We start from the raw sequence: 144,179 nt of genomic DNA on the forward strand, positions 1-144,179 counted from the left end.
TATTACAATCAAACAGCTTTAGACTCATCAGTTTGATCAGTATTCCATGTAGAGTCATGGAAAGATCCGTAATAAAGTTTATCCAAAATGGAATGGTGATCTGTTAAACTGAGGATCTTGTGGCATTATTTGAAGAGGTAATCCCAAAATATTAATAAGAAATGATAGTGCTTGCTGCTTATTCATATATTTTATTTATCATTTGTTTACCCGGAAAGTTCGACGGGGACAGAGCCCATTTTCAGTTGAGGCCTGGGGAGAAACACTCCAGACATGTCTTTGGAATATGGGAGGAAACTGGAGCACCCAGAGGAAACCCACGCAAATGCAGGGAACACATGCAGATTCCTGCACAGAAGGCACCAAAGATGAGAATCGAAATTGAAAACCTCTTGCAGTGAAGCAACAATGCTAACCACTGCACTACTGCACCACCCACTTACAAATTAAAAGCATTAGCTGTCAGTCCATATATAGCTAAATAGTTATAACATGATAAAAAAAAACAGACTTGAACAAGTCAGGGTTGGAGGAGGACATTACCTGTCTCTCCCACTAGGAGTTATTATTGCTATTAAACACCATACTTTTGGAATAATCTTTTCAGATATAAAAATGAACATGGGGACTGAATAACTATATATGCAGATGACTGCAAACTGGGTAACATAATCATTTCAATAAATTATGCTGTAAATTTCCAAGATGATATATAAAAATACAGATTGTTTACCTAGTACAATAGTAATTATGTTATTTTTTGATGTTATTAGGTTCATAGGTATATACTAGGTGATGAACACCAGGGTCTTTATAAGCTTAGCCTTGCAACCCAACCCAATTGTGTCCTCTTGTAAGCTGTGTGTTTTAATTGGGGGGATATATTTGTTGGGAGGGGTATGTGTTTTTGGAGGTTGCTAAAAAGTTATGTAGGGGGTAGTTTAGTTAGGGAATGTTTACTGTCAGCCTATGTCTATAAGAGACATGGGGACCAGTCTGGGAATGAATTTGTGATTTCCCGTCCAGTGTTAGGGGATGTTTACTGTTGGCCTCTGTCTATAAGAGACATGGGGACCAGCCCAGGGATGAATTTGTGATTTCCCATCCAATGGTCAGGATTATGTTTGAATGGGGTTAGGGATGGACCCTGCTTCACATGGATGATAAGCCTATTCCAGAGCATGGAGATAACTTTGAGTCACATATCTGTCTTGCCAGTATGTTCTATTAATGTTGTAAGCAAAGTTCATATCCCTGGATCTAGTGTTTCTGGTTCTGCTCATTTTGCAGAAGTACAAAAGCTCCATCAGGGCTGGATCCAAGGATTCTTTAGATGCCAAACACAAATCACCTCTCAGTAACCTGTAGGAGACTGAGTATAGATGTTTGGCTTTAAGGGGACCTGTAAAGGAGAGCATGTTAATACCCTGGATTATCTTGGTGAGGAACCTGTGTAGGTGTTCCAGCTATTGCATATGCCTAGTCTGGCACGTGACAAAGGGGGAATTGTACTCAATGATGGATCTGATAAAGGATGAGAAGTGTTTTACTATAACTTCCTTAGATCTGGATACCATGCCCTTACTTATAAGTTGGGTGACCTACAATGATTTTCTTACTACCTTGACTAGATATTGGTCAATGGGCAGATTGCTGTCTACATATGTTCCCAGATCTCTAACTACTGGGTCAACTCTTAGGGATGTCGTATCAATGGAGTAATTTGCCTGGGTAGGTGTTTTCCCAAAAGGCAGTATAATGCCCTCCTTTGCATTGACTTTTAATCTGTGAGTTTGGCACCAGCCATTTGTCTGTGTTATACTCTCTTACAGGATGTTAATGTCAAGGGGAGAATTTATGAGAACTCTTGATTTACAGTTGTCTGCAAACAAACTTGATAAGCCAGAGGCCTTTGATATCAGTCTTGACCTCCAAGAAGAAGATGCCAAACAGGAGTGGGCCCTGCACAGAGTCTTGTGGTACTCCACTGGTGATTTGCCTCTTGGTGAAGGTGGTCTCACCTATCCTGACTTCTTGGGTCCTATCTGTGAGCCAGGTGGCAATACAGTGAGTTGTGTAGGGATTTATGCCTAGTTCGGTAAGTTTGCCCACAATATCTGAGTGGGGTATTGTGTTGAATGCCATAATCAGGTCTAGCTAGGGGGTACGCACTATTTTCCCTTCATCTATTGCCTTAGTTACCTTCTCAAAGTAGTCTACCAGGTTAAGTAGGAATGACCTTCCTTTGACAAAACCAAACTGGGATGGATCCAGTATCTTAGGTTGCCAAAGTCTTCGTTGATCATTTCTATGATAATTCATTCCATGACCATATATATTAGACCAGTTAGACTAATGGGTCTGTAGTTTCCAGGGTTAGTTGATGGTCTACCCTTGTTAAATGGGATAATCGTTGCCATCCTCCATTTGCTTGGTACACAACCTGTTTTGAAGCTGTGGTTGAAAAGTGACTCAAGTTGTCCTGATAGGTCATGTTTCAGGCTAATTAGGAGGCAACCTCAGATACTGCTGGGTCCCACTGAGGCTGTATTTTTAGCCTTAGTGAATTCCTCTATTTTCTACTCCCTGTTGATAGTTGGGGGTATATGCTAGAATGGATTTCAAAAGGGGTGGCAGGGGGAGTGAGGGGTAAAGTTTGAGCTGAACTTGCCAACCAACAGATTTGCTACCATTTACTATCAGTTCTACATGCTGTTGTGTGTTACATTTGAGGGTTCAGCCATAGTTGTAGAAGACCTTGTGGCTGTCTTTAGCCTGACAAGCTATCTTGACCTTATAATTGGCCTTGTTGGATTTAATTAGTCCTCTTAGTTTCTTATTTAGTTTTATTAGTGAGCTCAAGTAATTATGAGAGTTGTTCTTTCTGACTTTGGCCATGACTTTTTTCATTTTATTATATATCCTGTTAAGATTAGGATTCCACCAGTATATTTTTTTAATGGTTTGATCTGGGAAGAGACCAATTGCCATAATGGTTAAGGTCTTTACCTCCCATGCACAAAGTACATGGATCGATTCTGACAGGTTTCTTGTATGGAGTACCAAGTGTTTTTGACTAAAACTCACTCAATAATGGAGTTTTCATCAGCTGCACAGACTATAGGCAATGCCTATAAAAGGGAAGAGGTGTATATACCAACTGCTTTGGGCATTAACTGTGGTGTGCAGTATCCTCAAGGTAGGAGAACACAGATCACAGACTGTGTGCAGTGTCAGGGCTAGCCATTCAGTTGTGTAAATATTGGTTCCTACTCTGACCTACACCAGAGACCCATGCTAACAGTGGGAGGGGAGGACAGGAGTATGTGCCCCTATTGGCCAGTGTGTTCCTGCCACAAAGCCCAGCAGCCCTGAGTCAATAAACTACTGGCTGGCCAGTTTCCATTTGCTCAGTTCTGTTGTGTGAAAGCTGGATGCAAAACCAATGAACCTGCGAAACATGAACTAAGAACTACTACACTCAGTGTAGGTTCATTGGTAGCACTGAGCTTGGAAGTGGATGACATAATGGTAAGGGGGACATTCTATGTATCCAGTAGACAAGATGGAAGGTAAGTGCAGCAGAGTCAACTAGTCAGGAGAACAGTCTAGAAATGAGTTGGAAGTGTGGTGAGGGCGAGGCTTCAGAAGACAGTGAGAGATGGCTTCAGAATTAGACATAGGCTCATGACAGTCAGACTCAAATGTAAAGTTAGGGCACTATTCATAAAATCAGCATATGCTCCACAGCAGGGTTGTGATAGTGAAAAACAGTACATTCAAAATCAGGACAATATGAATTGGTGTTGATAATGGGTAACCTAAATGCACATATAGGGACAGACAGAACAGGATATGAGGACTGCATGGGTCCACATTGGTGGAGCAACAGGAATAAAGAAGGAGAGATCATTCTAGACCTCTGACTGGCAAGTGATTTGATGGTCAGCACATGGTTCAGCAAGAGACAGAGTCACAAGATCACATCAAGAGTGGCCAACATGCACGTCAGGTAGAGGAAAGGCACTGAGCTAGAATAAGTGGATGCAAAGTAATTCCCCATTAAACAGTTGGCCCACAGTATAAACCACTGGTTGCCACAATCAGTTGCAATCAGAGGTCAGAGAAGGCTCTATGGTCAACAGAGACTAAGCTAAAGACCTGAAACTCCACTGGAGAGAAAGCACAGGACTTCAAGGAATTACTCAGGGCTTTAACACCTCAGGAAGAAGAAGAAATAGGAGGAGTTGAAGAAGAATGGCAGCGCTTCAAAAAAGCATGTGTGAGAACAAATATGTGGCCAAGCCAGGTATGGAAGCAAGCTATATAAGGAAAGCTAGTGATGAAATACAGAACTCCAGGAAGTCATTAAAAGAGGAGTGCAGGAAAAAGTGGGAGATAGAAAATATGGACCAGACTTGGAAGGAATACAGGTTGGCTAACAAACAGGCTAAGAGATGAACAATAGCAAAGAACAAGGCACTCAACCAGCTTCTGGAAAATGACTCAGTAATGGCACAAAGGAACTCTATCAGGTTGCAAAGCAAAGACAGAAAGTTAAGTAAGATAGTCAGATGCCCTTTGTAAGGAATGCTAGCAACATCCTGCTCACCATCCCACAGGGTATCAAAGGCAGATGAAGTACTTCAAGAAGCTTCTGAATGAAGAAAGACCCTCAGAAGCTGTTCTTCCCCAGATACAACCTACAATGAGAGAAGAGAAGGAGCCCACCATAGAAGAAGTAAGAACAGCACTGAGGAAAATGAAATCACGGAGAGCAAAAGGCTCAGATGAGGTCATATCAGATATGATAAAGATGCTGGGTAAGATAGGGGAGAAATGGCCGCTGAGGGTACACATAGCAGTGTGGAGAGAAAAATGTATTCCAGATGACTGGAGAATAAGTATACTAGTGCCAGTGTACAAAAACAAAGGGGACATCCGCTACTGTGGACAGTACAGTGGTATTAAACTGTTGTCACACTGCATGAAAGTTCTGGAAAGGGTGATTGATAAATGAATATGCAGAGTAGTAGAAAGTAAGATGGGAGCTGAGTAGTTCAGATTCAGCAAAACTGACTCAGTGTTTGCAGTGAGATGGATAGTTGAGAAGACATTAGAGATGATGAAAGAGTTCAACATGGCATTCCTACACTTGGAGACATCACATGACAAGGTGCCAAGAAAGCTGATTTGGGCGGTCTTGTGATGGTTTTAAGTCCCAGAAACATTGTTAGAATTGGTGTACAAAGACCCAATGACAATTGTAAACTGTGTTTGGACTCACAGAGGGGTTTCTGGTGGGAGTGGGTGTTCACCAGGGTTCAACTCTGAGTCCACTGCTCTTCATACTGGTGGTGGACTACATTAGTAAACAGGCTGGAGGGGAGAGGTCAACAAAGCTGCTGTATGTAGATGATATGTCATTACAGGCAGACTCGGAGCAAGAACTTCAGCAAAGGATAGATGAATGGAATGCAAAACTGAAGTCACCTAGGTTGAAACTGAGCACAGAGAAGACAGTTGTAATGGTAGCAAATGGGGCAAATCAAAAGAAGATGAGAATTGAGATACTCGGGAAAAGTGGTGGAACAGGTTAACAGATTCAGGTATCTGGGAGGGGTGGTTGAGGAGAAGGGAAGTCTGAATAAGGAGGTCAAAGCTAGAATCAGAGGTGATGCTGGCAACTGGCACAGAATGTCAGGAGTAGTGTATGACATAAGATTGACAAAGAAGCTGAAAAGTAAGGAGTACAAAACAGTGGTGTGACCAGTACTACTGTATGGTACAGAAACTCACGCAGAAAAAGCAGAACAGTTGAGGAAGCTAAAGGTCATGGAAATTAAGTGTCTGAGAAGGGTGGTACGATGTGCACTCTAGGACAGACAAGCAAATGAGAACATCAGAACAGAAGCCAAATTAGCTCCAATTTCAGAAAAGGTGAAAGACAACAGATTATGGTGGTTTGGGCACATGTGCAGAAGACAATCTGGTAAGGAAGATTTGGGACAGACAGGAAGAAGGCAAGAGGAAATAAAGCTGTCCAGTAAAAACGTGGATGGATTATATGAGAGAAGATCTGCAACAGTCAGGCATGAGTGCTGAAGAAGTTAGGAGAGTGCCATTGAGTTGAGAGAGATGGCGACAGCTGTCACTGCACCTCAACCCCATGCAGAAAATGGGGAAAAGGGGGTTGATTATGATGATGATGTTTGTTTAGGGCTTACTTCTTGTAGATACAGCAATCTATATGCAGCCTTTTACATGTTTGTATAGTGTTTCTTTGACTAATTCTGCGCAGGCTGTTGTGAACTCTGGGTTGGGTGGGCATTGAATTTTGGCAAACTGTCACTTAATAGGATATAGTTTGCTTTAGAATAGTTTCTAACTTTTTGTTGGGTTTTCCAAGTTGACTTTTATTTCAAATGAGACAGCTTTTTGATTTGATTGGGGTGTGCTGCGCTTTCCTATATTTGTGAGAACAATGTCCAGTATGTTTGAACCTCTGGTTGAAGTGTGCATTACCTGATCAAAGGCATTTGTGTTTATATAGTTCAGCAAATGTTGTGTCTGCAAGTTGGAGGCAGTGATTGTTTCCCAGTCTAGAGAGGGATAGGTAAAGTGTCCCATAAATTGAGTGTTTGGTTGGATAGAGAGGGCTTCCAGTAGGTCTAAATTAGAGCTGTGGGATTCTTGAGACATAGATGGTGACCTATAGCTTGCTAAGTTATGCTAAGGGAATCTATCTAAGGTGATTTGCACATGGATGAATGCCAGGATATCATCTTGTTTAACCAACCTTGAGGTATGCTTGTTGCTAATGTAGATTTTGACACCTCCACCTTTACTCCCTATCTGTGCAGCTGATGATCTAAATATTTGCAAGGCACTGTATCCTTGCACTGCTGGAGTACTTTTTGTGGCATTAAACCATGCCTTGGTAACAACTCAGATATCTATATTCTCTACCGTGAGGAGATATTGTATGGTGTGGAGTTTCCTGTTAAGGCTTATAACACAGAGCAGTAACACCTTTAGGTTTTATTTGCTATGTCTGTAGATTTGTCACTTTGGCACTGCCTACGAAAAGCTCTAAGGGGATGGATAACATTTTAGCCAAAATCTAGAAGCCCAGGGGGTGCAGGTGCAGGCCATCTTTGGCAAAACAACACCATCTACTGACCATGTCCAACCAGGATGACAGATATTGAATCCCTTTGAAGTGACACCAGAAATGAAGCCAGTTGTTAAAGTCAATCATGTTTTGTTCATACTGTAGCATCATCCTTGGTGAAGGTGGAATGCTTCTCAATGCAAGGCACATATCAGTCTGAGTCATATATTCAGAGAGGTCTGTCATGTCTCTCTTAATATAATCCAGAGAGGTATGTCTCAGTCATTTACACCCACATGGACTATGATAGAATCACACTGGTACCTGTGGTACAATGACTTGAATATTTGTGTAACTTGATTGATCCTGGCTCCAGATAAGCAACTAAATGTAATCTTCTCCTTGTCCAGTCAGGTAAATGGGGCACCTGCATGTCATACAATGGAGTCCCTTATGACAAGGGTCCTGGGTAAATTGTTTGCTTGGCATATGGCCTTTGTTTTCTGGGGTCCATTGAGTGTAGGCTTGTGTGTGGTGTTTGTTGTTGTTTCTGGTATATGTTTTAGAGATTGCTGAAGATAAGCAGTGCTGTTTGCAGGGTTAGGAAGATTTTGAGCTTTGGGGAGATTGCTTTTTAGTGCCTCAGTGTAAGATGGTCTATGTGTTTGGAAACTATATGTGGTGGATGTAGTGTGTGTGTGTTCTCAACAACTTTGTTTATATGTAAGATTTTTGCCTCCAAGGAACTATGTATGTACATCTCTTACATGCTGTGCTAGTTTCTTTGAGGATTAAAAGGTTGTCAGTGAACATGAGGCAATTATTGCATGGTCTCAGGGTCCCCATATCTACCAGGCTGGCTACGGAGACATTTGAAAGTTGCATATCCATGTTGTCTGTACCTGTATTAGGATGGGCTATTATAGTTTGAGGACTGTGTTTTACAGAGGTCTCCTTGGATAGTCTCTAGGGTTAAGGACTAGAGCTGAATAGTGCTATGATATGGTATTAGATAGTACTAGGATATGGTATTAGTGCTATTTGATGTGCAAGCTAGCTGCTCTGTGCTTAACTTTATGTAAAAAGGCATCACTAAATTGCAGGTTATAATTCTAGTACTAGTTTTATAGGTAAGTGTATGTGTCTTCTAACTCAAATAGACCAGGCCACCACTTACTGCCACTAGATGAAATATCCTAGTCCTCAATGTAAAAGCATAAAAAGATTTCTTGAGAATGTATGCTAAAAAAAACAATTTTAACAAACTATCTAGACAAGGTGATTTCAAGTCAATCAGACTGACAGCAAGACAGTTTGAGCAAATATAGTAATTTCAGCCTTAAACACAGATAAACACACAATAAGAAAGCAGTAGTTGATCACTAAAATAGCTTCTGGAAGTGTGATTTTAAAATACAAGTACTTAACTTGTGCCTGAATAGCACGTGATACAGTAAATCACTTAAGAGGGAGAGGCAAGGATACTAAGCATTGCTAAGCTCTGTGGGAATCACACTATTTATACAGACACTTAAAACAAAGGAAACTGTCTCTTTAACAGGGCTAAAATTACAGGAATGTAACAGTAAGGTACCAACAAAAATATAAAGTAGCAAATTACATAGTAACACTGCCAGTAAAGCTTCTAAAAAGTGCAATTCTCAGCAATCAGCAAGAAGTACAATATCAGGGTACTTGGAAATTATTTAAAGTGCAAAAATCAGCAGATAAAGCACTTAAATAAAGTGCAAAATAGTAAGATAAACATCTTATCTGCCAATGATGGCAGAGAGTTTATTCAGGACACTCTTAGAGTGTAACAAGGATGCTAAGCAGATGGGAACTGTGTGAAAATGACGATTTTAGTAAGGGAGGACAGCTCAAGAGCAATAATTGTTTGTGAGTGGGGTCTCAGTATTATGGATCTATGTAAAATGATGGGTGGGAAAAGTACATAATTAGCTTACACATTTGACAATAGCAATCAAAGGGGGGTGGGACTTTGGTAGTCATTTTACCATAAAGGCCAAAAACTAGATAAACTGACTTATAAAAGGGCAACAGCAAAAGGGTGGGAGAGTTGGGGAAAATTCAAGCTGATGTAAGAAGAAAGACACATCAGATACTACAGCTTGTTGTTCACAATGTAGCAGGTCAGTATGTCAGCCAAAATGGAAGGGAAAATGTTTTGGCCCAGTGATATATATTATTAATTAAACAAAGACCAGGACAGCATCCAGTCAATAAAACAGATGTGTACAAACCAGAAAAAAAAAAAGATCCAAGAGGTTTTACAAAACAGCCAAGCTCCCAACAAGGCTGATTATAAATGTTATGGCCTCCATTTGTAACAATACTGTCTCAAGTAAAGAACCAAAAAAACAGTTTATTTACAGAATATTTAAGCTAATGTAAGAATCCAGACAGATCAAATACTACAGGTTGCTGTCGAAAGAATAGGATAGCATTAAGTATAGTATCGTAAGTTCTGGCAAAATGCCTGCATTCTGTATAAAAAGGTGGTAAAATCATAAAAACAATTATCAATAGATGGTAAAATCATAAAAAAATACCTTATTATTAAGGATCTAAATACATTTGTTATCAACAATTTAAACGTTGACCAGTGTGCTGCAGCCTAAATCAGCCCATCTAATTGTAAGGTGTAAGTTGTTTCTCCTATAATACCACTTCATTCATCACTGACCAGCCATTTATGTATATATTGCTCAATTCTACAACTTTCAAAAAGTCATCAGAAATTACTTTGGAAGTTACACTTATTTTCTAATAGAAAATCAGAGGCTTAGAAAACCCTATTTAGAAAGGCTTCTGGAATTATATTCTCCTTCTTATTGATTTCTTAGAAGTGACCTCTGCCTGTTCTGTAAAACAATGTATGTTTCTGCTCTACTTGAGAGTCTGTGCCTGGAATGTACTTCTGGGGGGTGGGGGGAGGGGGCTGCTAACACCAGTTCAGATAACCTAATGCTAAGATTATATAACAATAACAAAAAAATCACAGCTGTATTGCACAGCAACTTCTAATATTATAGAATGAGCCTCCACTTGCAATCACAATCGTTAACTTCCTTTAAAAATAGCTATGCTACACATATAAAAATATTTGTATGTGGTTATGGCATTCAAGCTTCTTGAAGCTCAGTAGGTCATAAGGTTAACAATTAAACCTATACACACAATAACCTAAATGCTGGTGAAACCAAAAAAAAGAGGGCTTATCCTAAGATTTACTGCAATTAGGCAGTAAAAAATACTGCAAATTCTTTATGTGAACAATTAAACTATGAGGCAGTATTCCAAGAGATAGAGTTTTAAAACTGACCTTCATAGGAGATGCAGGCATGCTCTGAAAGAAGTAAATCACATCCAGACCTGCTCATAAATAATTCTTCTATTTGTATCAAGCAAACTATAGGTAATCATCTGAGACATGAGCCAAATGTTTAATTTATCTGTTACTTCTTGTAGCTCAACAGAGGATCACACCTCTCAACTGTTCTGATTTCTGCAGACTGTCCAAATTTTTGCCTCATATTTTTGGTCTATGTTTCATAAAATTGTTGTTTTCTGGCAAATCACAGAGGACTGAAGTCAGAAAATTGTGGCAGGCAGTTGAGTTTCAGACTTCATATCCTTCAGAAAAATTCAGCTAATGCAAAACTGTTATTCTATCAACTTTCTAAGTTTGGAGAAGCAATATTTAAAAAGTGTCCCTATTTTTGGCCCTCTGTCCCCCCATTTTTGTGGCTTTGTCCAGATTTCTTGCTCTGAGTTTGAGAGGTATGAGGGTCATGCAACCTTTTTAACTGCAGGCAGCTATGATGGCTAAAGACTAAATTTTAAAGCACTACAGTATGGCCAGGAGACAATACATTTCAGATAAATGAAAGTTTTCAGATGGGAGCTAATGACCCGTGGCATATAAACAAAATTAATTATTCAACATAATGCAGATGATCTTCAAATGTCTCACTGTGTTCTTACTGGGACTTATGAAATGCAATTAACTCAAAAAAGGGAGTTCTAAAGAGTATTATTTATTATTTATTTTATTTATTTTACATTTATTTACCGGGAAAGTCCAACTGGGCACAGGTCCTTTTTCAGTGGAGGCCCGGAGAGAAAAGCTCCAATTACAGGTATATTGCTAACATATGATAGTATACAGAGAGCACCAGTTACAGACATCTCAGCAGCTTACAAATATTAGAAAATGCCACACTGATAGCAACTACAGTTACATAATGTTGAAGAATACAGTTTTTTTTTACATGGAAGAAGTTGCACTATACATCATCATGCTTCGAATGCAAAAGTAAAGAGGATTATTTACCTACAGCTGTAGTTCTAATCGCTGTTAGATTACACTAAAATAATGGGCAGTTGTATATCTAGGTACTAGGGAAGACCTATGCAGGGGGGAGTGAGAAGTGCATAGCCTGGTGTCCACAAGGTGTGACTTAAGCAGCTTTTTAAATTGTGAGATAGAGCTGTTGTAAGTTTTTGGGGCTCGCAGTTTATTCCATATTTTGGGAGTAGAATTAGAGAAAAGAGATTTCCCAGCTAAGATTTTGGCTTTGGTTGTATCAAGAAGGTGTTGGTTGCTGAAGCGAAGAGGTTGTGCAGTGGTGTATGGTTGAATGAGATTATGGAGAGAAGGGATTTTATCAGGTTGGTGGAGAATTTTGTGGGCAAAGGTTAGTTGATTAAAGTGTAAGACACTTTAGCTGTTTAAGTGATGTACAGTGATGTGATCTATGTAAAGCACCAGTGGCAAATCTTGCTATTTTATTGTAGCAAGATTCCAGTTGGATTAAGTCAGTTTTCTGGAGATTGGTAAATACTGGGAGGCATAGAAGGAGGGTAGATAGGCGGTGTGTGTGAGCTATGGTAGCTTTTGTGTTGCTTGTAAGAAATTATTTATGTACAGGAGTGCTATTTTCTTGTGAACCTTTCTGATTGTTTGGGCTATGTGAATGTCATATTTCAAGTTATTGTCAGTTTCAACTCCAAGCAGTTTAGTGTGAGTAATTGTGGTAATTTAGGTTTTGTTTCTGGACAAGATATTAAAACATTGGAAAGATGAAGGGGATCTAGTTGGGCTAAAAAAAAGGAGCTTAGTTTTTGTTGGGATTTAGAATGAGCTGGGGTTTAGTGAGCCATGATAAATTGGTGTTATATTTTAACCTTCAAAAATAACAAAAGTAAATAGTTTAGCTTGCCAAGTAGATGTCATACTAACATGTAACAACAAACATGACAAATCAAGTGTTAACTATTTCATAGTATACAATGACTGGCCACTAACATTCAAAAACAACAACGTTGATTGGTCATGCAGCGTGCCCATTGTAAATTGAGCATATACAAATAGAAAAAATTCTGGTCGCCCGTACTTAATTCTATTAATAAATGCTACAGCTTTTTTAGTTTTTTTGACCATAAAAAATAATAATAATAATAATAATAATAATAATAATAAAGTTAGAAATTCAGACAGTTTGGAGATATGAGAGAGACAGGACAGAGAAAATAAAAGGAAAATCAGGTATGTTATGTAAAACTAAAGAAAGGTACCAAATTTTCCTTTATTTCCTCTATCCTCTTTCTCTCATACCTCTCAAGTGTCCCGATTTCATATTTTATTAAAAAAAAAAAAACAGCAACAGAGATCTTTCTTTCTCAGTTGCTTCCCTTTCTAAGCACTGATGTACTGTATACGCATGGGAATGTAAACCACATACACATGCGCAGTACATCAAAATAGTTCCAGGATATGAAAATAAAGCAGAAGAACCCCACGGCACTGTTACACGAGGACATTATTTAAGAAATGTAAGTAATTTTTTTTTCGTCCTTGTGTCCAAACCATGCCAACCATGGGTAAACCTAGCATTACCCACACCCAGCCATGGGTTATTGCTATATTACTGTACACTTGGCTTATACTAAGTACCTCGTTGAGTGAGGAAAAAGTCAAATTGGGCACATTATTAAAACTGGCTAAGAAGGTTGAGTATTCTTACATGCTGACTGTAAGTTTAGGGGCATTGCTTAAGAACCTAGATGAAAAGTAGGCAGGCTTTGTAAGAGATTTATCCATGCAGGTCTGAGTAAAGCTTTTATATCTGAAATGTACATTATGATAACTAAATTATTATAAAATATGCTGCTAGTACAGAAGTGGTTCTTTGGGGAAATGTAATTATGCCCAAAGCAAATGTTCCTTAATCTATTGTGCTTGACTATCCGTGGCCATAACTCATCACTGCATATTTGTGTACCATAACTTAATTCACTTGCCTTGAAGTGACCATTGCATCATTGGTAATACAAAGGAAGATGGCTAAATGCAAGGCATTTTGCTGATATGATAATCACAGAGCTGTGTACTGATTTAAAATTTCACCATGAGTTATTTGGACTTTTCAGGTAAAGACAACTTGGGGCAGATATAAAGCTTATGTTAAATGTCCAGTGCCCAGTGAACTGTAATTTAACCCAAGGAAACCTATATTATGGTGAAAAGCTATGTCATACCTTGTTACTGTGATAATATCTATGCACCTGCTTACTCCTATAAAATGTTTAACAAATGTTGATTAAAAAAATGATAAAGAGATGACTTGAGCCAAAATGGTGCTTCTACTGTCCAGTGAATGGCTTTGTTTATAAATATATATATATGGATCACCTTCAGATGCCCAAAACGCCAAACCGCCGACACACAAATCACCGACACCAAAAGACCGACAACAAAAAATACCGACAACGCAAAACACCGAATACCATTACACCAACACACTACACGTAAACAACACAGTACACTACATAACATATCCACTATCCCTAACCCAAACCCTAACCCTAAGGTCCGACACTACCGCACACTTACCCTACCTGCACCCTAACCCTAACTCACTTACCCACCCCTAACCCCAAGATCCGACACTACCGCACACTCACCCTACCTGCACCCTAACCCTAACTCACTTACCCACCCCTAACCCCAAGGTCCGACACTACCGCACACTCACCCTACCTGCACCCTAACCCTAACTCACTTAACCCACCCCTAAACCCACAGTCCCTCACTATCGCACACACACCCTACCTGCACCCTAACCCTAACTCACTTAACCCACCCCTAAACCCACAGTCCTTCACTATTGCACACTTACCTGTCCGCTCCCTAACACTAAATCCCTCACTCTGTCGTACACTTACCGAGTCCGTCGGGTTCTCACCTTGTCGGTCATCTGCGTTGTCGGTGTTTTCGACCCGTCGGATTCCGTGTCGGCGAAACGCGATTTCGGGCATCTGAAGGTGACCCATATATATATATATATATATATATATATATATATATATTGTGTGTGTGTGTGTGTGTGTGTGTGTGTATGCATGTGAATAAGTGTTGTGTATTTGGTCAACAGCCAGAAATGCAGGGTTGTTGATGTGAATGTCTGGATTATTGAATGTACGTTTTGTTGAATGTTTGTTTTGCCAAAAAGGATAACTGTGATGTATACTAGGTGTGTGTGTTGTGCAAATGTGTGTAGGTTACAGTAAGGGTAGGTAACAGGAAAGATTGTGTGTGGTTGTGTGTGTGTGTGTGTGTGTGTGTGTGTGTGTGTGTGTGTGTGTGTGTGTGTGTGTGTGTGTGTGTGTGTGTGTCTATGTGGTGAGTATCCAAGCTGTCTTCTGTAGTGATAGTGTTATGGGAAGGGCTTTTTTTTAAATTAAGGTGCACGTTAAAGTTAGGAACAGGCTTAGTGGTAGGGTTAGCATGTATTACGAAGGTGGGACAGGCAGACTGAGGGAGAAAAAATAAAATATTTATCATTATTTATTGACTGACTGTAATCCTCTCAGCATAGCTTTTAACATTTTAAGCCAAGACACAGGCAGAAAAACAAAAATAATGATGGACGAAATGCCAAAATCAGGGATAATACTGCTCTTGTATAACTAGAAAGTTACTAGCATACAGGTTCTGCATTATCATGCATTTCTGAGGGATATGAAGTTGGAAACTTAAATGTTTTTCATTATTTTAGTGACTGCAGTCTTTTGCAATTTATTACAAAACCACAAATTTTACAAAGAACAGACCACAACTGACCAATGGAAAAATCCAGGACAGTCTGCAAAATGAAGGACACTTGGGAGCTATCTATGCCTCAGTGTTTACCAGAAAAAAATAATAATTTCATGATTGACAGTACAAGGCAAAAAAAATTAAAAAAAGAGTCGAAAAGCAAATTGTGTATGGTAAGATGCTAGAAACATTGTCAGCAATAGGAATGAAAAAACTGTAACTGATCAGTCTTCAGTGATTTGTCAAAAATCATACATTTTACATAAAAATATGAGGCAAAATCATGGTTGTTGATGCTATGACAGATTGCAAACTAATAATAAGTATGAAACACTCCAAAGACATTATTGTCAGAACTATTAATTCTCACTAATTTATCTGTCAGAGTCAGAGGTGACAACCAAATGGACTGACGATATTACAGATACAGAATAAAAATATGACAAAACTTCTGCTGTTGCCCATTTCAGATGTATGGGGGCTACCTGGGTTCAACCCTCCTGGCCAGCACTGGGAATGGAACTTCCTGAATGAAAGCTCTGGCCAGGTGTGAAGTTGCTACAAGAAACTTAAGTCCTGAGACTACCACACTGTATTTGCTTACTACTGCTGCCTACTACAAACGGGAAGAAAAACATGTAATACTATCCTAGTAGCTAAACTGTTGTAAGCTGTCCCATTCCCTGTCTATCTACACTTCACTTTGCTAAGTTAACTAATCACTTCAAAATAGAGTCTGTACTGTGGGACAGTACAGATGTAACTGCACCTCCAAACTGCACCCAAGCCACAACCAACTTACAACACTTACTTCTGAAACATTGTAGGGAAATGAGGTCCAGCCATTGGTCAGACTGAGTCCTCTGGGGCAGAACAGCTAGCTCTATAGTACGTAGGTGCACTGGCTGTATTGAACATTTACTTCCTTGACTTTACCCCTTGAGGTTAAATGGCATCAGGTACATACGTTTACTTGTATCACTCTATCCAAGTGTGACTAAGTCTGCCATGTGTTCCTCTAACAAGTGAGTTGAGGGAGGGTGAAGAAGTCAATTGGATCAGTGGTGGTAGAGATATGGGGAGAGGGAAAGATAAGTTACAAATCTGGAAGCATGGCAAACATGGACATGGAAGAAAAGAAGATGAAATAAAGTTTTAAAAAATGGAAGAAAAAACCCAGCCCACTTTGAAAGTGGAAGAGGCCAAACAGTCATCATTGCCAGATAAATTCAGTTGTTTGGGAAGTGATCGATCATGAATCAAAACTCAAGAATACCCACTTTAGGGGAATGGTGTGTCAGATGGGAAAAATTGGACTGGGGCAATTTTTTAAACTGTACTAATTTTTATGGGTCTCTTCAGCTAGGAAAGGGCCCTAGGCAGCTGTCTAGGGAACCTTGTACTGGATATGGCTCTGATTCTGACCCAAGAAAAATTGCCAATTTCCTTGCAAACAAATTTGGTGCCATCTTCACCCTGAGACTTCTTTTCAAAGCTGTGAAACATCTGAATCCTTCACTTTCCCAATTGTCCCTAAGGATCATTTACTGAAAGTGCCTTCCAAGACCAAAAATACTTCTTCCATGAGATGAGACAATATACCTGGCTGCTTATTTAACATACCCTTGCAGATGCATTCCTTAAGCTGTTTAACCTAAGTTTAACTACTGATTTTGTCCCTCATGAGTGGAACACTGCACTGGTGATGTCCTTCGATAAGAGTGGCCTTACAACCAAACCAGGTAATTACAGACCTACAAGCCTCATCTGCAAAGCAATGGAAACATTGAATAACTGGCCTCATCAACTATGTTATCAGGAATGTTAGTAAACTCAACCTCCAACTGTTTGTCTTTGTAAAGGGTAGATCATGTCTACTAAATGTGGTAAACTTCTTCAAAAGGGTAACTGTGGCAGTAGACAGTGGTCATGCGGTACACACGGTACATCTTGACTTGGCAATAGCCTTCAACACATTCCCTATTCTGGCATCATAAATAAGTTGCATAGTTCAAAGCACACTGACCCATATTTGGTATGATAGATAGCAAACTGTCAGAATGACAGAACTTGCATATTGCGTGGTGCAGTTGCGTCATCAAAAACTATGAAAGCGACCAGTGGTGCCCCAAAGGGTTCAGTGATGGGGCCTCTACTTTGGGGAATTTACTTCCCAGATCTCCAAGCAGAGATCCAAGACTTCTGGCTAACAAAGTGTGCATATGACTGCAAACTGAAAGTTGTTGCTAGGTCACTCTCATACACCCAAATCCCCCAAATCCTCCAGAATTAACTCTCCCAACTAAACTCTTGGTGTACTAAAATAAGCTCAAACGAAATGCTGACCATCTGTTTGGGTAAACAACCTGTCATGTCATCATTCTACACAGACAGCATACCACTACAAAATCAAAATGTAGTGAAGGACCAAAGGACATATGTTGATAACCCCCTCTGTTTTGACCATTATCTGACAATGATCGCTATGAAATAATTTTATTTAGCACAACTAATTGCAAAGGAATATTATTAAGTTATAAAGGGGTAGTCACTCCCTTATACTCAGCACTGACCAGACCAATTCCTGAGTAAAACACTCTCTTCAGGCAGTATCTCACCAAACAATTCAAGCAATTAGAAAAACCCCAAAGGATCTTAGCCAAAAAGATAACAGGTCTAATGTCCCTGAGCTATGATGAGAGTAAAGGAGCTTTTATTCAGTGTCTAACAGAAGTTTGAGGGGAAATCTCTGCTTCACTCACCATGTCATTAGAGACCCAGTTATCCTGTATCTCTTGTATCTCCACAAGTCTAACGGCTCCATCAATACTATGACTAGGGACCTACATTTTCACCAATAGATAAATAAATCATGGAGGAGGGTTAGCTTTTTAACCTAGTCTTTGTAATAAACTGCTCCTGCGTGTTAAGCAGTGTGACTCACTGTCTTTGTTTCAATATATCTAGATAACTACAAGGTTAACTATATATTTACTCTGGGATTGACTGGTATGGCTGGCTCTGCTGGAGAATGGAGGCAGGGCATGGGGGAGGGTACTGGCAATGCATAAATAGTCATTAGACTCAGAGGCCTTGAAACATTGATTAATTTAATGCAGTGCCTTGAAATGAGTCCTGATTCAGAATTCCCAAGCTTTTACATTCCTCAGTCAGGAAACAAGTAAAACAAACAGTATATCCATCATGGTGTGCCTCAAAAGAAGGTGGTAACTGACCGTCATTGAACAACTAACTAATATTGTGGAATTGTAGAAATCAGAACCGTATCTTGGCCAGTTTCAATATTTCAGACTAAGCAAAGTAAAAAGCAATCGACTGAGGAAAAGGTAATTCTTATAAGAAATAGGAAGACAATGTGGTACTAACACAGCTATTAGTTATTATTTTTACTCTGCTGTGTCAAAGGCTATCAAGAGGAGGTTTAGATGGACTGGAGATAATCAAGGAATTGAAAAGACAGCTGCAAGGCTAACAACTGTGGTATGGGTTCCTAACTCAGAATTAAATGTTGAAAATGTTATAAATAATTGTCTCCAAAGGACTAGAAAAAAATCTCATACTATGTAGTAAAAAAAGCAACTGAACTTGACAGAGTTTTGGACACATTTTCAAACTGTTTTATTAAACCTTCATCTCACATTGGTCATAGCAACAAATACACACTGACAGTAAAAGACAAACTCTGAAAATGGAATGAAGCATTGCATTTTAAATCAGGCACTACAAAGGCTATAGCTAATATTTTATTTAAAAAGATAATTTTTAGAGGGATGTGCTTATAGAAATTAACTGTTTTGGCGGTGTCAGTCATGTCCTGGTCAAGCAGAAAGAGTAAACAGATTTGTCACAATTATCCTTTTAGATGTAAAATTTATAAACTGGAAACTTTTGATTCCACTGATTCATGATTCTGAGGGTGATTTTCTCTGCTTCAGCTGCTGTGGCTTTTTAGAATCATGCATTAGTAATAGATGAGGTTGACTGGACGGGTCTATTTCACTAGGTGAATGATTGGCATTGCTGAAACCCACATGGTTGAGACCAGATGTTTGATGATGCAGTTCATCAACCATTATGACGGAGATTGTGGTACATTGGGGATTGGGGAATTTACCCTTTTCCCCACTGTAGTGTGATGATCTTAGAGTTGGTATATATAATTAGCAGGGGTTGTGGGAGGGGGTGCTTGCTCCTCTACAAAATACATTATTTTTGTGTTGTTTCTGTCAACGAATGGCATTACTGATCATATGATCTTGACCATGTGGGTTTGGACAATACCATTCATCGATCAATTGAAATAGATCCGACAGAACACATGCAGATGAATCAAGATACTTGTAGAATTGATTCATTTTAGCTGATGCATATTTATATAAAGAGGGTATGCCAAAGTTGCCTGCATCTGCACAGTGCTCAGAATTTAGTTAAAGTTAAAAGGACACTGTAAGCTTGCATTTGAGATGACTACCAAGAAAGAGGACTGGCAAATTACAGATCAGGTTATAGTCCTAACTCACTATGGCCTAGTTTAAATCCACTGAATGCCTATAATATCAAGGTCTCTTCTGCTTTACTAGCAAACCTTATGCAACCTTATGTTAAGCTAAGTACACAACAGTATGCAAAATCAAGTTGAAAGAGTGCCATTCAAAACAGTGAAGGGATTTAAAGGATTAACATCTAACACCACAACTTTAAGACTTCTGTGTATGCATTGCTGCAATTACCTTGGTCGCCTAAGCTGAAAATCTCCAGCTGACGTCTGTTTTTCATTTCATAAGAGTTTCTCTATTTTTACCTCACATCACGCACATCACTCATGTCCATATTTAAAATCAAACCACATGATTACTTTAACTTAGCCACATTCAAGCTTCACACTGAGCTTCAGATTTGTATAATTTGTAAGTAGAATATCTCGGAAACTCTGTAAGTTATTCAGAGGTTCACAGATATGCATGCCCTTGAGGGATTTCACTTGGTTGTTTTCATTCTTATTAATGTAAAACAATATATATCAAACTGCCAGAGCATAACTCTCAAACAGAGAAATGTCTTTTCCAAGGCATTGGTGTGTCCACAGATAAGACCAACATTATTACTTAGGGAAATGAATCTAGAAATACATCTGTCAGGATAACCTCCAGTATTTCTGCTGACTATAAAGCATGGGGACTATCCCTCTCTGTGCATGCGAATGACAAAAGTTGTGAAAAGAGACAGTTTTCCTGTTCATTCTGAAATGAAATGATACATAAATGATTTATAAGCAAATCTTCTGACTAGCACCAAAAAGAATCATCACAAAGGGTAGAAAACAGCAGAATATGAGGTCCAGAAAAATTATCCAGGAAAGATCTGAGCACATGGTGGGTAGAGGATAGAGACCTACCTTGGAAGAACTGGAAATGAAGATCAATAAAATACATGTTGAAATTTTTGCAAAATATTATTCAATGGAATAATACATAAAATCTAACAACAAATGGCTCAATTTGGTGGAAAAACCCTTAAAGCAGAATCAGATGATATTTCACAGGTGCAGAATTCAAAAAGGAGCTGAAAGCAAAAATGACAATGTAAGTGACCACCAAGAAGAACCAAATCAAAAAAATGATAAGACATGAAAGACAGAGGAAGAAGTTCAGAAAAATCTTTTTGTTTTCAGCATGCTTCTGAAAACTTAGAAGGAAAATGTTGTGCTTTATTCATGGAGCAACAGTTGTGTATGGGGACTAGGGAGCCACAGAATGAGATTCTAATAGTTCCTGCCCAAAGAATATATGCAGGCAATGAAGGCAATAGGAAAGTACTCAGCCCTATAATAATCAAGTTTCAGTGCTACCAATTAAAAGAAATGGTCATAGCACAACTGTGGCAAAATGATAAGAAACTGATGCTGGGGAACAGAATAGTATTTGTGAAGAATAACTATTTAGTACAGACCAGACAGAACAGAACAGAAATGTGCATGACATTTTTTTTTTAATCCAGAGAAGCAGAACTACATTTTGGTGGATGAGTTTAACTACTTATCACCAGTTCAGAGTAATAGTGAATGTGGAAGAGGGGTGAAGAAGAGAGTACAGGCAGGATGGAGTGGGTGGAGAAGAGTTGCAGGAGTGATTTGTGACAGAAGAGTACCAGTAAGAGTAAAAGGGAAGGTCTACAAGAGGGTAGTGAGACCAGCTATGTTATATGAGTTGGAGACAGTGGCATTGACAAAAAGGCAGGAGTCAGAGCTGGACGTGGCAGAGTTAAAGATATTAAGATTTGCACTGGGTGTGACAAGGGTTTACAGGATTAGGAATAAGTATATTAGAGGGTCAGCCCAGGTTGGAAGGTTTGGAGACAAAGTCAGAGAGGCAAGATTACATTGGTTTGGACATGTGCTGAGGAGGGATGCAGAGTATATTGGGAAAAAGATGCTAAGGATGAAGCTGCCAGGTAACAGGAAAAGAGGAAGGCCTAAGATAAGGTTTATGGATGTGGTGAGAGAGGACATGCAAGTGGTTGGTGTGACAGAGCAAGATGCAGAGGACAGGCAGAAATGGAAACAGATGATCCGCTGTGGCGACCCCTAATGGGAGCAGCCGGAAGAAGAAGAAGATACCATGCACACTAAAGATCCACTATACAGGGGGATTCAAAACCTGCAACAACACAGAAATGTCTGTCTGAGAACGAACTTCCAAAAGAAGCAGGAGAAGAAGACATCAGAGAATGGACTTCCCTGTCCAGGTGTGAGAATGAGGCACAGGTACAGCATCCTGAGGATAAACCTGTAAAGCCCTTTCTTCTTTTCAAGAAAAAATTGGAAGAAAGCATGATGTAAGGCAAATCCAGAACAAAGGCAGAGTTCCAAGAACTGGAAACAGGCAGTTGCATGAGAAAATGAGGGTGAAATGCCCAAAGGAGAATAGATGTGAGGGATATATTGCTTGACCCCTTTAATGCAAGATTATAGAGCAGAAGGCTGGAAGAATGCATTTTAATTTGCTAGTCATCTTTTCCATTAGAGAACTGCAAAACAGACCTTTGTTTTTTTTTCTTTTCTTTTCCCTACTGTGGGTTAGCAAACATAAGTAGTATGACACAGATAAGCATATCCCTTCTTTCATGTGATACAAACAAACCACAAATTATACTTTGTGACAATTATTCTTGGTTTACTTGTATCACATGAAAGGTGGGATAAACTTATCAGCGCTGCAGTACTTGTATTTATGTCTGCTCACTCTTGACACAATTCAGAGCTATAATTATAAGCAAACAACAAACTGTTATAAAATCACTGTAGTGGAATATAATTTTGATAGCATATGAATGGGCCTGCACACAGACCATAAATTAAAGCCTATACGCCTACATCTTTTTTTCATTCACTCAAGCATTACAATATAACGTCTGGCTATTCTCTGGAGTAAATTGAGTAGTTAGCTGTTTCCTCAAATGATCCATTAACGCTAGTACAGAGGTTCACATAAGCACAAATGAAAATGTAAGCATGTGAATAAGGGGTGCCTTATATCCAAGAAGTAAGTGAATAAAGGGTGCTTCATGCCAAAGTTAAATCAGTTAAGATAATTCTAACTTGTAATGCTGTAAAGCAACTCTGAGATTCCATGACCAAGCTGTTCATTCAAAAGGCAGAAAACTGCTGAATCTATGCAACCCTGGATCTGAGATCAGAGAGAGACTGAGCATTTTGTATCTTGTCTTGGACCTAGAAACATCCACATAACACTTCTGCTTGCATTTGCTTGTAAGTAAGACTTAGGGCATAGTGTCTCTCTTTGATATAGATAGGAATATAGTAAAGAATAGTTAATATATTTTATGTATTTGTTTGAGAGTGTCCTGCAATGTTGTTTTAAAATATTTTCTGTGATTTTGAACTCTTAAGTAACTGTGTTTGTTTTCTGAGTATTGCCTTGTTATTTTATTATTTATTATTAAATATATTTAAGCCTATCTTTGTGGCTGATATTTGTGAGACATATTTAAGCTCTTCATATACTTTCATATGTATTTGGTGATATTGTACAGTCCACTTCTAAACAGTCTTGCAAGTCTTGGTCAAAACTACCATTTGGATTTATAGTAACATTGCACAGTAGGATTGGTCACCCTTTGCAAGGATCTTATAGTAGCTGATAAGTAAGGGTGGCTGGTGGCAGCTGGTACTACCTTATAGTTTGGGCAAAAGGGGGCATAGCTAGTAAACCTGTGCCAGCCTTTCCCAGGTGTGTGTGTATGTGTTTGTATATCAATCAAATCTCAAAGTGTGTGTGTGTGTGTGTGTGTGTGTGTGTGTGTGTGTGTGTGTGTGTGTGTGCGCGTGTGTGTGTGTGCGTCTGTGTGAACTAACTTAGGCAGGGACACGAAGCACGGGTTGGACAAAGAGGGGGCTGGAAGTCTTAGCCTGGCCACTTGGCTGAGATCTTAACCCTATAGCTGTGTCAGTGGGGAGTCTATTGGGGATCTGGAGAGAGAGGGAGAAACCAGCCCCAGACTGACTGTGATCTTTGTGTGCTCTTAAGGAAATTGCACTTTACTGTGTGTACTTGTAATCTTCCCATTGTGTACATCCCTCACTGTTGCCAGTAGTGAGGATTGAGGCTCCTTGATTACTGGACCAGTGCAGGGGCATCACACAATACAATACAGAGAAACAAACAAATGATTAACACACAGCATAACGTGTGTATGCAGTTTAACACATGATTACAAACATACAAGGGAAACTAACTGAAAAAACACAAATGACTCATGAAATGTTAGTTAGGAATACAAAGCTGAAAGGGTCAAGAGGAAGGTGAAAAAATAAATGAAAAAGCATGAGTGATCATTAGGAAAGAGAATGGTTTATATATATATATATATATATATATATATATATATATATATATATATATATATGATATAGTTGAGCAATTACTAAGTAACATAACGAAAACCAGCTAGCAACGGTTTAGTAACCAGCATACATAGCAAAATAGTAAAACATAACTCTGTATGCATGTGGTATAAAATTACTAGTAGCTAATATGATAAATTAACAATCAAAACTGCATGCAAATTATAATTGTAGAACAGAATGTAATATCTATACTGTATTTAACAAATATAGTAAATGAACATAATCCGTGGTGGTGCAGCGGTAGCGTTGTTGCATCACAGCAAGAGGTTCTCCCGTTCGATTCTCGGCTGGAGTGCGGGGAGTGCCTTGTGTGTGGAGTCTGCATGTACTCCCTGCGGTTGGGTGGGCATTCGAAAGACATGCGTAAATGGGCGTGCCTTCGTTGAAGGTTGAACGTCGAGCTGGCACCTCGGCGTTCGTGAAAATCTGCTGCCAATCATTAGCGGACCTGAGTTCCACTGTGGCGACCCCTAACTGGGAAAAGCCGAAAAGAAAAACAAAAAAAGTAAATGAACATAATAAAAAAGCAGATACAGTAACAGTCCAAGAATCAACATGCAAAGATGCCATCTCTGGAAGCGTCAAGAGATAATTTCCTGACCATGACCCAGGTGAGCTGAGGTCAGTTAGCAGTCCAGTACTTGACAGAACAGGAAGGAAGGAAGAGTATTTCCAGCCTTGTTGACAGAATCCTAGCCTGCCATATGCAAATGCAAGCTACTGGAGGAAGAGGCAGCTGAAGCACTCTTGGGAGGCAGTCATGTGGTGTTCCAAGCCACTTTGGGGTAGTAGCCTTCACTGATCAAGTCACAGGGAAGATGCGCTTGTATAAAGGAAGGTGTAGTAGCCTCCATGGTGACAGGAAGGGGGTAGGACATATAAAAAAAGAGTGCCCTCATAGCTGGGAAACTAGTGACAGCACAAGTAATTGTCACATTTACGTAAATGACAGCCCCCTCTGGATATTCTTAATGCATGGATCTGGAGATTCCTCCCACCATAAGAGAAAGAATGAGTTGGCATCCTTTTGGGGGAGTCTTGCAGGACAGCAGGTAAGCAGGTAGGGTAGCAAAAACACTTAGAAAATAAAACAGAATGCAAAACAGTGTAATGTAGCCAACTTCAGTAAAGAACTCGAGACATCATGAAGATTGCATATGTGTTATGTATAGAATCATAACAAAATGGCACATAGCTTGGTCAGTCTTGGTAACAGAAAATGCAGTCTTAAATATACACATTTATATGAATGTAAGGTTTATATATGGTACTCACATAACAATACAATATAGCAAGCCTATATCAACAGGCACATCGCAGGTAAGCATATGGCAAGAAATAAGATCACTTGTCACAAGATGGAAAGTTGGTCATGTTCAGTAAAACAGCTGAGATCCAGCAAAACCACACAAGATCAAAGATACCAATGGCTCATAGGCAGGGTTAACAATGACATAACTGGACAGGTTGTAAAACAGAGATACACAGATGGCATATAAAGAAGGGCACGCACTAGTTATTCTACTTAGATGGGTTTTGAGTAGCTAGGAATAGAGGAAAAGCTTGAGAAACAGTGTCTCTAGTCTATACCTTACAACAAGTATCTGTCTTAACCATGAAAACTAAAGTTGTGCTTCCTGCCAACTTAGTCAGCAAAGCAAATAAGGTATTATAGACAACAGATGGTACTGTATTTCTTCCTGACTCAATAAGCCAGACAATTTTTCATCCAGGTATGTGTACAGCCAACAGATATATCTCAGGAATCTAAAGGGTCTTGTGACATTCCTATCCTGCTATTCCATCTGGTAGCCAGAGTTCCACAGGACCTGTTCGATTTGACTCCTGCTGTAGCACAGACCAGTCCAGCATCAAACATGATGAGCACAGCTTGCACAGCACCTGATGGCTCATTACTGCTCTTGCAGCAATGGCCTCAACTGAGCAGTAGGAGACAGTCTGACATGATAATCCCATGAGACACCAGTACAGCTAGAGAATGGCCTACAAGCAAGCATGACGTCCTGTGAAAATGCAAAGCAAGGTAAATATAGTCACCATCCAGAGAATGAAGAACACCTGATATGTAATTACAAAATACTAAAGAATACATTATGAGCATTACAGTTGAATAATTACACTGTGGCATTGCCTTGACAGGTGTTTTCTCAAGAAAATATAACAAATCATGGCAGCTCAATAGCAACAGTGTCCTAACTGTCAGTTGCAGTGCAGTACCTGTATCCTTAGTGAGTAAGCTGAACGGAACACCAGCAATATACAGACACTCAACACCACAAAAAATGATAGAGTCAGAGTAGAATGCACACCAAAACACAGAACACCACAGGACTTAATCAAAGTACACATTTTTATAAAACGATACTGAAATAACAGGCAAGACACAGCATGTAAAGCTAGGCAAAGTTCCACCATTACTGTAGTGATGACATTTTTACTGTTATCATTAGAGTGCTGTAGGCTCCTAGGTAAGTACTCGTCAGTCAGTCTATAGACTATTGCAAACCTAGTCAAAAATGTCTATTCAAAAGTCAGTGCTCTCTCTCTCTCTCTACAGCCTCAAGGAGGGCAAATCAAGATACAGAAGGGGAGAATTTGAGGATGTCCATCTAGTTATCTAAGTTTGCCTTGAAGGTGGCAGGGGTGCTATTCTGTTTGACAAGCAGTGGAAGTTTATTCAGGAACATGTCATTTGCTGTTCTCCAAAACTACTTTCATCAACAGTAATGTTTGCTTTTTTTTCTCCACGGTTGTGCAAACTTGATGTCCCCCATATGAGGGATGCAGAGGTGCTTGTCTCCCCTGAAAAAAATTGCTGCAATGTTTGCCGAAGGTGAATGTTTTTTGATTTGTTTCTGTTCAATAAAATTCCTTCAGCGAATCAACGTGAATTTATTTATTCAGGAGGTGAGGAATACACTGGAATTTGAATCTACAAATCCAATGTGCCTTATTTATTTGCTGGTGAAGGTTTTGTTCCTTTAACTAGGTATTTGAGGTACCATTTTTTCTGTAAATAAATAGGAGGTTAAAATTTGTTGCACTTTCATGGTTTCCAAAGACTAGACACAGATATCAATGTTGGAGTCTGTAAAAGAATGAGTGCAGAGAAAGCACTGTCAGTCTGTCCTGATAACTAAGATTTATAAGCTATGAACCTTTGAGGTCTCTCAAATTGAGTGATATGTTTAGGTAAATACATACCAAAAGGTGCATTATTTTTCATAATATGTCTGATGTGATATGAGTAAAGTGGGATTAAGATTTCTTTGTATCTAGCAGAGATGCCTTTGAAAATTAGATGAGCTAGGCAGAAGCATTTCTGAACTGCTGTGAGACATGATGATCAAACAGTAAGGAATTATCAACAAGAGTGCCTAAATCCCTTATAACTGTGACTGATTGGAAGGGTGTGTCAGGTATAAGGTATGCAAAAATGTCTTCTTTACTAGGATGAACTACACTACATTTTTATACATTTAATTTAAGGCTATTATCCTTACACTAGTTGTTAACATGGTCTAACCTGTACTGCAGCAATTTGGAGTTAGTAGAAGATCAAATAACAACACCCAATTTACAGTTGTCTGCAAACTTAGATAACCACAGGCAGGAGTGTTGGACTGAATGCCTGGGAAAGTAATGCTAAATAGGAAAAGGACCACAAGGGTTTTGTCAGACCGTCAGTTAGTTAGCCACCATGTGACAATAAGATGTATATCCATATTTACAAGTCTGTCAATAATTCCTGCATGAGGAATAGTGCCAAAGGATTTAGTCAGTTCCAAATGTGCTGTATGTACTGTATAACCACTCTCAACTGCTTCAGTTACCTTTTTTGAAGAAAGTTATGAGGTTAAAGAGACAAGACCTACCTTTGACAAAGTTGAGTTGATGCGGGTCTAGAGTTAAGATATTTTCAGTGTCCAGATTAATGGACTGAGATAATATGCTTCACAGCTTTGCATGTAAGAATAATGAGACTAATAGGTCTATAGTTAACAGCATCTGTGGTTGGGCCGCTCTTGTGTAATGGCATTACAATGGCTATTTTCTGGGCTTCAGGAAGGTAATCAGTGGAAAGGCTTAAATAGGTTAATATATAGGCCATATTTGGCATGGATAATCAGGCAGCCTGGTATTTTATGAGGACCCATGCTGAGAAAAACTTCATCGTGATCAGAAATCATCATCATTCCCTTTTCCCTATTTTCTACATGGCATCAGAATGTTGAGACAACTGTTTCCATTTTTCCTGATTCAATGATGCTCTTCTGCCTTCTTTGATGATTATGCTTGAATATTGCCAGTCTTCTCTCACACAATCCATCCATCTCTTTGCTGGGTATTTTTATTTCCACTTGCCTTCTTCCTGTCGCTATCAAAAAATCTTTACAAGATTGTCTTCTACTGTAATCTGTTCTCTTGGACCTTCTCTGCAACTGGAGTAACTTTGGCTTCTGCTCTGATGTCCTCATTTGTTCATCTGTTCCATGGTGTGCATCCTACCATCCTTCTTAGGCCTTCATCTCCATCATCTCTAGCTTCCTTGACTGCTCTGCCTTCAGTGCCCAGGTTTCTGTACCATACAGTAGCACTGGTCACATCACTGTTTTGTGCACATTACATTTCATCTTCTTTGGCATTTTCTATCAAACCCTACCCATGACACTGTGGGCCAGTTGACTGCAACCTCTCTGAGTCTAGCTTTGACCTCTTCATTAAAACTTCCCTTCTTCTCACCCATCTACCAGCTACTTAAAGCTGTTAACCCGTTCCACTATTTTCCTGTCTAGCTCAGTTTTCAGCTTCTTCTGATTTCACCATTTGCTACCAGTTGTCTTGTCTGAACTCAGTTTCATCCCATGTGCCTTCAGATTTGCATTCCATTCCCCTATCATTTGCTAAAGTTCTTGTTCAGAGTCTGACTATAATGCCAAATTGTCTGCATATTGTAGCTTGGTTGATCTGTCCCCTGCAACCTGTTTGCTAATGTAGCCCTTCCCAATAAGGACAGTAGTGGGCTCAGAGCTGAGCCCTGATGTACAGCCATTCTCACTGGGAATACCTCTGTGAGTCCAAAGTCTGAACGCTGTTCGCACTTGTGTCATTAGGTCATTGTATATAGCCTGCTCTAGTTCTACCAGTGCTTCCAGGACTTCAGACTATCACTGGTCAAATCAGCTTTCTTGGGACCTTGTCATATTATTTCTCAAAGTCTAGGAATGCCCCCTTAGAATCATTCCAACTGAGAGAACTTGTACTGTAGTAATTAAAGTGGGCAACTGACATTTTGAAATATGTGGAATTACCTGTAACTATGGGCAATGGGATCCATCAGAGGAGTACAGTGAAATTAACTTTATTCATCAAGGAACTGAAAAAAGTTTGCTTTTGAGAAGTCTCTAATCACTAGGTATTTACAGGGAAAGTGCCACCAGTTTTAAAGGAAAAGGTCACTAATTTATGGTCTGATTTAGCAAGGCAGGATGATATATAGAGAGGGGTTCAATACATGGCCATATTTGTGAGGGCTCCTTCAAGAATACTGGGGCCCCAGTAGGATGGTTAACTATTTGTAATGGAGACTTAGAATTTGTAATGTTAAGGAAGCGTTGTTCATTTTGACCATTGGCAGTGCAGGTCAGCCATTTTATTGATAGATAGTTAAAGGCCCCAGTAGGAAGGTGCTGAGCTTAATGGGGATTTCAGCTAATGTGTTAAGATAGCTATTGTGGTTAGAGGAAGAGTAGGTGGTTCAACCAGCACCCTGTGCCAGTACCACAGACTAACACCCCCTCAACTCTTGAACTGAAGAGCAAAAAAAAAGAAGAAAATTGGCTGGCTTCCTGCAAACAGAACCCAATCCATGCACTTTTACCCAGCTCTTCAAGTGAGGAGCAAAAAAAAAAAAGTGCACTCTTCTCCTGGCACGCCAAGCAGATGGCCAGATACATAACATGCCCCTCCCCCCACCAGCTATATAGCTGATTATTAAAACATTTTGTCCTATTATAGGCTTTTATCTTATCATTGAATCTCAGTCAGAAAAAAGGGAGTGCTACACCATAGACGTAAAAACAACTAAGAACTTTAATAACAAAACAAAAAACAGGATAAGCGCTTTCGGCATGTGCCTTCTTCAGATCCTGCTGGCAAATGCTAAAATCAACCTTTTTAAAAGCATCATAGCAAACCAATTAAGCAATAATTAGAACAATTAAGCAAGCAATTCAGTCACAACCATCACATTGCCCCTTTAGATAACATAGACTCAAGCAAAAAACCCATTTCCAGCAAAGACAAAAAGATATAAAATGAAAAACTACTTATATTAAAAAAACTTGTCAACTCAAAATAAAAATGGAAATTAAAAATTTTGATGAAAACAAAATGAATAACACATTCAATACTTGAAAATAAACGAAAATAACCCATGTTAGAAGAAACTACTCTGAACTCAGTCTCACTAGTATTAACATACTAAACCCAGGATCCACCCATTAATGACGTAAATCTCACTGAAGCTTCAATCTTAGAGGCGAAGCACTGTAATAGCATAACTTACTAACAGAGCACCAGAAATACAGGCTATGCTATAGTGAATCTACATCAGAACTTATGAACTAATCTTCATTCTTTCAAGAACGGTTTGAGTGGAACCATACCATTAAGCCCCAGGGGGGCAATCCGCTCTCAGATTCATTATCCATTTAGATTCTTCCGTTTCTGTCCTGTTAGTTATATCCCCTTCCATTATTGTTAACCTAACCATTGAGAGCACCATAAACCTAAAACTATGAGTAGCACTGTCTCTAATATGAGTATACAAAGCATTGGTGATCACTTTATTGTGTATGTCAGAGTGGTGCTTAGAAATTCTTTCTTTCAACATCCTGTTAGTCTTGCCCACATAAAAACATGGGAAAAGACTACAGGTAGCAATATAAACAATGTTTTTACCGTTACAATTGGCATTCCCAAAGAACTGATATTTTCTGTCTGTTAAGGGATGAATAAAAACATTGCTGGTATTAATAACAGAACAGATTTTGCAGCAGCCACATTTCTGGGTGCCAAAACATCTAGACTCAATCATTTTCACTTTGTTAGACATAGATGAACCTTGGCTGCTGCCACATAACAACTTCTTATGATTTTTCTTATTCTTAAAAGTAAAACGAGGTGTGGCACCTACTATTTCTTTCAGCATATTGTCAGATGTCAAAATAGGCCAAAATGTCTTGATGATTTCACAAAATGTGGAATGATCAGTACTATATATAATACTGACCCTTACTATTCCTTCTTCTGTGCTAGTGGATGTTCTTTTATTAACAGTCATTCCACTTCTCCTTCCATGGACTGCATGTTGTGAGTAGCAGGGTCTACTTTTATTCCCTCACAACTGTCTCATAGTTTCTGTTGTTAAGTCTTCTCTGACCGAGCTGTAACCATGGTCCTTAAAACCTTGCAGCAATCTGTTATTTTCTTCAAGGAAAACCTCATCTCGGGTGCATAATCTGGATACATGAGTGATTTGATTATCAACCACATTACGGAAAATGTGCCTAGGGTGCATACTGGAAAAATACACCATGTGGTTCCTTCACATAGGTTTTCGATACAGCATTGTATTGATCCCTCAAATGGGATCCAGTAAGATCTTGACATCTAGGAACTCAATCTCTTTTCTAGACATTTTGACATCAAATCTCAGGAATATGGTGGTCTCTGTTAAGAAATCTACAAATTCCAGGACTTCTTCTTCTCTTCCAGCCCATAAGATCATGATGTCATCCACAAATCTGTTATAAAGAATAACATTCTTTTTCATTGGAAATTGTTATTCGCTGCCCATAGCTCCTCCCATCAAGCTAGCACAAGATTAGCATAACTATTGGCGCAGGGGGTACCCATCGCTACCCCCCATCTCTGCCAATAGTAGTTGTTACCATAAACAAACACAAAAAATGTAAAATCACTGAAAGACTTCCAAAAATAACGAATGGCAGGCAATAAAAAAGAATCCGTTTATTGTATTTAACTAAAGCGCTTTTCGTACGTAGCATGTATGAACTTCATCAGAAAAGGAACAGAGAATTAAAGTGCTATATAAATACCAGAAGCTCAAAGTCAGCTGATACATCAATTAAAATACTAAGCCCATTAAAGACGTATTACTAAATCAAAAAAGCTTACTATATAATAAAGTTTAAACACTGTATTAAGGATATTAAATGCAGCACAAATATATCGAAACATATTAGTGTAACCCATTTTTAAAAACAATCTATATTAAAAATAACTAAATAACTATATTATAAACATTAAAGCAGCAACAAAATTTTATAAGTCATGAATTACTTGTAAAAGAACATAAACTAAGATCTAAATGTATATGTGTGAATAAAAAATTAATAAATTAATGAATTAATGAATTAATAAATTAAGAAATTAATAAATTAATAAATTAATAATAATACTACCATATAACATTAATCCTATAGAATTCCTATCTACTAAGGCTTTTAAGTTTTAATAAGGCCATTATAGAACACATGTCATTTAAGCCTGGCCAATTATACGAATACAATCTAATCTGCCAAAGTAATTCTAACTTCTCTAATTCGATTTCTATGGGGCTGCCCCTAATATTGGGTATTAATTGATCTAACACCTAAAATTTAAAAGTATGTGCGGGGTATTCTGAAACGTGCTTAGCCAATGCACTATCTAATTAATTAATATTATAATATAGTTATTTAGTTATTTTTAATATAGATTGTTTTTAAAAATGGGTTACACTAATATGTTTCGATATATTTGTGCTGCATTTAATATCCTTAATACAGTGTTTAAACTTTATTATATAGTAAGCTTTTTTGATTTAGTAATACGTCTTTAATGGGCTTAGTATTTTAAGATAGAAAGAGGTTCCGTTGACCATCCATGACCTGCCACTATAGGATGCATTGGTGGTTTAGAACTGTCTTTGTGGATTTTAGACAGTCCATTGATGGTAGGTATAACAGGATGTTCAGTTGTAAAGAACTCATAGAGTTCCTTGGTTATACTCCTATTCATAAGCATCTCATACATTACATCATCTATCCTTTGTTTCATCATATCAGAATCTTTCTTCTCGATCTTTACGTACGTCTCTCTGTCACTGAGCATATTTGTCATGCTTTTATCATAATCATCTGTACTCATCACCACCACAGCTCCTCCTTTGTCGGCTGGTCTGATGGTTAGATCTTCTCTATCTTGTAGCTCTTTAAGAGCCTCATATTCTTTCTTTGTTTAATGTTTGCCTTTCCCATCAGCTCTAGCTCTAGCTATTTATTGTTCACATAAATGTATAAAAACCTCAAATGTAGGATGACTTACTGGTACAAATGTGCTGGGCTTCCTGAACTGTCTTTCAGAATTGTACCCTTGCCTTACATGGGTTATTTTCATTTATTTTCGAGTATTGAATATGTTATTCATTTTGTTTTCATCAAAATTTTTATTTTGAGTTGACAAGTTTTTTTAAATGTAAGTAGTTTTTTTTATTTTATATCTTTTTATCTTTGCTGGAAATGGGGTTTTTGCTTGAGTCTATGTTATCTAAAGGGGCCATCTGATGGTTGTGACTGAATTGCTTGCTTAATTGTTCCAATTATTGCTTAATTGGTTTGCTAGGATGCTTTTAAATAGGTTGATTTTAGCATTTGCCAGCAGGATCTGAAGAAGGCACATGCCAAAAGCGCTTATCCTGTTTTTTATTTTGTTATTAAAGTTGTTAGTTGTTTTTACGTCTGTGGTGTAGCGCTCCCTTTTTTCTGACTCTTTTTCTGACTCTCTGTGGCTTTGGAGCGTTCTTCAGTGGTGTTCTTTTGATTTTGCTATCGTTGAATCTCGACATCTTTCCGGGTGATGGCAAAATACCAGTCAAGACCAGTGTCTTTCCTGCCACAGACACATGCAGTGCAAGCGCAATCATATCATTCTACATGTCCCTCTGGGTATAGCCCTAAGGTCATCCCCCCACATAGACCACTATAATCATATTTGTCAAGATGAAAGCAACTAAGAAGCCTTGTTGCATCCTGAATCCTGGCTCCAGACAGATAGCTAACTGTCACCCTTTTCTTATCTGGACTGGTGAATTTATATCTGACAACAGAGTCACCAGTTACTAAGACATTACCATGTTTAAAAGCAGGCTCAGTGAGTGATAAAGGCGTGGAGTCATCACCCTTGTGACTCTTAACGACTGTGGGTTTGAAGAGTGAATGTGGGTGTGAACATGTGTGAACTAATGTCTGGGGCTTCTTAGTATTTATCCTTGGAGGCTTAGGCAGTAATGTCTTATACCTATATTTCTGCTACTATATAATCACCTTATATTTCTGTAGAAAAACTTCTGTTGTCAGTTTGTATTATATTTCTCTTTGTTAATAATTTAACTTTTTACCAAATCACTTCTTTTTAGACTTGTCTCAAACTACATTTCCTAACTCATTGAGATAGGCAGATGGTATCTTTTCCTGTATGTATATGTTTTTTTTTTTTTCATAGTCTTGTTTTTAAAATGTTCATAAAATGCTGTTATAGTTACTGAGGGGTAGTTGTTTCATTATCCTGTTCTAAATGTTCATATCATGTTGCTATTGGAGTTTTTCTCCATAGGGCTCTGCTTAATAAGGACTTTGCCGAGTCAGAATTTCCCAGTAAACAAATGCTGGCAATGCCTCCCACTTGCCAATAAATGTACAATTTCCTTCTTCCACTATCAGCTAAGGTCTAAGGGTAATGGAGTACCTGTTCTGGGATGACCTATCTTTGAGTTTAATGCTGATGAAAAAACCTTCTTACAATTCCTTGGTGTTTCATTTTATCTATTACTAAATTTTTTTTGTGTTTAAAGATTGATAGTGCAATGCCTCAAAAAATATCTGTCTGCAAACATCTCTGGCATTCTAGTTAGAATGTATAAATTGTCCATTAAATGAATCATATGACTATTCTGTCTCAGATGCTGTCTGCTATGCAATAAACATACTGAATATTTGAATATTAGCCTAAGTTACACCTAGAGGTAAGCACCCTGTCTAAGAAAATTGTACTATATTAGTTTACAAATGGAAAAGTTTTAGAATTTCAATTTTTAGTATTGGTCTGAGTGACATTTTGTTGCAACTATCTTATATTTCATTAAATCTCCTTTTCTGCTGTGTTGTGTTATTAGACATATTATACTACTTTATTCTGTAACATTAATTTACGTCAGTCTTGCCTTGTGCACAGGTTGTGTCAGAAAATGCTTCTTGGATCTCCTACTCAGTTATCAGAAAATAAAAAAAATGTAGAAAGGCATGCATTCTAAATGCTCATGTTTCATTGTTTACCTTTACTTACAGATACTACATGTGGCATCAGCGCAGTCAAACTAAAAAGTTTGGCATTTAATGCAGATGATTAAGACTATGAGCCATTGACAAGCTGCTTCCTGTAGCCTATGGTTTGATTCTCTCAGCCTCCATTTGCCTACTCTGTGACTGAGCAAGTCACTTAACCAGACAGTGCTCTTAGGCAATTAGGAACATTTTCTCCTCAATGGTTTCCTGGAGCACATGCCTAGTAACTACCTATGAAGCCACCATGAGCATTGTGGAAATACAAGCATTGCTACTTGTATGATGAATTCAGATAGTGCAAGAAAAACAAAACCACTAATAAGGAAAGGGTAAAGACACAATTACAAAACAAGAAATAGAAAATGTATGTAAATAAGATTTTCATTTTTTGAGTAATTTGTTTAAAGTTTGATTATCCTGTTTTGCCTTTATGTAAATTAGGACTGTCATAAGCCATATTTATGTTCCTGCACTGGCTGTCACAATCAAGTGACCTGGAAGCTTTTTGTGCAATAAACTATAAAAAGCAGCATTGGTGATGCACAGAATGTGTATGTTTATTCTTTTTACTGATTTATTACACAGGTGTGTAGGCTAACTAAAATGAGTCACTTCAATTACAATCTAGGACATACAAAGTAATAAAATAAAGTAGAGCATGGAAACACAAAGTAATATAAATAAGTTGAGTAACAATGTAACTGTGGAAAAGCCAAAGTGTGCCAGGCTTAACTGCAAGACATTCGAAACCAACACTTACTGTCACTAATGTGCGATTCTTATCTTTGCTATTTGCAAGATTTCAACTGTGATATCTTTAGGCTTTATCCTTACCCTGAGGTATAGCAACCTTGAAGTTAAAACCAAAATGACATGTACCACCTCCACAAGCCATACAACCCAACTCTTAAGAATTCCACAGTGTAATGAATTAAAGAATTTATTAAGGTTAACGAGGAACCAAACATAAATACAAAGAAGCTTACAGTGACAAGAAATCAAGAAATGAAGAAACAAAATGAAAATCCATCAGTGGCACAAGCCACATGACCCAACTCTCAAGAATTGCACAATGTAGCGTAAAGAACTTTATTAAGCCCCTTTTTGCTTGTGTTTGGTTCCAGTCCTGGAGTTAATATACAAAATGTAAGTTAGTAAAATCAAATAGAGTGCACTGCAGTTTCTTTCAGGTAATATCTTTAAAGCTGCTAGATTTGATGGCTTGATCTGCGTGCTTTGGAAATGTCTCCAGCTTAACATACTTTGGGAAAACAGTGCAGGACTCCTAGAGCATTTCACTATTGAAGTAGAAGGGACTGTTAACTTGTCATATTAAGTGACATCTTTACAAGTCTTGGATTTGTCCTCTAACCTCATAAGAGTAACTAAGGGGATTGGTATAATGGTTAAGATGTTTACCTTACAAATACAAGCTACAGGGTTTGATTCTCACCTTTGAAAATGAAGTTGATTAAGCTTATAGTGACCCACAAGGGCAATTAGCCTAGTACTAACCTACCTACCTATGAAATAAGGATGGATGTCAAGAAGTAACCTTAGAACTCAATTTACTTGTTAGAAACCTTACAAGTATATACATGACAATGTGAAATTGCCAGCGTCAATCAATCCCCAGAAGGTTCAGGAAGAAAATGATTTAAATGGTGTAAGTATTTTAACAGATTGCATCTGACTGTATACTGTAAATTTGTCTATAACTGCTGTTTTTTGATATTATAACAGTCATACTGGCATAACTGTACTTTCTATTCCGCGGTGGTGTAGCGGTAGCATTGTTGCCTCACAGCAAGAGGTTCTCCCATTCGATTCTCAGCTAGTGTGTGGGGAGTGCCTTCTGTGTGGAGTCTGCATGTCCTCACCGTGGGTCGAGTGGCATTCTGAAAGACATGTGTGAATGGGCGTGCCTTCGTTGAAGGTTGGGCATCAAGCTGGCAACTCGGCACCGTGAAAATCTACTGCCAATCATTAGCGGACCGGAGTTCTGCTGTGGCGACCCCTAACCGGGAAAAGCCAAAAGACAACAACAATAACTGGCATAACTGTACTTTAGTATACTAGCTTTCTACCTTGCAGTGGTAAAGGCTATATATAACAAGAGCAGGTGATGCCTACTTTGGAAATGTACTTTCAATTCAAATTTATAGACTTTTTGGTCACCTATATGAAGCTCATATAATGCCTGGAGGGTGGTATACTGGCACAGTGGTTACAGTTGCTGCCTCAGAGCATTTGGTTCTCAGCTGAGATGCCTTGCTTTTAGAATGAGGAGTTGGGGATTGGTGAAGTGATTATGGTGGTTACCTCAGAGACACTAGATACAAGGTTTGATTCTCACCTTTGAGGGAAATTGGCCAACGTAAAAAAGGTCCCCAGCAGCAGCTAGCCTAATACCTTGAATCTGCAGGTCTTCCCTGGGTAGGTACAAACTTTTCCCGGGTGCTCTAGTTTTTTCCTACATTCTAAAGATATGCCTAGCAATAATTTATCTTTGAAGAGAGTGTGTGTGTGTGTGTGTGTGTGTGTGTGTGTGTGTGTGTGTGCGCGCGCGCGCACGTGTGTGTGCTTGCGTGTGTGTTCTGTGATGCTGTGACACCCTTTTCTGGAATAATGTCACTGTCTTGCTCTTAATGAGTATCAGAATCAGCTTCATCTTTCTTGTGACCATAAACTGGATTAAACAGTTTATCAGAGAATGAATGAATGAATAAATGGTACATGTGGCATTAATTTTAAATTAACAAAAACAGTTCTTAAAAGGAACATCTTATTTATTTTGCTTATAGTATTTTCAGATCTAGTTTCTCTTGCAACTAAGATGGGGCTATGGGCTCCCACTATCATTACTAGGTTAGTACTAAGCTAACTGTCATTCTTAAGGCTAGCTAATTACTCCATGAGAGAATCAAACCCTGAACCTTGCATTTGTAAGATAAATACCTTAATCATTATGCCAACCTCCCACCGTAGTTTTGGTCAATCAATCAGTGGGAAAAGGGCCCAACATGCTTCCACTGCACTACTCTGCTGTTCTAATAGATTCATAAATTAGTACAAGGGTAACTGCTTTTGTGAGCCATTTTAAGCCTAGCCAATTAATCCATATGAGGATCAAACCCTGCCCCTGCGAGGTAAACACCTTAACCATTATACCAACCTCATCCTGTTATCATTAATCCTGAAATATCACACTTCAACCTAGTGTTTTGCAAGTTTTTTTTCTGTTACCATATTAAGCTGTAATACATTTTGAACTGATTTGTCTATTATTCTTTTTGATGGTTTTGCCAAATCTCTTGTTGGAAAGAAGCCTGCCCCAAATAAGTAGAGACTTACTATCATTCTCCTGTATCACCTTCTTTAAGCAGTAGATAAATAAATGCATCTCACAAGCTCTATTTAATTATCATACTGTAATGCTTTATTACTTGCTAATATTCCTCAGCTAGATGTACATTTTTTCCTTGGGATTTTTGCTGCTGCACATCTCAAAGAGTAGCTATCAGGTTTCTGCACAACATACCTTTCTGTAGAAAGTTTTGATCATAGCATATAATTACATTTATAACTTAAAACATCTGAAAAACAAACTACTCTTTATTTGTTAGTAAAATAAGTAGACTGGGTCACAGACCCTCTTCAGCTTTCACCCACTGCACAACTGCAGGAGTTAATACAATATATATGGACAGCTTAAAGTAGCCAGTCAATAAGTATATTTGGGAGTTAAATTAAGAACACAGAGAAATACCACAAAGATTCAGGGAAAACACTAATTTTGTACACAGACAGTAAGCAGAGGTCAAGAGTGATCACTGGAGCTGTGAAGCAGAGATCTTAATGACTAAGCCATCATTTCATTGCACAATATGTTAAGTAAGATTATATATTATCCATAAAAGTTGTGTTTGCTTCCCATTTCTCCTTTTCCCAATATACGAGTTTTATAAGGAAAGGCAAGTTTCCATTTTGCCATATAGCAACAAGCACAGCTGGGAGTAAGGATATCCCCATAGCCCTGCCTTTAGGCTGTTTTTAATAAAATTTCTTGAAGATGAGCATGCTACGGGTGAGGATAGATTCAGTTAATTTCTCCACAAATCATGTCTGTAAGGTGTTTTTCCCAAACACATGTGAAACCATCATTCAAGTCAATGACAGCCATACTCAGCCTCCATGTCTGTGTTATAAAGTGCCATACCCCACCCCTTGCCTGTGTTATAAAATGCCATACCCACCCCCGCCTGTGCTATAAAGTGGCTGAGTCACTAATCAATGATAGCCATCCCCACCCCCCTGCCTGTGCTATAAAATGCCATACCCAACCCTGCCTGTGCTATAAAGTTCCTGAGTCACTAATCAACAATAGCCAAACCACCCCCCTGCCTGTGCTATAAAGTTCCATATCCACCCCCTGCCTATGCTATAAAGTGCCATACCCACTCCCCACCTGTGCTATAAAGTGCCTGAGTCACTAATCAATGATAGCCATGCCCACTCCCCTGCCTGTGCTATAACGTGCCTCAGTCACTAATCAACAATAGCCAAACCACCCCCTGCCTGTGCTATAAAGTTGCATAGCCACCCCCCTGCCTGTGCTATAAAGTGCCATACCCACCCCCACCTGTGCTATAAAGTGCCTGAGTCACTAATCAATGATAGCCATACCCACTCCCCTGCCTGTGCTATAACGTGCCTCAGTCACTAATCAACAATAGCCAAACCACCCCCTGCCTGTGGTATAAAGTACCATACCCACCCCCCTGCCTGTGCTATAAAGTGCCTGAGCCACTAATCAACAATAGCCAAACCACCCCCTGCCTGTGGTATAAAGTCCCATACCCACCCCCTGCCTGTGCTATAAAGTGCCTGAGTCACTAATAATACTTGGGTCATCTGGACTCTGTCATGTTTGGGCAGTTTTGGGGTGCAACATTACTTGATTTTGATTAATCATCATCGATCCCCTACACCCCTTAGTTACAGTGTGTGCAAACACAACACATTTGGTTACTTGGATATGCTTTTGCCTTATATTCTTGCTACTTTAAATGATATTCAGTAAGTGAATAAAATAATTGAATTAAATAATACTACTCAGATATACTCAGGCTTATTAGGAGGTCATCTCAATTTTTTATTTAGTTTATGAAGATAATATAATACCAGGTATTTAAAAAGTTGATGTACAAGAATTCAGAAAAATCAAGTAGTCATTTTACATAAAGTCATCTAAAATGTGTTGTTCCTGTATAAAACTGCATATATAGTTTGACTGAACTCTTCATTCATATTTATCATAAAACATGGGTTGTTCCTGTATGTAGCTCTAATTTGACTAAACTACATGCGGACTTTTTAAATCAGAAAACAAGTGGTGTATAATTGTATCTATAGTTTGAACGCTGCATGCATATTTATGTATCTGAAAACATTTATTGTTTCTGTATAATGTCTCTAGTTTGACTGAACACTGCGTGCAGACTTTCATCATAAAACATGTTGTTCCTGTATAACTGTATCTCTAATTTGACTAAACTCTACATGCAGACTTTTTTATCAGAAAACATTTGTTTTTCCTGCATAATTGCATCTTGTTTGACTGAAATTTGCATGCATATTTATCAGAAAACGTGTTGTTCCTGTGTGACTGTGTCTTTAGTTTGACCGAATTCTGCATTCATACTTATCAGAAAACGTTCTTTTCAGAGCATCATAATACTCAGAGCCCATAATGAACACTGACCCACCTTTGTTAGCTTGTTTGATAAGTTGTTCATTCTTGTTCAAAGATATGAAGACCTGTATTTTCTCTTAAAAACGTTGTTTCAACTTTCCCTTTAACGAAGAGCCTCCTTTCAACCTCTTAGCATTAGAAATCTGGGCAAACCCTAAAATAATTAGGCAGGGGGAACAAAGGCACAAAAATAAGACATATTGCTCTTATTGTTTGTGTCTTTCAGCTTTTCCCGGTTAGGAGTCGCCACAGTGGAACTCAGGTCCACTAATGATTGGCAGTTGATTTTTACGTACCGGCTTGCCAGACCTGACGCACAACCTTCAACAAAGGTACGCCCATTCACGCATGTCTCCACACAGAAGATGCTCTAGTTGAGAATCAAACCGGACAGCGTTGTACTGTGAGGCGACAACGCTACCGCAGCACCACCACCGCAGGTCTAAACTTAAAAAAAGTTGACAGAATAACAGGATTTGTGTTAGCATGCATTTTGTGAAGAGTGTGAAGTCGGAAACTCAAATGCATGTCATTATTTACTGACTTCAATCCTCAGTGATTTGCAAGAAAACCACAAATTTTATGATGAACAGACCAAAAATATAGGCAAAAATCTGGACGGTCTGCAAAAAATTTGGACAGTTGAAAGTATTACCTCTTTTGTTTTTGACATCCTTCATGTACACCATTTTAAAGAGCCTTTGAAAAAACTTGTCGATGTGCAGTCTCAGTAAAATGTGTTTTTTAGTTTATATTCCTAATGTAATCAAATAAAGCAATTCATTTATCTAGTTGACAGACATAGTATGAAAAAAAAAAAATCAGTCCTTTGGCTATTATCTTCATTTCTCCTTTATTCAGTGTTGGACAAGAAATTCTCACAACAATAGACTTGTTTATTCCAGCTTTTGACGGAACTGGCTTCTGCACCTCATATTTTCCATTGGTTATTGTTTATGCTTCTTTCTGTATCTGTGTTCTTACCTTACCTTGCATAACCTGCGTACATCTTAAGATACTCTTCACTTATTCTTTTATTACTGCAGTGAGTAAAGGAAAGTCACAATCATGAAAACTAACGTTGTTTCATCTTGAAGTATAAAATACAACTGTGACTCCAAAATGACGTGCCATTCTAAATTATGCTGTTTCAGACCCCCCTCCAATATGCTGTTAATACTGCCAAATCTATCCATCCCTTCATCCATCCATCTTCAACCCCCTTTTTCCCATTTTTACACATGTGGTTGGAGTGCCACATCAGCAGTGACTATCATCTAGAGCCAATATCTCTGGGTTGGTAAGCTTCTTATAACTTTACTGATCTTACTGGAGTCTTTTTTGGTTCATACATTCATAAACAGTTACTAGGCATGCAGTCTAGCAGACCATTAATGAACGTTCACATTTACTCTGCTTATTTCCACACCTTCTGGAGAAACAGCAAGGCCTACTTTACCAATAGCTTCTTTCTTTTCTGTTCTATCCAGTACAAGATCTGCATTGTCTTTGCCCTCTGCGTTCTTGAATTATGCCACTGATTGTAATACCTCTACCTTTTTATGAATTTTGTTTCTCTCATCCACCACTATTTATGTAAAAAATACTTCTTTGTAACTCTCCTCAGTGTCCTACCTTACATATTCAAACTGCATCCTTTTGAACATATGTATTTCCCATTTAAAATGTGTGCACAGATAAAGTCTGAATTTCCTTGAAGTACTCAAACATTTCTGTCATATTTTCCCTGCCTCCTTTTTTCAAGGCCATACATGCTAAACGTATGGAATCATTCTTAAAATGACCTCCAGTGGTGATCTTAGACCACTTCTCTCTCTATTCTGTACTGCTTGCATTTTGTTCTGTTTATGTTTTGGTGAAACCCAGGTTTACAGAACTGCACACAAAAATCCCACTGTCTGTCTTTACAGAGAAATAATAATGGTTTGTTTTTCAGTCAATACCTCTTCTTTTACCTTCCAGTTTTTATTTTTTACTTGCCTTTTTTACCAGTTTTTCATACTGCTTGTTTACCATTCGGTCGACTCATGAGAATACATTCAGGTCAGTTTCTACTTTTATTGTTTCTACTGGTTCACCTTTAGCTGTGTACTCTTTTGAAGATCCTTCCTTCCCAAATATGTAATTTTACTTTTAGTCGCATTGAATTTAAACTGCTTTGTTTTAAACCATTCTTTTGTCTTTTCAGACCACTTTCCACCCCTTCTGGTTTCTTTTTAGTATTGGCCTTTGCATATCGTTGCATCATCTGCAGAAGGCATACTTTTCTTTTCATTCTAAACCTTTTGCAATGTTCCTTACATAAACATTGAAATGACCAGCTCAGTATGTATATTCAGTAGCAGTGTACATTTGATGTAACTACATGTCTCTGGGAGTTGGTTTAGTGGTTTAATAAGCTATTATCTGTGGTCCAGTGGTGCAAGGTTTGATTCCCTCAGCCTCCAAATGCATAACTGTGTGACTTTGAGCAAGTTACTTTACCAGTCACTGCTTCTGGGCTGAGTCTGGAAAAGCGTCCATGGTGATTAGTGCTCTGCCCTGGAAAACAAATGTAAATAAAATATTTATATCAAAACACATTACAGCTAACAGCTAATCAAGACAGATTGGGTCTCTGATCATAACCAGCCTATTATGTGTTCAAGACATGGATATCAAGAAATTCATCTCAAGATTAAAGCCTGAAAAACACAGAATATAGGGTTATAATCAGAGACCAGAGAAGAAAGGATGAAGAAAAACTTCTGTTGTCAACAAAACATTGACATTATTGGTAACTATAATGAACATGTCTGACCTTCAGCACTAAATTTAGATTTTGAATTCATGTATGATTACTAGCACGTTTATGAGCTGGTTTATGTAGTTTGTTTGGTGACTGAAAAGATACAGTTATTACATTTTATTACACAAGAACTTTACTGCTCAAATGAATATGTATAAAGGGCAGTAAAACTTTACTTTTCTTACAATGGCAGCATATTCTGAATCAGGGGAAAAAAGACATAAGAAAGGTGCTTAACAAAGCTTTTTTTCAGTGTATTTTAGAACTACAAAACTTAAGTCTTATGCTATAGCATAAACAACATTGACATGGAACATCCAAAGCATTTTCACAGCTTTAACATGTAGAATACTTTTTTCTGTCTCTGCAGTTCTCACACGCACACACACACACACACACACACACACACACACACACACACACACACACACACACACACACACACACACACACACACAGTGTGGCAGAGTGAAGGGTCTATCATCTTTTGAAGTGATTTGTTCATCGCCTATGTCTGCTGTCTGTTTAGCAATACTAAGTGTGTCACAGCTTTCAAGGTGCCCATTTTGAGTGATGGCCCAGAAAGAAAAGCTCCACTACTTCAATATTGTAGTGTTTGCACAATCCCCAATGCAGCAGTCTTGCCACATTATTATGCCTTTAAGTATACAGGCTCTCTGTCATTAGTGTATCACACCCAGCAACAAAACATGCAATTGTTTCCAGTTCTGTTTTACAAAACCTACATTTTTCTGTTCATCCCACATGTTCAATGGACTTTCTAAATCAACATGTATGTAGTCCATTTTACTGGAATTGGATTTGGTCTGGAAAACTACAACTACAGCTACATATTTTCTCTTCAGACTTGTTCAAGGCAAAGTAGTATACTATATATTATGCTGTGGGGTGATGTTCATAGGTTCATAGGTAGGTACTAGGCTATTGGCCCTAGGGCCTATATAAGCCTAGCCAAAAAATGTACCCTGGCTTTCGTCACCCAAGAAAATTATTTTCTTGTACCCGTGTCGAGCAGTGCCATCTTCAGTGTTGTCCCCCAGCTGAACATGTTGCAATTCTCACAATAAAGTGAATGTTTTCTCAGTTGCAACCAGATTGCTGGTTTTAGGAGAGTACAGTCAATTGCATTACTTAATAAAGGTTTTATAAAAGTATTTAGAAATATTTAGAAATAATACTACTTCTTGTTCAGCCAACAGAATGTGCATTAATTTTATTTTTATGTTAGATGTACAGTAATGGAGTAACCTTAACAACAAGATGAGGGGGAAACAACAGAATGTCATTGACATGGATTCCCCAACAGCTGAGTTCCTTTTCCAGTTATATGATTCAGGGAAATGGAAGAAAAAAATGAATGTGTCGCATTGGGTTTTTCCTGAAGTTTCTGCCTTCAAGACATTTTGGTAAATCTATTCCAGTTTTTAAAAACAATGAATTAAAAGAAGGGAGACACTGTCTTAAACCATATTGCATAATATAAATAAGCACATGAAAATAAGTTATAACCTACTTGCAGGCTTGTCAGGTAAAAATGTTCCCAATCAGACCTGTGGATACACTGCAGCATGGTTGGTCTTGAGAATAGATAAACTAGGTTGCAACCTAGAGTGTTGTTCAGATAGGGGCACTTAGCTGATACGCATTCATAAATGGTTCAGGTCATCGCTGCTCAAAGAAACAGCCTTGTGGCACCCAGGGAGAGGTGCTGTGCAGCTGGCCAGTTAAATTTTGGGCTTTCTGCTCCATCCCATCCACTAGTAAATACTCATGCAGCAAATTTTATTTATTTATTTATTTATTTTACATTTGTTAACCAGGGGTGTCTGACTGAGCCAAAAAGGCCCTTTTTCAGCAGAGGCCCGGGGAGGAAAGCTCCACAAAGAAAAATTACAGACACATTTAGTTATTTAGACATGATCAGTATACACACAAATTACAAGAGACATGTTTTTACAGTGGTATGTGGAACATAAACAGTTACAGTGGAGAGAAACAAACAAAAAAAATTATTAATTTTAAAAATAAAGGTAATTAACAGATTTGTGGTGTACAGCTGAAATTTGGAAAATAGGTAGAATATTATTTATTTATTTTTATTTTATTTGCAGTTGGTTTACCAGGATAGTCCATTGGGCGAAAATGAACCCATTTTCAATGGAGTCCTGGGGAGAAAAGCTCCAAAAACAAACAAACTAGGTACATACAGTAGACTACTAATGATAATTATACAAATGTAAAAGATACAAGCAATTAATTTCAAAAGTACAGGAAACATTTAAAACAATACAGACTAGTGATGAAACTTGGAGGTGTTATAGGCTAAGAAAAGTAATATTGCAGAGTGATACAGAGTAGTTATTACGTAAGAAGCATAAACTTAATAGGTGCAGTCTAGTACATTCTTTGCAGATACCATGGGAATAATAATGTGAGTTATGGGAAATAATAAGGAAAAATTGCTGGAGTAAACATGAGAGAGAAGGAAGATGAAAATTGCCATTATTAGTTATGAGGGGTGGGAGCAAGAGCATTCCCACTGGGACACTAGACGTACGTGAAGAGATTTTTTGAACATATAATGGTTAGAGGTGTGCGAATGGATGGTGGTAGTGAGTTCCAAAGACGAGCTAGGTTATAGGATAGTAGGTTTTTGCCTGGGGGACGAGTTGGTTTGTGCATTTCTAATAGATTTTGATTGATTGACCTTAAAATTCTATCAGGTAGGTGCATCTTAAAGGCAGAAGACAGGGAGGGACAGAGAGAGGGGTTGAAAATGAGCTTGTGGGCAAGAGTTAGCTGAGTATAGGTGAGATGATTGGGTAGTTCTAGCCATTTTAGTTTTTGGAGAGAGGAACAGTGGTGGGTGGAGGACTTATGGCTGTTAGCGAACTTGGCGATTTTGTTGTAGCAAGAGGAAAGTTGTTTTTTTAGCGAGGACTGAAGATTAGTTAGGAGTGGAGCTCCATAGAGAAGGGAGGGGATAAGAAAGGAAGTAGAGAGAGTGATTTTAGAGGTGGTTGTAAGGTACTGATTTTGTCGGTAGAGCATACCTAGTTTTTGATGGGATTTTTTGATATTTAATTGTAGATGGGAGTTGAAATTAAGCTGGCTGTCAATTTGGACCCCAAGTAACTTGACTTCTGACACCAGTTCCAGAAGTGAGTTATTTTGACTAGTAATTGAGAATGTGTTTATATTGAAAGGAGTAACTTTAGAGGGGGTAAATACCATTAATTTAGTTTTAGAAGCATTGAGTGCTAGGTGGTTTATTTTCATCCATTGCTCAGTGATTGAAAAAGCTTCTTGCGTAAGCTTTAGGAGTATGGGGGTAGATGTGGCAGAGCAGATAATGGTAGAATCATCTGCATATTGGATGATGTTTGAGAATGGAATAGATTTGCGGAAATCATTAATAAATATATTGAAGAGAAGGAGACCTAGTATGGAGCCTTGGGGAACTCCGGTGGGGGTATTAAGAAATGAGGAGGTTGCCTTTTTCCATTTTACTGCTTGGTATCTATTGGATAAGTAGCTGGAGAACCAGTTCAAAGAGGAGGGAGATAGGTTAAGTTTTGAGAGTTTAGTTAAGAGCAGGCTGTGTGAGATAGTGTCAAAGGCCTTAGAGAGGTCAAGTAGTAGGGTAGAAACAATTAGGCCAGAGTCATGAGCTTTATTTACAGTTTCAAGAAAGGAGAGGAGGGCTGTCATGGTGCTATGATTTGGTCTGAATCCATGTTGTGTGGGAGTTAGAAGGTTATTATCTAAGAGATGTGGTAAGAGTTGAAGTTGGACACACTTTTCTAGAAGTTTAGAAATGGGAGACAGGATAGCAATGGGTCGGAAGTTAGTGACATTGCTATTGTTGCCACCTTTATGCAGAGGTATGATAAAGGCTTGTTTCCAGATTTGGGGTACTGTACATTCTTGGATGGAGCAGTTGATTAGAATGCTTAGGGGATAGGCAATTGCTTCAGCAGCTATGCTTAGAAAGTAAGAAGGGATGTTATCAGGTGCGTTAGTGCATGGCTTCAATTTCTGAAGGAGTTTCTTTATAGTAGAAGTAGGTATAGGTTTTAATGAGAATAGAGGAGAGTGGGGAGAGGGAGTATTAGAGGGTGGTGAAGATGATGTGGAAGTTAGAGTAGGAGAAGAGGTGGAGGATAGAGAGTTAGTAGATGGGAATGAGGGAGTAGTAGCAGTGCAGGGTAGATTGTTGGTAGGGTAGGGTGGGGGGTATTAGAGAAAGAGGTGGTACTAGAGAATGAGGAGGTTAGTTTGGCAATGGATTCAATGAAAAAGGAGTTAAATTGAGTAGCTAAGTCTAATTCTGGAGCATTTGGGTCTGGGGTGGGGGTGTGTGGTTTGCTGGGTTTAAGGAGAGTAGAGATACCTTTCCAGAATTTCTGAGGGTTTGTTTTATTATTGTTTTGGAGTGTAGAGAAGTAATTTTGTCGATCAGAGATAATAAGCTTTTTTACTTTATTTCGGAGTGTTTTGTATTCATTGTGGAGTCGGGGGGTCTTGTTTTTCTGATAGAGTGCCCAGGCTTTATCTCTATGGCGCATGGTTGCTAGCGTGTTTTTGGTAAGCCAAGGGGCGGAGTTAGTTTTTATTCTCTTTGTCCTTAAAGGGGTGTGAGAGTCTAGTAGTTTTAAGAATGTTGAGCTGAAGTGGGCAACTGCATTATCTAAGGATAATGTTTTTAGACAATTCCAGTTTATTGCTTTTAGAGAGTTTGAAAAGGCTGTTGGGTTAAAGTTTTTATGGTTACGGGTAGTAATATAATTATGGGTGCGATATGGGATAGAGGGGAGTCGGTGAGTGAAGATGGGTATGTGGTCACTTAGGGGGCCGGGAAGAGTGCCACTGTCAGAAAAATAGTGGGGATGTGAGACTAGAATCCAATCTAAAATACTGCCGCTAGAGAGGTTTTTTGAGGGACGTGTTACAGAGTTGATTAGCTGGGAAAAATTATAGAGGTTGATGTTAAGAGAGTTAGTTGGAGACTGAATGGAGGCCCAGTTAATGTTCACATCTCCTAAGATTATGGTTTCATTGCTAATGTTATTGGAGAGCCAGGAGAGGATATCTTCAAGTGTGGAAATATTATCCCCTGGGGGGATGTAGAGGGATGCTAGACATATGTGTTTGTGTTTGTTTACTTGAAGGAGAGTGAGGAGTAGTTCATTGTTGTTAAAGTGTGGAATAGGTTTGTTGTAGGGAGTAACTAACAAGGAGGGTGAATATAGGAGAGCTACTCCTCCGCCTTTTTTGTGGGACCTGTCTTTTCTAATGATAGAATAGTTAGGTGGAATTATTTCAGAGTCTTTTATATAGGGTTTTAACCATATTTCTGAGATAGATAGGATGTCAGGTTTATTATGCATGAGCCAGGCATGGAGGGTTGGGACTTTGTTAACTATACTTTGGGAGTTTAAATAAGTAAGTAATATAGGCTTGTGTATAGTGGTTGAGGTGGGGGGGCCAGGGTTGGGATGGATATCACCTGATAAAAGACTGGTAATCAAATGAAGGATTGGGTTAGAGAGGTAATTGAGCAGTTTAGTAAAAAGATTGGGTTCTATTGTGATTGTAAAGGAGTTACTGGTTGCTATGGGGATAGAGTATTTTTGAGAGGTGATGAGTTTGTATGGGAAAAATAGGAGTTTTTTTATAGGATATAGATGGGGAGAAATAGGTGAGTGTGAGTGTGAGAGAGGGGAATTAAGGTGGTTGGTTACATGGAAGAATTGTGAATGGTAGGAAGTAATGGGTTGGGTGAGGTAGTGAAGATAGGAAAATTTAAGAAGTAGTAGTAGTAAAATGGAGATGGATGAAGGTTTTAAGAGCATGTTGAATAAGGTTGCTTAGTGGTGTAATGTTGTAGTTGTATTATATATGTATATAAGAGATTATTTTATAAAGAGAAGCTGGTAAATGCCTGATTAGTAGTGAGGAAGTATAGAGTTATGTAGGGTTGGAGGGGGTGAGGTTTTGGGAGTGGGTGTTAGAGGGAGAATGGAGACCTATAGTCTGGGTGAGATATTTTTGGAGAGTTGAATGAAATTAATTTGGGTGGGAGAAGGTAGAGGGTGTTTCTAGAGTATTGGAGACTGATTGGTGTAGAATGGAAGTGGGTGTGGTTACAAGAAGAAATTTAATTTGGGTGGCAGAAGGTAGAGGGTGTTTCTAGAGTACTGGAAACTGATTGGTGTAGAATGGAAGTGGGTGTGGTTACAAGAGGGATATAGGTAGAGGTGCTAGGGGCGGGTGAGATTTGGGGGCAGAGTAGGGGAGCGGAGTGAGCCCGAAGGGCGAACGGAGCAGGAAGAAACCAGGAGAAGATCGAGAGCCAGTCAGTGGAGCATTGTTTGCAGGAGGGTAAGTTGTAGAAGGGTAAGTAGAGGGAACCTGGATGTAATAGGTAGAGTGGGCTATAAGTTATAGGAGAGAAAGTGAGAAATTAATGTAAAACCTAAGAGAATACAAGAAGTGAGTAAATTTAAGTCAATAAAAGTGGGGAGGGGATGCCATCTAGTGGAGAAATGCCTAAGTGCACTTAGCCCACCAGGGCAGTCTCTGGACTAAATTGGACTGAAGGGAGACGGGAGCTAGTGTAACTCAGGGAGCTAGATGAGGGTGAGATTGGAGAGACAGAAATAAGAGGGGTTTAGGCTGCTGGCTTTCCTGGCAGGGAGCGTACTGAGATAGCAAGCAGGGTTTAAGAAATACAGACGTTTAAGGTAGCAGCAGATGCACATACTTCCTTATATTCTTCTGGGAGACTCTTTGTTCAATTTCCAGAAAGGGGGTTGAAGCAGCAGAGTAGTTATTATTGCTTGAGCAATTGGATGAGTTTAGTTACTTTAGTTGGGTCTAGGTGTCCACCCAGGCGAAGTCCCAAGGGGAATGCAGGGCAAAAAAGCTGGAGACAGGAGAAAAAGTTGAGAGAGAATTAATAGTTTAGTAATATGATAAAACACCTTATCTCCTAGTAGTGGTAGTAGGCAGATATCAAGCATGAGTTATAAGCTAAATTCAACAGATTGCAATAATAATGAGTTAAAAAGTAATCGCCTTGCCTGATGGATTGTATCAATTAAAGGCAACTGTTTATAATTCACCAGGACAAATATAAGCAACTACACTGTTAATTACAAAAAATACATTCGCAGAGGAAGGTATTGCGTTCGCTTAACAAGATTACTAATGAGGGCCAATTGTTAGGCAAGGGTTTCTAATATAGATTTATAATGTATAGTCCTAGTTAAGTGACCATGTTACTGATGCAGGCAGAGAGATATACAAGGGCTGCTAGTATAGGTTTATAATGTAAGGGAGTTGGCATTAGCAGAGTACATTTAAAATAGTGCAAAAGCGTTTCAAACACCCAATTTACCAGTAGACACTACCAAATAGGTAGCGCTCGTTTAAATCAGTACAAAACCTAATTACACAAACGGGTTTACAAATAGGCACTACCATCAACATTTGAAAGAGTACAACGTCGTCTTAGACACTCAGTTTTATCAATAGGCACTACCGTTTAGGCAGCGCTCTCTTAAAGCAGTACCAAAGTATAAAAAAACAGTTGTTTAAATAGGCATTACCAAAATAGGCAGGACAATGTTGCAATTCAGTGCGCCCTACAACAGTGACTAGCCAGGCACATGAGAAGATAGCACATGCAAGTGGAAGTTGGCATTTTACAAAAACTTTTAACTAGTAAACTCCACAACATTTAAAACCAAGACAGAATACAGTTCAGAAGCATCTCAGACACTCAGCTTTTCCAATAGGCATACATAGTACACAGGTACAGTACATACACTGTAGATTAGCCAGTGTTTGTGAGTAAGATTGAAAACTATTATCAAGTGCTCTAGATTTAGTATGTATATGTTATCCGCTTTCACTAGCCTGGGGAGCAATCATGGCACTACCAACTTTGCTTGAGATGTTGCCTGATGAGGTCTTTAAAGGAGGCTTTGGATGATGTGTTTTGAATGCTAGTAGGGACAGAGTTCCATTTTTTAGCCACTGAACTACTATATAGTGCATCTCCAAAGCTATTGTAGCTGTTGGTGACTTCTAGTAGTAGTTTGCTTGATGATTTAAGAGGCCTTTTGGCTGAGTGATGTTGTACTAGGTTTTTGAGGGCAGGACACTTATTGGGGAGGTAATAGATAGAATGACAGAGGCAGAGCTGATTGTAGGTTAGGAGGTTGGGCAGTTCAAGCCAGTGGAGCTGTCTCAAAGCAGTACAGTGATGAGTCCTATATGAGCAATTTGCAGCAAAGCGGGCAATTCTGTTATAGCAGGCTTCCATTTTGCTTAGTTCAGTTTTGTTGAGATTAGTCAGAATGGGAGATGCATAGAGTAGGGTGGATAGAAGTTGAGAGTGAGCAATGGCTGATCTTATGTTGTTGGTAAGAAATTATTTGATACGATAGAGTGACCCCAGTTTGGCATGTACTTTTTTAATAGTTAAGTTGAGATGACTATCAAATTTTAGGTGGGAGTCTATGGTTATTCCCAATAGCTTAGCCTGTGCTACTGGAGCAATTGGAGTAGCATTTGTGGAGTAGATAGTGAATTGTCTGTTAGTGTTTTTATTAGAACTGGTTATAATCATAAGCTGAGTTTTCTTTGGATTGAGGATAAGTTGGGCTTTGGTAAGGTAGTTTTCAACGTCAGAGAATGTTAGTTGAGTTGTTTGCAGGAGGGTGGGAATGTTTTGTGCAGCACAGATTAAGGTAGTGTCATCTGCATACTGAATTATAGATGCATGCTGTGTGGAGGTATGGAGGTCATTTGTGAAGACTGTGAATAGTAGTGGTCCTAAAACAGAACCCTGTGGGACTCCTATAGTTATGGGCAGCTGAGGAGACAGAGAATTTTCCCATTTCACAGCTTGGTACCTGTCAGTTAAGTAGCTTTGGAACCAGGTAAGAGTGGGATTTGATAGATGATATTGCTTTAGTTTGTTTAGCAGGATTTGGTGTGAGACTGTGTCAAATGCTTTGGACATATCCAAAAAAGAGTTGACACTTGTAGGCCTTCATTTTGAGACGGTTTACTGTGTCTGTGAAGCAGAGGAGGGCTGTAGTGGTACTATGGGTAGGTCTGAAACCATGCTGAGTAGGTGACAGGATGTTGCTGTCTAGGAGATAGTTTAGCATTTGGGTATGGATGCATTTTTCTAGGATTTTGGCCGGGGGGGGGGGGAGTGTAAAGCAATGGGTCTGTAGTTATTATGCTCAGTGGAGGTCCCATCTTTATTTATGGGTGTAACATAGGATATTTTCCAGAGTTTGGGGACATAGTTTTCAACAATTGATCTGTTTATGAGAGTGGAGACTGGGATAGCAATAGCATCTGCTGTGAGTTTCAAGAAATAGCTGGGGAGTAGGTCGGCTGCTGTTGATGAGGTTTTTAGTTTGGAGAGCATGCTTTTGACTGAAGTGGTGGAAACTGTTTTGAAGGTAAAGCTTGTATTAGTGTTATTTGTGTTGGGGGGGAGAGTGAGGAAGGAACTGTCCTGTGATACTAAGGATAGAATTGAGTTCACAAAGTGGGAGATGAATTGTGTTTCGATGGGAACTTTAGTGTCAGGGGAGGTTGGTTTGGGGGTAGCCTTTTGGGTGGATTTTAGTAGCTGGTTTACATTTTTCCAAAATTTTTGAGGGTTGTGTTGGCATTTAGTTTGTAATGTTGTGTAGTAGGATTTTTTTGTCCAGCCTAATGCATATTTTTGCACGGTTGCGCAGTTCTTGGTACTCAGGCTTTGTGTTTCTTTGTTTTTTTTATAGTAAAGCCAGGCAGTGTTTCTGGACTTGAGGATTTGTTTGGTTTCTTTACTGAGCCAGGGGTTTGTAGAGGTTCTAATCTTGATTTTGCGCAATGGAGAGACAGTGTCTAGATGTTGTAGAAATGTTTTGTTGAAATATGCTACAGCCTAATGGATATATAGTTAGTGGTTTTGCATATGCTTGTTCTACTACGTATAAAGTATATTATGTTGTGGTCACTTAAGGTGTCTCGGAGACTGCCTGTGTGATCGTACAATGTGGGGTTGTTAGCTAGGACACAGTCAAGGATGGATTCCCTTTTAGATTTTTTATCACATCTAGTTGGAATTTGGACTAGCTGCTGGTAGCCATGGAGATTTATTAGTTTACTTGGTGGTTCTGATATACAGGTGAACCAATCTAGGTTGAAGTCCCCCAGAATAAGGGTTTCTTGTGAGTATGTGGAAGAACACCAGGATAAGAAGTCTTCAAGGCTAGCAGGTGTATTACCAGGTGGAATATAGATCACAATTGTGGTGATGACCTTTTTAGGGTGAAGTTGAAGTTGTGAGATAAGTATGTCCCAATTATTGGGGGAGGGGTAAGAGTTTGGTAATTGATGGACAGTTAAGTTGGACTTGTACAGTAAGGCAGTTCCACCCCTTTACGAAGTGGTCTGTCTTGTCTAATGATATTGTAGCCGGTAGGGAGAACTTCTGAGTTAGCTATGTTTTTATTTAGCCAGGTTTCTGTTAAAGCAACTATGTCTGGGGAGTAGTGTGCTATTGTGGCCTGGAGTTCAGGTATTTTATTTTTGATACTTCTAATATTAATATTTAGCATTAAAAGATGGTTGGTTTTGCTGCTGTTGTTGATTTGCCCAGGGATGAAGAAAGTGGGGGTGTTATGTTCTGACATTTGTGTTGTAGCAGTTTGTGTTGGACAGGATGGATTTGGGCCTGGGTTGGGGTGGATATCCCAACTTATGGTGAGCCTGGAGTTAAAATGGTTATACAGATGTTGGAGTTTGGTGAGGAGTGTGAGAAAGTATTGTGTTTTTTGGAGTAGGTATGAGAGCATAGGTGTTTAGTTCTGAATTGGTCCGTTATGTAGTTCTTGAATAATTGTGGGCAGATATTATTATAATGTGTGGTGTCTGTATACAAGAGTGCATAATGTAGTGTTGCGCTACTAAGTTTAGGGATATTGCTAGAGTGATAACTTGTGGTGTTGTAAAGAATTATGAGAATACATACTAGACTTAGTTGTGTGATAGTCATGGTTATAAAGTTTAAGTTGTTTCTATGTGGGGGAGGGTCTGAATAGGAATTATAGGGTTGCACTCTATGTGGATGGGGAAGTAGTGTGGTGATGTAAAAAATGCTTAGTGGGAATGAGAGTAATTGGGCGTATTTTGTGTGGATCAAGTTGGTGTGGTATAATGTGATATGACTTGAGGAGCTGTGATTGGTGGAGGTGATGTGAGGGTGAGCTGTGGGTGTGGCTGTGATTACTATAAATGTATAGGTAGTGGGGACGGGAGGGAATAGGGGGCAGGGCATGGGAGCGGAGAGAGCCCGAGCATTAGCAAGGGCGAACAGAGTGGGGCAGAGCTAACCAAGACAAGAGAAAAAAGTAAGTATTACTTTACAAATCTGAACACTTTAAACAAATTCCTGAGGTCTAATGGCTTACCGGCAAGCAGAATGTAATTGCTGAAGAGCACTTGTGTTCTGGTGGGAGACTAGAAATTTAAAGATGGCTCCATGCTCAGCAGGATTCTATAGACTTTGTATTGGGGGAGGGAGATAGCACAAGGGGTGTAAACCAGGTTGAATGCAAAGAAACCAGAGAGGCAATCAGTGGAAATCAGTGAAGGCCTCAGAGGGGGTAAGTAATAATTCAAACTACCTGTAAAGTGAAGGAGACTAGAAACAGCAAAGTTTATTAAGGTTGGGAGTGTGTCTTCACATTGACTTGCTGATTAGTAACCAGTTTGTGCACAGATTAGAGTAGGGAGATACATTAGCAATGAAGGGGAATGTATAGAGATGCAAATAAACAGGTGGGCCTCCAAGTGATACAAACTAAGGCAGAAAGCACTGAGAGGGCTGCTTGATGGTTAATTTAGTCAGAGGGATGTGAATTAAATGTATACTGTCTATTGGACAGTTAATATTACTGTACTAGCAGGGGGGGTGGAGAGGACACAAGGCTACAACAGTCAGTTTTATTAGCAAGCTGAGAACTACTAAGAAATACTGCTAATGTAATAGCTTCACTCTCATAAAACATACAAGTAAAATGCCTGGGTGGACTGACCCTGCTCTTGAGGCTCAAAATGTATATCCTTATTTAGTTTGCAGTACTGATTCCTTCTTATACTGTATGGGTGGAGTGGTAGCCACAGACTGCATATTTGCTTGAGTGTGCTCGGCAAGCAGAATGTAATTGCTGAAGAGCACTTGTGTCCTGGTGGGAGACTAGAAATTTAAAGATAACAGAATAATCCCAGACTGACACTGTAAAGTGGCTAGTTTGTCTGTGGTGTAAACTACATTGATAGAATGAGATTATTTTTAAAATAGTAAAATGCAACCAAGTATGGGTAGTGGATGGCTTTGCAGAACTGGGCAAGCAACTGTTTGTATGAAGCAGGGTTAAATACATTATTGTGGTCCTTTTTTTTCATTTATTTTCTTTTTTAATTTTAATAAAGTCAGACATCACAGATGCATACAGACAGCAAAGTAGCTTAATTACTGAGTACAGGGTCTGTCTCTGAATAAGAATGTCTGACCCTGCTGTTATTTGCTCATTAGTTTGACTTTTATGACTAATATCATTTATGTGAAGCAAACTTAGAATACTTTGACTACTGTTTGTGTGGAACAAAATTGAAGTGATATTGTTGCTATTATTTTTATCACATCATATCTCTTCTTCTTCTTCTCTTTTGGCTGTTTCCATTAGGGGTCACCACAGCAGATCATCTGTTTCCATTTCGTCCTGTTCCCAGCATCTTGCTCTGTCACACCAACCATCTGCATGTCCTCTCTCACCACATCCATAAACCCAATCTTAGGCCTTCTTCTTTTCCTCTTACCTGGCAGCTCCATCCTTAGCATCCTTTTCCCAATTATACCCAGCATCCCTTCTCAGCACATGTCCAAACCAATGCAATCTCGCCTCTCTGGCTTTGTCTCCAAACCCTCCAACCTGAGCTGACCCTCTAATATACTGATTCCTAATCCTGTCCATCCTCGTGACACCCAGTGCAAATCTTAACATCTTTAACTCTGCCACGTCCAGCTCTGACTCTTGCCTTTTTGTCAATGCCACTGTCTCCAACCCATATAACATAGCTGGTCTCACTACCCTCTTGTAGATCTTATTTTTCACTATTACTGGTACCCGTCTGTCACAAATAACTCCTGACACTCTTCTCTACCCATTCCACCCTGCCTGTACTCTCTTCTTCACCTCTCTTCCACACTCACCATTACTCTGAACTGTTGATCCCAAGTACTTAACCTTATCCACCTTCTCCAACTGTACTCCCTGCATCCTCACCATTCCTCTATCCTCCCTCTCATTCACACACATATATACTGTCTTAGTCCTGCTGACCTTCATTCCTCTTCTCTCTAGAGCATATCTTCACCTCTCCAGGGTCTCCTCAACCTGGTCCCTACTCTCACTACAGGTCATAGTGTCATCTGCAAACATCATAGTCCATGGGGCCTCCTGTCTGATCTCGTCTGTCAACCTGTCCATCACCATTGCAAATAAGAAAGGGCTCAGAGCTGATCCTTGATGTAATCCCACCTCCACCTTAAATGCATTCATCGCTCCCACTGCAGACCTCACCACTGTCACACTATCCTCATACATATCCTGTACCACTCTTACATACTTCACTGCCACTCCTGACTTCCTCATACAATACCACAACTCCTCTCTAGGAACCCTGTCATATGCTTTCTCTAAGTCCACAAAGACACAATGCAACTCATTCTGACCTTCTCTATATTTCTTCATCAACACTCTCAGAGCAAACATTGCATCTGTAGTGCTCTTTCCCGGCATGAAACCATACTGCTGATCACTAATCATTACTTCCCTTCTTAACCTAGCTTCCACTACTCTTTCCCATAACCTCAAGCTGTGACTGATCAATTGTATACCTCTGTAGTTACTACAGCTCTGCACATCACCCTTATTCTTAAAGATAGGCACCAAAACACTTTTTCTCCACTACTCAGTTTTTTATCACATATCTCTAAGGTGTGCCAAATGAACAAGGTGGCTATAACTGCTTGGTGAGGAGGCTATCTGATGATGAAAGCAACAGACTTTTTTGCCATTTGCTCAGTTTAATTAGTCATTAATCTAGCTTTTCAGGACTGGAGTTCATTTTTGTGAACTTTAGAATAATTCACTCTGCTTATTAATGTTATTATTATGCATATATTTTTCTACAAGTATAGAACTGAAGAGTGTACATCTAAATTGTGGCTATAATTTCTAGGTATAGGGGCTATCTGTGGATGAACATGAATGACCCTCTGTCCTAATCAAATTAAACAGACATTAATCTGATTTTAGAAGATTAGCGTGCATTTGGGTAACATACGTTTGAATACTTTACTATGGCCATTTTAATCAGAGACATTTGAAGTATACACAGTCAATAAAGTGGCTGCATTTGATGAATATGAAGGCTGTTTGTGGATTGAAGTGACTTACTCTTGCTGTAGTTTGCTTACTATTAAGAAGTAATTGATCAGACATGGCAGGATCAATATATCATGTATTGCATTTGTTGAAATCAGTGTAAAACAATAAATTATATGGCTTAGATGTGTATAGTTGTTTTGATGGTGTTGCTTGACTGTATTTAAGGGAAATAAGTTGGCCACCATTTCTTTTACTTTTCAGCACAGGTAAAAAAAAATTACATAATAATTGGTTATTTTTGGTGGTTTGGGCAGGATGTGTGTGAAAGCAACTCATCTCTGGAACACTGGCACAGTGACTAGTACTTATATCTCATTAGTCTTGGTTCTCTGGTTGTTCTTGGTTGTGGCTCCTTCTGTTTGGATTCTGCATATCCTCCTTGTGAGAGTTTTATCCAAATGCTATGATTTCCTCCAACACCTCAAAAACACACAATGGTTGAACTGCCATTCCTCCAATTTGCTTTTAGGTAAGTGTGCAGTGTGTGTGCCTGTATTTGGGCATCTTGTGATAGGTCAGGATTGTTAGGGAAAGTGTCAATATGTGCATACATGTGTGAAAATTAGTGTGTCTTCTGATAGACCTGACTTGTCATTTGTGTGTGTGTGTGTGTTTCTGAAACAATATCACTTACTTTTATCTATTGACTCACACACAGTATTAGCAGGCACATACCTAAATCATCTAGGTGGCAGAACAAACAGTTGACATGTCATTTTCCTTCAAAAATAAGGCATAAAATGCATCATGGACCATCTAGACATTTAGAGCTTCTGTAGGCCTGGTGGCCTTCATGCCACATGCTGTACACGTGTTTCGACACAGACTTAGTAGGGATTTATGCAGTGGTCTTTAACTAGTCTAAAAACTGGTCCTGCTCAAAGGTGTGCACAGAAGGTCGCTATAGTCTGTTTGGGGAGCTGGAAACAGTGTGCTCATTATGTCATTCATTTTTGTCACTATCAAATCTCAGAAGTAGGCACAGAAGGTCTCTGTAGCTTGTGTAACTTTCTAGGAGGAACACATTGGAATGAATTACTGTGATCTTTATTTTTTCAACTTCCTCACAATTGGACATCAGATGTGTATATGGGCTGCTGTCTTTTAAGGGTAAAGGTCTGGAGGCATGCAGTGCATATACCCTTAAAAGCAGCAACTTGAAGTACATTTCTTGTTTCTGTTCTTTCACTTTCTAATTTCTCACAATCTAAAATCAGAGGGGTACAAAGAAGTTGGTTGCCTTTTGGGGCTACGGTTGAGCAGGCGTGCTGTGCATATGTATAACAGCAACAAGTTGAAATGACTGTGTCCTTTTATTCTTTTACTTTCATTCTAACCTAACACAAGAAGGCTACACAGAAGGTGGGCACATATTTCTCAACCTCTTAGAGCAAGAAATCTGAACAAAGCCATAAATAAAAGTAGGACAAGGGCCCAAAAATATGGACAATTTTTAAATATTGCTCTTACAAACTTGTAAGTTGATAGAATAACATTTTTTGCATTAGCTTGAAATTTACGAAGGGTATGAAGTCTGAAACTCAAATGTCTGTTGTTATTTTCTAACTTAAATCTTTAACGATTTGTCACTAATTTGCCAGAAAAACAGAATTTTATGAAAAACGGACCAAAAATATGAGGCGAAAATCTGTACAGTTGAGAGGCATGGGTGGACATCTTTTCTTTCTTGCTGGTAGGGAGGAAGGCACTATTCCCAAATATGATGACATGATGTATATGTCTTTGCAGGCATTGTCTTCTCAGTTTATTGAAACTACTATTTTTCAACTCTGAACCTTGAGGTTTGGGAACTACATATTTCTTTCATTAAGTGAAGAAGTAAGGCTGAATTTCTTTCCTTAGCCATTATTTTTTATTCAGGCCATCAATGGATCAAAGGTTTGGAAAAAAGCTCTAAAATGCACCTCAATGCATCTAGACCCCTATGGCATGTTAAGTCTTAGCAGTCACCAAATTCCTCTTTCCTCTCCAATCATTACAAAGTAGTATTAGCTAGTAAGGGAATGTTTAAAGAATGCAAGAAAAAGCTGATGAGGAAAATAAGTAACAATTTGTATAATGTGGGGAGTACAAACAGGGGAAAAGAGGTACGAGGTGGGCAGTATAGGGTGTCAAGGGTTGCTACTAAGTGTTTTACCTATGGCTTCATTGTACCTAATGTGGCCCTGATCATAAGACTGGAACAAATAATCCTTTTTTAGCCACATGAACAGTGACTAAGTCCTGTAATAGTTTCTTGTAGAACCGTCTTTTCAGATGGGACTGTGAAATCTATGTGAATAAACTATTGGTTAAGCATCAGACAATGTGAATAATATCTATGGGTTTGTTATATGTAGTTATAAATATTAATGTTCTCGGAACACCAGAGTAGTAATCTGCACCTATTTGCCCTTAAAATCAGTTTAGAAGTACTTCATTCAAATAGCTGTACATTATAAGCCTGTTGTGTCCCTAGGGAGGACTTGAGTAGGACAAATCACTAAGAAAGGGGAAATCCAGGCTGTCGGAGTAAATATGTTACAGCTCTTCAACTTCCTTTTTTTCTACACCATGATTACTGGAACTGCTTTGCTGTCTGTTTCAGGAGCACAGCATCGACAGTCCACTGAAACCTGTTTGATTCTATAAATTTATTACAGTTTCAAGATTTTTACCACAAAATCTACCCTTCCATTGTATACATTACTGATATTTTAATAAAATTTGAACTTTTGTGGGTGCATTCATTATAAAACCACTGAGCTAAATAAGCGCAAGCATTTGGTTGGTTGAATATAATCAAGTATTTGTCTGTCTGGTTCTCCTTATAACGGATGAAAGCTTTTGCTATGATTGTTAATCTTCGCAGCCTGAGAAGTTTGTCTCTGCTTTTAGTTCAGGAATGCATGCCTCTGTAATGATAATAAGAACAAGAAACCAATGCAGCGATGCTTAACTTAGGTGTAGTTACAATCCAGATCATTAAATCCAATATTTGTAAACCTTAGCCAGAGAGTACAAATGTGCTCTGTGATACCAGCCCACAGAAAATAAAACATTAGAGAAGATGAGGAGCCCGTGGTTCACTGTGCTCATTTCCCTAAACCAAACTGCTACCTTTTTGTATTCCTTATGAACTGCTCTGTGCTATTGCATGCACTGTTAATTTTGCCAGTGATTCTGGAACACACTATATCATCAGGAAGCCAGGTATATGCTGCAATCCACGTGTAAAACCAAGTATATGTATTTCATCACATTAACTGGAATCCTGTTTATTAAAACGTTGCCCTTTTGTTCATGCATGTCTGTTTTTTGAAAGATGCTGCCATGCTTGGTTTTGCCACTCCAAGTGATACATTTGAAAGTGTGTTTCATATCTATATTGACTTTCAGCCACGTACTGAGGCAATGTGTATTATTTTCTTCCTTATTCTAGACTAAAAATCTTCTTAATGATCAGCAAAGCACATCATATCTTTGCTAATAAGCAGTTCAGAAATGATACAGATTTGGGTACATATGAGTGAACTAACAGGAAGCAGTGAAGGGATCCATAATGTCAAATCAGACTGATCACTCCAGCTGCTGAGGTGTCCCATAGGAGTCTTTGTATATTAGTTCAGTATCATCTTTTCAGATATCATACTGTCTATGAAGATACAGAAGGTTCTTATTCTGAATGAAATGTACTACAGTAAGCATGAATTTGACATTTTATTTTATTTTGCAATTTATAACCGGGTAAGAGAACTGGTCTATTAACCCTATTCAGCCATGACCCAGGTACATTTACCTGGTTAAAATTATTAGCTAAGTTGCAAAGTTTTTAGAGTAAGTACCTTAAACAATATTTACAATAAGTACAAATATGAGAATATTATTCACATTTCCAATATATGCATTCTTGCAGTTATAATATAGGACTGTTAGTGGTAATAAAACTATCATTCAAGTAAGGCTTGCTTGAATGAGTATATTAAATTATATACACACACACACACACACACACACACACACACACACACACACACACACACACACACACACACACATGCACAGATAGACAGATAGATAGTCCTAATTATAATTGGTCTAATATTTGCATATTAGCAGTACTGCTGTTGTTACTGGATTGCACACCAATCAGGGTCAACACTAACTCTATTTGTAATTTTGTATAAAATATCCTTGCAGTCATTGTTAATACAACTCATATTGACACTATATTTCTTTCTCTCTCTCTCTCTCTCTCATATCTATAGCACATATGACAACTGCAATTCCTTCTTCAGTTATGTCAGGAAATAAGGAATAAAACTCAACACTGATCAGAGCTTATTCATAATGGTACATCTGTTCTGATCAAGGACATATTGCTATCATTCTGACAAACAAATTTAGTGCCGTCTTCCCCCAGAGACAACTATGCCCAGTCTAATATCAAAGGGACATGAACCATCAACCGTCATAAAAGAACATGTACTAAAAGTACTGTCATAAATTAACAACACTGCCTCTGTGGGGCTTGACAACATACCTGGTTGCCTAATAAATAGCTGTAAGCCAGCACTGGTATACCTACTCCTTAATGTCTGTAACCAGAGCTTAGCGATGGGTCTTATCCCAGGTGTGATGCACAACTGCTGTGATGTCACTTTACAAGGGAGGTCCCACCACTGACCCTTGTCATTACAGTCTTGTATGGAAAACCATGGAACGCATCATAACTGGCCTAATTAACTATAATAGCAAAAATCTTATCAAACTTGACCCTCTATAGTTTTGTTTTGTCAAGGGTAAATCTTGCCTGATGAATCTGGTAAGCTTCTTTTAAAGGGTGACCGAAGCTGTGGACTACAGGTAAACTGTCCATACAGTGTACCTCAATCTTGCCAATGTATTTGACATTATACTGCATTCAAATATAATAAACAAGCTAAATAAGCTCCAGCTCAAACCACACATGGTTAGATGGATAGCAAACTGGCTTAGGGACAGAACTCACAGAGAAAGAGTAGGGTGCAAATCCTCTGAGATCATGAAGGTGACTAATGTGTTCCTTCAGGGATATGGGCTGGGACCTCTGCTATTTGGTATATACTTCCTAAATCTCCATCTATCAACTGAGGTTCTTTGGTTAATAAAGTTTGCTGATGATTGTAAGCTGGCAATTAAGTCCTACTCTGACATACAGGTACTTCATAAGGAGTTTATACTTGTCAGTAACTGGTGTGCAAAAAATGGGCTTAAACTTAACACTAAAAAGTACAGCATCATTGCACCTCATAAGCAGCTCCTAGTGCCAGCCTATAGTACAGATGACACATTACTCCAAAATGAGAAAGTAGTGAGAAACCTGACTACTTGACTGGATTACTCCCTTATGTTTGACCATCATGTTGCAATGGTGGTGAGGAAATCCTTTTACCTTGCACAATTCATAGCAAAAGGTATCTCCTCTAAGTCAAAAGAAGTCCTCACTTCTGCACACATTCGGTCCACCATACAGGACAATGCCACTATTGGGATGTACCTTACTAAGTATGTCAAGCAAATGGAAAGCCCCAAAGGTTCTTAACTAAAAAGATTAGGGACTTAAAAAATTTGAACTACCTAAATAGACTGAAGGCCATATCTATATAGTCAGTGTCATATAGATTCATTAGGAGTGATCTGTACCTTGCTTATACAGTAATCAGGGATCCAGTTGTTCAAGCACTCTTGTACCTTCAAAAATCAAATAGTCCTACTAACATTTGGAACAGAGATCTAAATCTATTTCAGCAAATACATAGGATAAGATGGTGAGATAGATTCATCACCATGAACCTCCCCATTCTCTTGAACAGGTACTAAGCAGAAAAAAATAATACAGCTGCCATAAAGTGTCTGGTTTTGGTTCTTGTCTACTTCCAGGAAATAACACATCAGTCTTCCACTGGTATTCCTTGGAAAAATGTCTGTTCTCCAGAGATGATGATTCGACCCTCCAGTTCTTTCTTTGGGGTTCCAGATTCCAGTGGACTTCCTTGACTTTTCATTGATTTTTTCCAAACCATTCTTTATCTACATCTTTTTCTGGCACTTTAAATAATTACCAATGATTCTCTGAGTTCTCCTTAAAGGGGTATCTATCCACATGCACAAGATACAATTATACATTCAACACCTACACAATTCATAAGAATAGCCTTTCATATACTTCATTGGTGACAGCCATTATGCTAGGTTACATTTAATCCACACAGCTTGAAACCACTGGTTTCAGGTTCATGGGATGGTCTGTATGCCCTGGACAGACAATCCACCTTGTGGTGGGTGGCACCAGGCCAGTATTAAACTTTAAACTTGAAAGATCATAAGGACAAGGCTGATCTGCAAAATTTAATATTATTTTCTTTTTGTTGGTGGAAACACTGCATAGGAGTGTGATCAGTGACAGGAGTGAACTCTTTTCCTGCAAAGCAGCATTGTAAGGACCCCAGAGACCACTTTATGGCAAAGCACTCACATTCAGTGGCCAAACGGCTGTCTTCAGTTCATGTCAATTTTCTACTCAGGTAAAAACTGGAGGACCTCACTACCCAACCATTGAAATAATGCAGCACCCAGGTCCACATCAGACACATTGACACATTGATGTAAACTATGAAGTGTCTAGTAATGTTATGGGATGCCAGAAATGATTCCGGGCACAGGATGCTTTTTAACTGCTGGAAGGCATTCTCTGCCTCCAGGGTCCACTTAATCCTTGCAGGCATCTTTCTCCTAGTCAAGTTAGTGAAATGGCATGTAATGGGGGTAAAATGTGGCACAAATGTTCTGTAATACCTGGTCAAGCCTAAAATGACTGTAACTTGCTTTTTGGCCTAAGGTATTAACCAGTCTGTACCTGCCTGCATATTTTCTTTTTAGGATTTTATAATCCCCTAGCTATGCCATTTGGTGTCCTGGGCAGTCCCCTGACTGGTGCCTCTCCTCAACCTAAACCAAAAAAAGGTATTCTGAAGATAAACTCCCTCAAAAAAGGGAGAGTGGCCTCTCTGAACTGTAGCAAGTTCTATACTGCAGTTAAGCGACTAAACACTTTCATTTCAGAAGATGTGATATTACCCACAGTTCCTGAAATGAATCCTGGCACTTGGCTCACCCCTGTCTGGCAGTTCTTCACCAATGCTGATAATACCCCTGCCAGTTTGCAGCTGGGGCAGCCACCAAGGGTCACCATACCCTATTTAATGTACTGGTCCTGCCTGCTCAAGGGTGCTCATGACAGCTTATACCTTCAGTAGATGTGAGTTCAAGTGTACCAACTGGATGCTCATATCATTTAAATATGCAGTAGCATAAGGGGCATGAAGTTGTAGAACCCTGCCCATCAACCATTACAAGTTGGCTGCAGAACTAAGAAGGTCAGATGGGAGGACTGTATATTAGAAAAGGCCCTCAAGAGTTGAAAAGCTAGTTTTCACCTTAGCTTCCTCGGTCACGAGAAACTGCCAGTAACCTTTCATTTGATGCAGTGTGGTTAAGAACCTAGCTTTGCCTAGCCTTCATCTACAGTGGGCATAGGATAACTATTGAACTTAGAAATGGTGTTAAGTCTTCTGAATTTATTACAGAACCTCATGGTTCAACCTAGTTTAGGAACTAAAACTATAAGGTTGTTCCATTCACTGGTGGACTCTTCAATAACCCCAAGATGGAAAATCTTTTTTTACCTTTTCTTGCAATGCTTTCCTCTGAAATTTAGGGATCTTGTAAGATTTCAAGTTAACTTTTTCTCTGGATTAGTTTCTGATTTTTTGATTGTTAGTTTACCAGGCAGTTGTAAGAATACTTCTTTGTTCCATAACAGAAACTCCTGTATCTCCTGGTTTTCTTTTTTTTTCTTGGGTGTGGGGAGAGGTTGATAATGAATCAGCCACCAGGAACTGTGGCATAGACAATAGTCTCTTCTCCTTCCTGGGGTTTGAGACTTTTGCTGCTAGATTTACAATGGCCATCTGAGTGGCTGTCTATGCTTCTTTCCAAGGCTTCTTTACATTTATTATTTGCTCCAGGCATCTATTTCCTTTTTGTCTGAGTTTGTAGTTCATGTCACTTAATTTTTCTGTGACCTTAAAGGGTCACTGCCAGTTGACTAAAACCTTGTTCTCAACAGGAGGATCTAGATGTATAACTAGGTCAATTGACATGCTAGGCTATTCTCAGAGTGGTACTCCACTCAGTTCAGAATTAGGGATCCAAAAAATGGTACTTCCATAACTAACAAAGAGCTTATACTAGGTCTTTGCTGCAGTTACAAAGACACACACACACACACACACACACACACACACACACACACACACACACACACACACACACATATGCACACATGCACACACCTAATCACATTCTTTTAGGCAGCAGTGATATCAGCTGCAACAGCTTAAATGAATGCCAACACTGCATTTGCATCCAGTCAACAATTCATCTGAGTTTTTGATTGCATCCCCTAACAGTTAACATCTGGTCAGCCATCCCATTTGCCCCTCCTTAGCTATGGTGCTAGAGGGAACTAAGATAAATACTTCATTCCCAGCCTGGAACTGTTTCTCGCATTTGTGTTGTAAATTCCTTGTTGGATGGCTTATGCCCTTTCGATAAACTTAAACCATGAACACTACTATTTTGATAAATCTTGAAGGCTAGTATAATGCTACAAGTTACTCCTAAATATGGTCCTTACCTCTTCCCGTTTCTCCTTGGTGATGTCAAAAATTCTGTGGGGTGTGTGCTACACAGATGTTCAAAAAGGTTAGACCCCACGTATACCTGTGATACTTTTTGGATGGCAAACAGGAAGTAAAGTAGGAGATGATCCTAGTTATGTCTGTCCTTTTATTTTAACCAGCAACTTTTCTGTCACTCTAATAGGTTCATAGGTTCATAGGTTCATACTAGGCTATCTGCCCTAGGGCATTTATAAGCCTAGCCAGAGTGTGTTTGGCTTTTGCCACCCATTTTAAATTAATTTTGCTATGCCCTTTTTTGAGTTTAGTATACTGTGCCTCTGTCTAACAGTGACACAGAAGTGATACCCGGGGTAAACCTATGATCTCCCATCCACTCATCAAGAATCCTCTTGAAGAGAGTCAATGAGGGACTCTGCCTAACCTGGACTGGGATTTTATTCCAGAGTGAAGAGAGCCTCTGGGTTATGAATCTGTCCCTCCAGCATGTCCTATTTATTTCAGTGCTGAGGTTCAAGTCTCTCGAGCGCATAGCTCGATGGGATTTGGATTTTCTGAGGTGCAGCATGTCCATTAATTCTGGGTTGGACATGGCTTTATACGTCAGGCACAGATCGCCTCTGAACAGGTGGTATGCCACTGAGTAGAGCTGGAGTTTCTTTAACTGGGCAGCATATGGCATCTGTTTGAGCCCTTTGATCCTCTTGGTGAGGTACTTTTGGGGTCTTTCCAGTTGCTGCAGGTGTCTGGTAAGGTACATCCCAAAAGGGGCATTGTACTCAATTATGGGCCTGATGAGGGATGAGTAAAGAGGCGCAATGACCTTCCCTGATGTAGATGTGAATCTCTTTATGATTAAGTGGGCTATATAAAATGTTTTTCTAACCACTATGGCCACGTGGTTGTCAAATGAGAGATTGCTATCAACTTGGGTCCCCAGGTCCCTAATTACTTCTTCCGTACTTGGATTACCACCTATGTGGTAATTTGTGGGCACTTTGTTTTTGCCAAAGGGGATGGCTATACACTTTTTGGCATTTAGCTTGAGGCCATGGCTCTGGCACCAGTTGTCTGTTTCTATGAGGCCCTTTTGGAGGATGCTTGTGTTGGCTGGAGAGTCGATTATGGCACCCAGTTTGCAGTCGTCTGCAAACTTGGTCAGCCACAGTCCTTCTGTGTTGGCCTGTACCTCCGAGAAATATATACCGAACAAGAGATGTCCCAGGACTGAGCCTTGTGGGACACCACTTGTAACTGGTTTGGAGTCTGACATGGCTCCAGCAATTCTAACCATGTGGGTTCTGTCCTTGAGCCAGTTTGCAATGCATCTAGTGACATAGGGATTTATATTTAAGCTGGTTACCTTATCTATAATGCCCGAGTGGGGTATTGTATCGAAGGCTTTTGCGAGGTCCAGGTAGGCTGTGTGGACCACCTTCCCCTCGTCAATAGCCTTGGTGACTGTTTCAAAGAAATCGACCAGGTTTAAGAGGCAGGATCTGCACTTAACAAAGCCGAACTGGGTAGGATCCAGTGTCTGTAGGTCCTCAATATCTTTATTTTTGAGGTCCATGATGATCCTTTCCATAGCTTTGCAGACCAAGCTAGTTAGGCTTATGGGGCGATAGTTTCCAGGATCCATTGAGGCACCACCTTTGTGGAGAGGGACCACTGTTGCTGTACGCCACTCTTTGGATACATATCCTGTAGTAAGGCTGAGACTGAACAGTAGTTTTATGTTTGGGTTTAGCTCTTCTTGGAGTTCATGTAAGATGCAGCCCGGGACACCGTCTGGTCCCATTGATGCTGTGTCTTTTGCTTTGGAGAGGGTGGCTCTTACCTGAGCATCTGAGATGTCAGGGGGGCAGCACACTGCTGGGATAGATATTTGCCCTTTTGGTGGGGGGGGGAGAAGTTTGCGCTGAACCTGTCAGCTAGGATGTTGGCAATGTCTGTGGGTTCGGTGTATTTTTTGTCATTTTGGACTAATTCTGAGCATATCTGGGAATTCCCACCCAGGTTCCTGACATAACTAAAGAAAGCCTTGTGATTATCCTTAGTGTCCTGTGCAATTTTTCTCTCTAAGCTGGCCTTAGATGATTTTATGAGTGCCCGTAGTTTTTTGCTAATACTGATCAGAGATGCCTTCCCTTTTTGGGATTTTGCTCTGTCATGTAGTAGCTTCCTCCTTCTATTGTATAGTTTGTTTATGGCTGGGGTCCACCAGACAGGATGTCTGCCTTTGGAGGATTGGGTCTTGGTTTTATTTGGGATTGCATGATCCATGCATTCCTGAAGGTGTTCACAGAATGCATTTATAAAGGATTCTGCGGTCTGGGCAGTATTTTCCACAGGCCCAGGGGCTTTGAAGGATTCCACCTCAGTTTTGAGGAGTGTGAAATTTGCTTTAGAGAAGTTTTTCACTGTGGTTTTCTGGGCAGGGGGTGGGGTCGGGATGTGAATATCCAGTGAGATTAGTTTATGGTCTGATCTTACCAGTGAGGGATACACTTCTGATCTGGAGCATAGAGTCCCCATGTTGGTGATGATCAGGTCCAGTATGTTTTCCCCTCTTGTGGGAGTGGTAACAAGCTGTTCCATAGCATTTGAATTTATAAATTCTAGGAACCTTTGGGCTAGGGTGTTGGAGCTAGAGTAATGCTCCCAGTCTATGTTTGGGTAGTTGAAGTCGCCCAATATAATAGTGTTTGGAGAGACCTTCATATTTTCCAGTGTTCGCAGGAAGGCCGTGTGAGGTTCCTGGGTTTGGGAGGGCGGTCTGTAGCAGGCTACAAACTGGAAGGCAGTTTTACCCACTGTTAGTTGCACATGGATAGTCTCTGATGCTTCGTGCTGTGCCACCAACCTGGAGGTGTGGTTATCTTTGACGAATATTGATACTCCCCCTCCTTTTGTGGTTCGGTCCAAGTTTTAGGGCTGAAAAGCATGGTATGAGGTATAACCTGGTAGTGCTGGGGCGCTCTCGGGAGCCTTGAACCAGGTTTCTGTTACTGCACAGATATTGATGTTCTCCATGCTAAGGAGAGTTTTGAGTGCATGCATCTTGAGTTTAGACTTCTGGCGTTGAGTAGCATTACTCTTAGTTTCTTATCCCTTGTGATACCTATGGAAGTGGGTTTGTCTTTTGAGCCTTGCCTAAAAAAGGCACTATGGGGGTGGCAAGAGCCTTTCCAATATCCGAAAGCCCAGGGGTGACAGGTGCAAGCCATCCCTAGCGAAGCATCGTGGCTTGTCAAGCATGTCATCCCAGGCTGACAGGCATTGGATCCCCTTTGAATGACACCTATACTTAAGCCAATTGTTGAAATTGATCATCTTGTCTTCATATTGTGGCATCATTCTTGGTGAGGGTAAGATGCTACTCAAGGTCAGGGTCATACCGGCCTGGGCTACATGCTCAGAGAGCTCCTCTATGTCTCTTTTCATGTAGTCCAGGGAGGTACGTCTCAGGTCATTCACACCAGCATGGACAATGACTGAGTCATATTTGTACTTGCCTTGGAGTGACCTGAGTGCTTGTGTTATGTGGCGGATCCTAGCGCCCGACAAGCAGCTCACCGTGACCTTCTCCTTATTCAGCCTGGTGAGCGGGACGTCAGTGTGCCTGACGATAGAGTCACCTATTACAAGTGTATCAGGTGTGTTGTTTAGCCTTAAGAGCTGTGACTGTTTGGCACACTGGCTTTGTGAGCTATGTGTTGCACGTGTTTTGTTTTGGGGTAGCGGTTGCTTGGGTGTCTGCTTTGGAGGTCTCTGCTGCTTAGGCAGATTTTTATTTAGAGCCTCCGAGTATGTTTTTGTGTGTTTATGTGTTTGGTTTGCTGTCGTGGTAGGTCTATGTGAGACTGGAATTGTGGTGAGTGTGGTTTCCTTCTCCTCCTGACTGGTTACCCCAGTACTGAGTTGAGAGAGCTTAGCCTCCATTTTAGCTATATGGTTGCATCTCTCACATGTGTTGGAATTTGTTGGGAGGAGGAGAGGGTTGTCTGTGTACATGAGGCAGTGACTCCCCTTTATACGGGTGGTACCCTGCAATTCGATCACCTCGCAACTCGACCGTTTCACAACTTGACCTCGCTTTTGACCACCCGGGCGTCCCGCAATTCGACCGCCATCTCACAATTCAACCCAGAAAGGAGACTGAAAAGTTGTTCATTGTTTCCTGTTGTTTTTGTATTGTTTATGTAGTGCAGTTATTTCTTTCAAGTGTTGCAAAGAAGTGAAGAAATGGGGTCAAAGAAGAGTGATACTGGAAGGAAAAATAAGTGGTTGAGCATTGAAAAGAAAAAGAAATCATAGGTAAAATTGAGAGAGGATGTAAAATAGGATGAATAGCAGAACAGTATGGCATGCCTAGCTCTACCGTCTCAACATTTTGGAAAAATAGAGACAGCATCATGGGTGCTAAGGTGTCAAAAGGAGCAACAAAGGTTTTGGCCAAACACAGAAAACAATTCGTGATGATATGGAGAAGATGCTTCTTGTTTGCAGCCAGGAGAGGCAGATGAAGGGAATTCCAATAACTCAGACAATGATCTGTGAGGAAAGCTACGCTCATCTTTGAAGACCTACAAATAAAACTCCAGGAAGTAGCTCACAGCAAACAGAGGAATTTAAAGCAAGTAGAGGATAGTTCCACCTATTTAAAAAAATGAAGTGGCATCCACAGTGTTCTGAGACAAGGAGAGGCAGCTAGTGCTGACAAAGAAGGTGCACAGAAATTTGTCAAGGAATTTGAATAATTGATAGAAAGAGAAGGCTATCTGCCAGAACAGATTTTTAATTGCAATGAAATTAGGTCTTTCTGGAAGAGATTGCCAAATCAGACTTACATAACCAAAAAGAACCTAGGATTCCAGGTCACAAGCCCATGAAAGACTCACACTCTTCCTGGCAGCAAGCACCAGTGGAGACTTCAAGCTGAAGCCTCTGCTGGTGTATCACTCAGAAAACCTAATGTGCTTTGGGAAAAAGATAAAAGCAAAACTACCTGTAATGTGGAAATCAAACACCAAACCTTGGGTAGACCAGTCAGTTTTCAAGGACTGGATTTTGGAAGTTTTCGCTCCAAGTGCTAAGAAGTACCTGATGAGAACAATTTGCCAATGACAACTCTTCTTCTTCTTCTGGACAATGCCTCTACCCACCCACAAAAGTTAGAGGAAATTCTTCTGATAGACTATAATTTCATCAAGGTTCAGTTCCTGCCTCCCAACACAACTTCTCTCATTCAACGTATGGATCAACAAGTCAATGCCTGCTTCAAGAAGCTCTACACAAAAGCACTCTTCTCAAGACTGTTCAGTGACCAATTCTTCAGATAAAATACTGAAGGAATTCTGGATTTTCAACATTCTTTATACAGTATCATTCATCAAAAGTGCAGCCTAGAGGACACGGGTTCCTTCCTTTTCCCAGGATGTAATTGTGGATGAAGAAGCTGAAGATGGTGAAGCAGCTGAAGATGCTGCAAGACACCATTTCCAGAGCACCTGGACATAAGGGAGGTGGATGAGGCGGATGTGGAGGAACTGCTACAAGACCGTGACAGCCAGCTCACAATGGCTGAACTTACAGCACTTTGCAATGAGAAGTTCAAAGAAAATGAAAGGGGAATTTCTTCTGAAAATGAGGATGACAGGGAAGAAGGACCTATGCCAACAGCTTGCTTTAAAGAACTTTTAACCAACTGGGAGAAGCTGGAAGCTACAGTGTTGGAGTGGCACCCCAAAACAGGTGATGTCAACAGGATGACTGAGTTAACAACAAAATCATGCACCATTTCAAGATCTTCCTGAAAAAGGGGGGAGAGACAAGTCACCAGGGACAATTTTTTTTCACCTACACCAGAGGGAACAGGCAGGACAGGGTGAAGAAGACTACTTTTCCAACAACTAAAGACTAAGTGGACTCTGGAAATAGTGTAAATATGGTGACTCATGTTCAGTTTTTGGCATGGACACTGGTGGGGCTGGACCGAGAGAATGGGCACAAGTGTATGATACTAACTCACCTGTTCTGGAGGGGAGGATGATGACATGGCCAAACTCATTGGTGACACCTGCTGGAAAGAAAAAGATAACCTGTGGAATGGGCTAGGTCAAACTTATGCTGTTAAGCAACTCTCACTGAATTAGTGATGATGTGGGTGTCAGCATCCATATCACTCGCTGTCAGGAAGTTATTGCATATCAGTTGGCCTTCTGTGGTAGGGACCTTTCTGGGATTAGTACACTGTCCTGCTCTCAAATTCTGGATGCTCACCACCAGCTGAATGAGTGGGCCAATTGGATCCCTGAAAAGGAATGAGTGAGGCAGGTGGCTCTTGCCCAGTTCAAGATATGTGGATCTAGCCCATTGGGAGAATGAATGAGCCAAGTAGGGGAGCCACTGAGCAAAGTCCTGGAGAGGGATTAAAAAACAGGCATACCAAGATACACTGTATTGTGTGTTATTATTTCTTTTGGGGGTATGGATAGGGAACTGTTGTAAGATGTTTTATCTTATAATGTTATTACTTTTGGGGGTGTGGACAGGAAACTGTTGTAAGATGTTTTAAGTTATAATGTTATTATCTCTTTTGAGGGTGTGGATCATACCTCTCAACCTCTCAGTGCAAGAAATTTGGACAAAGCCAGAAACAATGGGGTACAAAGGCCCAAAAATAGGAACATTTTTTAAATATTGCTCCTATAAACTTAGAAAGTTGCTGGAATAATAGGTTTTGATTATGTGTTTTCTGAAATACATGAAGTCTGAAACTTAAATGTCTGTCATAATTTAGTGACTTCAATCTTCAATGATTTGTCATAAAACCACAAATTTTATGAGGTACAGACCAAAAATATGAGGTAAAAATCTGGACATTCTATGAAAATCTGGACAGTTGAGCGGTATGGTGTGGATAGAAACTGTTATAAGATGTTTTAAGTTATAATTTATATCACATTAAAGTGACCTAAATAAAACATTAATCATAATCAGAGATATTCATTTTATAACTGCAATCTCACAATGATGTAATGAGCATGCATTTTAGTTGGACAGGAAACATATTAGCCTGCATTCCTAGATGGATTTATCATCAAATAAATTTGTATGTGACATGTGAGCCATAGTTTTAGGAATACAATAGTCCTTCATTCCTCCTCCACATCCAATCCTCCATTTAAGAGATGTTCCACACTTCAAATCAAGGTGAGCTACATTTTTTAAAAAAATTTTTAGTGCATTTTTTAATTTTGTTTGGGCCGGGAATGAATTAAACCATTTTCCATACATTTGTATGGGAAATGGCATCTCACAATTCAACCGTTTTGCAATTCAACTGTCATTCCAGAATGGATTACAATTGAATTGTGAGGTACCACCTGAAAAAAATATTAATCGCATAAGATTCCCTCCACCACAATAATACAACTTTCAGAATCTTTCTTGACTCAATGACTCCCCTTCTTTTTTTCCTTAACTTACAGCTGGTAAATCCTGATTAAATCCATCATTTCCCAATATGTCTACTGTGCCCTTACTATGATGACCATCTTGGTCTGACCATAAAGATACTATGTGTTTTAACTGATATAACTAAAGCCTTGTCATTTAATTGTTAGACAAAGTTCATTGAATTTGTGAGTCTGGGCTTCTGCTGTGACTCCATTTCATACAAGCAAATGCTTCACTTTTTCATAGTTGTTGTGTGCTTCTTTCATGTCCATGAAGACAAAGAGCGGATCCCCTGTTAATTGTGCAGTGAGTATTTGAACTCAGTGCCTCCATCCTTCCTGATGATCCACTTGAATGGCTGAAAGTCCTCCTGCTAGCAGCTGCAGTGGGGGCATGACTGATGGTGTTGTGATGGATCTGATTACCTCAGCAGTAGTTGGCAATCCTCTATAGGAGCTGTTTGTTCCACAGTAGCCATTCCAGCTCATCAGAAATGCATGGTAAGATGGCTTCTCACAAAAAAGTCTAGGAAAAGGGCATGTGACTTGAGGGATACAGCACAAGGACAAATGGCAGATATACCTCAGAGAAATATAACAAGGGCAACTCAGTGACCCAAAGTAGGGATACTCTTTCTCTCCCTCTCCCTCACTCTCAATGTCTCTCTCCCTATTTATCTCTCTCTTTTTGACACCAATAAGAATTTGCTAAAAACAGTAGAAACAGGCATGCTCATGTTGCAATACAGCCCTTAACACAATAAAGAGTGTAATTATGGCCCCACAGGCCAATCTGGTTTTGGGAAATCTCTTATATTTAATAATGAACAGCCAAGCTGAGCCTACAGGAAAAACATTTAAGCTGAAGTTTTAAGCCTGTTGCAGCCACTAATGTGGAAGGTTAAGCAGCAGGGTCTAAAAAAATTATATATATATATATATATATATATATATATATATATATATATATATATATATATGTATGTATATATACAGCTTAAACCATAAAGGCTGATTTCATCAAGACAAAGCAGTATTTCTGGTCTAAACAGAAAACGTTAAAACAGTACCTTCAGCAATTCAGGTGCTGAATAAAAAATAAGGTCACCATAAAGTCTCTGGTTATGGTGTACCTCCAGGCAATAAAAGTCTGAGTTTTCACTGGTATAAAGTCCTTCGAAAAGCATCTCTTCTCCAGAGGCAATGCACTGGCCACAATTTCTCTCTTCACATTTCCAGATATCACTAGATTTCCTTGATTTCTGACTGTGTTTATATATATATATATATATATATATATATATATATATATATGTGTGTGTGTGTGTGTGTGTGTATATATATATATATATATATATATATATATATATATATATATATATATATATATATATATATAGAGAGAGAGAGAGAGAGAGAGAGGCAGAATAACTGGTGGTTTGAAGTGCAATAAATTAAATATCATTGTTTCTTAAACTATCACACTATATATTTCATTTATTGGACAAAACAGACCCCTGCATCTACTATTTTCCATTTTTCTTTGTTTTCCATTCGGATTATTGTTTCCCATTTATTTCAATGGGCTGTGCCAATTGTCTAGTTTGTTGAGTATTGTTTTACATAGATTTTTAAGTGTGGATGGGATTATGTGTGGTTTTCTTCTGCATTTCTGTGGTGATTTTTGATGTTTATTTTCTGCAGTTTTGAGGTATTTTTGTGGCAATGTAGTGAATGTTATGATAGAATCTATTAGCATTATAGCTTACTGCTATGCTTAAATGTACTTTAAGCATTCTTTAGTTCAGATATTTAGTGTTGGGTCCAGTTAGCCAGGAATGCTGTTTATTGAGTAGTTGGCAGTGTTTCATGTTTTCTTTTTTTGCTTAATTATTTTGTTGTAATTAAGGTACAGATAATTTATAAGTGTTTTCTTTACCGGTGTATATTTTATGTGTATATATACTTTTACTGTAAACATTGAAGCTTCATTTTTTTCTGTGTGTAGGGCTCAGTTATAATGAATTGTTAACATGGGCAGATTTCGTACCTCTCAAAAGTCCCTGATTTTGCATCATATTTTGCCTTCTCCCTCTTAATTTGTTGTGTTTTGTGTGTTCATCTTTCTATATAAACATGCAAATTTTTAAGAGGGAAGAGGCAAAAAAAAGATGCAAAACTGGGGATGGTTGATGGCTATGCAATCTATATATGTAACAATTTTTTTTTTCTCTCTCTCTCTCTCTCTCTCTCGATATACATGTATATTAGCACAGAAATGGGTATATGGCAATTTATACCAAAACAGTTTGGTTGGAATGCAGTTTCATTGAATCAAAATAATAAAAAAAATGAAAAAAAAAGAGGAGTCATTGATTAAAGTGTGAAAACACTGCACAACTGTTTTTTGCAGGAGGCAAGCCTCCCTACACCCACCTAGGTAGCCTGAAAGGCCTGAGAATTTGGGTGCAGTCGGTCCTCCAGGACTGTAATTCTAGCTCCTGTCCGCACAGCCCACTGTTCAAACAAGGACCAATTATTTGTACGGCTTTAAGCACAGACATGTAAATACAGATAAAACACCTCCTGAATCTTCCATTCATTGGTTATATATGGCAAAGAGATAAGATTTCATTTTACTGCAGATATATTGATGATGCATTCCTTCTTTGGAAGGGGGATGCAATAGAGCTGCAACAGTTTATTGGTTATTTGAAAGCAGCAACTTCTTTCCTACATTTTACGACACATCATTCTGCCAAAGGAATTGAATTTTTGGATGTCAAGGTTTTTTTGGATGAGTTCGGCAAGATGACTGCTACCATGTATAGGAAAGAATGCTGGAGAAATACTTTACTCAGGTTTCACAGTATGCACCCAAGACATATATTTCCCAATATTGTAAAATGGCGGGCATTATGTATCTCAAGACTAACTACTGATGATTTTAGTTTTAAATCTGAACCAGGATCATTAAAGCATAATTTTCAGCAACCTGGCTATAACAAACAATTGGTGAATGACATTGTGCGAGACGTGAGAAAATATAGAAGAACAAAGGGTGAAACCTGGTTTAATAAAGTAGTAAACCAAGGAACATTGAGTAAGAGCATAAGTCAACAAATAGACTCTAGGATCAGAGTACCACTTAAATATAGTAGTGACATGAAGGGAATTTGCACTATTATCAAGAACAAGTGTTAGGGAGGCCATGGTGGTGCAGTGGTTAGCAGTGTCACCTCACAGCAAGAGGTTCTCCAGTTCGATCCTCGGCTGGGGTGCCTTCTGTGCGGAGTCTGCATGTCCTCCCTGTGGTCGCGTGGGTTTCCTCCCACATCCCAAAGACATGCTGTAGGTGGATTAGACACTCTAAATTGGCCCTAGGCGTGTGCATGTGTGTGCCTTCTGTGGAAGGTTGGCCGTCAGGTTGGCAACTTGACACTGTAAAAGTCCACTGCCAATCATGAGTGGACAGGTGATCTGCTGTGGCGACTCCTAACCAGGAAAAGCCAAAAAAGTTCAAGAACAATTGGAAGATTTTATCCAGTAATAAAAGTGTTTGGACCTATTGTTGACAACACCCCAAAGTTTTCTTATAAGAGGAACAAGAATTTGAAACAGCTTTTACGCAGAAATCATAAGAATACTGCGAATACCTTGATTTTAAGTGATAGAAAGGGGACTTGTTGCTGTCATTGTTGCAAGGCTTGTAAACATATATCTAAGTACAATTCTTTTGTGCATACAGTGACAAGGAGAGAATTGCAACCAAAATTATATGCTGATTGCCTTACTCAAAATGTTATTTACCTTGCCAAATGCGAAGCATGTACTTCATTCTATGTAGGGAAAACTAAGAGGTGATTAAAGGATCGGATCCTACAACACCACAGTGATCTTAGATTGGAGAAAAGTACTAATGCTTTGTTTCAGCATAAACTGATTTAACACGCATTCCTTCTTACAGTGGCCACATTGATTAACATCAAGAAAACCATTTCTCTCAGACTTTCTGTTTCTATCATTCTCCATGTGAACACTGAAGCCTCTCAATAGGCCTATGGAGTCAGCAGGCAGTACAAATCCCACCTACAGTTTTCATAAAGGGCAAATATATGTTAAATGCATGCACAAGACAGGGTTTAGACAAGGTTCAGCTTTCTGTGGTTCTTAGTCAAAGTGAAGTAACCTTATTGTCTAATGAGATAGACTTTACAGATATCTGCCTCAAGGATACTTTACAGCATGTTGGGAAGCATATGTGGTTTCCATGTGCCACAGAGGAGATGGGCAGTACCATGCAAGCTTTTTATGACCTAGCCCATTTCTCTGAGGTACTGGAGACCTGAGACTGGGGAGCAAGGACAGATGTACATTAACCATACGGAGCTCCACTCTGTTAACTGCTATTTGGTCTGAAATGCACTAAGTATAATATGCAATGTGTCTGCAGGCCACCCAAGCAGTGCCCATTGACTTCATGAGCAGGGACATTTTGTGGGCGATTTGGATATGCTCAGGAGACATGGGTAATGATACCTATAAGAAGACTAGACCATGACAGAGAATGGTTACAGCACTGCCCTGTCACAGACCTTGGTCATTGTCAGATGTGTGCTTGTTGGCCTGATTAAGGCCTACTTCCTTTTGCTTGTTGCATCTGATAATGCATTGTAGTATAACCCTGTAACATGCATTAAAATATTTGCAGTCTATGCACTGTTACACAGCCTCCTGACATAAAATAACTCAGAAGCAGGAAGGTACCTGATGAAGAGTCTGTGGAGGAGCTGGCTGCAGAGGAGGACTATGTCAGATGGTGATGGTACAAGTATGGTGTGATACTAGTTCAGAATTATGGTCCATATTAAACCATTATACATACAAATAAAAATGATACATGCAAACCTACAACCAAGCCGTGTTATTCTATGCATAGACTGGCCAGACTGTGCACTGGGCATAGGCTACTCAGGTAATAAAGTAATGAGGTCAACTGGCAAGTGTCAACAACAGGCAGTATGTGTTTGTGTGTGTGTGTGTGTGTGTGTGTGTGTGTGTGTGTGTGTGTGTGTGTGTGTGTGTGTGTGTGTGTGTGTGTGTGTGTGTGTGTGTGTGTGTGTGTGTGTGTGTGTGTGTGTGTGTGTGTGTGTGTGTGTGTGTGTGTGTGTGTGGTGTGGTGAGAGTGGTTTGTGTGTTTGTGCGTGTGTGTGTGTTAGAGTTGAGAGATTGAGGAGAATGGCGTAGACTGTCAAAGGAAGGAGTGGTGTTTCTATTGTTGTGTGAATGTATGGGTGATGGACACTGCAGGTGTTTGTGCATGTCTGTGTGTGCAGGGTCACAGCCTCGGCATATGATGCAGCACTGGGCCAGCCCATCTGGAAGATGGGTGCATGGCACTCACATAATATTTATGTGCTGCCCAAGCATGTCCTTGTCCTTGAGGCATCCTATCTAAGGAAGTTTACTGGCAGAATCGGCACAGTGCTATGAAGAAGGAGTGCTATGTGGGTGTGAATGGCAACTCATGCTTTAGGTGTACTATTTATGAACACTGCATCTGCATCCCCTTGTAGTAGCCTCAGCACCTAATGGTGGTGTGGAGGTGGTGGCACTACAGGTTCCAGATCATGCCCTCCCCTCCCATGGTGGACCTCTCCACTGGAGTCTGAGGTGGACCATCCTCAGTAAAATGCAATGACCATGATCCATGACTACACAGGGGCACCTGTGTAAAACCTCCCCATGTCACATGCTGTTACACATATGGCCCAGGCATTCCCTCAAGTCATTATGCAGATCATATACTACTCCAACCAGCACAATTATGCGTGATTTAGTATCTGCCTTTTCCTGTATTGTGGCTCTGCACAAATACTGGGTAGATCCATGGACACAGTTTGCAAAGTGATCCGTAACCACAGCATGCTCAGCCACTGACAGACCATTGCCTGACGTCATCTTCAAGCTCTATGGAGTTTGCAGCAATGAAAAGGAATTGTACTGCTTGTGATAAAACCACTTCCTGAGCAGATGTGTCTGTATCTCCCTCTGCACGATTTGTCATCCTGGGTCTGTGGGGTGGGTTAATCATGCACAGAAGCTGTGTTCATGGAATGGGGTGGGGACATACGTCTCAACTTCTTTGAGCAAGAAATCTAGACAAAACCATAAATGAAAGTGGGACAAAGGCCCAAAAATAGGGACATTTTTTAAATATTACTCTTTCAAACTTAGAAATTTGACCGAATAACAGGTTTTGCATTAGCACGAATTTTCTGGATGGTATAAAGTTTAAAACTCGTGTCTGTCATTATTTTCTAACTTCAGTCTTTAATGATTTGCCACTAATCTGCCAGAAAAACAAAATTTTATGATAAAAGGACAAAAAATATGAGGCAAAAATCTGGACATTCTGCGAAAGTCTGTACAGTTGAAAGGTATGGGTGGGGATGTGGCCATTACATTGTCTGAGTTCACCACTGACACCATGACTTCTTGCCATGCTGAGATGTGGCTGCCATTGTCATTAGAGTCAGACAGCTCCCTCACATCAGGCAGGCCTATATCCATGGTGGAAGACTCTGATAACACAGCACTTGTGAAGACATCGATAAATGACCCTTAGTGATAACCCTTCACCAATACCTGCAGCTGAGTGAATATGTTACGTAGCTCAATTTTTTCTTTTGTTTCCACCTTTGTTGCACTGTATGTTGCAATTCTAGTTCTATATGTTGCAGTTTTATATTTTGAAGCTTCTAAGCTGAACCTGTGGAAGGTCCACAGGGACCAGTGTTTTAACCTAGTTAACAAATTTAAATAAAATAAATAAATACTACTTAATATAGTGGAAAAGGGAAAATAATAGGTAACATATCATCGGCAAGGTGCCTCTAGACATGAGTGCTTGATGTTCCTGTAATACATGCTTATATGCTGTATTAAATAACTCAGTGAGTATATGGCAAATACTAGTCCATGTTAAGACATACACACACATGGGACATGATTAACAGAGATGCATGGTGGCCTGTTTATCTCTGCACTGATGACCTGCACTCCACTGTTGGGGTCAGAACTGTCTGGACTCCAATACAAAGATGCCAGGAACTTTTCCATCTTTGTCATTGCTGGCTAATTCAGTTGACCCCCTACCATAGCCCTCTGCTCCCCATGCCAGGCAGGCTGCATACTTTTGTCACAATGATCATGTTGGTGGTTTAACCTGATGATTGTTTTCATTTTTAGCCACCAATAGCATTTATGTCTGCCATCACAACCCACCAGGGATGCTCGCAGAAAGCCTAGTCAGATCTTTCTTGAATGAGCATCAGCATCTGGCAACAGTGGAGCTGGAGAACCTGCTGCAGGATCTCACTGTCTACGAGGAAGACCTTCTGGCATGACAGTGTGAAAATAAGAAGTACGCCTGTGAAATGTGGTCCAGTCATGCCTGATGTACTAGAACACGGCTACAAAGTCAACAGCATAGAGTTAGCAGACTCTCTGGGAAGTTGTGATGTGTGCACAGCAGGGTGTGCTACCCGTATGGTGAAAGGGCTCACCAAGTACCCTAGAAGATGATACAGGTTGCCTTTATGTGGAACAACTGCTAGCATCTGTAGGTGTATAGGATGCACATTCCAACATACTCCCACCTTTCAGTTTTTGGAAGACTTCAACAGTGTGCACTGGCATAATTATACACCCAATGTACATGAAATATGCCTACAACAGTATCTGAGTGCCACTGTTGATTAACATTCCTGCCAGTAATATACAACACAGCTATTTGGTGCTCAGTATGTGTGGAACATTTCCATTCACACAAGTAGGAAATTGTATTTTATTTGTATGCATTCCTTGGGTCAATGTGGCTGTACAACATCACATCCTACAGTCTGCAAATGCTATCACCTCATACTGTATCCAGACTTCTCTGCATTCGAGTATGTTTGTAGGCCTTACCACCTCCAAACTCCACCCAAAATCACCAACTGGATGTAGCACAGGCCTGACACATAATGCCTTGTCACAATATCACACAGCTGTTGATATTAAATGTTACTCAGGCAATGGAGAGTATATCACCTTCATTAATTCCTTACTGAGCCCAATCATGTGTATGCATGGAAGAACTATGGGATCCATGGATAGCATACACATGACTCCATGCAAGTGTAGACTCGCAACCTCCAGCTATTTGAGTAATATCTCAGATGCTTCAACAACATGGGTGGTACATGTGGATTGCAGGAGAAGTGGAATATGTAGGGGAACAACTTGTAAGTACTGATGGCCTGGATGGCTGCCGGATAAATTGCTGTAATGCAATCTTTCATATCATGATTAGGCTCACAAGCAATTTTGAAACTTCTAGCATGACCCTGGTGTTATGTTCTTGAATCACACATTTGTCTCATTGTTATAATGAAGGCAGTTCTAAGAGGCTTTCTTTGCTATGTGAACTTGCATGATCACCTGTGAAGCACATTAAGAATGCATAGTTGGGTCACTGACCTCTGAGAGGACACTGGGAAATATATTTTACTCCAGAAGCTAATAGAGATGCTAAAGAACAAAACTACTGTTATAGTTAGGCACCATGAATCTTGTACACTTTTTTCATGCCACTGTTGACACGCTAACACCACCATGTCATGTCATTTATTTCTGCATAAGCAAAATATACACCATGTCTGATCAAGCTAATTATGTGCCTAGTGTTGCACATTATGTGGCTGGTGTTGGACATTATGTGCCTGGTGTTGTACATTATGTGCCTGGTGTTGCACATTATGTGCCAGACACACATGACAGTGAGGGGGCTACCTACCATTGTTCTCTGGAAAGGGACCTGGTGAATGACCATGACTTCCAAAGACACTGGTGTTGGTAGAACTCCCAGGTCAGAGGCGTAGCTGGCTCATTTAGCTCCCTGTGCCAGCCCTGCAAGCCAGATCCCCACCCTCTCAGCTCCTCAAGGGAAGAATAACAACAAAAAAAGATTTCTGCAAACTGCAGGAAGCATACGGTGTTCCTGCAATACAGTATAGTACCCAATCCATGCACCATACAAAATTTAAAAAAAAAAAAAAGTCCTCAGATTACTGTAGGAAGCTGATTGGCAAATGGAAAATAGTGTGTTTGTCTGGTTTATTTGTTTCTTTGTTTTATTTATTTATTTATTGTTTAAAGGCTAGGTAGGTGTGCTTTTCTACAGACCGTCTCTAGACATGACCCGAATTCTTGGTCAAAATGACAAAAAGCACTTGCTTATCATTGCAGGTTAACAGTGGAAAAATAAATGATTGACAAATGAGTAGTAATGGGAAAGTGCAGATAAATTACTTAGCATGAGTAAACAACAGATTCTTATATTTCTGTGGAAAAAATAGCTATACACTGAAAGACTGTTTCACATAAACAAAATTTGGTTATTTGGATGAGAAGGAAAAGCAATTTGTGTTTGGCTTGGTAGACAGAAATATAAAAAAACTAAAAAAAGATCATTGTTTATTTTCTGTTAAGTGATGCTTTATCCAAGTCGTATACATGATCCAACAGCCTTGTTTGAAAAGTTACATCCTTTTGTTTTTTAGATTCATCTAGAAGATGACCGTGACTACTCAGATTTGTAAGAATTGATTGACAAAAGATACTGTTAACAGTTCAACAACTGTTAGAGTGATACTAGCAGACAGGTGGCCTTTACCCTTCAAAATGTTCTGTTTACCTTACACATTCAGAATTTATCATTCAAGTACCAGTTTTTAGTTGCATTTGAAAGAATTTCTTTTTTCTTTCTAATTTCAATAAGAAGACTATTCCATTCAAAGGCAAGATACTAACCAAATCCATCATCATTAAAACCGCTTTTCTTAAGTAAAGGAACAATCGAAGCAACAATGGAAGAGAAAAGGTCTTCAGAAAGGGCACATTGTTGGAAGGAATTGGTGGCAGAAGGGCAGATATTATAAAGTAAAATTCTGATGGTAAAACTTACATGAAACTCCTTTAGCATGTTGATTATTTCTGACTGACAGTGGGATCTGAAGGTGATACAGTGAGATTGATACAGAGGGAGGTTGGTGTAATGGTTAAGGTAGTACAGGGTTTGATTCTCATATGGAGTAATTGGCTAGGCTTAAAATGGCCCACAAGGGCAGTTAGCTTAGTACTAATCTATGAACCTATGCTCTCTCCAGCTTGATAAATAGACAAATTTTGTTACTTTGTTATATATCTTTCTTAATTTTACTAGAGAGGTAGAGGAAAAGTTGGTCTATAAAAATCAGGCAAACAGAAAATGGGGAATTGGAAAGGCTTTAGCTATGATATCCCTTTAAGTAAAATAATAGAAATCTATCACTTGGTTTGATTATCTTCATGTTATTTCTAATTTTTTAAGTCAAACTGAAGTGAGTTGTACAGGATGACACTCAGGGACTTAATGGATTATGTGGAGGACATAATCTCACCGTTGTATGAGGTGATATTCAGTAGGGATGAACGTAAAGGTCTGAAACTCTGAAACATAGCTTTTGATTTGGAAGTGTCCACTATCAAATTACACCTCACCAGAAAGCTTCTATGTTCTGCAAGCTACCTCACAGCTTGTCTTATACTAATATCATAGCTCATGCAAATGAAGTAATGTGCCAATGAATAAAAGGCAAATTTACACAGTGATACCACATTTTGTAAAAGAAATAAACAGAAATGGCCCTGCAACTGATGTTTTGAGAGCACTTTTCAGAATCAAAAAAGGATAAAAGTAATATATTTTCCATATTGCCACACTCCAGAGACAAGGAAGCACCAGTTCTGCTGTCATTTAAACCAGATCTTATGAACCTGGAATCTGAGCAATGAGCACTACTACACTAGACCATTGGATGAATTCATAATGAGAATCAGTAATGCAATAGCTTTTGTGCAGGGAGACCACCATCTGCCTTTGTGCAACTATTGCAAAACTTCTGGCTAGATAATGAATGAGACAGTGGGCTTTGGTTGCTAACATCTTAGAGCCATCTTATGAAGGGGAATGATGGTTGCTGTGTCTTTCTGAAATGATGGGATGGTGCCATTTCTAATGTCGTGATCAATGAGAAGGATTACTGCAGCTGCTTAATCAATATCCAAGTAAATACATTTGGAAGGAATGTCATGTGATGCTATAGCACCTGAGCCATTGAGAGGGGTATTAGTATTTTGTCATGAACCCTATTTACTTCCATTAAATACAAGTTATTTAAGGGTAATAGATAACTGCAACTGGAGTGTTTTAAACATGGAATTAGAATGCAGGATGTACAATGGAAAATAAACTCCAAATATTTCAATAATCACCTGTTGTGCCACCTCAGCTCTGGTAAGGGAGGAACAGACTGCATCTCTTTTCTATGACAAATTTCAGGAACAGTCTCCTCAGCATTAAAGAAAAACTTATGTTAGTGTAACCTGTTCTGGCTGCATTCATGATGTTGTGTTCAAGTAGGTAGTTTAGATTTTTAGTGGATTTCCAGGGAGAAAACGTGCATGACTTGTTGTTGAACAAACTGACATATAATATACATAAAACACTCTTATTAATAACAGTCACCATAAGACATTGAGGACAAAAACATTGTGTTCACTGGTACTGAGTATATTATGTCAATGTACCATAAAATCAATTGCCACAAACAATGAAATAACCCCATATATGGGGGTTTTGCCCCTCCCACATCCCTTACATAAATATACTAACTTTGTGGTCACACAACCATGAAGAATATAAAAACACCATGGGAACCAAACAGAGTTCCAGCTCCTCAACAAGTTCAACTGCCGAATACCAAGTTACTATTACAGTGGTTCACAAACTAAATTTATCCATAAAATGTCCACTCCCAACAAATATGAACTAAAAATACAGCCTTCAAAGACATCCAATACAACTTAAAATGATCAAAGTACATCTAAAACAACTACACTAGTTATTATGGTATTTAGATATGTGTGTTTCAGTATTAGACTAGGCAACAGAGAATCTAAGAAAATCATTTATGCATCTGTATGTTAATCAACTTATAGAGACTATATACAGCTTACAACGAAAGACAAGATAATTAAAGAAGTACAAGGAAAACAAGTCCTACACGTACTGAACCTCAGAAAAGGGACAGACCAGTTTTAGTAACCATTAAATTACATTGCTGTTTTTGTGTTATCCAACATGTAGTAAAACTACTAACCATCATGACAGGAGGAAGTATAATATTTCTGATTAGTACTTGCAGCAGTAAGCAGAGAGTTTCCCATAACCCCATGCTGACATGTCCGGTCAGCAGAAGTCTTTGAAGGGGATTTTGTAAGCATAGTCAGCACCACTCTGCTACAAGACATCTACTCTAGAGTTTGCCAACATTTACCCTTTGAACCAACCTTAGGTCACAATGTGATTTGTGTCATTCTTTGACATGAGCAAGTGATGAGTAGTTGAGGTATTTTAATATTTTTTAGGTAAATTTTAGTTGAATTAGAAGCAGGTGTTGTTAAATTTAAACCACTGTAAACTGTGAAAAGAGGAACAGCAGTGCGTTTTGGCATGGTGACCTTCAGCAGATTTTTTAATCCCGTTGTAGCTTTGTTTTACCATGTAAAGAAGCACAGACTGAATATTAGTGAATATATACACACCCAAAAAATGACAGAGGGCAACCCAGTGGCAAGGTGGTTAAGATCTCTTCCTCACACCTCCAGTCACTGGGCATCAGTCCTGACTTCTGGTCACTGTCTTTATGGAGTTTGCATGTTTTATCAGTGTCTTCTTGGATTTTCTCCAGGTACTCTAGGGTCTTTTCCCCATTCAAAAGTCATGATGTTGGTTGATAGGTTTCTCTAAACTGTCCATGTACACTGCATTTAACCTTGCCTTTGTCACTGAAAAGGGTCTGATGAACTCTTGATTAACATATAAAAATAATTAAAAAAAATCCATAAAAGATAGATGACAATATACTGATGCTGTAGGCTCAAGAAGATGGCATAGGAAAATATAAAGCCATATGAGTTTCTGGGTATCCTACTTTTCAAAAAAAAGTAGTTAGTGTTGCTCATCCTTCCATCATACAGAGTAAGTCAAATGTCCACACTGGTGACTGTGTAAAATAAAGCCAAAACGCCATTGAAAGTCTTACCACTGTCAGCCTGGGTAAGGCTTTCCCAAAGACTTGACCCTATGTGAGACTGACTGAGTGAGATAGATAGACAGAGACAGACAGACAGAGACAGACAGACAGAGAGACAGAGACAGAGAGACAGAGAGACAGACAGAGACAGAGACAGACAGAGACAGACAGAGACAGACCGACAGAGACAGAGAGACAGACAGGCAGACAGTGATAGACAGACAGAGATAGACAGAGACAGACAGACACAGACAGACAGACACAGACAGATAGATGGACAGACAGATACAGATAGACAGATAAAGACAGACAGATAGAGATAGACAGACAGAGATAGAGATAGACAGAGAGATAGAGATAGACGGAGATAGAGAGAGAGAGAGAGATAGATAGATAGATAGATAGATAGATAGATAGATAGATAGATAGATAGATAGATAGATAAACAAATCAAGCATTCTTGCTTCAGGAAACCCCAAGTTCTAAAACTGAAGAAAGAAGTGGAGCAAGCGCATTTTGCAGGAAACTTAAGAGACCTAAATAATTAAATAATATGAGCATTAAATAATAAGTGGTCATATTATCAAAAGGAAACATTCCTGCAGGTAGGCCCAAAGCAGGAACCTCAGCTTTCACAGGCAGTATGGAGCAGTATATTATGCTAGCAAACAGCTGGTGGAGTACTGCCACACTTATGTATATCAGCTGTAGTGCTGCACATGTTTTATGGTGCAGCTGTATGGACTGCAGTCTTTGCATAGTTGCAGACATGAACATTCAACATACTCTATAAGATTGGAAATGGAAGCAGAGATACTAATTTCTCCTTGTAAATATGTTGGCTTTATGCATATCAAACTTGAAATGATTATCAGTGATCAAGTCAAGTAATTTGGTGGAATTAATGGCTTCAATCATAGAACTAACTCAGTCAATAAATCATAAATAAATAAATAGTGTGACATCAAGGTCATAACTGTTGGCATGCTGCTGGGGATACTGGAAGTTCTATGTCTGTGCTTTAAAGTAGTACCATACTGTGGGGTGTCTTCAGAAAAGGTATCATGGAGGGCAGTATGGGAAACCTTTGAAAAACTAATAAAATCACACAGTGCATAATACTAGTGCTTATCTCAGCAGAACTATAAACTGCGGGCACAGCAAGAGAGCTGGAGTTAATCAAACTGGAGAGTTGTAAATAATCCAAAGAAATAATGACAGCAGAAAAGCAGGGAGAGTTAGACAATTTCCTTGAGTATTTGGAGCATTTTCTATGGGAGACCCAGTGCTGAAAGGTCAATCTCTTTAAAGCATGAAAGGTTTGTGGTGTGCTTGACATTATGCCCACCAGACATAAATACCTAAATTTAGGGGAGAACAACAAGCACAGTCACACAGCAGCTGGCATCTTCAGGACAATCAGTTTCACACAAAAAAGCAAATGTAGGCACATATTATTTTATGTTACATATCAACAACCACATTTATCTCCCTCCTTATTTATTCATCAATATATTATGCATTAAAATAACCTTTTTATGAATTTACATATTTCTGTTACTTTTCTCCTCCTGTAACTGAGGTTAGAATTCCATGGCTAAAAATGTGATGGCACATTTATACCTCTGTGGAATGTACTGTGATGCCACTAAAGAATATTATCACTTCATGTGGAATAGACTGCAGAGATAGTTAATGGAAAGTATTCATGATTATTTAAACAGCATTATGAACCACATGTGATAAACAGACCAAGTATTGCTGTCTTCAGCATTCTCAGCTAAAGAGTCAGTACCTCTTTAAAGGGCAACTAGTTTCAAACGTACGCATACCACTTTAGGTTGTTGAGATCATGGAACGCTGGTAATCTAGCCACAGGAATGAACTTTCTTTTCTTTTCCTTGCATAACTATCTCATTGATTCTTGAAGTCAGAAATGGATATATGTACAATTGGTGATAAAGATAAGCCCAGGAAGTGTTAAAAGCCGGTCATATTTCCAAGTAGTAGAAGATAATGTTTCATACTTATATGTCAACAACAGGATGAGGATCATTTGATGTTATGTGTCTTAGAAAGTCACATATCAAGGTATAATAGTGGTGCAGTGTATAGTGTTGTCACCTTACTGCAAGAGGTTCTCTTGTTTAGTTCTTGACTGGGGTGCCATCTATGTGGAGTCTGCATGTCCTCCTTGTGCTCGCATGGGTTTCCTCTGGGTGATCTAGTTTCCTCCCACATTCCAAAGACATGTAGTAGGTGGGCTGGACACTCTAAATTGGACATAAGTATGATTGTGTGTGTGGTAAGGAGGAACAGCTGTGGCAGGGCTAGCCACTCAGTGGTGTGAACCTTGGCTCAAGATGATTGTCACTGGTGAGGTGGACCCCCCCCCCCACAGACCACAAGTGCAAAAAAAGGGATTGTGGATGGATTACATCAAGTTAGATTATGCTAGTTATGTATATTTCTAAATGTAGGTAGGAAAGGAAATATATTAATGTATGTTAGAGTGGAAGAAATAGATAAAATGTAGGTGGTTTGAAGAGAAGCAGAAAACAGTATATGAGGAAAAAAGTAGAAAGTCTAGCACAAAAAAAGAAGAGTATGACAGTTTAGACAAAGTTTGAAAAGAGGCAGTAGATCTTAATAGATAGAGAGAGACAGAGAGAAAGGGTAGCAGAAGTGGATGTCAGTGGATGAAGGAGAGATGGGGGAGTGGACTGGCTAGAAATGAAGTGCAGTAAGTGGCAGGCTGTACTGAGATGTGGATGGAATTAATCAATAAGTGCAATTATAAATGCAGTAAAGGCATGGATGAGAAGGAATGGATGTATTGGAAATATGAAAAATGTGTGAAGGTTTATGTTACCTCATTAGAACATGTTCTTGAACAGTTGTGAACTGGAACAAAAATGTTTGATAACACTGCTGAAGAATATAAATGTCAAAGCTAAAGGAAATATGAAAGGAGTAAGACTGGTGTATATATAATCATACAGAACCATGAAACTATAACAAGGTCAGATATGCTTATGCTTTTACTGAAACTGTGGGATTTATTTAGAAAGATAAATATGTGGAGACAGCATGTCCGCCAAATGTTTTGTGTTTCCTCACACATCTCAAAGTAATGCCCTTGGCAGATTGGGGATTGCCATGAGTGTGCAATGTGTGTGTGTGTGTGTGTGTGTGTGTGTGTGTGTGTGTGTGTGTGTGCGCGCGCGCGTGCATGTGTGTGTGTGCGCATGCTTGTGTGTGATATGAAAGAAAGGCCTGACAATCTGCTTCCACTCTGTACTTGCTAGCAAACTCTGTGGATAGCTGTGGCTTCTCAAGGGGTCAGTACATGAGTCAAATGCAGCTTGACAGCATTGGATGGATGGATATGAAACCTGTAAATATATTGTTGACTTAATAAAAGTGATTTAAAAAAAAAGTTTGTTTAGAAGTTGGGAAAATAAATGAAATATTAGGAGATCATTAACAATATACTAGTGCCTTCTCCAGAGATTCTAAAAGAAAGCAATAATCCGGCATATTCCTATTGCTAATGATTCAACAGAACATCTTAAGGAGAAGGAAATGCATACAAAATACACACACACACGCGCGCGCGCACACACACACACACATACACACACACACACACACACACACACACACACACACACACACACACACACACACACACACACAAACATATATATATATATATATATATATATATATATATATTCAGATATAGATATATCACACTGAGACACAGACAGCACTGTTGGAAGACAGAAAGAAGATGATACCAGTATGACAACCCATAGAATGCCATTGTATAGTATTACACTGTAATACGGACATTTTAGTGTAATGCAGAAATATTAGATTACTCAATTTTTTGCATTTTTATGGCTCTATATTATAATACTGAGACACTTAAGTATGAGCCCTGGAATTACAAAATAAAAACTATGAAAATACAGGAGAACAGGTGAAAGTCAAACATCACTGTTCATCTTTAAATATGTCTTTTGTGGGTGGATACCCTCCAGACGTACATATACCAACTCCAAGATAGCCAACCTTGAAGAAAAGGGGATTCTCAGAGAAATATCAATCCAAATTTTTGTACATTTAGTCTTTCTGTTCCAGGAGTCATATTAAATATTTTTGGAATATCAAATGGTTGCCCAGTTCTATACTCTACCAATGCTTTGTTTTCACAACGTTTGCTGTCTTTTTAGGGGTGGGAGTAAACTATTGAGTGTGCATTAGAAAATGCAGTACACTGTGAAATGTAATTGTCATTTCACTCCATAGCATCTCAGTTTTGTACGTATAGCACACAAACTGAAGAGAGATCCATGGCCCTGGTAACACCAAGTGAAATGCATTTGCAGACATGTTTTGTTATGATTTTGAAGTGATCATTTCATAATGCATAACACAGAGGCTTATGATCAGGTCTCTGATCACAACCAATTTCTTATGTGTTTAAGACAGAGAGAACAGAGCAAAGTGAAGTATAAGAGATTAATTTAGAAATCTGTGCTGAGATCATATAACAAGTAAATTATGGTTAAAAACATACCTCTCAACCTCAAAGCACAAGAAATCTAAACAAAGGCAAAAATAATGGGGGATAAAGGCTCAAAATCAGGGACATATTTTAAATATTGTTCATAAAAATGTATGCTAAAATAATAGATTTTGCTTTTATGTGCATTTTCTGAAGGATATGAAGACTGAAACTCAAATATATGTCATTAATTAGTGACTGCAATTCTCAATGATTTATCAGAAAACCAAATATTTTATGAGGTAAAGATCAAAAGTCCAAAGCAAAAATCTGGACCCTTGAGATGTATAGTCAGAGAAGCCTGATCATAGTTATTTCGTAGTACCTGGAGCTTTAACTGCCTCAATACACACAAGTTACAGAAAAAAATGAAGGAACATGAGGTGCTTTACAGCTTTGAAAGCCATGAAACACTCAGTGCTGTGACACAGACATCTGTTTGATGAATGACTGACTTTGCTCCATGTGTGTGTGTGTGTGTGTGTGTGTGTGTGTGTGTGTGTGTGTGTGTGTGTGTGTGTGTGTGTGTGTGCGTGTGTGTGTCTGTGTGTGTGTGTCAGAGAGAGACAGCAAAGCATTTTACAGTTTTTATGGCTCTTTTAGCTTCTTGCCACCGACCTGTGATGGCCAGCACTGGCCACTATTAATGTTGCAGCATGAGACTAAAGCTTAATAGTACTGAGTGCTTAATAAAATGTTTAAATCACTTTTCTTACATCATAAAGGTGCTTAACAAATTTATCTTTTTCCAGATTTGCAACATAATCTTATTGTTCCATGTACTATGAGTAAATAATTACTGCAGCTGGTAGCATCCAAATGAGTTGTAACAGGCACTGGCAAGCTAAGTTTCGGATGATTTCTTCAGAGTTGTATACTGTGATGAGTTGACAGTTGTAATTAATAGACTGCTTTTAATGATGGTTTGTCCCTTATAGAATGGAGACAGAACAGTTGTTTTTTGTCTTTCGGCTTTTTCCCCGTAAGGGGTCGCCACAGCAGATCTCTGGTCTGCTAATGATTGGCAGTAGATTTTTACAAAATGCTGAGGTGCCAGCTCGATGCCCAAACTTCAACAAAGGCACACCCATTTACACACACATATCTTTCGAACGTTACCTAACCACCGGGAGGACATGCAGACTCCACACAGAAGGCACTCCTAAGCCAAGCCAAGAATCGAACAGGAGAACCTCTTGCTGTGAGGTAACAACGCTACCACTGTACCACCGCGGCAATCACTAAATCCAATTTTATTTAACAAAAAATATTTTTTTTTTAGTTAGAACATGCTTACTTATGTGCCATAAGCTTGATAGCTCTGGCAGTGAGTAATACTTCTTTACTATCAAACAAAAAAAAAAAAAATATTTCGGACTGGATCACTCTCGCGCCTATTCTTGTCAAGTGCCACTGGCATTATCTCTGTGTTACCTAATTCTAAGTAGATGAAAGCATGCTGAATCCCACTGAAGTTTTGTCCCTGAATATTTCAACAACAAAATCCTATTCAGTGTCTCTAGTGAACAGTCTGTAATCAGGTTATGAGATTTTACTGTGCTCTTTAAATCTCTTTTTTAGGCACACAGCTTCCCAAGTCTTTTCATAAACGGTGGTAGCATTGTTACCTCATAGCAAGAGGTTCTCCCGTTCGATTCTCGGCTTGGCTTGGGAGTGCCTTCTGTGTGGAGTCTGCATGTCCTCCTCATGGTTGGGTAGCTTTTGAAAGACATGCAGTCGTAAATGGGCGTGCCTTCGTTGAAGGATGGGCATCGAGCTGGCACCTTGTCGTTTCGTAAAAATCGACTGCCAATTATTAGCGGACCGGAGTTCTGCTGTGGTGACCCCTTACCAGGAAAATGCCGAAAGACAAACATTGAACTGGGTGGGATAGTACCATGAGTGACACTTAAAATGCTGCAGTCAGTTTAGCATGAATATGATTTCATTCCTGTGTCCCCCTAATATTCAGAATTTTACTTATGGGATTTACATGGGGTAGATGAAGTCTGCCAATTTAAATGTGCAAATGCTATGAATGTGTTACCTAGGACATCTGGAAGAAATCTGATGATTTCAAGCACTGAGTTGACTAATATTAATGTACTTATTTTAAATTTAGTTATGTATGGTGCAAAATGTCCATCTGAATGAGAAATGGTTAGGAAATCTTACAGCAATAGTTATGACACATCTAATTCCAAATTATGTCAAAAACACTGGTCAACAGTAAATGTTAATTTCCAGTGTTTGTCAAGTGCCACAGAACAAGGATTAAACAGTGCTCTTTCTACCTTATGTTTACCTTCTGATGTGTTTATCTTGATGGAGTAATAAAATAAATGTACTAATTCACATTAAAAGCAATTTCTATGCATTTATTAAAATGTTAAGGTACTGTAGCCTGATCTCAGAAATCTAAAACTGATCTTCTCTTGCTTGCGTATCTTCTGTTTTGTGAAGAAAGTGAAACTACACAAAGACAGAATGCAATCAAATGTGTAAAGAGCTTTTCATGTTTCAGCAGGACAAACCAAAGATACAAGTAGGTTCATAGCTTCAGTGTTAACTCAACATAGTACATACTTCCCTGCTATTGACATTCTGACACCTTTCTGCCCAGGGATTAAACTGGAAATGGTTATAAGATAATCAATCTCTAAACTTAAGTGGGGGGGGACTATTATCCTTAGGCAGATTTTTTAATTAATAGTCAGTACCCAACAGTAATATTTGTAATAGAGGTTTCAGATAGTCATTGCCCAGTATAGCATTTGCTTTTTCATACATTTTCCATATTATTCACATAATACTTCCTGACCAAGCCATCTTTTAGCTGAGAATTTTTAGTGACATAATGCAGAACAGACCACCCAATGTAGCAGCATATTGCAGGTGAAATGGAGTCCAATACAAAGTCTCATGGACATTACTGTGTAAACATTGGGCATGTGTTTTCACTTATCTTACTGGAGAATTTTTACTGCTTTGTTGTTCATGTTAGTACACATTTTATATCCCCAGTAAAAATTCTCCAGTAAGATAAGTGAAAACACATGCCCAATGTTTACACAGTAATGTCCATGAGACTTTGTATTGGACTCCATTTCACCTTTTAGTTTCTTTTATAGCCTTTTTCTGAATGTATATATACCCATCTCATCATTAAGAAAAATCAAACATATAAACATTAAATGTTAAAAACAAATAAAATTGAGCTTTGACAAGCAGCATTCTGTATTCCACGTGAAATTCCCAGTACCCGTGAATATTGCCCCACAGTGCTTCGAAACAGGATCGCTGGGTTCCCCTGCAGCCCAGTTGCTGTAGTTCAGACGCATGCCATCATTCCATTCCCACTGCTCCCCAAGCCAATTTCTTTCCAGTCCGATCCATGCTCCTCCAGTGCTTGCATTTTCTGCAACAGCTGCAGCCATTTCCTGCATTTCTGGACTGGTGATTCTTGCAATGCCACAATAAAATGCACAACAATAGGCTACTGCTGCCTTCCACGTCTTTGTCTCCTGAATCAAGTAAAATTCCTGAAGTGGATTATCTGTGACAGGAGGACAGTAATTGCAATTAGAAAGACAAGACAGTGGGAATAGTGGGATGAAAGACTGAATGTATTGATTATAATTACAGCTAAAATACAGGTTAGACTAACAACACTAGGGTTCTTGGAGAACAGCAAGAAATACTGTCTTTATAGTTGTGTATTATATTAGAAGGATATTTCACATAGCAAAGGTGAAAAGTAATTAATAAAACCCAGATATGATGCTTCTAAGAATGTCAAACACTGCAAATATGTGAAAAATATCAATAAAAATGTCACTTAGGCTGGCACCCTGGCATAGAGGAATAAGGCCCTAACTACGTCCCCAGGTAGCTTGGGTTCAATAACCAGCTCAGGTGTCTGAGGCACTGGTAGGGACGGATGGGCATGTCAATTAAATGGGGGAAGGGATTTCATCTAAGGTGTTCCCTGTGGGGAGACGTGGTCCATATGGGAGTAGACCTCAGACGTAATAGATGAACATAGGGGACAGGGAGAAAGAGGGTAGATTAGTACAACCTCTCATGGTAGCAAGGATGACATGTGGTCCTGAGATGTCCTAATGATGCTCATCAGTACTAACGCTGGTTGAGCAACTTTGGGGAGATTAGGGGACCTGACATAGGACAGGGGAACTGGGATGTGCTAATTGTTGGCTGATTAGGAGGGAAAAACTGTCACAAAAACTTCAGAAAAGGCAAAATATCTATGCAGGTGAGTATGCACCTGAAAGGCTATCATCAGTGCATGGATAAACCATGTACTGCAATTTGCATAAGTAACATAAAAAGCAGGGATCCTGATTTTCAATTCTTTTTTCTGGGAAAATACTGGAAAATCCCAAATTTGAACTATTTGAGTATTGGAAAATTGCAGGATTTTCATGGAATTAAGCATTTAAAGGCAAACACTAATTCACTACAGCTTGTATTTCCTTGCATATTTAGTACTTACAACACTGTCAGCTTATCTTTGTGAATGTTCTGTGTACAGAATTTGCCTTTCCACATATACAGATATACTATAAAACTATAAATAGCAGTAAGGGCTGGGAATTACATTTAAAAATCATGGGTATAATTCCAGGATTTCATCTTATGAAAACAAACATTTTCTTTTTTTTTTGAGAACCATAAATCAGTGCCCCTGATAAGAACATAAAGAAGAAAATTACTCATCATTCAGACAGATAGACAGGTGTGCACACACGCATGAGCACACACGCACACAACACGCAAGCACATGCACGCTTGACTACAACAGTTTGAACATTACTACTTCCTTTTATCAGCATTTCGTCGCTGCTTTTCTACTAAGGAAGGACAGATCGGTCTAACTTTTCACCAGTATCAAATCCTATATGTCATAAGCAAAGAAAGTGCCATCTTTATTTGATGGTATCAATAAATGACAAAAATAAATGGCCAGGACTAAAAAGAACTCAAACTTTTTTCTGAAATACTCCTAGCAACTTGACTAAAATGACTTCTAGGGAGTAGCAAACAGGGAATGCATACATAATTCTTAATATAAATCAATTAATTAACAATCAATTAAACAATTAGGATAAAATCAGTAAAACTAGTAAAAAACATTTAAAGTAAAAATATCCATTCCAGTTCCTGATTCAAGTTGTAGGGCTTTTAAGTATTGAATTTTGAAACATTTATTGCCTGCTTTCACCTTAGTAAGGAATCAAAGGCCTTACAACCTATATGGTTTCATAAAACCTGTTCTAAAACAGAGTATTTAACCAGTGCAAAGAAATATCTTTATCATGTACCTTTAGAAAATGTTCTGCTATATGACATTTGGGCCTCTCATTTAAAATAAATGTAATAAGGTTTTGCATTCTGAGTTTAAACTCCTTGTGATGACAGATGCAGCTCTCTGCATCAAGTGCAATTTCCCTTAAGAGCACACAGAGACCATAGACAGTCCGGGGTTGGTTCCTCTACCTTTCTCTAGATCCCCAATAAGACTTCCCACTGGCGCAGCTATAGAGTTGAGTTCTTAGCCGAAGTTTCAAGCCAAGTCCTCCAACACTCACTTTGTTCAACCAGTGCTTCGTCTTCCTGCCCATGTAGCTGACACACACACACACACACACACACACACACACACACACACACACACACACACACACACACACACACACACACACACACACACACCTGGCCACAGGTTTACTAGCTATGCCCCATTCTGCCCAGACTATAAGGTAGTTACCAGTGCTATCAGAACCCCTTATCAGCTACTTTAAGGCCCTTAACAAAGAGTGTCCAATTTTACTGTGCAATATTGATATTAATACAAATAGCAGTTTGACCAAGAGTAAGGTTATTCGGAGTGGCCTACACAGTGTCACCAACTAAATATGCAAGTACTCTCAAAAGTTAAATATCTCTACACAGATCAGCCACAATGAAAGGTTTAAATATATTTAATAATAAATAATAAAAGAACAAGCAATATTAACTAAATATATATTCACAGTGACATCAGAATTCAAAACCACAGGAAATATTTAAAACAACATTGCAGGACAGTCTCAAATAAATAAAGAAAACTATCTAAACTAAGATTCACTATATTCCCAACTGAATCAAAGAGAATTATACTATAATCTAAGAACTTACTAATAGAGCAAGGCAGCTGTGGTGAATGGATCTTCTACTTGTTGTCATGTCCAAGACAGAATGCAGAATGCTCTGTCTCGCTAAGATACTTCTCAAATTAATATCTAAAATACTACTGTTAAGATAGCTTGTGGAATGACATCACTTCTTGTAATCTGACTCCTAGTTCCCAGGCAAAACAACCATTAATGGCAGCTGGTAGCATTTAGCATCTACCTGTAAAAATACATAGACAAAAGCTTTACTCAGATCGTTGGCAGATGCTAGAAGTCATAAAACAATTACATTCCTTTATGCTTTCAAGACTAGTAATTAGTTCACCTTAAAGACAATAGAAAATGCTTCTTAGCACAGACTTTATGTCTCTTGCTGCATTGAGAACTGAAATATACCATCTTTTATGGTCTAGCCTATAAAGTAATTTAATTTCAGATATTTTCTAAATTTTACTAGACTGAGGTTAACCTCTTGTATCCCAGCTTCCACAGTTAAAATATATACATTTAAACAGTTATAATAGTGCATGTACATTTGTGTTCTCTTCCAGTTGGGCACACTGTAGATGCATTTTAAACACAGCACATTTACAAATACCCTTTTCAACAGAAACATCTGTACATAGCAGTTTAATATACACATGACATACATTTCTAATACATATGTAACACAAGCATCTTGTATAAATCATTTTGATATTTACCAAAAACATATAATTATTTACAAAATTCCAGATAGCTGTGATGGCAGTATCTCCTTTTGTCATACTTCTTCCACCCTTTGAAGACTCAAGCCAGTTTTTCAAGTGATCCTTGAGAAACGTTGCTTGAGAGGGATGAGCCTGTCTGGGAATACATTACTCCATACCCTGTCTTGAGATCCCAGCTGCCTTGGCATTGCTGACCCCAGTACAGTGCTGCACTGTTATATCATATGCCTGCAACCCTAGGCTCCACCATAGTAATGTGAGATTTTGCTGGCTAGCTCCCTGTAGCCATAGATCCCCCTCAGACTCCTCCTGTCTCCTACTGCAAATACTTAGCACCAGGGCCTCCCTGTTATGGTAAGGTTTCATCATATTAACATGGTACAGTTTGTGCTCCCACCTAGCAGTTCTACCATGTAGTTAACATCATTACCTTACCAATTTGAAGGATCCCTGCCAAGCTGCCTGCAGCTTGTTGTGTCTGACAGGAATGAGAACCATAACCTGCTGTCCCACAGCATATTTTCTGCTTTTGGGCTTTTGTCTGGTTCTCCTGGGCCAAGCCCATGAGTTCCCTGAGCCTTATCCTGAGGTGTAGGACATATGCCACAACAGACTCTTTGTGTGAATCACACTCACCCTCACACTCACCGCAAATCAAATCTAGAGGTCCCCTCACCATATGACCATATAGCAACTCAAAGGGTGAAAAAACTGTGGATTCATGGGGCACTTCTCTGTAAGCAAACAATACATGGGGCAAATATTTGTTCCACTCCCCCTTAAACTGGTCTGCAAATGACCGTAGCATGGTCTTTAGTGCAGAGTTTAGCCTCTCCACCAGGCCATTAGTCTAGGGGTGGTCTTTAGGTGCTTCACCCCACAGTGCTCCCGCAGACAAGCTAGCAGATCTGAAATTACATTGGCACATCTGTCAATCAGTATTTGTTTTGGGAAACCTACCCTGCTGAAAATCTCTAAAAAAGGATTTGCCACCTTTTGTTCCTCAATGGAGGACAGAGACACCGCCTCAGGGTATCTAGTAGCATAATCTACTGGCACTAGGATATACTTCTTCCCTGTAAAACCTAGGGCACTCAGAGGCCACACAATATCCATAGCTACTCTGTGAAATGGCTCCTCAATCACAGGCAAAGGCATCAAATGAGCTTTGACCTTGTCTCCTGCCTTACCTACTTTTTGGCACTGCTCACAGTTCCTGCAGTACCCTGTTACAGTTCTGGAAATCCCAGGCCAATAAAAGCTCTGCATAATATGTCTTTTCATGCTTTATGCCCATATGACTTGCAAAGGTAATATCATGGGCTATGGCTAGAAGCACCAGACGGTAGGCTCTGGGCACTACAAACTGCTGTATTACCTCACCTTCCAGCCTCCCTCAGGGGTCCATTCTCTATACAGTAACCCTTTGTCCCAATGTACAGATTCCCTCTTCCCTTAAGAGTCGGGTGCCTCATAGGTTCATAGGTTGGTACTAGGCTATCGGCCCTACGGCCTATACAAGCCTAGCCATAACAATTCCCTGGCTATTTCTTCCCACACTATTTACTTCCCTGGACCTCTGTCTAGCAGGGCGACCGAAGTGATCCCCGAGGTGAATTTCCTTTCTCCCATCCAATCATTAAGGTTCCTTTTGAAGAGGGCCAAAGAGGTGCTCTGCTTGACATGTATGGGCAGTCTATTCCAGAGTCTGGGGAGTCCCTGGGTCAGGAACCTATCCCTCCAGCATGTTTTGTTTATTGTGATGACAAGATTTAGATCCCTGGAGCGTGTGGCTCTGAGGGAATGGGATTTCTTTAAGTGTAGCGTGTCCAACAGCTCTGGGTTTGACATGGCCTTGTATGTTAAGCAGAGATCGCCTCGGAGTAGACGATATGCGACAGAGTATAGCTAGAGTTTTATAAGGCGGTCAGCATAGGGCATCTGCTTTAGGCCTGTGATTCTTTTGGTGAGGTATTTCTGTGGCCTTTCCAGTTGTTGCAGATGTCTTGAGAGGTACATACCAAACGGGACGTTGTATTCTATAATGGGTCTAATGAGGGATGAGTACAGTGGGACAATGACCTCCTTTTTTTTGGATGAAAAGCCCTTAGTGATGAGGTGTGCCACATAGAAGGATTTCCTGACTGTTGTGGCAATGTGGTTATTGAAGGTGAGACCACTGTCCACCTGTTTCCCTAAGTCTCTTATCACACTTTCGGTGTTTAGTGTACTGCCACCTATGTGATAATTCAAGGGTACATGTTTTTTCCCAAAGGGGATAACTATACATTTCTTGGCATTGAGCTTGAGCCCATGGCACTGGCACCAAGCATCTGTTTCTGTAAGGCACTTTTGTAGAGTATCCACATAATTTGGGTATTCAATAATGGCTCCCAGTTTGCAGTCATCTGCGAACTTTGTTAGCCAGAGTCCCTTAGTGTTGACCTGTACTTCAGAGAAGTAGATGCCAAACAAGAGAGGTCCCAGGACTGAACCCTGAGATACTCCACTTGTCACTTGTCTGGAGCTGGATTTGAAGTCAGCTGCTTTTACAGTGTGGGTTCTGTCAGTAAGCCAGTTGGCAACCCATCGAGTGACATAGGGATTAATGCCCAGCTTGGTAGGTTTATCTATGATTCGAGAGTGGAGGGTGGTGTCAAAGGCCATGGTGAGGTCCAGATAGGCTGTGTGGACTGCCTTACCCTTGTCCATGACTCTTGAGACTGATGCAAAGAAGTCAATAAGGTTCAGGAGACAAGATCACCCTTTCACAAACTCAAACTGGGTGGGGTCCAGTGTTTTTTGCATCCTGAGATTTTCCTCTTTTCTGCAACAGTTTTTTCCTTTTGTTGTAAAGTTTGTTTATGGCAGGGGACCACCAGATTGGCTTCCTTTTTTTGGAGGAGAGCATCTTGGTTCTATTTGGGATGGCACGATTCATGCATGAGTGGATGTGCTCGTACAGTGCCTTGGTGTAGGACTCTGCAGTCGAACTTTCAGTTCCCGTCTGCATGGGTGTCATGAAGTTTGTAACTTCTGACTTGAGTAGCATGAAGTTGGCCTTGGAGAAGTATTTTATGGAGGTTTCCTTACTGGGGGGTGGGATGTGGATGTTAAGGATGATTAGCTTATGGTCTGATCTGTCCAATGAGGGGGTGTGACCATAGGTGTGGAGCATCGATTTCCCATATTGGTAATGACCAGGTCTAGGATATTGGAGCCCTTGGTGGGACTATGGATTAGTTGATCCAGGGCATTGGAATTTATGAATTCCAAGAACCGCTGGGCAAAGGTGTTGGTGCATGAGTAGTTTTCCCAGTTAATGGCAGAGTAGTTGAAATCACCCAGTATTAGAGTGTTTGGTTGTATATTAATAATTTCCAGTATGTTTAGAAAGGTGTAGTGAGAATCTTGGGGCATGGTGGGGGATTTGTAGCAAGCTACAATTTGGATTGCAGTCTTACCTAGTGTTAGTTGCACTTGGAAAATTTCAGACGCATTGTGTTGGGCAACTAACTGGTGGTGTGAATATCCTTGGTGAATATGGACACTCATCCACCTTTAGTGTTTCGATCCTGGTTTGGTAGCCGAAAAGTGTGGTAAGAGTTGTAGCCTGGTATTGCAGGGGTGCTCTCTGGAGCCTTGAACCAGGTCTCACTTACTGCACAGATATCGATGTTCTCCATTTTTAGGAGTGTCTCAAGAGAGTGCATTTTGAGGTTTAGACTTATAGCATTGAGTAGCATTATCTTCAGATTTTGCATGTTTGTACCTGTTACGCTGGTGGCTTTGTCCTTTGAACTTTGTCTAAAAAAGGCACTATAGGGGTGGCAAGAGCCTTAGCCAGTAACCTGAATCCCAGGGGCGACAGGTGCATACCATCTCTGGCAAAGCATCATGGTCTGTCGATCATGTCAGGCTTGTGCATGGCCTCATTACCTACCTCCCTCAGACCTTGTAATGCAGGGTCTGAGAGCTGAGCCTGTCTCAGCTCTCTCTTTGTATCCCTTCCCAGCTCCCCTTCCACAGAAAGTCTCGTATCCTCTGACAGTGGTGCCTCACTGTCAGCCTGGGTACCACTACTCATCTCTGCCCTTGTAGTCACTCTGTCCAATGGCACATCAGTACCCACCAGCAGCTGTGTCTCACCTTCAGTCTCACTGCTACAGTGTAGCTCCCTCCCTGAAGTAACCACCTCACCAGTCCGGGTTTCAAGTGTGTGGTCTGTCTAAGTCTCCTCCAGGCTACTAGACCCACATGCTTGTTTCCAAGCCTGACTGCATGTCACTGCATGAACACAAGGCACGGCATTATCAAAATCATTCTCTAGCAGGACATCTGCAGAGATATCCTCAAACACATCTACTTGGTTGCTTCCTTTTCCACCCTCCCAGTCAAGGTGAACCCTAGCCAAAGATACTTGGAATGGGGTCCCTTCTAAAGCTCTGACTGGAGTAGACTACCCAAGCAAGTAGTGCTCCTCTTTAACCATTGCAGGCTTCACAATGGTTATGTCAGAGGCTGTGTCTCTCTTAGCAGTGGCCTGTTTCCCATCTACTAAGATAGGATATAAGCTCTTGTGGTAGTTTGGTACCCTTGTTGTCTCCAGACACCTTCCCACTGGCATTCTGTCATTCCCACTTGCTGGCTTCCCTACCTTGCCTCCATGGACACCTATACCTGTACCCAAACTAGTGGCTTCCTCTGTTACTGGTGGACTCTGTTAGGGCGGTTTAGGCTGACCAGCATGGGTTCCCTTATACCCATGTGCAGTACTGGGTATCCATTTCCTGTGCAGTGATGCCTTACTTGCTAGGTATAGGTCTCCCTTTTTCCCCATTTCATCTGCGGTATTGCACTCCCTATCTGCCAACCAGATTCTCATGTCCTCAGGCAAGTGCTAAGGGCTTGTTCCCCCACCAAAGGTCTGTGAGCCCTTCAGAAGTGGTGACCTGACACCCATTCACTCACCTATGAAGATAAGTGCTTAGTTCAGCAATATATTCACAAAGACACTTTCATCTGCCTTGCGCCTATGCTCACAAAACTTTTTTCTATAAGCTGCAGGAGTTATCTTTAAACACTCTAATAAACAATTTTTAACTGTATTATAATTTAAGCAGTCAGTATCAGACAATTTAGAAACAGCAGTTACAGATTTACCATGGAGTAAGGGGATCAGGAACCATACCCAGAGCCCTTGGTCCACATTATACTGTTTACACACCCTTTCAAACATATGAATAAAACTATCAAAATTATCACCCTCTGTAAATTGTGGAAGAAATTCACTGACCTTTATTGCTTCTAGGGTTGAGTTATTCCCTTCTCCATTACCTCCATGACTCTGGCAAAGAGTCAGCATTTCCTTTTCATGTTACCTCTGCTTCTCATTTTCTTTAGTTTACATACATCTCAGTCTCTCTGCTGATTCTAATTCCAATCATTTGGCCTCCAGTTTAAGTCTCTTTAACTCAAGATGGATTTTTAAGTCCTCTGATGCAAAGTTGAACTGCCCATTTTCTGACAGTTATACATCCCCAAGGCCAGTCTGGTTGTCCTCCTGGTTGCTGGTCTGTGATACAGCTGTGACTAAAGCTGCAACCATTTCTGCTTTAGTTAGGTTGGCATGCACCATTCCTTTGTATTGGCAGATCTCAGCCAACTGGCTCCTTGTCAGCTTGCCATACTCCTCTGCTGACATTCTTGCCTGCTCTTCCTGACTAACTAAGCAAACAAAAAAAATAAATAAAAGTATTGTGATATGAAACTCTGAATGTTCTCTGTGTGGCTGCTTCAGAGTACAAACATCTTATTTAATGACTGTTGTTTACAGGCTACAGGAGTTCAATAGCCCAATGTGTGATTGCCAACCAAATGTGATGTGGATATTCCACAACTGCCCACCAAATGTGATGACCCACCACTGCCAATCAGTAATCAAGGAGCCTCAGTCCTCATCAGTGGAAACAGTGGGGGAACGTTCACTGAGAGGATGACAAGTACACACACAGTGTTTCCAGATGCAGCTCTCTGCATCAAGTGCAATTTCCTTTAAGAGCACACAGAGGCAACAGTCAGTCCAGCGCTGGTTCCTCTACTGTTCTCCAGATTCCCACAAAGACTCCTCACTGGCACAGCTATAGAGTTGAGTCCTTAGCCAGGGTTCCAAGCCAAGTCCTCCAACACTCTCTCTGTCCAACCAGTGCTTCGTGTCCCTGCCCAAGTAGCTGATTCACACACTCTTGGAGATTTGTTTTACACACTTACACACTTGCGCACACACACACACACACACACACACACACACACACACACACACTTGCACACACACACACACACACACACACACACACACACACACACACACACACACACACACACACACACACACACACACACACACACACACACACACACACACATACACACTTGCACACACACGCACACACACGCACGCACGCACACACACACACACACACACACACACACACACACACACACACACACACACACACACACACCTCGGAAAGGCTGGCACAGGTTTACTAGTTATGCCCCCTTTGGCCCAGACTATAAGTTAGTTGCCACTGCCACCAGAACCCCTTATCAGCTACTTTAAGGCCCTTAACAAAGGGTATAAGGGTGTCCAATTTTACTGTGCAGTATCGATATTAATACAAATGGTATTTTGACCAAGAGCAAGGCTATTAGGAGTGGCCTACACAGTGTCACTATATAAATATGCAAGTACTCTCAAAACTTAAATATCTCTAGACAGATCAGCCACAATAAAAGGTTTAAATATATTTAATAAAATAATAAAAGAACAAGACACTACTAATTAAATACATATTCACAATGATATCAGAGTTCAAAACCACAGGAAATTTTTAAAACAACATTGCAGGACAGTCTCAAATAAATAAAGAAAAATATCTAAACTAAGTTTCACTACATTCCTAACTGACTCTAAGATAATTATAGTATAATTTAAGAACTTACTAACAGAGCAAGGCAGATGTGGTGAACGGATCTTCTCATTGTTGTCATGTCCAAGACAGAATGCAGAATGCTCTGTCTCACTAAGAGACTTCTCAAATTAATATCTAAAATATTAATGCTGGAATAGCTGGCAGAATGACATCACTTCTTGTCATCTGACTCCTAGTTCCCAGGCAAAATAACCATTGATGGCATCTGGTAGCATTTAACATCTACCTGTAGAAATACATAGACAAAGATTTTGCTCAAATCTTTGGCAGATGCTAGAAGTCATAAAACAATTGCATTCCTTCATGTTTTCAAGACTAGTAATTAGTGCACCCTAAAGACAATACAAAAAGCTTCCTAGTACAGACTTTATGTCTCTTACTGAATTGAGAACTGAAAAATACCATCTTTTATGGCCTTGCCTATAAAGTAATTTAATTTCAGATATTTTTCTAAAATTTACTAGACTGAGGTTAATCTCCTGTATCCCAGTTTCCACTGTTAAATATATACATTTAAACAGTTACAATAGTGCATGTACATTTCTGTTCTCTTCCAGTAAGGCACACTGTGGATACATTTTGTAAATGTGCTGTGTTTAAATACTCTTTTCAACACAAACATCTGTACAGAGCAGTTTGATATACACATGACATACATTTCCAATACATCTGTAACACAAGCATCTTGTATAAATCATTTCAATATTCACCAGTGACATATAATTATTTACAAAGTTCCAGCTAGCTGTTCTGGCAGTATCTCCTTTTGTCACACTCCTTATATGGTGCTGTTCCTAGTGTGGGACTTCATAGCATCATATATGTTATCTGTGAAAAGCACCACTAGTATATAAACCTAGCACATTACTTGTGTCAATTACAGAAAAGTGAAAAACACACAACAAAAATGTAAAGTACCTAAGGATAAGTCTTAAGTATAGGACTAAGTGAAAACCATAAGCTTAGTATGTATTTGGATATTGCAGACTAACAAGGCTATGCACTGTCACGCTCGAAAGACTTAATCAAGCAGTGGACTGCACAGCTTTTATTATTACTATTTAGAAAATAAAAGGGTTTATTATGTTTTATATAGGGGTATCCTTATGTGGACAACCTGTTGATTGCTTTAAAGAATAAATAGGGGCAGATAGAAAAGACTGAAAAAGGAGGGACACAACATAGAGTTAGACCTAGCAGGAACCCATTAAGAGGGTTATGCTGGAAGAAGTGAAAGAGGATGGGTGGAGTAGTAGGTTTTTGGCTGGGGATAGACCCCCACCCCCTTATTTTTTCAAATTTATTTATTTTTTTTATAAGGGAGTAGTGCTGGTGGAAAGTAGTAAGAGGGTTTAGGAGAGATGATAAAGGAAGAAGGGGTGACAATGAGTGATGCCCAGCAGGAGACCCCAGTCCACAAAGCCTCAAATGTTTCCACTGTCAGATGGTGCTACAGTGAAAGACCCCAATATTGAGGGGATGGGGGCATGTGGGGGGTCAATTGTCAGTGCTGACTGGGTCAGAGAGTCTTCTTCTATTGAACAGATGCCTAGATTGACTGAAGCTATCTGCCCATGACCTGCTCCGACATGTCATCAACCAAGTCCCAAAGCCCCTGTTTAGTGAGGCTTGCTGGGTTGACACATGCTAGGGTGCCTACAGGACTGGTGCCACCACCCCAACCCTTTGAAGATGTCCCTAAGTGGGCAAAGGGTGAATGTTCCCTAACATGGGAGGTATGCCTCTGGGCTGCTCCTGAGGAATTTGGATCTGTAGTAAAATAGAAATGGGAGAGAAAGAAAATAAAAAGGACAAAGGAATGTATAATTAAAATAATAAAAAAGAAAGGAAAAGAAGGGGTGACAAAAGAGAAAATATGCACAATAACTTTCCATATAATATTAAATAGCATTCAATTCCTTACTTTAAAACAATGTTATTTTTATAAACCTTTATTGAAGGAAGACAGAATGTATGGGAAGTGCTTTTGCATACACGAGAACACTGATATGGGAAGTGGTTATGTATACATGAGAACACTGATATGGGAAGTGGTTATGTATACATGAGAACACTGATATGGGAAGTGGTTATGTATACATGAGAACACTGATATGGGAAGTGGTTATGTATACATGAGAACACTGATATGGGAAGTGGTTATGTATACATGAGAACACTGATATGGGAAGTGGTTATGTATACATGAGAACACTGATATGGGAAGTGGTTATGTATACATGAGAACACTGATATGAGAAGTGGTTATGTACACACGAGAACACTGATATGGGAAGTGGTGATGTATACATGAGAACACTGATATGGGAAGTGGTTATGTATACACGAGAACACTGATATGGGAAGTGGTTATGTATACACGAGAACACTGATATGGGAAGTGGTTATGTATACATGAGAACACTGATATGGGAAGTGCTTATGCATACATGAGAACACTGATATGAGAAGTGGTTATGTATACATGAGAACACTGATATGGGAAGTGGTTATGTATACATGAGAACACTGATATGGGAAGTGCTTATGTATACATGAGAACACTGATATGGGAAGTGCTTATGTATACATGAGAACACTGATATGGGAAGTGCTTATGTATACATGAGAACACTGATATGGAAAGTGCTTATGTATACATGAGAACACTGATATGGGAAGTGCTTATGTATACATGAGAACACTGATATGGGAAGTGCTTATGTATACATGAGAACACTGATATGGGAAGTGCTTATGTATACATGAGAACACTGATATGGGAAGTGCTTATGTATACATGAGAACACTGATATGGGAAGTGCTTATGTATACATGAGAACACTGATATGGGAAGTGCTTATGTATACATGAGAACACTGATATGGGAAGTGCTTATGTATACATGAGAACACTGGTATGGGAAGTGCTTATGTATACATGAGAACACTGATATGGGAAGTGGTTATGTATACATGAGAACACTGATATGGGAAGTGGTTATGTATACATGAGAACACTGATATGGGAAGTGGTTATGTATACATGAGAACACTGATATGGGAAGTGGTTATGTATACATGAGAACACTGATATGAGAAGTGGTTATGTACACACGAGAACACTGATATGGGAAGTGCTGATGTATACATGAGAACACTGATATGGGAAGTGGTTATGTATACACGAGAACACTGATATGGGAAGTGGTTATGTATACACGAGAACACTGATATGGGAAGTGGTTATGTATACATGAGAACACTGATATGGGAAGTGCTTATGCATACATGAGAACACTGATATGAGAAGTGCTTATGTATACATGAGAATACTGATATGGGAAGTGCTTATGTATACATGAGAACACTGATATGGGAAGTGCTTATGTATACATGAGAACACTGATATGGGAAGTGCTTATGTATACATGAGAACACTGATATGGGAAGTGCTTATGTATACATGAGAACACTGATATGGGAAGTGCTTATGTATACATGAGAACACTGATATGGGAAGTGCTTATGTATACATGAGAACACTGATATGGGAAGTGCTTATGTATACATGAGAACACTGATATGGGAAGTGCTTATGTATACATGAGAACACTGATATGGGAAGTGCTTATGTATACATGAGAACACTGATATGGGAAGTGCTTATGTATACATGAGAACACTGATATGGGAAGTGCTTATGTATACATGAGAACACTGGTATGGGAAGTGCTTATGTATACATGAGAACACTGATATGGGAAGTGGTTATGTATACACGAGAACACTGATATGGGAAGTGGTTATGTATACATGGGAAGAATGATATGAGAAGTGCTTACGCATACTTGGGATCACTGTTATGAGAAGTGCTTATGTACACATGGGAAGTGAGTGTATTGCTATCATGCGTTGGAGGGGTTTACATTTTGCAGTCTACTATACTAATGTAACTAATAATTATATGTCATATATGAGCCTGATATGCATTTGCTTATAATATTGTACTGAAACCACCTTTTATAAAAATGTACATGTAATAAAATCAGTTAAAGACAATATACTACATTTAGACATTGACATATTTATATTTAGTTGCAGTAATGTACTGAATGTACTCTAGGCCTTCAGTTACCATTCTTTATAAATTCTTGCTTATGTACATTAATTTAATTAGTCAAAGACAGAATACTGCATTTACTACTTAATACATGCTTATCAAGGTCTTCAACCAGTCTCATGGTTCTACTCTGCTGGATCCTGTTATATTCTATCTCGTTGTCAGCTAGATAAAGGAGATGTAAGACAATTGGTGTTTACTTCTTTTTCTTTAACATTACAGATATAACTACTACTACCATGCAAGACATTTCATTTACTGGTGTACTTGCTTAGTATGCATTTGTTTAATCATTTATTAATACCTGAATTCTCATACTGTGTCATGTTTTCCTTTAATGCAAGTTACAAATAACTTGTTACATTGTTATATGTTTGCACAGTTTGTCTGTTTGGGGAAAGGGTGTTGTCTGGAATTTTTCCATACCCTTTTAGTCTAGGTTCTATTTTAAAATGTTATGGTTTGCATGTAACAGTCTGTGAATTACATTCATGGTGAAGCTGTACACACAGAGAGAAATGTAGCAATTCAAGAAAGTTATTTGACCTTAAATATATATTTGCTTTGATAGTTTTAATGTGTGTTGTGATTGTTTTCTGCCTAATAACAGTAAGCACATAAGACGATGGTTTAAACATGTATACAGAAGTAATACGACTGGTCATTTCAAACTTTGTGCTGGTCATTCACTTGATGCTGCAACTTCCACCCTCTCCATCAACCTCCAGTCTGACTAGGATGTGATACCTGACTGACAGTTCAGCCATGGTATGCGTGCAGTTAACATTGTGGAAACAATGACCGTCTTTTATAATTATTATGCTAATAAATGTTTTCTGGTCTACACAACCAAAATCCTTTCTTTGCAGAAATAGTTTGTATGTACTTTAACTTAGTTTATGCAGTACTGTAAATTAAATTATATGGCAATGTAAATATTTTTTGTTTATGTATGTACATTTATATACATATTTATATACATGAAAAAATAGTTGTAGTGTAGTTATGCAGCTGTGCATCTGTAATTTACAGACAAATTTATGCAGATTTTCCTATTTTTTTACTTATACATATATTACATTAGTATTTATACAGACAATAATTATGTAATCACATAAAGATTGCTTGTATTTGTATACAGATGTAGTTCTATGTACAGATATGTTTATGCTTTTTGCATTATTACAATAACATTAAAGATACATATTTGTAGTGACATATATTTCTTCTAATAAATACCTTCAGTTATGGAATACTGTTATAGATAATTTTGTCTTTAATAGGACTGAAAATAATGCAAAAAAAAAACAAGTTATATTTACTATAAATCTCTGGCCTTCTCGTCACTACCCGTTCAACCAATTTGGCCAGCTGGTCAGGCTATGATTGTGTAGGGCATTGTACCTATGAAGACATTGTTGATTGGTGTGGGTGATCCCTGTCTGGGTGAACTCTTGCCAGATATCAATCTTTTCCACTCATCCCCCCTTATGCACATCTGGATCTTATCCAGGTACAACCTTTTAAGATGGTGGACCATAATCTTGGTCTCCTTATCTGACCATCTCAGATCTCTTTACTTGAACATTTCTGAGTGTCACTGATTGAAAAATGACAGTATTATGAATACATGACAATGGCAGAAGCTAGGGGAAGGACGAATATGTTAACAAACTGATTGCTTTATTGTTGTGAAAGTATTTATGATAGTGCAGACATTACTGTAGCATAACTACACAACTTTACTTGGCTGGATTGAGATTTTACATCTGTATGCAATTATGAGGTTTGTGTCACCTACCTTTTTTTCTTTTTTTATTGAGGGTAGCAGGCATGCTTTCATTGTTGAGTTGTTTGACTGATGATAACATCAAAGATTTTTTGTATATGACAGTGGCACATTCTTTTATGTGCAGTATTGATGCAGAACAAGGGATCAAGGCAGAGAAAAGACAACTTCAACCATCAGAAGAACATTCTAATGGCAGCCCTTAGGGCATATAGTAAACATATGTCTGGTAAAGGGGTGGGTGCAAACAAGCTAAGAGGGAAAAGCCTAGAATTGGGTTGTAATGGACATTAATGCACTCAGTGGAAAAAAATCACATTAACACAATACAAGAAAAGGGCAAATAATATGGTATGACATTCTAGAAAGATAGTGAGGCAGAATGCAGTTGCCCTCACCAGTATTGGGGTGGGGAATCCAACAATTACTCCTTTTACCCCAGATGAGGAATACCTCCTCTCCATCTATGGGGATGACTATGCCACAAAAGATGACGGCAATGGAATAGACAGAGGTGGTGTGGACACTGACTACTCCCAATGTCTGCAGCAGCAACAGTTGTCTGCTCAAGAAGGTTGTTTTAAAAACAGTAACGTATGTCAATAGAGAACTGAATGCTGACATGGAATGATTATATGAAACACAGGACAATGACTGTTAATAGGTGAACCTTCCACAGCTACATAGAATGACAATGAAAGCAATGTGCACAGTAAGTACCCCCCACCTCCTTAATAAAGGTAACGTAGTGTCTGCTATTTCTTTATTATTAATGTCATCTTCTAATCATTTTACAGGGTCAGCAGCAGAAACAAATAGGTCCACTATACCAATAAATGTGGAAGATAGCAGCAGCTAAATGTCTATTGAAGATAATGATCATTATGATAACATAGTATTTATGCGACAGCCTGTGGAAAGTATGCAGTCCACAAGTTTAATTGCAGGATCTCACACCCCACAACATGTTAGTAACACTGCAGGAGGTGACAGTACATCACAAAGTCAAGTACATGCTGACATTACACCACAGTTGTACAGGGAGAAAACCAACCAGTATCTCCATACACAGATGAATACTTTTAGGATGATGGTAAACATTCAGATGTAACATTGTCAATAGTGACACCTTTACAAAGAGAAACCAGGCGCAGGAATTCATCATAGCTACCCCAGAAAACATGTAAAGCAGTGGCTGCCCAACAGCAAATGTGCAGTAACATTGTTAGGACTTGGAGCACTGCCACAGAGAGTCAGCTGGAAATGGTCAGAGTCCTCTAGGGCATATGTGAGAATTTCACTGCATGGAAATGGCAGACAGTAGGGATAATGCCACAATCACACTGATGCATAGCATGGAGGCACACCAAGCATCTGTGACCACCTCCATTCATACACTAGTTAGAACGTATCAAACTCAAGTCTTGGAAGGGGAAGAAGATGGGGTACTATACAGACATGTGGGGAAAGATCACATGGGAGACTACAAGTGCTTCTCAAGAAAGTAGTGTAATTAGTTGGGGGAAAACTACAACAGATTTCATGCAGGCCACATCAGTGTTCATCTACAACTAGCAGAACGTCTTATTTCAGAATGACGTTCTGGTCCTGCAGTACTATCATATCAGTGTCTGCAGGATCACCCCCATCAATTAAGTCACAACATCAGACCAACTCACCTTCTAGCTTTTGTGACAGCCCTTCTTCAAAATCACTTGCACCATTATATACCCTATCTTAAGGAGGTATGCATGACACATTTAACCTTGACCTGCTGTGCCTACTGTGATTCAAGTGTGGCATCTCTGTTACTTACAACTTGACCTTCACAAACACTGGTCAATGTTTAACTCACAGGGGAATAAATTATTAAAAAAGGAGAGGGGGGGACTAAGGAGACCTTGTAAATGTATGCATTCCATTCCTGTAAGGGTACTTATAAGGCTTCATGCAACTGTGGAAAGAAAGATGTATGTCTAAACATTAGATTGGATTCATTAACATCATTAATGCTCTATGCATTACTATTGTTACAGCTAGCAATTACCTACGACTTAAAAGTAGTATTACACAAGTGCTCAGGGTAACACTAATAGGAAAATTACAGATTAAAATGAGTATCCTGCCATGTGAACAAATACCACTGCAACTTCACCCTCAGCACTACACAAATAATATTTCTTGTTTGTGTGCCTTGCTTGCTCTGAATATTGCTCATCTCTGGCTGCATTTTATTTTGATTTGAAGCTCTTCATTTAAGGTTTGATCACTTCTATTTTGTATCTTATTCTAGTATCCCATCTGTTTTGTTTTAAGTTTTCTGTTCTGTTGGGGTTTTAAGAGTTTTCGTCTAGGGTCAGTTAAAAAAAGTTACCAAAGAACTCCTTTGCATTGCCATTTTAGTTAGAAATATCTGCATTTAGCTGAAGCATTTGTGTGCTCTGCTTGCTTTGAATATTGCTCATCTCTGGTAGCATTTTTTCCCCTCCCATCCTCCCAGTTCTTGTGTTCTTAAATTTGGTGGCTTTTGAGTTACCCGCCCCTACTGCAAATTTCATTTTGGACACTCCTCCCAGTCCTATTTCATCAGCTCATACTACTAAGGAGAGAGAGAGAGAGATCATCTGGGAAGGCCCAGCTCCTTAGTTTCTCAACCTTGAATTATCTTGTTTCCTCCCTTCCCACTTAACCTAAAAAATTGCTTTATTCTTCTCCTTTTACTATATTTGTGTTTCTTCCTACTTTATTACTTTAGTTTGCTTTTGCTGCTTGTTCTTGAAAGTATTCAATTGCATTTATTCTGCTGCATTTATTACTGCCTGTTAGTAGCCTGATTAAATTGTAACTGTTATTCTAAGCTTTTTGGTTTAAGCACTTGGGCTTCAGGCCAGTTGTTCTACATTAGGAAGGTTTGTGGTCTACACTCTTGTGGGAGGAGAGCATAGATTCTACCCTTCTGAGTTGGGAATTGTTGGTTGAAGGCTTATTGTGCCTGCTTGTTTGAACTGTTTCTTTCTGAAATTGGTGCACCTGGTTTGCTGTAGCTTAGACTAGATTCAGAACTGCTATATCTAGCTCTGTTTGTATATTTGAGCACTAATCCAGGCTATCTTTTTTGGAGAGGGTTCCCCTGCACCCTAGTGGCAAGAGTGTGCAGTTAGAACTCGTCTGATTGAAGGTTGCCAGAACAAGGCTCAGTTTTGAGCTTTTTTGGTTAACTGGTTAATTTCTTTACATCAGTTTACTCTTGTTTGCTGCTGTTATATTTAAGTGTGTATCTGTTATCCTATGTTAAACTGACCTAAACAGAGTTTAAAAATATTTAACATAGTCTGGTTACAGATTTTGCTGTATTCAGATCTGTTTGTGTGATTCCTGTGTTTCCTGCTATGCCATCTTCTGATCACTGGGGCCTGCTTGCACTTAGCTGGAGTAAGTGAACTGGCTGGAACTGGTCTGGCATAGGGTGTTTAGCTAAGAGCTCAGGGACAAGGGTTGACTGGTCAATTACAGTGTTTCTATTTTACTTTCATTTTTGTGGTATTTAAGCCCCACGTTTGTGCAGGTTTTTGCTTGTTTGTACATCGCACACCACTGCTGCTCTTTTTTTTAACCCTTTGTGAGGTATCTGAGCAGCATTGTTTCTTTTACCAGTACTCCTGTGTAAGTTAGGGCCTCACTTGCAGCTACTGTATTGATTTTATCCTGCCCTACTCACACCTATAGGTACTCTCCTCAGATAGTACCCACTCTACTATCCCTGACCTCTCTTCCACAGATTCTGACAGCCATGGATGGACAATTTCCCATGGTTGCTTCGGTTAGTCTGGTTGATATGGGCATCCTGGGACAGTGTAGCAACTGCCTTATGTACATGGACAAACCTCTACTACTACCACATAGGAACCTAGAATCCTTGCTGTCTCAGTCACAAGCCAGTACATCTGGCCCTGAGAAGGTTGTCTGCACAAACACTACAAAAAACACATCACTAACACCACCCACACCTGTACAACACACTCCCACATACTGTAGGTGGAGGATCTCAACAAAAACATACCTAAACAAAAGAGGCCTCTGAAGCAAATACACACACACATCACAACCCACAGCACCAAGCATCACACATAATACACACTCCTGTGTCTCACAGCCTCTAGGGCCCAGCCACAAACCCAACATACTAGTCATAGGAGACTATCATGAGACACACAGATGTGCCCCTCACCAGGCTAGACAAGGAGAAAGTTACGGTAAGTTGCTTGTCAGGTGCTAGAATTCGCCATATCACACATGCACTCAAGTCTCTTAACAACAGGTACTGTTATGAATCTGTCATATTCCATGCTAGTGTGAATGACTTGAGACGTACCTCTCTGGACTATATGAAGAGAGACATGATTGAGCTCGCTGAATACGTGTCCTAGTCAGGCATGTCCCTAGCTTTAAGCAGCATCCTACCGTCACCCAGAATGATGCCTCAATACAAACAGAAAATTATTGACTTTAACAATTGGCATAGTTTCTGGTGTCATTCCAAGGGGATCCAGTACCTGACAGCCTGGGAGGACATGATTGACAGACTATGATGCTTTGCCAGAGATGGCCTTCATTAGTCTCCCCTGGGCATCAGGCTTCTAACGAAGGCTCTTGCCCCACCCATCGTGCCTTTTTAGGCAAAGTCATGAGCAAAAAATTGCCAACATGAAAAATTCTTCTAAATGAAATTTAAAGGTCATGCTGCTAAACACTAAGAGTCTTAGCATGAAACTGCTCTCATTGTAAGCATTCCTTGCCCTGGAGAATGCTGACATTTGTGCAGTCACTGAAACCTGGTTCAAAGCAGCGGAGAGCAACCCAGCCTTACCAAGTTACTCATCTTACCATACTTTCAGATCCCAAACAGAGGGCTACAAAGCCAAAGGAGGTGGAGTTTCAATATTTATCAAAGACATATACACCTCCAGGCTGGTCAAATGGTATGACGCACAGGAGACACTCCAAGTGCAATTAACTGTTGACAAAACACTTATTCAAATCATAGCTAGGTACAGACCCCCAACCATGACTCAATATGCCCACTCCACCTATCTGTACTTACTTGAATCCATAAAGATTCAATCCTCTACACTGATCATGGGTGACTTTAACTACCCAACCATAGAGTGAAAGACCTATTCTAGTGCAAACATAAATGCCCAGAGATTCCTCAACTTTGTCAGTGCCAATGCATTGGATCAGCTGGCCAACACCCCTACGAGAGGTGAAAATATCCTGGACCTGGTACTAACCAACATGAGCAGCCACTGTAGCACCCCTACAGTGTCAGCCTCCTTGGTAAGATCTGACCATAAAGTGATCAGTTTTGAAGTCATCATCTCCCCTGACCCCCCCCCCCACCACTTCTCAGGTTCCAACAAAAAACTTTTCCAAAGCTGACTACAATCTCCTGAGAGCAGGTCTAAGGAGCTTCTTAGCCACCATACCTTCAGTTGGAATTAGCACTAATGTCCAAGCCTACACCAAAAAACTATATGAACACCTACATAGCTGTATGGACTCAGCAATACCTGACAGGACCAAATCATCTTCCTTTAGGAAGACTAAACCTGTCTGGCGGACAGCAGCAATAAACAAACTCGATAATAAAAGGAAAAAAATGCTGTTCTGGACCAAGAAGGAGCAGCTACCAAGTTGGAAGCAATCTCTCCTTTGTCTGTACAAGCAAATAAGGTCACTGGTGAAATCCTGTAAAGCCAACTTTGAGTCCAAATTAGCTACATCCACTAAGGACAATCACAAGACCTTCTTTACATACATCCGCAATCTGAATGGTAGCACCCAAATCTGCTCTGAAATGGTGGTCAGTAACACCACATGCACAAACACCATAGACTATAGCCAACCTGCTGGCAGACAAGTTCAGTGAAAACTTCACCCCCTGTCCCCACATCATTAAACCAGAACATCCCCAGCACCTGCCCTCCTCACCACATCACCAGGGAGCAGGTATTTAATGCCCTCTCAAATGCAAAAATGTAGTCTTCATGGGACCTGACAAAACCCCTGGCTGTATCCAACATGAATTGAGTCATGAGCTCTCAGCTCCATTAGGCACCCTATTCAATCAAAGCCTGAGCACCGGCTTCATCCCAATTGAATGAAGGACAGCCACTGTGATCCCTCTACACAAAGGTGGAGCATCCACTGACCCAGGCAATTATAGGCCCATCAGCTTAACTAGCCTGATCTGCAAGACCATGGAACGCATTATCATGGACCTAATAAACAAGGACATTGGCAACCTCAAAACGCTTGACCCCACACAGTTTGGTTTTGTCAAAGGGAGATCATGCCTGTTAAACTGGTCAGCTTCTTCAAAACAGTCACCAAAGCCATGGATGAGAGGAAGATGGTGCACACCACCTACCTTGATCTAGCCAAAGCCTTTGACATTATTCTCCACTCGGGCATAATAGATAAACTCTCCCAGCTAGGCATCAACCCGTATGTTACCAGATGGGTAGCTAACTGGCTCACTGATAGAACCCACTTAGTCAAAATAGGGGAAGCCACCTCTAGTAGTAGAGTGGTAATGAGCGGTGTACCCCAAGGATCGGTCTTGAGGCCTCCACTATTTGAGATATACTTTTCTGAGGTGCAAGCCAAAACTAGTGGTCTGTGGCTGACCAGGTTTGCAGATGACTGCAAGCTGGGTGCTGTCTTAAATTCTCCTAGTGATGTGAACATCTTCCATGAGGGCCTTACCCAAACTAATGACTGGTGCCAGAAGTATGGCCTCAAACTGAATGCCAAGAAATGCATCATTGTCGCCTTTGGGGAAAATGGAGTCCCCACTAATTATCACATTAATAACAACGTACCAAGTATGCAATCAGTTGTGAGGGGCTTGGGCACCCAGGTTGATAGCAACCTGACTTTTGATCACCATGTTGCCTCTGTTGTATGGAATGCTTTCTACATGGCCCACCTCAAAAGTAAGGGTATTTCATCCAGTAATAAGGAGGTCATAACATCCCTGTACTTCTCCCTTATCAGACCCATTATCGAGTACAATGCTGCCTTCAGCATGTACCTTGCCAAGCACATGCAGCACTGGAGAGACCACAGATGTTCCTGACCAGGAAAATCCAGGGTCTCAAACACATATCCTATACAGATAGGGTAAAAGCCCTGTCCCTTTACTCAGTCTCATACAGACTGCTCAGACGTGACCTATGTCTGGCATACAAGGCCATCTCAGACCCAGCCTTGATAGAGTTGCTGCATATCTGTAAGTCAAACTCCACTTGTGCAACCCGCATGCAAGGCCTCAACCTGGTCTGTGACATTAATATAACTTGTCAGCGGGATAGGTTTCTGTCTGAAAGACCCCCCTCCCACCTATGGAATAGACTCCCTCTCCATGTCAAGTAGAGTACCTCTCTAGCCTTCTTTAAGAGAAACCTGGAAGACTGGATGGGAAATAGAAAATACACCCCTGGGATCCCACCTGTGTCCCTGCTGGACTGGGGAAACAAGTGCTGACTTTGTGGGAACATGGGCAAAATTCTTGGCTAGGCTTATAAGGGCCTCCAGTACAATAGCCTAGTATCATCCTATGAATCTATGAGATCACAAATTATTGTGTATGACAAAATGAAATAATCTGATATACAGTCCAACAATGGCCAACATAGTTGAAACTGTGGAAACATTGCATAATTTAAAAAACAATATGATACATTTTCATTCAATTGCAAGTTATGAATTTATGATAAATACTGAAGTAACACTTTTTACTAATTGTGCCACTGCAGGACATTCAGTGCATGCATAATTGGTACACCACCTTAGTAGAATTTATTGTACAAAATAGTTACAAATATGGTTAGTAGATACATAATGCCTTACAACATCACTGAACAGGACTCAGTGAGCACTCAGGCATTACTTTTACAGACAATAATATAATTACCTGTTCTGAAATAAAAAAAAAAATTTGAAGATGAGAAGGAATGTCAGATGAACAGTGACAGTAGCCCATGCACCACACAGCACAACCCACAAATACCTCTGCATGCATAAGTTATACTCTATGTGTTTTCTGCAAGAAAGAAGACACTAACTGAATGCCATGGTCCATAGTTCTGTACAACCATATGCATGCGTGAGGCTGCCACATGGAGTCCCTTACTACTTCTGCCAGCTGGTCATCATTAGTCATAGTAGGGCTGGAACTGGGAGGTGCTGTGACAGCATGGGTCACTTCACCACCAGACTACAGCATAATCATGTTGTGCAGAATGCAACATTAAATATCCTACATGTAATAACTGGGTCATACTGAAGGGCACCCCCAGATTCATCCAGGCACCTGAAATGACTCTTCAGGAGGCCATGACAATATGGGTCTGGGACATGGCTGTATTAAAGTTGTCTTCCACGGGTCCACTTGGACTTCTCACTGGTGTCATGAGCCATGGCTCCAGTGGATGTCTAGCATCACTTGAAAAAAAAGAGTGAGAGAGAGAGAAAATTAGGGGAAACAAAATAAAGAAAAAAAATGTTTGTATTCAGCAATACATTTTATCATAACTACTTAAATAAAACAAAAAAAGAAAAACTATTTTCCATTTGCCAACAAGATGACCACTGGGCATCCTACCATGCAGGAAGATGTAATAGAGTGGGCTAGTGTGTCAGATATGGGAATCACGTGCACTGCTAGGATGCTGGACAGAGACACTGGTGATGCACCTGAATGCATCACACACTACCTGGCAGTTCATGGAATGGTAGCCCTTCCAATTATGGTACTGCTCCACTGCGGACCAGAAGGGGCCCTAATTGCAAGATGGGTGCAATCTAACACACAGAGTACCTCAGAGAAAAAATGCTACCCTATAAAAGGCATGCATAATTTTGGCTTGATTCTTAGGTGATACCATGAGATAGATGTACTTATCCACCCGTGCCAAGAGTACATCCAATAACTGCTGCAGTGTCCTCATGACAGGAGCCTGTGAGATACCCAACTTGTTCCCTGTCTATCTTTGGAAGCTCACCATGGCAAGTATACTGATGGCTATACTTATTTTAGTATCTACAGATACAGGAAGTCCATGGATTCCTCCATTACCCCTATGGGGGACATACTATGACCCTTATAAGATTCTTGTCCATCCTAAACCTATCTGCTATCTCCTGATTGTCAAAATTATAGTGGCCTATTCTCTGCTTATATTTCCATCTTCTAGGCTGGTAAGTGACCCTGGGCACAAGTAGTTTTGATTCAACCAAGACAAGCAGCTCACAATAGATAATAGTAGGGTTAGTAGCAAGTGACAGCATCTTTGTGGATTGTAAAGTAGATAGAATACACTCAACTCATCTTTATATAAAAAAATCTGTAGTCATTGAGGAAAAGTGGTAAAATTTAATAATGAATCACAAGTAGGCAAGAGAATGTTTCATTAGCATATGCTTATTTATTCATTTACATCTCATTATGACTTCATTTGCTTAGGCTTATTAGTGGCCATTACAACATAAGTGGTTTCTATGAATTGCAGCTTAGCTGCACTCATTAGCGGACAGCATGGATAGCAGTAACTCATATGCATTATGACTATGAATACCACCCATGGTTTTCCAATATAACAGTTCTGCAAGTAAACTCACCCCTTACATCAAACTCATCTCTGTTTATTCTGTTTATTTGTTTTTCAGCATGGCTACAGATGCCGCATGTTCTACAAGAAGCCATCTTCGATTCACTTGTGGTATTATAAATAGTCTTTATAGCTGGTGTAACAAAATGACTATCCACTAGACAATCCACTATATTCGTGCTCCTACTATATGGTACTAGGTGTATGAGGAATACTAGCTGTAAGTAAAGGATCTTGTTCCAAATTTTTACAGAACTTAAAAAACAACTTTACTAGTGGTGTACTTTACAAAATATTCTGTTGCAATGTATATTTCCTCTTTATTTTCTTTTTTATCAGATTTAGAACCACTAAAATCTATTGTATGTTTTTCTTCAATTACAGCCTTTTGAGAGATAGAACTCCTTTGCCTGTAGACATTGAGCATAACCATTGTATTATATCCACTGTTAAACATTTAACAATTTTCCAGCCTCATTATGGGAATTACTGTAAGTGCTATAGGCTTTATGAGTTATTAAGAGCTCTTCTAGTCGCACTATCTGTTCTGGTTGGTAGCTGGTACCATATGAATAACTTGTACCAAGTAATGTCTGTTTTATTTCAATATGTAAAAAGACATAAATAAAAAATAATGAACATATCAGTAGACCTCCAACTGAAAATATGTTTGTGTACATTTGATATATTTATTTATTTATTTACATTTGTTTACCAGGTAGTGTCCAACTGGGCTGGTGGCCCGTTTTCAGTGGAGACCCAGGGAGAAAAGCTCCAGAAAAATACAATACATATAAAGATATACACTAGTACATTAGTAAGAAAAATAATTATCATAATACCAATTTTTGCAAACAAAGATTAGAAAATATTCTTCATTATAGTTCAGTAGTATAAATGTACAATCACAGGGATCTGGATAAGTAAGTAAAACTGATAACAGGCAGCGAGCAGACCTATACTGAAAGACATGCAGCTATATTACAGATAGTAACCATTTTGCTTTTGGATTGTATAACATATGTACAGACCAAAGGCTGTGCAGAAGCCATTTGAGGAAATACTAGCCATTTGAGCTGTAATAGTGGAAAAGAATATATGACAGAACAAAATGAGCATAGGAGAGAGGAGTTATCCCAGTGGAGAACAAGGGCAAAGCCAGTTGCTTTTAAGATGTTCTTTTATTTTTGTTTTACATGTAGAGGAACAGGGGGTGCATTTTATGCTTAGGGGAAGAGCATTCCAGGACTTGGCTGCTTTGAGTAGAGGGAGTCACCATGATAGTTATGTGACTGTGTTATTCTGAGCAATGGCCTACAGGAAGATCTAAGGGACCTGCTGTTTAATTGTAGTTGGAGTAAGGTTGAAATTGGAGGGCAGCTATGAGGGTTGTGTAACAATGTTGTGGGTTAGGGTAAGTTGGTTTAAGGTTAACAAGTTAGGAAGTTCTAGCCAGTTAAGTTGAAGAAGAGCAGAGCAGTGAAGGGTTTTATGGGGGTGGTTTGTGGCAAAATTTGCTATTTTGTTATAGCAGGATTCCAGATTGTGCATGTCAGCCTTATGTAAGTTGGTAAAGTAAAGAATTGCAGAGAGTAGTTGAGATCTAGCTGTGGCTAGTCTGGCTTGGGGTGTTAGATATGGTGGTTTGGCCCCATAGAGATCAGCGAGCTTGGAGTTGACTTTTTTGATAGTTTGTCAAATGTGGATAGCAAATTTGAGATGGTTATCTATTGTAATACCTAGGAGTTTGGCCTGGTTAGTTGGCTCAATTATGGTACCATTTGTGGAGTGAATAGAGAGGGGTAGGTAGTTTGATTTGCTAGTTTTGTTTGAGAAGATTATTAATTTTGTCTTAAGAGCTCTTAATAACTCATAAATTCTAAAAAGTCCTTATTTTATTTAGAACATATGAGCAAGACATCATCAATAAATCTAAAGTAATAATGAACCTTACTTTAAAAAACACTTTGTTCATATAACATTTTTCAAAAGTCCAACAAAATTGTGATAGGGGACAAAAGAGATCTGCAATGCATTACCTTTAATCTGCTGATATGTGATTCCATCAGGAGTAACAAATATTTATTTATTTATTTATTTTATTTTACATTTGTTAACCGGGAAAAATCCGACTGGATACAATGTCCTTTTTCAGCGGAGGCCCGGGGAGAAAAGCTCCATCATTATACAAAAATACAGACATTTCCAAAATTATAATATTACAGAGAGAGAAACAGTCAAAAGTCAAACAAACAATCAGGTTGCAAAATTCATTTGTTAACAATGCATATAAGGAAATAAAAAAATGAAGACAATGAGCAATTCAAGTAGATAATAGAGACTAAGAAATGTCAGTCAGGGGATGAGCATTGGCAAAGCCAGTGCTTCTGATAGTGGTGAAACAGTTAAATATAGTCAACTAAGTTCAACTATTTCTAAAATTTAATTAGTAATGTGACCATAACCCAAAAATATAAATGTATATATAGCCATCATCTTCATGTCTTATTAAATATATAAGATACCACAGTTATGGTTGCAAGGTACATGCCTTTAGTACACTTAGTATTACAGAATATTTGAAGTAGATGTTTAGAATCCTTAACCAATGAAGGCAGATTATTTATAAGCATTTATAAATCATTATTTACCACTTTGCCAATGTTTTCAAGAAAACTAAAAGCATCCTGCAATAATAGACTTCCCAGATGGATTATAAGGTCTTTTGTTGAAGGAAAATAAAAAGCGTCCAGTTTATCACGTGAAAAGAAGGCCATTTTAAAACGTACCATGACTAAATCATATAAATTGCATAAAGTCCATTCATAATACACCTTTTTAATACTTTATATAAGCACTGCAATCATGTAGATATACCAAACACGTTATAATATTGTGGAACAGTCACAATAAGAATTGTGTTACACTTAACAGATAGCTTTATCACAACGTCCTTATTTTACTAATTTCCTGAAAAGCACACCATTCACTTTAATTAGATTATAATCAAAATTATTATGAGACTTAACAAAGCCATCATATAATTCCTTAACATGATAAGACAGCAGAATAGAAATTTGTTTATTATACGGTTATTAAATTGCAATAAAAATTACGTTTTATATAAGGAACATAGTCATTAAGAGGAAAACAAAAGTGCATCCAACGTATAGTCACAAGAATAAAAGTTCTCTGAAGAACTAGCTTCACTTCTAGTACTTTCCACATCTAGCAGTATGTACTTCATACTGCCTGTTTTAGCATTTGATGGCATTGCTGCATATATGGAGAAGCACTTCTGAATGAGGTGCATGTTTATCTACAGCCTCCTGACTGGGTTTGTCCCGACAGAGTGGAGGACAGTCATCCCTCTGCATAAAGGGGGACCATCTACTGACCCGAGAAATTACAGACCTATAAGTTTAACTAGTCTTATATGTAAGACCATGCAAAGAATAATCAGGGACCTTATAAATAATGACATAAGAGACCTCCAAACACTGGACCTGACCCAATTCAGCTTTGTCAAGGGCACATCACACCTACTGAATCTTGTGGATTTCTTTGAGAAAGTCACCAAGGCCTTGGATGAGGGATAAACAGTACATATCACCTACCTCAATCTGGCCAAGGCATTTGACACAATTCCCCACTCAGCTATTATAAACAAACTCACAAACCTGGGCATAAATCCCTATGTCACCAGATGGATAGCCAATTGTCTCACTGACAGGACATGTGGTTAAAGTGGGTGAATCCAGATCTAGCAAGAGGACAGTTACCAGTGGTGTGTTACAGGGCTCAGTACTGGGACCACTCCTGTTCAGAATATACTTTTGTAAGTCAAGGCAAATGTGGAAGGCCTCTAAATGACAAGTTTGCCTATGACTGCAAGCTGGTACAATCATTGAATCACCCAGTAATGTAGATATCCTCCAGGAGGGTCTAGATCAGACAAATGATTGGTGCCAGAACCATGGCCTAAAATTAAATGCAAAAAAAAAAAAAATGCATTGTCGTACCCTTTGGGAAGTCAAATACCCCTGCAAATTACAACGTCAATAGCACGTCCCTTAGAGTAGACTCAGAGGTGAGAGATCTAGGTACACAGAGAGATAGCAGTCTGGACTTTGAAATCCCTTTATGTGGCACAACTTATAAGTAAAAGTATGGCATCCAGATCCATGGAAATTATAGTCCTGCTGTACTCAGCCCTCATTAGACCAATAATCGAGTACAGTATGCCATTTGGCATATACTTGATTAGGCACTTACAGCATCTAGAACAACCTCAAAGATTCCTCACAAAGAAAGTACAGAATGTAAGCAACAAAAACTATGCAGAAAGACTAAAAGCCCTATCCAGTTACTCTGTTTCCTATTGATTATTAAGGGGTGACCTATGCCTGACCTACAAGGCACTCACAAATACAGCCCTGATGGAGATGCTACACAGCCGCAAGTCAAACAGCATGAGGGTTACCAGATCTAGGGATCAAAACTTAGTCAGTCACTCAAACAAAACATGACAGAGAGACAGATATATGCCTCAGAGTGCCCCTTCTTTGGAACAGGCTTCTTATTCACATTAAGCAGAGCCTTTCCCTGGCCATCTTCAAACACAATTTGGATCAATGGATGTGAAATCACAAATTCATACCTGGGTAGTGCCTGTGTCCCTTATGGACAGGCATAATCTGTAAGATACTCAGTGCACCGGCACATATCCATGCCATCCTCTTGACCCTAGGGGCCATATATTGGGTAAAATCTGCTTATATTGGCTAGGTTAGTAAGGGCTCTTAAGCCATTAGCCTAGTAATCTCCTATAAACCTATAATCAAAGATGCATGGCTCCAGGAGTGGGTCAGGCAGTGACCTGTGCAGATGGTGGTTTGGTGGGGGGTATGGCATCTAGAACTTCACAAGTTTCAAGTCCTGAGCCCCACTACTTTACTGAGATCAGTTATCACATAATAAAGACACTTGTTCCTTTAACAGACTGAATCATGCAGTTTTATAGTATAATAAAGACAGGAAGTTAAAGAACAACACGGACAAATGTTGATGCTGTGTTAACAAAAAATAAATAGACAAACAAGCAAATAGGTAAATAAAAATGAAGTAAATTAAAAAGACAGTACTGTGCACTTTTGCAGAACTTATACTTTATTTTGAGAAGCCAGAAGTGTGAGAAGAGAGAAATGTTAAGTGTTTTGTATATTAAACCCTAATCCTGATATACATCCTAATCCTGGCCCTACCTATCACAGTGAACGCAATGATAATTCCCTCCTACATACTTCTGTAACTGAGCAACAGCCAATCCCCAATTCTGGTGATTAATTTTTGTTGCAATTAATTTTATAAGTATACGAAATAAAACTGCTGAACTACATGCCTGGATTTTCCAACATAAGCCTGATGTGCTCGCTGTAACTGAAACTTGGCTTAAACCCAGCATAAATGACTCTGATACCTCCTGGCTATAAAATCATCCATGATGGCCGTATGAAGAGAAAAGGTCGTGGTATTACTTTAATATTTCCTAATACCTACCACATTTCCCCTTACAGCAAACCAACACCAAAATTCAGTTCAGCAGAGCTTCTTATTGCTTTCCTCAAAGTAAACAGTTATAAACAAATATGTTCTTATATCCCTCCTGGCGACAAGCTATACTGGAAGATAGTCTACATTGGATATCCAGAACATTTTCATAAGAAGTAATATTACTAGGTGATGTGAATGTCAGTTGGTTGGACATGAACTCCAACTCCCCTACATCTAGCATGAACTTATACAGTTTCACACAACTAATTAATAGCCCCACACATTATAGCAAGACATCAAATTCTGTATTGGACTGGATCCTAGTATCAGACCCCAGCAAATACTCCAGCACAGGTACAATGTCAGACTCTCTCAGTGATCATCTTCCAAATTCCAATCTATACGTCTAGACATCTCACACATCCATTTAAACCGCATATTTATAAACAATACGTATCCTTTCCAAGTTTTACCCAAAAATGTTCGTTACTACAGTATCATCTATTAACTCTTAACTTCATAAAAATCCTCCCCTTAGATGATGTTGTAATTGAATTCAATACAACTTTCCTAAATACTCCAAATAGCCTTGCACCCCCTAGAAGGAAGAGAATGAAAACAAATAATGCAATTTGGCAGTCCAAAAAGAGTAGAATGCTAATGCAGGAGAGAGGAAAAGCATGGAAAGAATTGCAGAAATATAAAACACCTCAATATCTTGAAAACTTCACAATGCTTCGCAATTGTACTAAAAAGCAAATAAATGAAGACAAAAACTGTACTATAATAACTTTCAGAATAATACTAAACACAACCCTAAACAATTTTGGATATCCGTTAAAGAAATCTTACATCCTGGCCAAAAATTCATCCCAAACCCCTCTCTAGATAACTCACCACTCAAAAGTACACTACAGTTCAACTCTTATTTTATAGATAGTGTAGCATCGCTAACTAAGGATTCCCCAACACGTAGTCCCTTGTCTGCCCAACAGTCACATATATCCACATCCACTTTCATCTTCAAACCTGTGCCCACATCCTGTATAAAACGTCTCTTAAACAAACGTAACCCATGCTCTTCTTCGGCCGATGACCTTCCAAGTGACCAATAGCATTGCCTGTCCTGTTTCAATTCTTATAAAGAGGTCTATCCAGGAATCCCACGTTCCCTCTCTCTGGAAAAGTCACACATTCTCCCTCTCCACAAAGTAAGAAAGTCAACAGACATTAATAACTTTAGACTTATAGCAATCTTATCTCCCCTCTGCAAAATACTTGAAAAATGTATTCAAAAACAATTGCTAGACTATCTCCTGCAGGAAGAACTCTTATCCCCAACACAACATGTCCTTCCCATAGTACTAGCACTGCCCTTCTAACCTATATAGGTGCTGTCTAAAGCTATAGGTGATGGCAAACTAGTCTCTTCCTTATTTCTAGACTTGTCTAAAGCTTTCAACACAGTTTGTCACAGCAAACTCCTACTTCTGTTGTCCTCACTAGGTCTCTCTCAGCCCACCCTTCTGTGGTTCAAAAGCTACCAGTCCAATAGGTATCAGTCAGTAAAATAGTACTTTATGGTCTCTCCTTACCTCCCAGTCATCACCAGTGTACCAGAAGGCTTTATCCTTGCTCCCATCCTCTTTAACATTTTCACCAACGCCCTCTATACTTCTACACAACAAGCCACCCTAATACAATACTCAGATGATTCCAATCTCATATGCACATCTGACAACATGGTACACTTCCAAAAAATTACTCAGGAAGCCTTAACAGCCACTGAAACATGCCTTTGAAAATGACAGTTCATGCTCAAAAAAAAAAAAAAAAAAGACCAAACTACTACTTTTTCCCCAAATCCCTCTCTCATGAAAAAACAAAATTTAAAGTCCTCTCTCTTGATAACACAACCATTGAAGTCACTTCTTATAGTAAACTATTAGGTGTGATAGTGGATGATAATCTAACATTTGACCTTCATATACAAAGCTGCATAAGATCAACTCATCAAAAACTAGGCATGCTTTACAGAGCCAAACACTTTCTCACTGATACAACTAAAACTACACCTGCCACTACTTATCTCCTCCCCCCTCTTATTTATGGCACAACAATCCTTACTAACCTCCAGGCTTCACAAAAATTAAAACTTGAACAATGCTATAACAAAGTTGCTAAATTTGCAGCACAGAGCCCTTTCAGAACCTGCCACTATATAAACTGGTTACAGATGCCACATCAACTAACAGATACACAACTTCTTACCACCTGTAAAATTATCCGGCACACATCTGCCTGTCCAGCATTTAAAAACATTCTATACAACTATGTTCCCAGTCGGTCATTGTTATCCATTGACCAAAATCTCTTGATTGTCTACAGATCTAGCAAATCTGTTGGGCCTTTTTTGTACTTGAATAAGGTTACTAAGGCCTAGAACTCCTTAACTGTATCCATCAGATCTATACCCTCCCTCCCATCTTTCAAAACCACTCTGAAATATTTCCTAGCTAAAATCTGGCTCTGTTCTTGCTCAAAACCAGGATAAACTATATCCCCAAATGTGAACAAGTACCTTTTCATTCCTTATACCTCCTTAATCTCCCTTTTTAACTTACTTCCTTACTGCTATCTACATAAGATGTGTTGTTATTAAGATACATTGTGAAGAAGTGAAAAGACCATAAAGGCTGCTCTTTCAGTAACAGCTAATTAGTTGACTTTTGAAAGGAAAGGGCAAAGATGCTCATAGCTGCTTGAAAGAGAGAGAGAGAGAGAGAGAGATGAATCTACTAATTGTATTGAGATATTTTTGAAAGCTAAGGACGTTTTATTTTGAGGACCATACTGAGAGATGGAGTGCATACTAAATGTGAAGCTCCAGAGATTGCCCAGGCTATCCACCCCCAAAGACAGACTACAATATGATGGCTAGATTAGTAAAGTAGGTCTATACATCCAGTACCATCAGGGTGATGAACTATTTGGCGAATATGGTATACGGTTTCAGAGGGATTTAGCAAATAAGACCTTAGACTCTGAAACAGATGCTCACTGGAGATATTTGCAAACAGTTGAAGACTCCAGTGGCAATTATTAAATTTGTTTCATTTATCTCCATGTGTCTCCTTCATAGTACAGTGGATGGAGTAGCTTGCTGCACAGGCTAAGGCATTGTCATGAGATGGCAGGCCTGGCTGCAACTGATTGGTTGTGTGAAACACTTTAAGATAACCTTTGTGAATGTTCCTGTTTTGATGAAGCCTCATTATTTTGTTAAAAATTAAAGAATAAGCTGCAGTAATGTGAGTGAGAGGACAAAATGTTCACGGCTGTTGGATCAAATTCTCAGCTCATCAAAGATCATTCCAGAGAAACCAAAAGGAATCTAAGAATATATAGTTTTGAAAGTCCCAACAGCAACAGCAGCAATGTGATACAAGTTCCCTGGTAGAAAGAACTTTTCTAATAGCCACCACTGTAGAGGCTGAGGTGGTCTGCACCAGCAAAAGTTCAGTGATCCCTCTCCAGGGACTAGAAAGTATGAGCTCCAAGCATTTCCTGACCTTCCTCCTCATGAGAAAGTTAGGGAATGGCTGTCTCTGCACCCATTTACATGGTCGGCCATCACAAAAGACAATTGAATCAGGGAGATAACAGCCAGAGGCTGTACAATGCTATTTTCCAAACTAACCATAAAACTAACCTCTCATCCAACTCTGGTCCCCTCTCCAACAGATAAGGGTGTAACCATGGTCACACTCCAACAGATAAGGGTGGAACCATGGTCACACTCCAACAGATAAGGGTGAAATCACGGTCACACTCCAACAGATAAGGGTGGAACCATGGTCCCACTCCAAACAGAGAAGGTTGGAACCATGGTCACACCCCAACAGAGAAGGGTAGCTCAGCAGCAGATTCAGAACCTTCTGTTAAAGAAAGCCATCCAAGTGGTCCCACTAGACCAGCAAGGATCTGAACTTTACTTAAGATTCTTCATGTTGCCCAAAAAGACATAGGGTCTCAGACCAGTTCTAGGTGTTAGCCACCTGAATCACTACATAATGAAAGTAAATTTGCAGATGGTCATTGTGCAATCCATCCTACCTTGCCTGCAAGTAGAAGACTAGATGTGCTCTTTGGATCTCAAGGATGCCTGTCTTTACATAAAGATATCCATAGCATCTAGGATTTCTCTAGTTTCAGGTGGGAGGCAGTCATTTAAGTTAGGAGCCCTCCCTTTTCATCACACCATACCCCCCCCACACACACACACACACTCTGCTTGTTTACCAAGTTTATGACTTCAGTTACTGCCCATATGTGATTCCTAGGAGATAAAAACATTTTGTATTTAGACAAGTGCCTCATTGCTGCTCTCACAAAAGAGAAACTGATTATAGTAGAGAAATACTTAGATATGCCTAGCCTTGGGGATTGACATAAATTGGTCAAAATCTCAAATGGATCCCTTCCAGAATTTGACTTTCATCGCCTGTTAATTGGACACTGTTCAGCAACTGCCTATTTTAACATCTGACAGGGTACCAACCATAGCCATAGTTTAAGCTATCAGAGTCTGGGCCATAACTCCAAAGCAGATGCAGCCAAAGTTCTCAGGGTTTTTGGCCTAATGGTAGCCACAGTACAAATTATCTTATAAGCCAGATTCGCATAAGAACTATTCAGTGGACACTAAAAGTGCAATGCTTCCAATCAACAGAACCCATGTCAAAGACCTTATTCTTGTCATATTGTTCTCATGTTTGAAGCATATGTCTTAGTGGATAATGCTAGAAAAGTTTCCAGCAGGATGTCCACTTACTCACCTCCTTGCAGTAGCCACTGTAATCACAGATGCATGTACTCTTGATTGGGTGGCAAGACTTAAACAGGACTGTCCAAGGGATGTGGATAACGGAGGCTCAGTTGCATATAAATATCTTGGAGATGACAGTGGTATTCCTAGCACTGCAGCCATTTCAAGACCTCCTCTCCTAGTGTGCAGCATCTGTCCACTAAGGGTTGATATAATACATCAAGAAATAGGGTGCAATGGGATCCTACTTTATCTGCCAAGAAACCTTGAGGGTTTTCAGCCATATCTTCATATTACTCTATGGAAGCAAAAAAACATCCCAGGGACTTCCAACTTCAAAGTGGACTGGTTGAGCATACAATTAATGCTCACACAGAAATGGTCTCTCAAAAAATTGATAGCGCTAAAGATTTTTCACAGATGGAAAGCCTTGCTGGAATCTTTTCAGTTCACCCTTCAGTGCAAATGCAGCAGCTTCTTTTTCATCATCCTGCATCACTGATACTCCCCAAGAGATGTGTTAGTCCATGATTGGCTCCTGAGGCTCCTCTATGCCTTCCTTTATTTCATGTCATAACAAGATTTCTGCAGAAAGCAAGGATGTGCGTAGCCAAGATGATTCTCATAGCCACATTCTAACCTTCCAGATTTGGGTTCCCCTGCTTTGTACTTCTCTAATAAGGAGAGCTGCACTTCTAACTTAGCAGTGACACCTACTATAACAGCCATCTGATCAACCTCAGCATATAATCTATAGCTAACCACCTGGTTTCTCCACTACCAGAAATGGCCAGTAACCCTACACTCCTTATCCAAGTAGCACATAAGTTCATAGATTCATAGGTGTGTACTAAGCTAATGGCCCTGGGGCTTTTACAAGCCTAGCCATAGGATTACCATGGCACTGTGCCACCCAACCTTAGTTCCTAGTTTCTCTGTCGAGTAGAGCCACTGGAGTTATCCATGGGGTGAATTTTCTGTTTCTATGAAACTGGACAAAGGGGGTGGTTTTGTGTTAATGAACTTAGATGACTATAACAATAAGATGCTATTTATTTTAACAGTAAAGCCTATGCAAAATCTTTCATTAATTAATTGAATGGTGCTTATACAAAAATAAGGAGTGAACTACAAGACCTCTTTATAGAAGGTTCTATTTCTATTGAAATTCTGAATTACCTGTCAGTTTTACATCCAAGAGTGTCAGTAATGTTTGGCTTACCTAAGTTATACAAGAATTTAACACAACCACCCATGCACCCCATAGTAGATGCTAAGGGATCCATTACACACCCCCTGGCTAAATATCTTGACCATCAACTAAAACATTTTGTTTTTAATGAAACTCATATCTGTAGAGATTCCTGGCACTTCCTTGAATCTATCAACAAGATACCTTTCAAAGACACTTTTGTCTTTTTGACTTTTGACATAAAAGACCTTTACTCAGTTATTCCTCACAGTATTGGTCTTGATTGGTTCAGTGAGTTCCTTTATGCAAAGAAAGTTGGTCATTTTGATGTATTACTCTACACTCACCTCATGGAAATTCTGCTTAAAAACAATTTCATTCCTTTTAACAATTAAATCTTTCTACAATAAGAAGGGGTAGCTATGGGGTCAGCATGTGGTGGTCTGTATGCCAATATAGTTGTGACACAGTGGGAGAAGAAATGTCTTTTTCCCTTGAGTTTCTATGGTTACATCAAACACTATACTTGATATCGGGATGATATTTTTATTTTATGGGATGGACCTGAGTTACTAATTAATTAATTTATTACCTATATTAATTCCACCGCAGAATTTTTAAAGTTTACTTATACACATCATTTAGTTGAAAGTTCCTTCCTTGACATTTTCCTTGTTAAGGACTATCAAAATAAGAAATTTATATCAAAAATCTTCAGAAAAGAGAAGTATTTGAATTCTTTACTTCACTATTCAAGTTCTCATCCACTGAGACAAAAGAAGGCTATAGTGAAGGGACAATTTGTGCGTGCTGCACAAATGGTGTCTATTATGGAAGATTTTTTGTCTGTATGTGATACACTCGAATATATGTTTCTGAAAAGAGGAAATTCTGTTAGTTTTGTCATGGAGATTTTACTTGAAGTTGTTAATAAAAGAGAAATGGCTTTTTATCTACCTTTGCTAGGAGAAGATTTAGGACACCAAAGCCCTAACACCAATAATGACACTATCATTCAAGCTGCTACTTCAGGTATTAGTGACTACAGGACTTCCTTAATAACTGTCTTTTCTTCTGACAGCATTGCAATAAAACAAATACTTAATAAGAACTGGTCCATCCTAAGACAAGATAAAGGTGTTAGACACTTCATTGATACAGTTCCAACCATAGTTTATAAGAAAGGTAGGAACCAAAAAAATGTATTTGAAACAAAACAAAGTGGACTAAGCACAAACATGGACATATAAACAAATATGGTATGTGCCACTTTTGTAAATACATTAAGGAAGGGGACACTTTTAACAGCAACAATATTAATTTCAAAATTCATCATAGATGTAACTGTAACTCTGAAAGAGTGATTTATTGTGCTGTCTGCAACCACTGTTGCTGTTTTTATATTGGTAAAACTGACAGGAAACTAAAAAATCGCATTTATGAGCACCTCTATGAAATCAAAACTAAAAAGTTAACCAATGCTTTGAGAAAACACATATTGGACAATGGAGAACGTGTTTAATTTTTTTGTAATAGACAGTATAAGGACAGACCTTAGTGGTGGAGCCTGGTCCATACTCTTAGAAAAGAGAGCTTTACTGGCAGTTACACTTTGGAGCAGGTAACTGGCCAGGATTAAATGAAAATATTTCAAATCAGCTCCCTTTTAAGGCTCAAAGTATTAGACAAATTACATGGTATTATATATTTTAAAAGTTTTTTTGATGAACACTTTTTAATACTGTAATTTATACATTTTTACATATTTATATTCTGTTTTAATAGTGAACAAACTATTTTATATAGGATATTTATTACATACAACTCTTTTAGTGCATTTTAATGCTATGTCTTTGGAGGGGGTGTCTTCTTTCATTTCATGATTATGATGCCTTCCACATGTCTTTATAAGGGGGACTTTACAATTTTATTGTATCTTATGAAGTTCTAGTGTTCTGGGATGAAAGCTCTTATCTGTTTTACGTCGATTTAATAAAGCTGTGTTTTGCACTTGGACTACTTCTGGATCAATTTTTTGGCTTGAATAAGCATTCTGCTACTTCAGGGAGGATTTTAGCTGCCCTGTTTTGAAAATAGAAATCAAACCAACTTTATTAGAAGTAGCAAATATAGCTAAAACAACCACATGAGTATCAAAGGTTGACAGTGGTATGAAATAAAGTCCAAGAAACACAAAAACCCACTGCTATCCACCACAGCAGGTAAAAATAAAATTTTATTAAAACAGATAAGCGCTTTTGAGTCAGTACTCTTCTTCAGATCATATAAAACAACACTAACATCATCCATTTTAAAATATCTAACAACCAATAAAAATCAATAATGGGGCATACACCCCCTTAGTAAAGGCTTTAAATGCATATATCCATTTAAACCTGGTTGCTAATCTGCCTGCAAATCAGCTATCCATCTTAAGTCATTCAGTTCAGTTTGATGTTTAATATCACCACCCTTCTATTTTCAAATTGTATCTGTAGTACCATAAACAAAAATGCATGTCCTGGATTTAACTTAATGTGCTGTATTAAGGCATTATGCTTTGCCTCCAGTCTAATATCACTCATATGCTGCAAAATATTCTTACATCCAGTGACTGGTAGGTTATACACCCCGAATCTATATGCTGACTGTTGTACCAAAAATGTTATTTATTTAGCTAAATGCGCACTGTGTACCTCATATTATGTGGGGAAAACTAATAGGATGCTCAAAGAGCATATTTTGCAGCATATGAGTGATATTAGGCTAGAGGCAAAGCATAATGTCTTAAATGCAGAGGAGGAACAAGGTTTAAAAGAAGGCAGGACTTGAATGAGCTATGCAATGTTTGATTAGCAATGACTGGAAACATTATAAGTGATGTATAATGTTTGCAACTACAAGTATGTCAACGTGGTTTTGTAATGTAAAATGTTTTCAGCTGGAGTTGTGTCTGCATGGTGTGTTTTCATTTATGTAAATGTAAGATTGCCCATGACATACATGATAATTTAATAAAGATGTTTCTTGTTTAAAAAAAAAAGTAATGGTCAGTCAAGGGAGAGAAGTGAGTTCCAATCCTTTTGCAACAGTTCTAATAACAGTGGTTCCTTAAGAAAGGAGATTGAACAACCAAGTACTAATTATTGCTGGGAGATTTATTCTCATAAAGGAGCACCGGCTGATAACTGGATAGTGGTCCCTAAATGAATTAGGAGCCATCTACGGGGCAAAGCATTTATTAGCAGCAACTGTACCCTCCTAATCCAGGAAAGAGTGGTTTCCTATCAAGAGATTATGAGGAACAGGCTGAGTTACCAGCTGTGACAGAAGAGTAGCATAATGGTACATGAAAGATGTAAGTCAGTTTAGTTTTAGAGAATCCCAAAAAAGCTGAACTGTGAACACAGAGCTTTAAATCCTCTAAAAGCTCCAAAAACTGAGATAGTCTAAATAAAGGTGATATATAAACAATGCAAATGGCTACCATAACATATCCATTAAGGATAATTTAAATGACAACTGATTTAGGCCCATAGTCACTAGGCAAGGGATTAAAATTTACAGTAGTAAGAAACAGGCAATTTTCTTATAAGAAAGAGAAGCCAATTACTTCTTGTGCCAGGATAGTTACATTTAAAAGATGTGTATTAGGCATTTAGGTAGACATGAGGTATCTTACCTGTTTAAGTCATGTTTCAGAGAAGGACAACAATTTGGACATTTTCTACAAAATTATGCCTAAAGTATGACCACTCCTGTAGAAAATTACTTCCATTCAAGTTAACAACTTTGAGGCCTTTAGAAATCTTAGTGTTAAAATATGGTACAACCAGTACAGGGGGCTAACGTTGTAAGGGATGTGTATGGAAAGTTGACTGTGGCAGAATGTGAATAAACAAAGCCTTTTAAGGGTGCTTTTGTTAAGAGATATGATGTGAGTTTTTTTCTTAGCTAGTAAAGGTGGATAAGTGTGTTTGGGTCCCATCATGAAACAGTAGCTATTTGTATCCAAATTTGATCTGTTTGCTCACTATAATGAACACTCATTGTCTTAAAATAACAGATAAGAGATATCATTCAAGAAAAGTATTCCTAGTAAGACAGAAGAGGGCATTAGGAAGAAGCAAACTTTACCAATGATAATGTGGCTTATAAAAAACAGTAAGCCAAGTAATATCACTTCAGAATAATATGCAACCATTACAGGTGGCTCAAAGCCTTAAATACAGCCAGAGTATCCAGTATTCATTAGTGACAAGGCCTGTACAAGATGGCTGAGTACAGTAGCAATAAACAGACAATGCCTACCCATCCAATTTGTTGAAAGGAAGGCAGTCTAACTCACAATATGATAAATGCCCAACAAAGGCAGATGTTTAACTTGTAGGAAAAAGAACAGAGAACTATGCAACTAGTAAGCTTAGTTTCAATACAGAAGATGCAACTGATCAAACCATGGAAGCATTTGTGAATCATCAGGAAGTGATGCGGGTGTTCTGCAATACCAGGCCACTCTGGGGAATAGAGAATAGGACCAGATAACTCCTATAGCTGCTCGGATGATGTCCTGTGACTAGATCACACCCCAAGTAGAATGAATGAGCTAACCCATTTGGCTCACTGGAGGGCTGATGGTCAGCATACGATGCACATAAAAATGGATGTGAAAAACAAATGTGCAGCCAGTGGAATCTAAATGTGACATGCTGAATATCTAAATAAATCATATTAATTATAGAACAATATATAATGATTTTGTTATCAAGTACTAATACAAGGGATGTGTGATTGACTGCAGACTTAAACTTCTATGGGTAGATGCAGAGGATGTAAATCTCTCACATGGCAAGGCTATGAACAACCCAGTCAGTGTGCTCATAACCAAGTAAGATCAGGCAGGAGTAGCACTGCTGCACGAGTTAGTAGAACTGCATTATTTCCTGATTTAGAACAGATGTTCCCACTAATAAGCACTGACAGTTGAGCTGTTTGTATAAAAGAGTGAAACAACAATTAGTGTAAGAGCATTTTGAAAGTTTTATTAGGTGTTCCTCCATCATTTTTTGAGTTTGTACAAATTCCATTTGAAGACCATTAAGTGGTTCATCCTTGTACAGTTGTAACCGGATAGTGGTTCTACATCTCACAGGCAAAAAAAATATTTTTTCCCCTGCTTCTTCCTAACCCTTAATTTCTCTATCCTGTTTCTTCACAGAGCAATTGCCATGGTTTGCTGCCTCTGCTATATGAGACAGAGCCTGCCATCTCCTCATACATCTGCAAAATGCCTATGTATTACACACTTGTCAGTCTGATTTTTCATTTGCTGTTACTAAGTGAGGAATTATAGAGTTTATCTATTCAGTAGCTGTATCAGTTTTATGTTTTTCTCTTCTTGTATCTGAGCCTAAAATAATACATCATGAATTATGTTTTCAAGACCTTCCATGCCTTCATTTACTTTGGCAATAACTCATATGGAACACTTCTGTACGGACAATCAGCTTTTGTCTATGGTTTCTGGACAGATAAGTACCCCACCGGGGACATTCCTTTCCTTTGTTTTGTTTTGGTTTTTTTTTTTCCTGTAGAAGATTTTTTCAGCTTTTAGCACACACCCATCAGGAAATACAAATGTATGTCTATGGCAGGCAGATACCTTATAAGGATGCCAAAATGGCCTGTATTATCTATTTAGGAAAAAAAAATCACAACATCAGGTCTTGTGATATTTGCTTATCTTTTACTTCTAAATCGATTAGAAGTAGATTGAATTATCTGAGACCTTTTCTTGATAACCAACATCTTAAGGTTTTGGCAAAGACGATTATGGCTTCTTCATTGGAGCTTACCCTCAAGTAAAAAAGAAAAGTAATATTTTAGAGAAGTTTCTAGAGTCTTGTTCATCCATATCTTTACACTGGTCTAGGACAGAGAGTTCTGCTGAGGTAGTTTTGTAGTTCTCAGACCATTAGTCTGATTTACCTGGTCCCTCTTTCAAGGTTCCACAGGAAGCTGCTATGGCCCAGGAACAATGGACATCCAGTCACTCCAGACATCAGGTATTCTTACGTGAGAAGGGAGAACTTCATTTAATTCTTCCTGAGGGAAAGAGAGCAGTCCATCAAGTCCTAGTAAGGAAGAACATTGCCACATCATTGATGGAGGTCCAGACATCTGATTCTTGCTCCAAAACTATCAACAGGAGACACAAAAGAAAAGATATCAGAAGACTGAATATTTATCCCCTTCTGCACCATCCAGTCAGAAGAGCTCTGAGAAAGACTGGTACAACTGTGCCCAGAGGCTTTTTAAGGCAATACAGTCTTTCCAGTTTTCCTCCTGTGTCTAGCCAAGCAAAAAGGAAGAGATCTCCTTCACTCTCTGAGAAGGTTATCACTGAATCTGAAGAATAAAAAGTAGGGCCTGACTATGCTTTACTGCTTTCTTCTCTTATTCCATGTGAATCTGAATCACAGAACACCCCGTACTCACATTTTCCTAATGAAGATGTCTCTTTCTCTGGCATAACTTCTAAGACTAAAGAGCCCTTTAAGTGGTAGCAAAGGGAAATTTTTGAGTCTCAAAATGAAAATATTATGAGATATTCAGCATGGATTCCCCAAAGCATTTAGCTATCTTTCCACTGCTTTTAATGTTGCTTCTTCTTCTCTCGATTCACTACCTTCTGCACCAAGAAAACCAGACTTTATAAGGTACCAGACTCTCACAGTTTTCTTTTTAGAAACCTCATTAGTGACGCAGCTGTGATTTCTCTGGACAGGGAGAACAGTTCTAAACCATTTTATTCTTCTAACCCTGTCCCTAATGAAAATGACAGCAGGGTCTTTGACAGGTATGGAAGAAAGGTTATGCCTCTTCCTCATTAACTTTCAGAGCAATTAACTGCCATACTCACATGACAAAATATTTACTTTCTATTTTTGTTGACATGCAACAATCTATTGCTAGTCTACCTGCTTCAGGCACTAAACCCAGTTTGTTAAATCTAGTCAGTTCTGGTTCCCAAGTTACCAGTCTTGCAATAAAACAGCCGTTTGGCTTTCTAAAAACACACTAACTATTATGAGGCAAAGAGATAAAGCCTGGGCTCATTACCAAAAAAATAGGTCCCCCCTCACACTTCTTGAATACAAAACACTTTGAAATAAAGTAAAAAGACTCATAATTTCTGACCGACAAGACTTCTTCTCCACACTACAAAACAACAACAAAAATAACCCTCAAAAATTCTGGAAAGGTATCTCTACTCTCCTCAACCCTGGCAAACTAGACAGCCCCTCCCCTGACCCTAATGCTACTGACACTGACTTAGCAACCCAATTTAACACTTTTTTCATTGATTCTATTTCTAAACTTACTTCATCTTTCTCCAGTACCACCACAATCTCCACATCACCTCCTTCCTCCTCTACCATTACTCATCTCTGTTCTTCCACCACTCCTTCACTCTCCCCTGACAACTCACAATCCTTCACCCCTTCATTTACTATCACTCACCCATCTCCATCTTCTTCCCCTACTACCCACACTTCCCAGTGCCCTCCCTTCTCTTTAAAACCAGTTCCCACTTTTATTATAAAAAAACTCCTCCAGAAATTGAAGCCATGCTCCAATGCTCCAGATAATATCCCTGCTTATTTTCTCAGTGTAGCTGCTGAAGCAGTCACCTACCCCATTAGCATTCTAATTAACCGTTCAGTCCAGGAATGCATAGTACCCGAAATTTGGAAAAAGGCCTTCATTATACCATTACATAAAGGAGGCAACAATAATAATGTTAGCAATTTCCATCCCATTGCTATCCTGTCTCCCATCTCTAAACTTTTAGAAAAATGCATACAACAACAACTTCTTCCACACCTTTTAGAAAATCAGCTTCTTACACCCACACAACACGGATTCAGGCCATGTCACAGTACTATGACTGCCCTTCTCTCCTTCCTTGAAACTATTAATAAAGCCAGGGATTCTGGCCTTCTTGTTTCCACCCTACTACTTGACCTTTCTAAAGCCTTCGACACTATCTCTCATAACCTGCTTCTAACTAAACTATCTAAACTTAATCTAACCCCTTCCTCCTTGAATTGGTTCTCAAGCTACTTATCTAACCGATATCAAGCGGTAAAATGGAAAAAGGCCACCTCCTCATTTCTTAATACCCCAACCGGAGTTCCCCAAGGTTCCATATTAGGCCCTCTCCTTTTTAACATATTTATAAATGATTTCCAGAACTCTATTCCTTTCTCAAATATCATCCAATATGCAGATGATTCAACTATCATCTGCTCTGCCACATCTACCCTTGTACTCTTAAAACTTACTCAAGAAGCTTTGTCAACCACTGAGCAATGGATGAAAAGAAACCACCTTGTATTAAATGCCTCTAAAACCAAATTGATGGTATTTACTCCCTCTAAAACAACCTCATTTAACTTTAACTCCTTCACTATCACCAGCCCAAACAATACACCTTTGGAACTGGTATCAGAGACCAAATTACTTGGGGTCCAAATTGATAACCAGCTTAAATTCCATTCCCACTTACAACTAAACATCAAAAAGACACATCAAAAACTAGGCATGCTCTATCGACAAAATCATTACCTAACCCCTGCAACTAAAGTAACTCTCTCAACTTCCTTTCTTATCCCCTCCCTTCTCTATGGAACTCCTCTTCTCACTAACCTACAATCCTCTCTTAAATCTCAACTTTCCTCCTGCTACAACAAAATTGCCAAAATTGCTACCAGCCATAAGTCATCCTCCCACCACTGTTGTTCTCTTCAAAAACTAAAATGGCTAGAACTACCAAACCAACTCATCTATACACAACTAACTCTTGCACATAAGCTCATTTTTAACCCCACCCTCTGTCCTTCCCTCTCTTCTACCTTTAAGATGCACCTTCCCAATAGAGTACTAAGGTCCAATAATCAAAATCTAATAGAAGTGTACAAACCATCTCGTCCACCAGGCAAAAATCTTCTATCTTATGGCTTAGCACTTCTCTGGAACTCCCTACCACCTTCCATTCGTACCACTTCTAACCATTACTCTTTCAAAAAATCCCTTCACTCACACCTAATATCCCAATGGGAATGCTCCTGCTCTCTCCCTACATAACATAAGATATGAAACTCCTGTTCCACTCATTCCAAGGATAACAAACTCCTTTTTCACTTCATTCCTTCACCTTGGATTCCTTCTCTCTCTTCTCTTTCAATCTATTACTCATCAAAAACCTTCTCCTTCTATCATCTCTTCATATGCTTATATTCCAGTACTTACATGTTAGTAGTAAAAAATGCATCAGACTGTCACTGCTTATGTGCAATTTGTAAACAATGAAGCAGACTGTAACTATGAACTGTATATTCCAAAAAAGTAATGCCTCTCTGCTGTATATGCAATGTTCCACTGCCTGTTAGTTTTAACTTCATCCTCATCACTAGTGTGTATTATTTGTTATGTTTGCTGTTTGAATTGTAAATGTCTTGCTCAAAACTATAACCCTTGTAAAAATATATTCTTTAAACTATTGTAACCTAGATTGTTATTGGAGCTTTTCTCCCCAGGACTCCATTGAAAATGGGTTCATTGGCCCAATGGACCATCCTGGTAAACCAACTACAAATAAATAAATAAATAAAATAAGATATGATATGATGCAGTAGATGCTGTATTCAGCCCTGCAAATACATAGATGATGATGTGCAATAATACCTAGGTCAGACCGCAAAATCTTTCTTAAGATGTTAAGGCGTAGATTTTACAGGCCCTTCATTCCTCAGCTGAGGGTCTTAAGAAGTTATTGGAGAGACAGAAAAATTGATGCAAGTGGTCAAACAACCCTTTCTACTCTTTACCCCAAGGTATCAAATCAATTATCCTTTTAGCCCTGGAACTTTCTTTTGGAAAGCCTTCAATTTTTTTAGCAGAAATTTTCCAAACAGCAATTCAAGAAAAAATAGCAGGGAGACTCAAAAAAGAAAGGTAATGAAATCCAAGGATTCTCCCTTCATAAGAAAAATGGCTGACTACTTTTGGACCTCCAACACCTCCCCTCCCTACCACAGCTGTCTTCCCATGCTTGCAGACAATCTTTCCCATTTAGCACATTTCTGGAGATAGATAATATCACTTTCTTGGGCACTGAAAGTAATTCAGTGCAGCTACAGACTTCAATGGGAATCTCTTCTTTTCCATGCTAGTCAGGGATTCTCAACTTCCAAAGAACCAGACTCATTTATTTCTTACAATCCTGTCAGGCATGTTGCTCAAAGGAGTAATAGTGCCTGTTCCTCTTTCACAACAGGAAAAAAAAAGGCTTCTATTCAAAGATTTTCATAGTACCCAAGAAGGAAGGCTTTTGGAGACCAGTTTTTAGGCCTTTCATT

This window comes from Protopterus annectens, chromosome 9.part0 (assembly GCF_019279795.1).
Source record: "Protopterus annectens isolate FY-2018-M chromosome 9.part0, PAN1.0, whole genome shotgun sequence".
Taxonomy (NCBI): domain Eukaryota; kingdom Metazoa; phylum Chordata; order Ceratodontiformes; family Protopteridae; genus Protopterus; species Protopterus annectens.